Source organism: Ylistrum balloti, unplaced genomic scaffold (assembly GCF_031769215.1).
Source record: "Ylistrum balloti isolate Yb309-2 unplaced genomic scaffold, AGI_CSIRO_Ybal_v1 Utg370692, whole genome shotgun sequence".
In the NCBI taxonomy this organism is placed as follows: Eukaryota; Metazoa; Mollusca; class Bivalvia; order Pectinida; family Pectinidae; genus Ylistrum; species Ylistrum balloti.
Genome location: NW_026782416.1, coordinates 3,675 through 144,605, shown reverse-complemented (window position 1 = coordinate 144,605; position 140,931 = coordinate 3,675). Strand labels below are relative to the sequence as shown.

Here is a 140,931-nt window from a genome sequence, read left to right as displayed (position 1 = left end):
ACATTAAAATCAATAGCATTACACTTATGACGTGTAAAAGTACCCATTTGATAAGTATAAACAAAATACTGTAGGAAAACGGCAGTAAAAGATTTTCTTTACAGAAAGAATGTAAGAAAAACAAATTACTAGGATTTGTGTTATTCGACAAAACACTCAAATATCCCAAAGGGTTTTTTTCAAACTATCATCTATTTAAAATAGATAATATCTAAAGCATTTCCATTCGAGATATTTAAACGAAAATATTGCCATTTTGTATTTATCAAACATTCAATGTGATATTCTATGAGACCCGTCCTTTTTTCCTTTGATAATCTGCTTATTGTTTGATATCCGTAGTAAAACGCACGGTAATAGAACCGGGAATTGATAAAGACATGTAGAAATGACTGCATTTACATAATTACACGAAAAAGTACAAATACAATATGTATCAAAACAGAATTACAGTTAAACTTTAACAACTATGATTGAAAGGTAATGGTCCCATTGTTTCGTGGTAACCTTACAGTCAATGGTGTACCTGTCCCTACTATATAACTCCAGCTAGGTTAGTTCGGTCATGAGACCGTCACGTGATTTTAACATGGCGTTTTTTCAAGGCCAAGAAACCAATATACTTAAGTCATGACATAAAATCGTGACCACAAACCACCTTAACTCAGTGGTGGATGTTCGATTAGGATGTGACAGTGTGGTATACCCGAAGGACTATGTGCTAGATGATTCTGTGTCAGTTTTCTTAACATATCTGGAAACATATCGCTGGTGAATGTGTAAGTTTATTGTATAGTGGAAACATTTACTTAACGGATGTCTCGTTATCCTCCTTAATAAACAGTTATCTCGAACAAACAGATGAAATATCAAACAATGTAACTGATTTGTTCATTTGATTAAAGATAAGTGTTTTTTCTTGTTTTTTCTTTTTTGTTTCAAAAGTTTCTTTCGGCTTAAATCTTTATCGATTTTTTTGCAGAAATTATTAAAAAGGGGAAATATTTATTTTGTCGATTTTATATTTAACATTTTATTTTGTTATCATATCACTCCAAATCAAGGTCAATACATGTTAGAAGATAGAGCATTACAACGGTGTATTTAACCAGAAATAGTCTTCTCAAATTTGTAAAACTTATTAAAAAAAACAGGTATCATTGTAAAAAGATATAAAAAAAATCTTGTTTTTTAAGAAGTAAGCTGTACATTTTTTATTATTATTTCATAAACTACATAGACATTAACTAAATGACATTGGACTTTGAACGAATGTTCTCAAGGTCTATCATCTAATACTATTTTATAGGATGTTCTAGTACATATCATACTTGGCATATCCCTGTAAATGATCGATACAATTTAAATACAGAATCAGTTCTCTACAGGAAATATAACAAAACAGGTAATTTACTTATACGTACTTGAGTTTCCATCTTAACACAGCGGCACAATTGGTAGGCGTACCTGTACCTATTTTATGCCCAGATATACAAGAGTTGTCGCTCTTTTCTCTCTAGAGCTGTACTGAGTGACGGATTGCATCAGCATAGTTTTATGTTTCATCATCATGTACTGACGGACCTGAAACGTGTGTATCAACGTTAGTTACTTCTGGATATCATTCTGGATATGTATTTCCCGTTGGATTTATGTGATGTTTCCTGTGACATGGATGTCATTGTACGGATGAGAGGAAATATGTGTTATATCGAGTTCAAGGATGGTGGTACCGGATATACATGTGTTTAAAAACAAGTGTTTATCGCAGTGGTTTAGTACAGAGGTAAAACCTGAAGAGCCACGGCCAAGGGTTTTCGGACCATATGAAGAAAGTATGTGTTTCCCGACAGGTAGCATGATAAACGTCAGCGACGTTGTGTTTATAAACAAGTGAGGTTTCTAGTCTTTTGTTCCGTACGTATATGTTTATTTCAAATGTAAAGGAAAAAAAGTTCCCTCCTTCTTTTTCACGGTTGATTAAGCGTGCCTAAGAAATTTGTTTGTAATAGGGGAACATTTAATCAACCCTGGGCAGGCTTTTACAACAATAACATTCATTGAAATTGTTATTTACAAGCAACACAATGAAACAGAAATGTTTATGTTGATTCGACACAAAGCTATGTTCAGTTGTACGAGACAAATAAACAGCAGGCCCCAGCTGCTCAAAGTTTGGTTAGAGTTAACAGGGGTTTGTGATCAATTCTAATCGATGCTACTAATAAGACAGATACTTTCCTAACGAATGTGACAATACAAATATACATCCGATCTTTCTCAGTGAGTTCACAGTTTTGAAATTATGTTTCCAATTTAGTTTAATTGATATATGTTTTTTTCTATACCACCAGGTTTATTATAAGTCTAACAACACTTTGAGAAGTAACAGTGGATAAGACGCTATTGACAGAACAGACAGGTACTAAACAGTAATGTTTTCATACCTTTTCATAAAAAAACTAGATTTTTTTTATATATTAAGCGTTAAATTTCGTAAACATTTTTTTTTATCAAAAATATGACTATATTATTGAAAATCTTACATTCTAGAATATTGTGTAAAGTGCGAAGTAAGTTTTTTGTTAATATTGTAGGTATGATGAGTTACACAAACGGAGGAATCCAAATCTAGCAATTGTCGGTAATCTAAAAATAAGTTTACCGACCAGGTAATACTCTACAAGTCAGAATTACCTTGATTTGTTTACAGATCATTTAACAAACTTATTCATTTATATCCACCGAAACAGGAGAATAACTCCTGATAATACAAATTTAGAGTTAAATAAAGTAACGACAAAAATCAATTTAATTGCACAGTACAGTTGTTATGTCGTTCTAAGATTTATCAATAACACTAATGGCTTACATTTGAAAACTTAGGGGGCAATTGAGGAAACATCCAATGTGATCGATAGCAATGTTAAAATCTAGATGGGGAGTTGCATTAGATCAATAATTCAATACATTTCGAAATTTCCATATGTCTTACGTCTTATATATATTTATACGTGTATTCTGAACAATGATCACTAATCGAATGATCGCATGCAGGTTACGGCAAGCTTTTTTTGGATTACGAATCCTCCAGTAGAGTTTACTACCTGCTTTCTCAACGATTGTACACATGTTTTCTCGTCATAATGGATGGTTATGAGAAAAGAAGGACAACAGAGAGTCAGGGAAAGATAATTATTTCGTTTATTGATAATTTCGTCCGTAAATGTCCTTAAATCTACATGCAAATAATGTTGTCAATCCAGTATAGAATGCTTTTATAATATATGCTATGTGTAAATACAGCGATTGCTGGTAAATCATGTGTATGTATTAACGTATGATTCCGTGCCACCTATAACAAATTATGTCTGTTACTTTTGTTATACAATGTACTCACGTTTCCCGATGATTCAAATGTTCGTGGCTGGCTAAAATCAATTACAATTTCCTTGGTATTTATATTTTACAGCTTTTAATTCTGTTCGCAAAATACTCTAACGAAAGGCAGAATAGAAAAATCACCCAAAATATTTTGCTCGTTCGTTCCGTTGTTGTGTACCTCATTTGAGAACGTGGCATTACTTAACCTCGGATTCACTAGGATTTACAGTGTCGTCATTGAAGCAGAAGACTCGTAACCTTCCCGAACACATGGTCCTATTCTCCTTGTACGTATTCAGGATTCTCCATGTAAAGCCTTCTTTTTGCTCATACTTTGCCGTACTTTTATTGAATTTGGGTTTGCATTTTGACTGTGTTGACATTTTGGTATTTTCTTGTTTTTATGCAATGTAATACATGCGCATTATTTGAGTTCTACAAGAAGTTATATGTAAAGTAGAAATCAAGATATATTCTTTTAGGTGTGGGTATACTTATGTATACATAATACATGTACCTGGAAGTAAGAAATAGCTGTGTGATGTAGTGAAATTAATTTTGTTCTTGTTTCTCGTTCTTAAATTGTTTTGAGAGACGCTATTCACGTGCCATCTATACCTTTTGTTCAATATATTGGTAAAGAACATTTACATATTACCGGCATGTCATACCTGTTGTGATGTACGATGGGTTTTTAAATATGACACAGGATAGGATATATGCAACAAATTGATGCTGAAAAAAATATGACAATGTAGTTAAAAAATAACAAGAAAATACCAGCATATCAACATAGTTATAATCAAAATCAAATTTAATAAAACTGAAGCAAAATGTGAACAAAAGAAGGATTTACCCGAAAAAAATTACAGAGATAATGACAAGGTATTCCTGAAGAGTAAGCGTCTTCTGCTTCAAAGCCGACACCCGCCATGTAAATCTTGATCAATCTGAGTAGGTAATATCACGTTTTCAAAATAAGAACAAGGTTTGTAACAGCGCCACCAACAGGCCAACTAACGAGCATCAAACACGTCATATGACCGTCGCAATAATGTCGATATATGCATTGTAATAATTGATATCTACAAAATACTAATACAACCAATTATACATATTTTGTTCTTTGAAATAAATTGTTCACAGAACGAAATTGAAATACGTAAAGAATTTAATAATTTCAAAATAAATTTTGAAAAGAGAAAGAGAGAGAGAAAAAAAAACTGTTAATTGGTCTCTTCATATCGGGATTTGCTTTCACATTTCGGCTCAGACATTAATCTACTAAATTTAGTTATTTTGTAGATCCGTCATAGAAAATCATAAGCATTGTTTACATGTTAGGACATGATTTATCTGTTTTGAATAGCACCGTGAAGTTTGGACAGAGTCGTTAATTCTGATATCACTAACTGATATTGGTGAAACAGGCGTTGCTATGATAATTCCCATAATACTAAATTTGATACTTTTCGGATTCAGGAAGTTGTTAGCTTTTTTACAAATTAGTAAATGGTTGAATAATAAGATGAGAAAATTTCGTTAGGGGCGATTAAAAGTTGATCTAATGTAGAATCGGGGGTATTCGTCAGTATCGTCTACTAACTAGGTGTCGAAGAGCCTAAACACACCCATTGCAATACTTAGGATGTTACAATTTTCTTTCATGTCCTGCTCTTTCTTTCTGTGCTCTGTTTTCCACTCCTGGTATCCCTCTTGGCACTCATACTTAGATGACTCTGACCAATCCTCTCCGTATTTACGTATATTTGTGCTTTCATCTCTTTTATTTGTCAAAGCTAATAACTGGAAACTATTCATAAGGGCTTAGCCAGCTGTCTTATCCAATCCTACAAGATGTATGTTTTTTATGCAATAAAAGAAAAACAGCTAACTTTATACAAATATTACCTTGTCCCCGCCGCAAACTGTTATTAGTCACATATGGTGTTCCATACAACAATTTTGGATGTAGAACCGTGACTAAGTCCTGTCGACTATGGAGGTTTAATTTGATTATCGGTTGATTGATTGTGTCAGTGTTCGTTTGACTTCCTCGCCTCGTCAGGCACCGAGTAATAATTCACCTGTCTTTGTCAACCATTTAGTCATGTTCTGTATCATTTGGGCATCCATGTAGAAAACTGCTTCGATCGCGAAATAAACGTAGATCTAGTTAGGTCAGTTATACATGATACTGTCCTTGAAGTGTTTTGGAAGCAATTAAGATGCTTGAATCACACATGTATATATCAGTGCATATACTTTTGCAAGACACGTTTTTATTTCTGCATTGTAGAATCAGCAGCCTTATCACACAGTCGTATCAAAACCAATTAGTAGATGTTTAATGCGAAATTCTCCAAGAGGATAACATAATCCGAAAGCTCAATAGTACCCCTATCAGATTACATAAATAACTATACCTTCAAACTATAGATGTGTTAATAATTCCATTATTTCCTTTAGTTACTTAAGCTTGTTAAAGTAAATCGGACAACCTTGAAGTGACCTTTTAAACTTTACACCAATGATTTGTTCAAGATTGAATACCAGAACAGAAATCATTATTCGTAAAGAAGGATGTTTTGGATATTTACACATGAATGAGCAATATGTTTGTCCATGTTGGTGCTGTTGTCACCTCCATAATCGTTGGTAGAATCGCTGACAGGGGTCACAAAAGGTCAGGAACGAGGGCAGTGACGTTTCACGCTACGATGAACAATCAAGGGGCTGTTATCTACAAGTAAAATGGCTGACTGGATGTTATGTATTCCAAAGTCTTTTTATTCACAAACTGTTTATAAATCACAAAGATCTATAACGACACGAAGAAAAAGAAAAACATTTCAAAATGCTATGACCGATAAATGTTGTTCCCATACTCATTTCCTCAGCAAAAATGTTTGGGTGTATTTTTTCAAACGCAATAAGCAAACCTAAAGGATGCATGCATGATCATCTTCCTTTAATTAAACGTTATTTTCCTGACAAGGCTAACTTATTTGACAGATATACTGTATGTCTGTGGAGTTTCTTGATCTGCTGTTAAGTATAAAATCCCAGTTGAAGAAGTTTGACCCTAGTGAAATAATTAGGCATTATTGGTTATATCTACACTAATAAAATGTCTATCCTTCTGCTTCATTTTCACTTTCAGGTATGCTTATGTTTACTAATAATGTCTTAAAATAACAAGACATTTCCTGACTGTCCTTCCGATATACCTGTCATAATCGGAAATAAAAGATGTGACAGATTTTCTGCATAAGAGCTTACTTCGATCAATATTTGCAGTGAAAGCAGCAACTTATACATATCATTTCGTTTCCCAGTTGCTTCTGTATAATCACGGATGCTATAAAAAATTTATTTACAACAGTTTATTTGGTATTGTTGGTAATATATTTCATTGGGCGACAAGCATAACTAAATTGCGATTGTACAAATATCTGGCATAATTTTACATACATCAATTACCGAAGAGATTGGCAAGTTCTTTAATCTCACTTACAGGTTTGTTTTTGTCAAACTTTCTCTGAAACCAGTACAAGTTTCAATGCAGACGAATCCATATCACCATTTTTACGCCGAGATATTTCGTGTTATTATCTGATATAGGATTGTGAGTATAATGCATCTTACGTGAAATGAACGTTTTTTTTCAGAGCCAGGTAATTGCGCTATTGTAGAAAGGTAGTAATCTACTTTGTATTATCTTACAGTCTTTATTCTGATTGCCTCGATTCTGAGATTTATCGATTGAAGCGTCTCCAAAAACATTTTATTATTTCAATGTTCTATTCTACTCATCACCGTTTTCCACATACTTGCATGATTTCAGGGTCATGAGTTTAATTACATTGGCATGTAGTTGTAAAGAACATAGTTCTGCTGATAAGTTGTCTTCTGGTTGTGTATAATAGGTACATATTGTGCAAATTCTAAGCCCCTAGATAAAGTCTTCCGTGGTCTAAATCGTTGCCATTTAAATGTACTTTACCAAGCTGGTGAAATTACTAGTGCCAACATTATCGTACGAGCGATCGCGTGGGGTAGAAACACGCTCATGTGTTATGTCATCGATATAATCTAACGCTGCTCTCCACCAAGTCACTATGACTGTCAGAAATGCGTATATCAAACATGACCAGGTCTGCATGGCGCACATGCCTGTACTGAGGACAAAGGTGAATACACACGCATTTATGCCAGCACGTGGGAAACCTGTTTATGTGTGATGCACGCACTGCTGACAATTATTGTGCGACTGCATACTACAAGGTATATGCATGCACGTGACTTGGTGTAGCAATAAAAATCTTCAGTTATGACTTGGATATCGCAAAGCAGGGATGTGCGATATATGACAATTCATTAGACGAAGGTTTATAGATATTACAGTATGTCTTTACATTCACAATATTTTGGTTTTGTTGTAAATGGCTAAGATATCGACAGTCAGAATAAAGCAAAATAGTCAACTGGAGTCATTTCCAAAAGAGAACGCTTTAGCGCAACAAAAAAGAATGCTTAATATCGTGGCACCTTTTCTGAATAAAAGGTGACATAAAAAGTTATATGAAAGCTTCAAAGAATTAGGACATGTCATAACGCAAAATTTTTCATTTTGAACTAGAATACTCAATCGTACCAATTCGACGCTCGAGAAACGTGCAACGTTCGGAAACAATTTCTAAAAAATATGGTCGACAACAATGACATCAACAATATGTGCCGTTTCTCTAAACGTCCCGTTAATTGGTATGAAAAATGACACAAGATAAAGAGTACACAGACGTAATGTAATACCATTTGCTTTTTTATTCTAGTAAAGAATTATATTCAACTTTTTTTCCCTTGATTCGTTTGTAAAGGAAACCCTTGTCCAAATATTTTCTTCCATCTGCATTTTCGCGTTCACATCCTGTGCTGAAATATTAAAAAGAAATAATCAAATTTGTTTTGTTCTTCCATCGTTATAATGATTCTACATAACAGTATAATATCGTCTTTGATAACATATGTCTCGTGATTTCGCTCACGTTTTCTACCCTAACCAAAAACAACACAATTCATGAAAAATATATAAATTGGAGATTTATTTCTTAGGAGAAGGATCCGTGTTCAGCTGTAACATAAAAGCCATAATCAGTCCTGTATACTTAATCATAATCAAAGGTATATTGTACATGTAATTGGGAATAAATCGCTTTCATGTAATCGTTTATATCAGGGTTAATGCTTCCTTTCCAAACGTATATGTTATTTGTATCAGATAACGATCTATAGCAACAGAGAGCAGGTACCACAAACTCATATATATTTATCAGAGGGTTATCTAGGACATTGCAAGTTATTCTCTAACAGAAACGACATTTACGTCTGTTATAAGACACACAGAAATTATACGTATATATATATATATATATATATATATATATATAGCTTTGACGTACTGCACCAAACAAACAACTATTAAATGACCATTACAAAATAGAAAAATCTGTTCCTGCACGAACTATACGAGTTTGCACTCGAATACATAGTTGTTTTGTATAAGCTAATCAGATCTGTGAACATAATGCATGATATATATTATGGAAGTATGGTCTTGCATATGCTATTGGCTGTAGTATGTTACATAATCTGACTTAAGATGACCTATTGTTATCTTTTATATATGTTACAGGGAATGAAATATCACTTGTATTGTTATTTAGGTACTTTTTGAAGTTAATACATTATTATTTGTTTTCTTATCTTGAACGTATGTTACAGCAATAACCCGGTGACGAACATGTTGCATTTTGACATTGCATTTATATTATAGCAATTTTTTTGTCGGAGAACGACTTGTTGTATTTGATTCCTGCAATTATGACTCAGGGAATACATTATGTCAAGCATTGCTTATATTTTGTTCCTATATCTAATGTAAAAATTCTAACTTTCCATGAGGATAATATTTTAAATGATTTCGTCGTTATTGATAACCAATGAATTCAAATGTGCAGGAAATGATAATCAATTGAATAAAATTTCTCCACGAAGTCGTACCAAACAAGCAGTGTTTCAAAAGTAACCTCACAAAAGTAATGCTTATTTACATTTCATAACGACTTTTTCCGTCTTGAATTTTCTTCATCATATAACTCTTTGTTACAATCCCTTAGCATTTATCTGTGTTCAAAATAAATCATATTAATATTATGATCACGACTTTACGTGCGCAGCCTCGACCTATGTTGAATTATCATGTCATTGGTGAGATCCTTTTTAGATGATAAACATGTTTACCGTGGATAAATTATGCACAAATTATGTATGAATTATCGAGGTGAGATAGTTCCTGGCATGCGCCTAACAATGTTCTTAGATATCTCGGTTAACTTTGTAGGGGCCAGCCTTGACCTATTATCACCTTCATCAGTGGTTTACATAGAATTTGAATATTATAAACGTTAGCTTTATATCATGTTCAAGTGAGAATAGGTAATGATTAGCATTTTCTATTATAGGGTCATTTTATGTATATATTTACACACAAATATATAACAAAAAATATATGTGAAGAATTTTTAGTGTAGATTGGTATATATTATTTCTCATATAGGTAGTAAAAAACAACATTAAAAATAATTGAACGTGTTCTCGCACATCAAGTTGTACTGCGTTACAAAAATATGTACAGAGAGTACTTTTAAAAGATGTTAAGATTATTAATAGAAAGGAAAGATACATCCCTGGCCTCTATAAGCACGATTTCAAATCTAAATTTAGAATTTTTAAACAGTATTGCCGTATTCCAATATAAATGGTATGTGATGTAATGCTTCGTTTTATCATTAATGTTTTCTTTTACATAGAGATAACCTCAGGACAACTTAACACTTCGTCCGATATCATTAAAGGTGTGAACTGATTACTTACCTGTTGTTGAGAAGTCGATGGATGGTGCCATAATAAAACACTCGCATTGCACTTACGAAACGGAGTCCTTTAATAAGTATTTATAAATCAAACACAAAGGTATTTTATTTCATGGCCAACAGAAAGCAAATTAAACCGCATACATATAGCGTTTTAGACATTTATACATGTACATTGTGCATGCACAGTAGTCTTATAGCAGAAATTAACAATTTTTTGAAATGCTCTCCCACCCTTTGTGAGTATTTGTTAACTGGTATTTCACACTGTAAATAGGCGAAATCGATGAGCTAAAAGTAATAAATAGAACTGAAAATAGTAAAGGTCATCGCTCACCAGACCTATAACGAGGGCTGCTTCATTTCATCCATGTGAAGGAACATTAAATCTAAATAGTTTAGGTGTCTTCGAAATTTCAACAAAAATGTGAATTACAACGAATGCATTCTGGCTCAACACCTATGAACAGATAATGTTATCTGTTTTGTATTTGAATTTTAGATAAGACTCAGAAAATATGTATACATTGGTTATGTTATTAAATAGTATTGTGGGGCATGGATAACTGTAAACGTGAGGCGGATGTTAGAATGATCTGCATGGTATGAACACTTTCAAACATCATATCAGAAACGGTCTGGTGGGATCAATGTCAATAACATTACGAACCATTAGGTGTTTTTGTAAAGCGTAAACACTATTTTTGATGTTTCTTCCAGACAGACAGGATTAGAAAATCTTATTTCACATTCAGTCATGTATGATCATCGTATTTCTAAGGAATGTTTACGTTAAAGATTCAAAAACATTCATTCATGAATTCCTTTCCGCACCTTGGATAATGTGTCTTCGGATTTGCTAAGGTCACTCTGACATGACCTTGAGGACGAAGATTATAATAATCCGTTTCATAACATCACGTGTCGTGTTCATTGGCATGCAATAGACTGGTCAGGGTACATCTCCCACACTGAGATTCCGTATAGAATTTAAGTAAATAAATATCAACTTTTCAAAGCATTAACTATTTTCAGTCCGGTATTTAGAGAATGAATGACAAGTTACAAGATAGGGCTTTAAGGAAAATATAAAAATACATAATTCATTGATCACATGATATTTCCTCTGTGTAAACATTATGTGAATTGACAGAGAAAATTAACATTTTAACTTATTTCGAGTTGAATTGTTGGCTGTTGATAGTTTTGCTCAGAACCTTATCGTCCTTTAACAACTTGCAATCTAAAACGATGCTAATGTTATATCTCATAAATGTCAAGCATATTGTTTAAAAATTCTAAACAATTCTAGTTGAACATTTCGATATATTTACTACTCCCGATAAAAAAAAACTCCAAGAGATCCTATCGGGTGTTGTTTCAATTCTGGCCAACAAGAACAACAACAAACAATACCGGCATGTCAACAGAATCTTAAGTCATTCTCAAATTCAACGAAACTATTGAAAAATATGAACAATAGACATATTTACATAGCGACTTTTTAAAATAAGACCAGTTGTTTCGGAAGAGTAAGCGTCTCCTACTTCATCGACGACAGTCGCCCTTTAAAGTTTTGTCAATAACAGTAATATATATCATATATCTCGAACAAGGTTAACAATATCGGAACTACGAGAAAAGAAAAGAGTCATACACACACGACACCCCCACCCACACCCACCAACTCTCTCTCTCTCTCTCTCTCTCTCATCACACACGCTCGCGCGCGCATTTCTCTCTCTCTACACACATAACACACGGGACCGCGCGATATCGGAAACAAGCCTTGAATATAGAATACACTGCGACATGCAAACACCATAAATTCCGAATGCAGGATGTTTACTATCCACACCTGGAAAATTTCATAATGGGAAATTCGATTCATCACAGTTACTATATAGCTTTGTGGAAATCATGATGCATAATGCAAGAAACATTTTGATTCTCAATGTTTTGTTTATTTTAGATATTTAAACATTTGCCAACTATTGTACCTAAACAAAATGATTCCAATTAAATCCTCAAACCTTCTAGCTATCTTTTTTTATTGATACTAATTCACCAATTTGATATCTGATAGAACTGTTTACCACATTTACAGGAAATAACACTGCAGATGAATTAAATCTTAAATACATACCTGAATGTTTGACTAAGCTTTAAATCCGACTGCCTTAAAGAATTGTAACGGGTAAACATTTCATTGTGTTAAAGTTTGATTTATTGATAGATATTGTGTACTACTGTAAACAACATTATTTCTATAAAACTTTAGAGCTTCGTTGTATTTATAACTGCAGTTATTACGCATGGATAAACAATCACGGCAAGATAAGTTATTCTACGGTGGCCTATATCTGCCATTGACTTACCTCGTAGTGTCGCGAGATGTCGCCAGAATAATTGTCCCCGAGGTAGATCACGTTGTTTATGTTTATGAACGACACTGACTCATTAAATGTAAATGTTTCTGACGCACGGGATCCAAAGCGAATTATATTTGTTTGAACTGACTTGTTTTTTTCTGTATTACCGTTTTATAAATTTCCACTAAAGGTAGCCAATCAAAAAAATAAGTACACTGTAGGGTTCCACGTTTGTTCAGTTACGGCAATGTTACACCGAATTACATGGAGTCCCGACGTAGTGTTCGATACATATAATATTTCATTGTATAACGTTATATATAGATTCCCGCATCTGTTCTCTATATCATTACAATGTCTTACAACTGTACGAAGTTTTGTAATGCTATTTTGTAATTATACTATTACATTTTAGTGTCAAGAGGAACAATATATTGTTTTGTACCAATATTGTTTCATTGTATTTCATAGAGTCTCACTGTTCTTATGCATCTGTATTTCACACTGTATGACGTGGGATCTCACTGTTGTTACGTACCTTTATTTCACACTGTATGGCGTAGAGTCATATTGCCCTTTATCAATCTACGCTGTATAACTTGGTACTGTGAGTACCGTTGTTGCTCTGTGCCAACATTATTTCAGTGTATTACCAAGAGTTAATTTGTTCAATACACGCAATGCATATGTTATACACTATATTTTGTAGAATCCAGCTGTTCAATTTCACACTGATTTCGAATGACTCCACTTTGTTTCCGTACCTTCAATACTGCCCTGTAGATGGGATCCCGCTCTCGGTCTATACCTAGTCACTTAAACATGTGTTTTTCATACACGTTTTAGGATTATGATATTAGTTCAAGTGTTCATGGTTTTTTTTAATAAAGCCAAGGCTATTGAAATCGAATATAACTTAAGGTCAACAATACTCTGGTATATATGCTTTCTATTATACGTAACCGGCCATACATATTATATAAAAAATATTATAAAACCTATTTGGTTTTCTGTTCTTGACAAGTCTAGGTTTATATAACAGTATTGTTAATAAGATATAGAGTGTTTTGTGTTTGTTTTTGTGGCTGTAGTAATGTAGACAGGACATAAATCCTTTAACACAACACATCTCGTGCATTATGATGTGTTTTAACTAACATGGATTTGGGATCCTATTCTATGTTGAGGTACTATTTTTACAAGTGTTTTCCCAGTTCTTTGGTCGGAATTGTTTTTTTATTTTTCTGTTTCACCTGGAACTGATTTATTTGTGTCTTACATGGATATATCCTACTTAACTTAATGTTTTTCTATGTCAGGTTGGAGTATATAGGTTTACTGTGTAGGTGTATTCAGTATGTCCTTTGGTTCAAACTTTGACTTATTGTTTTCAATTATGCTGTTTTTGTCTGTATATTGCAATGTGCTCTCTGCCCCCCCCCCCCTCTCTCTCTCTCTCTCTCTCTCTCTCTCTCTCTCTCACTGTTTCTTGTGTCTTTGTCAGTCAGTCGGTCTGTTTCTCGATTCATACATTTCATACTTATTATTTCCATAAATCATAGCATAATCTGAAATTGTCATGTCGCCGATACAAACTCGATCAGTCTCTTGTGTACAAGCGCTTGTTTTAGTGCATTTTAAACTGAGCGTGATGATAAATGTGTGCATCCACAACAACTGATATATCAACGCAATTCATCGTTATAGATATACAGTAATTAAAACAATCGTAATAAATAACATAACCGCTAAAACTAGTAGAATTACAGTATGCCCTTTACCTCTAAACCCTGCAACACAAACACAAGCCTTTCTATTAATATAACGTGACATCATTTCTTCGAATTACTCATAATTTTTCGCCGGTTTGCTCTTTAAAAAGGGTATTTAAATGGTTGTGGTTAAAAAGTCAAGGTTCGACAAAACATGACTATGTATACTCAAATGAATCAAGGTATCCTCTGTAAATCGGCACGTACCATTAACGTAGCATAAATCATGTCTGTGAAGTACAATATGATGTGAAATAACCCTTGTGACGTCAGTGATGTTGACACTATTAATTCTTGGTCATGCTTATAAATCATTCGTCGCTGTTCGTAACGAAAATAGCTAAGGGTCTGAATGTGTTAAGTCTAGGAGACCGCCAGAGTTTAGTTTGCTGGATCCAGGATGAAGACCCGAAACATTTGCTTCGGCAATCCCTATTTAGGACAGTTTATCAAGCAACTGATAATAACCAGACTCTTGTAATATAGCGATTGTTTCCTTTGAGTATTACATGTTGCCCAAGGTCGACATTCGACAGGACTCCCTCATTATGTTCAGCGAAGCATTTACCAGCTTCTATATGGAGATCCCGTCGAAAAAAAACACTGGCTCTTCACTGGGCGTTAAACCTAACGTTTATAATTGTGTAACTTACAAATTTTGTCTCAGTTACCCAAGCCATAGACTTATCAACTTTTCAATATATGCACATATTAACCTATGTGTACCAAGTAATCTGTTTATAATGTCCTGTGATTCGATCAAACACTCTGCACTGGTGCGTATTTCAGCACTGCATGAGACGACCTCAAAAATAGGAAAAAGCTTCAAGCGTGTATAGCTGATTCAATTGATATTTCATCGGGTGCAACAAGTTTAATCCAGCAATACGCAACAGAAGGATTGCTTTTAATAGCTGAATGATGGGAAGACATAACGATGTTTTAATGGTGTGTTGTAGCCTGCTCTAAATTGTGACCAGTGCCACCTCGTGACAATGTTATCTGAGTAAAACATTATCCAGCATTTTTATGCCATCTAAATATTCTCTTTTATTTTTCAGCAAAATAATTCCGCTCACATGCCAATTTTAGCATTATCAGCAATGAAGGTGGATAACAGCCTTCACGTCTCTGCCTCAAATAAATTCCCAAATAGTGTATAGATAATCAAGATCAAACGAGATCAAAAATCGGAAATCACGCACATTTATTCAACAATAGACAATCTAGATCATTACAGTAAGATGACAAAAACATTGTAGTAATCAAATAAACAAAGACATTTGCTCCCTGATATACAGATACTCACCGATAAACACAAGTGATTATAATGTTAATCCAAATTCAATAAAACTAGGTTAAAATATGAATCAAAAAGGTATAAACAGTACAAAGAGAGCAAGACCATGTGTTCTGGAAGAGTGAACGTCTTCCACTTCATCGACTCATCACTTGATGAGCATGTTACCTTGCTAATATAACTACACGTTGGAAATAATGCATAAAAAAAATCCTGCAGAGTTGCTACTAGGAAACCATCTCATAACTGAGTCTTGTATTCAGACCGCAAAACTTATCCATATGTTAGAGACTGTTATCTCGTATAATGAGTGAGATAGTTACAAGGATGTGGTTAGAGAAGCTATAATCTAATATAATGAGTCGGATATATATATATTCCTGTGGAGTATATCTTTGCAACAATGTGTTGCCACCTGTTGTCTGTAGTAGACTTGGAATGCTGAAGGCAGCCAACCTGAACAATTTTCAGGATAACAAGTTTGGTAGGGAGTATACACAAGGTTTTCGTTTCCTGTCACGATCAGATTGGTTTTTTGTTCAGAGAGTGCGTTATGACATTGATTATATAATTGTTAGCAGTTTTTGTTTGTTTGTCTGTTTTTTTTTTTTTTTATTGTGTTTTGCTTGTTTTTATATTGTTTGTATTCTCATTTTAAAATCCCGCAATGGTTTTCTATTCATCAATAAATTCTAATAAGATAATTCTATAATAATAATAATCGATTAAGTAAACCTTTGAAGTATTCGATCTCAAGTCACTTTTCCATTAGTAAACTCAAGATTCTCATAGCAACACGCTCCCTTAACACTAGTGATCTACTGAGAAAAATAAATCAGGAGAGTTAAGAATTAGTACTAATGATATATATACTGTTTGTATCATAATCATTTTATGGCCACCGTGACAAGACATAGATGAATTGACCTATTTTCATGTTTGTTTATTGATCTGAATTGCGTAGATATTATTGTTTGATTCAATGTCCATTATCAGCCATTAAATTGTTTTGCTGTTTACTGCTTACAGAGGTAAGCTTCCGGATGTTTATAAATATACATTGCTATGTCATTAATGTTCATTTGTGGTCAGTGATCTCTTTGTTTACGTACGGCTTGCTACAGCATCCAAATTACATCTGATTGTCATTGATTTGTCACGTGACTCAATAGGTCTCTAGCGTGATCGTAATATCGTTATGTGATGGTACTTTAGATATCCATAGATAATCTTGTTTAGATTTCTCTCAGATTATGTATGTATCTGGTGTAATGTAATCTGTGTTAGACGTGTATGTGCTTCGTTTGGGGAATGACATTAGTTACAGTTATATCCTAATCATACCATAATGTAGTACACTATTGTAACAATTGTATATGTTACGAATGTGTGTCAGTAATATATTTTAGATATTTAAATCAATATATCATCAGACAGGTTCCATGATGAATATATTACTGAGCTGAATAAGTATTAAACAGCCCTATTCCAAACCACTTCATTATCACAGATAAGAAATGTGCAATTTTTTCCATGATGAAATAGACACAATAGAATAATAGGTTTTATAACAGTAACAGATTAAAGTGTGACTCTTTGTTGTCAGGACTGGCACCTTCATCAAACAAATGACCAGTGTGAAGCGTATTAATACTGACGTATGAAGTGCAAGAGATGGATGGAATAATTTCTGCTTTTTCGGATGTACTGTAATTCTATGAACTTTATGGTAGAAAAAGCCTTACAAGAAGACAGAAATATAATAGAAAAGTGTACACAAGATGATAAAAATGTACAACTACGATTTGTTTAACTCTTGGTCATAGATGTGTGAGCGTCTTTGAACTCCCTCGCCCCTGTTTATTAGTGTCCCGATGCGGGGTTTCAAGGTGACCCTCTTAGCCAGTCATTTGAAACGTACTCATTCTGTTATCGAAAGCAAGAAATTGATAGGCGATAAATACAGAGCGCCAGTAAAGAATTTAAAGTTTAGAGAAAGTAAAGGCGAAAACAATAGTTAGTAAGACAATAATTGCTGTCATCGGAGGGGCCGGGAGAGCTTAGTTGATAAGATGTTCGTAACTTCAGGTGTACATTCGAATGGCTCCGTAATCTTGGCGGGTTTTCTTACCCATTGACTTGGACTGCATGCGACGGGGCAGCCGTATGTTGTTCAGTAAGGTAGCTACCAGCTGCATCAGTACAAGGAGATCCGCATCTAACTGACTCCAATTAACGGAGCGAGAGAAAAAAAAATCAACAAACAAAGCTATCCTTAGATCGGGACACAACCGTGTCATTTTGGGAGATACATGTTGTTAATGTTGTTGTACTGTTCCTGTAGAGGTTGGTATTTTTAAGGGTACTATTTTAAGCTATTTGCGAGGATGAAATGAAAGCGCGAATCAGAGGTATATTTAAAATAATTTGAGCAGGGAAATACTGTTATATTTGGAAATAAGATTAAAAGATAAATCAATCAAAGAAGAAATATACTTTATTCAAACTCCTGATAAAACTGCTAATATTGAACTATAATTTCTCTTCTGCATCTTTTACTTACTCCCTCGTGTGGTCATCGGCCCATGACACTTCTTATTGGTCGCACCAATGATTCGTCCTTCTCATTGTTATTTTATCATCGTTAGACTACCGTCCGTTAAAAATTTTCGGTTGCCATTTCCACTGTGGCAATAAATAATACAAGGACGCGTTATAGTAACGTTAATGGTGTGGCGAGGTCGTTAGATTGCTGACCACAAACCCGTAAAGGTACGTTTATGATACCTTAACATAGTGTGTAGTCACCGTGAAGTCACTTTATGTCTGTCTGTTGGGGTGTACTGGCTACAGAGTTCACAGACAGGGTCAAAGGTGAACTGGTATGTGTAGACATACTACCAGCATTACCGAGCAGCATGGTAATCATTTATATTTTCTGTAATTTTGTTATTTTCGGGGAAAGTGTTTGTATTTGAGTTTCCGAGTTAAAATGATTATTGGTGATTTGATAAAGTCCCCAGTTAGAATTGTCGATAATGAAATTTCAAAAATGGCCTTTTATATGACAATTTTAATTAACTTTTTAACTGATATAATTTAAGACATGTATTTTGAAGAAGACGTTTGTCCTTCCGGGACACCTGGGTTATTCTCGTACTTTTTGATTGAGATGTCGCCGTGTAAACCTTTCTTTTGTTCACATTTTGCCCTAGGCTCATCGAAACAGTCTCAAGCAACACTAGGAATGGCTACAATTAAAGGAGAAATCAAGATACATGTTTCATCCAAGACAATGTTATGATTTTGTCATTGTCTGTAACTATCTGATTATATGTGTGACATACATATACATTTCCAGGCAGCCTGATTATCCAGAAGTCTAAGACCATAACGGTATACTCGCCGTGTTATGGACAATGGTTGGAATCACATCTCCAAGGTAACCCATTTTTTTAAACAAAGACTCATAAATTCACAAGTAATAGTATATTCTAGTTGGTTCTTTTGTTTTGATATGAACATACACTTACCTATTCCAATCTTTTCATTTCGGCAACATATATAACTGGTAGAAATGGACGTAAACTCACACAGTTAAAATACATATCTTTTTCTCCAATAAGTGATTTTCACATATTCCCTATAGACAACTGACAGCTGACAAATTAACGTTCAAAATTCGCTTTTTAGAAGTACAGTGTAATGACTATTGGAAAGTTTGATGTATGCATTATAATTTCATTTGGGTATATTCTTTTACCTTGTGGTTTATGAACTTGATAGCGATGTTTGTCAGTATGCTTGCTAGTTTAGTTGTTACGAACATGTAAGTACCTGTTGATTCTTATTTGAGAACCAACTTATTCTCGATAAAGAACAGTATATTTTTTATTACCGAATATGTGCTCTTATTATTCTTGCTCTTCAAGCATCTCCTTGTAAAAAATGTTCTTTTGTTCATATTTTGTCCTCTGATTTTGTTTTTGAGTTCTGAATTTGTTTCAAAATGTTGGTGATTACTGTCAAGGTAATATATAAAGTACGCAAGAAATAGATCTGGAATAACACAGACGACCTTGTTCTAATATGGATAGTTCACTCTGTTGAATTAAGAGATTTAGATTTAACAAAACTAATTAATACTTTTACTTCAATTTTGATTATTTGTCTATATGTCAACTAAAGGTATTAAAAGGACAGGCCGCCTCAATCTACCTTAACGCTACCCTAACAAGGTCAATTATAAAACTAGCGTTCGTAATCATATTACGCCCTTTTCAAATATTTAAGCTTCGTTACTATTTGGTGGATTAAGACTGAATGGTCTGATTGTTTGGCCACAATTTCGGTCAGGTTAAGTGTTATACTACAATACGAGCTTTTTGGAGAATTAGAGTTGAACTAACTAAGTGTAATCTAGTGATACTGTGCTATTATAAACCTTCCACTAGTCCATTGAGAGGTGTTGGCAGGAACCTGTCGACTACCAACCGACATTACAGACGACTACACAAACACCTTGTAGAGATTGTTTTTGTGATACAAGTTGCGTTCTTTGGTCCTAATTCATTTATCTCCTGTCAAACCTAGATATAATGCTACAAAAACACGGATAATAGTGTTCGTGTATAGCAATAAGCAAAACATGTGTTTATAAAATGTTAGCGCTTTTCATGTACAAAAATAAACACCATGTTAAAATTCGGTTATCGTGTTTATACTTTCAAACGGCGAAGATATGTCGCTGCATGTTTTTCACCCTTATCCCCTTTAAGAAATTGTTCATCTTCAATGCTCGTTCGATGCATTTCCCTAACGTCCTCCGCCTCCTTCCTTCACCTTCGCGTTGTACTCTTGCATTGTGTTGTTCATTTCTTGTGTTTTATCAATGCATTCTAACACACATGTTCGAAAAAAATACGATTTTCAAGATTATTCATTCAGTAGAGTAAACGTCTCTTCTGCTTCGTTGCAGACACCCGACATGTAAATCTAGGTCAATCCAAATTGTCACGCGTCAAATAAACAGGGTTACTAACAAGTATAAAGCACATTAACCTTCAAATTGTACAAGGAATTTACATGAATCGACGACCTAAACTACCAATTCATATTTCACTAACTTGTATTTGGTGCTAATCTTCGGTTTTCGCTATTACGTTTTTAACATCTATCAAGGAGAATTTTTATCTTAGAATAAAATCCCCATATGTTGGAGAAGCAGGAAAGTAATTGTTTAAAATGTAACATTCACAAAATAAATCATCACGTTTGTTGTTCCATGAAAGACAGAAGAACGTTTATGGCATATGAAACGATGTGGTCGATCAATAATATGAATTGGTCCATCACTCTACCCTATAATACGCCTATCTATCAATTCTGATTTGACAGCACTAATCTTACATATAAACACATCAAAAACAATACCAACATATTAACAGAATCATAATCCAAATTCAAATTCAATAAAATTAGAGCAAAACGTGAACACGAGAAGAGAGGTAAAAGGACGAAAAGATCAGCACGAAGCCGTTCTCATGCTCAAGCATGAATTTTGTGCTCAAGCCTTGTATCTTGTTTTAGTTAAAATGAATAAGAAATGCTAATTTTGTCACAGATTTGAAAATATTTTGAAAGGTCTTCAAACCAAATGCTATATTCAATGTTTATATTTGACATTTGTATTATTGGAAATGACTTAGGTGAATCATAAAAAAGTTATCTTGAGTACAAAATATATGCTTGAGCATGAGAACAGTTTCATGAATACGGGCCCAGGTGTTCCGAAGGAGAAAGTATGTTTATCTTTATCGGCGACACCAGCCAAGTTCATCTTGGAAAATCCAAGTAAGTAAAGTCACTTTTCAAGAAAAGAACACGATAAACAACAGCAAAGTCAACAGGTATACTAACAACATGAAACACGTCCATTTTCACACCGTGAAAGGAAGTATAACATATATATGTGTATATTCCTGATATTTCTACGAGATAATAATGCATGTTTCCATTCGGGACGAAAGTATATTATTTCTATATAAATATGATATGCAGTACAAAAATATAACAAAACAACTACAAAGTGTCCTGTACACTCATAATTTCCCCAGAGTGATATTATCCAGAGAACACAGCGTTAGTTGTAGAAAAGGGAATGGTGAGGCAGTGGCGAATCTCTGATGGGAACGCTAACATCGAGCATCATTAAGCGATTGATTATGCCTGCAGACATATGGTCTGGGGCTACTTTGTTGTACTGAAAATAACCCTATAATTCCAGTGTTAGAAGGTCACCAAGTTCACATTGTCTTAATGTGTCTGTATTGTCTGTTAGTAGAGAAGTAACACCTATCAACATAACATTAATGATAACTTCTGACATTATCACATTACGCTTGTTTTATCAAAAATGATAATTTACATAGCTTACCGTTTCATATAAAATGATGGGATGAATTTACATCTGTTTAATACGAACTTTAAATTTGCCATTTACCCACTCAAAATTACCAATCTGATACTTCAAAAATTAGACATCTGGTGTACGAGCGTTCGATCTCATAATGCAACTCACGAAATCTCTCAGAAAAAGTGTTATAATTTTGTTGGTATCATAATCTGATTTTCAGAATCGCAAAATTATGAAGCATGAGCTAGTACAATAACTATTTGATGACAGGAATCGGAAACCCGTAAAAATTGCAATGCAATATTAACAGTGCTCCTTATAATATCTCTTTCTTATTAAAGTCTATTATTATCTTTTACGAAATATGTTTGTTCAGCGGGGATAGGAAAATACTTTTGTGACCTAGTTAAAGTACGTCTCTATAACTGTGATGAGATACTCTGTACTTAACGTAGCCTGTTAATTTACCATAGATTACCTTTTGCCTTGTCCTGAATTAAAGGAATGAAAACTGTATAAAATAATTACCAGCTAACAATAACAGTGTTAAGTCATTCTTTTTTATGACAAAATCCTCGTTCCGTGAGTTAACAAGAAGATAGTGACATTTTTGTTCTTAGAATGTTTTATTTTAAATTTACCATTGCCCATATCAACGTCTCGATATCTTTCTCTGATTAATGAAAGAAATGGCAGTTATTGTTATCACTGATATTGGTGCGGCTTGACAAATCAGGCAGGTTTGATGTTCCGTTTGCACAACTGTATAAAACAGGCCATATTATTATTTTAAGATTTAATAACTTTATATCAACGATATGTCTAATTAAAACAAAATTCTGTAAGACGTCGTCATGGCGACCTGGTAATACAGACAATAGTATAGCATAACGTTACCATAATGAGACAGAAATAAAAACTGAAACATTTCTGCAACTCGATACAAAAAAAAAATTTCATGTAGAATTCGTTGACATAATACAATCATTCGTATATTGTAAGTCTTTGAAATTTGTTAAAACACAGTACGGTACTTTTATGCTATCCGAGTCTGGAATGTACACCACATCATGCCAGTTAAAACAGCACGGAAGGTGGTCATATAACTATAGCTATGTGAAGATATATTTACATTAAGATGTTGCAGGTTTTGATTTACACTGAAATCAAAACCACGCTGTGAAAGCCATGTGTTGACCTTCTCATGACGTTCAAGGCGACTTAAACATATGGAATTGTTTCTATCAAACTCCGCTGACGTCTGTTATATCAAAAACATGTTTGTGAAATATATATGATGAAGATGAAGTGGTTGTTAACTCGGGCAACTATAAAATACCTTTATAACTTTAATGTTTTTTTTCTTTCATTTTAAGCAACCATGCCATAGATTCCGCACGAGACAAGTTATATCGTGACGTCTCAAATAGATGACGTCACCGAAGTAACACGTTTGAATTAAACTCTTAAGTCAAATTAATTGCCTTTGTTTTTTTATTGTCAAAGAATAACAACGAGTTTGCACACAAGAAACCCTGGCGTTAAGGCGTTTGTGCCTTATAAAATGTCTCTACATTTCTCATGCTACAGATGTGGTCCTCTCTTAAACATCAATGCACAATCACACCTCTCTCCTCTTTATACAATAACATAGAGCCCTTACATTGAGTGAACATAAAAATAAATATATATAAACGAATTAATCATCATTTATTATAAACTATAAAGTTAACAAGAAAATTCAGAACCTTCCAAATTTAAGACAGAAATGATACTGGATTAAGTTAAGAATTTCGGAGGGCGTTTATCTTTACTGATATATGAAAGTGTAATATTGGGACTTCCGATTCCGTGTAAAAGATTGCGACCGCACCACTGTCATATGCACCAATCCTAGTTAATGCGTATGATAAAAATACTAATTGTAATTAGTGGGTGTGATAAAGTAATGTAAACTGATGCACCCAGGATAAAATGACGGAAAGAAGCAATGATTATATGTGTTTTGGATAATTAAGAGAAAGTGTTTATCGTGGTAACTCTGTATGTTGTATCAGTCTGTGCCCACACATACTGCTACACATCATCTTATCATATACGTAATTGAATGTTCCATGACCAGCATAAACATATAAACTGTAGCATGGAATAAAACATAAATAGATTTACGACGGACCTTGCGCTCACCACTGACACACAATTCCTAATTGTTACACGTTAGACATTTCTTACAAAAAAAAATCCTTATAAATAATGTAATGTAACAGTCTTATTCTGTCTCCAACTTGAATCACATTTATTTTTTATTTGTTAAAAGTCTGCTGGAATGAAAGAGATAGAGCAATGAATTATTTCTCATATTGACATAGACTACCGCACATGATATATTAAGAGTTTCTTCACGTCCTTATCCAGTTGAAGCAAAAGATGATTCAGAAACAGACTTTATATATATAGTTGTTGGATTTATAATGTCAATATTTTGAGGGTCTCGTGTCACACCGGTTGTTTCAAACGTCCCCTCTCACCCGATGGAATGTCTCAGGTAAGTACCATAGTAGCCGAAACGCTTAATTCAATTGTTCCATTCATACAAGCGTTTACCAGACTTCTGGTCTTGGACCGTTGGTAATTAACTGTCTGTTGTTGGTCTGAAACGTTTTCAATTTTCGTTACGCTTATTTGTTTGTCCTACCTAATCTTTGTTTATCTTACTTTTCGATAATGATTACCGTAGCATCTGACCCCCGACCTCTGGTTCGACTATATGGTCTGAGAATTCGTTCACATCTCGATGATATCTGGGTTGGGGGGTTACGCCGTCTTGCTCGTAAAAGTTGATTAAAGCAATGTCGAATAGCTATTACACTTTCATTCGGAAAACTGCGCCTGCGTCGGTTGAAGGTCCGATTCCGTTGCATTCGTGAATTGAAGGCATTTTCCGCGTCAAGGACTGAAAACGCTGTAAAAGGAGAACAAAATCGATTACTCATATGTTGAATGAACAGATAAATACCTTAACAACTGCAAATTCAATATCATGTTCAGATGTTAAATTTATTTTTGTTATTTTTTATGTAAATGGTATGTATTTCCTACAAGAACAGAACATTAGTCGCCTTTGCTGAATGTTTTCGTTTTTCTCCTGTCTCAAAAAACACAGCCAATAAAACCATTTCGATATAAGATAATGGTATTGGGTTTTGGATTTGAACAGTGATATTGCAAATATTCAACAACGATGCATTAAAATGATAACAGATGAAAATCACTCAGTGGCTCAAACAACTTACCTTCATCTAATTCTTGTTCTACTCTAAAGTGGTTCGATCGAAGGTTTTTGGAATGATGAGATCTGATTGGAGTGGCAGCGAACAGATCGGCCAACAGAACAATAGCTAGTACACACAGCAACACACTCTTGTATAGTTCCATATCTGTAAATACAAAACGATAATTAGACACCATCCTCGATGTGAAAATAAAATAAAGAAACATAAGCGATAGTGGGGGCTTTTATTACAAAAAAATAATAGTAACAAAATTCACTACTTGCATCAAACATTACCAAGTGTATAATTGGCGGGATTTGTGCGCAAGTTCGGATCAAGTAAAATGTGAGCGGAGTCGTTAGACACAGGAATATAGCGGGCTCACAGCTGGCTGCACAAATCACCACGTGGAGTGGATTTGTACCAGCGGTAAAGCCGGCAGGTAGATATGCTTGGCTGATTCCACCGGTACCAGCCGGCTGGAATCAGTTAATTTTAAACCGTTAAAACGCGTATTTTAACATACAGTTTAGAAATCTTTCATATTGAATTCGGATGTGTCAACTGTAATATATACAGATATTTATGAGTATTTTACAACACGTGTATCAACAGCATTCCGTGACATCCCAAAGCATCATCACGTTGCCATGCAGTAATAAAATGTTTCGAATAAACAACAGTGATTTGATGTCACTGACTTTAAATTCAATTTTTATATTGACCGACAAGAGACTGACGAAAGTAAAATGAAAAATAATTTATCAATGATTCCACGTGCATGACATCTACAAGTGCTTCAAACAGGGATAATGATTACTAATTGATTAAATATATACTTTATGTTGATTGATATCATTATGACAGTAAAAGTTACTTTACGGAAACAGCCATTTAGCTTGAATTACAACATGTTCAAAACATCGAGGGCATTCTACCGAATTATTACGTAGACAACATCACTACTGAATGTAGAAATTTCCCGCGAAAAGCTGCAATAAAACAATTAAAAAAAAATAAAAACAAAGATTTTAATACACGAAAGCAGTAAATCTATTTCAAATTATACAGGACCGATGAAAAAGTAAGTTTAAAGGAAATCAAAAGATCTCGAATGATTTAAGAAAAGAAAGAAGTGTACAACCACGTGCCTTTCAATAGCTGTAACTAAGTTTATCGCCTCACACAAAAACAGTTGTTCAAGTCAAGAAAAAACAAAACGTAGAAACAATACATCAAAATACTTACTCTTGTTTGAAGGTATTTTCTGCTTGAAAGTCAATGAAAAAGTTAGTTCCAATCGCACGTGGTAATGTTAAGTCCGTGTAGTGTGTCCTCGATCAGCCGGTGGAGTGCCGATCAGCTGATTCTGTGACGCAGGCCTTATATACCGGCTTCTCGCGAGCCGGGGGCCCACAGTCGGATAAATATTCAGTCACATTTAAATGAAACCGGCATATACGGCAGCTGTTAGAGGACATCTCTACAACTAGACGAGGATTTTTTTTTAGAGAGAAATTGATGAGAAATCAAGACAATTGTAGGAGACACATCACCAGCTGAACAAGACACATCAACGAATTGTACGAGACACGTCGACGTTAACAGGAAACATACGAGACACATCGATGATACAGGAGATACGTGTATAACTATCAGTGATTGTGAGACATCTAGATATTATACATCAACAACTGTACGAGACACACCAGTAACTGTGAGACACCAAGATGCTTCACCAACAACGGTACGAGACACGGAATCAACAAAAATGCATCTATAGGTTACAAAACCCACCTGGAATTATTCGTTCACGTCAGCGCTTAAACAGACATTTAGACACATCTAATGGTATACATTTAAGGATACTGCGACAACCTTGCAAACTACCTTAAAACCTTTACATGTCGCCAACAAAACCCTGCGTGCCTCCCATATAACATCACCTAATTTCCTATCAAAGTTCACGTTAATATCTGGGCAACAACATGATGACAGGACCGAACAAATATGGAAACACAACGACTAAATACGGCAACTGTACAGGTCACTTAGACAAATATTATAGGTCATCGTAACAACACTATCACTTAGATAAATATGGGGCACCGTAACATCTCTAAACACGGCACCTGTACAAGTCACTTCGACAAATATGGGCCACCGTAACATCTCTAAACACGACACCTGTACAAGTCACTTCGATAAATATGAGCCACCGTAACATCTCTAAACACGGCAACTGTACAAGTCACTTCGATAAATATGGGTCACCGTAACATCTCTAAACACGGCAACTGCACAAGTCACTTCGATAAATATGGGTCACCGTAACATCTCTAAACACGGCAACTGCACAAGTCATTTCGATAAATATGGGCCACCGTAACATCTCTAAACACGGCACCTGTACAAGTCACTTCGATAAATATGGGCCACCGTAACATCTCTAAACACGGCACCTGTACAAGTCACTTCGATAAATATGGGCCACCGTAACATCTCTAAACACGGCACCTGTACAAGTCACTTCGATAAATATGGGCCACCGTAACATCTCTAAACACGGCACCTGTACATGTCACTTCGATAAACATGGGTCACCGTAACAGCACTGAAACTCACCTTGCATGTCAAATTCTTTGACCGTCAAGACATGATGACTGGCTGCTAAAGTAATTGTGTGTGGTGCTAAGACCATTGTACGAATTATTAAGGCAACTTTGAGCCATTTTGATAGCTGTATATAAAGAAAGTAACATATCATAGTTGGTGTGTACTGAAAAATGTTCTCCATATATTAAACCAAACTCCCTGTCTCTCCTTTATCATTCTTCACCGTCAGACGTTATATTTTTGTAACATGTCATGTTCTGTATTGTTTCAAGCGGAGGTTGAAATTAAGTTACTGTAAATTATAAAATTGACCAATTGCAAATGGATCGTAATTGCGATAATCGGCAACGTTAGATATACGCCGTTTGTAAATGGACAGTTAAGTAGTCTCTGTGCGGACTGCGGTGAATTATAACAAGAAGCTAATGTGGATGGGTAGGGAAAAATACTGTACGACAAAACATGTTGTAGTCATACTTTTGCTATTAATAGGAATCAGTTTATAAAAACGAATGCGCATATAAATCATCATATCCAAATCATAATTTTATCGTTTGGGAACAAAATGTATTTTGGCAATAAAATACATGACATGTTTATTCATTGACGCCATTCAGTAGACGACCGTATAGAACAGGGGGATGACCGCATTTAACAGGGAGATGATCGTATTGAACAGGGAGATGACCGCATTTAACAGGGAGATGATCTTATTGGACAGGGAGACGACCGTATAGAACAGGGAGATGACCGTATTGAACAAGGAGATGACCGTGTTGAACAGGGAAATGATCTTATTGGACAGGGAGACGACCGTATAGAACAGGAAGATGACCTTATAGAACAGGGAGATGACCGCATTTAACAGGGAGATGATCGTACTGAACAGGGAGATGACCGTGTTGAACAGGGAGATGACCGTATTGGACAGGGAGACGATCGTATAGAACGGGGAGAAGAGAAAATCGTGATTAATATTTTTACATATATGTTTACAGGGAACACGACATGAAAACAAAAGATATACAAAATTGTTATACCTCCATGTTGACTGCTTACGTCACGGATCATTAAGCAATAGTGCACCCCCCTCCCCTCAAAACAAAAATAATAATGAATCCCCAAAGAATCATTGTTTCCAGCCCAATGTTTACATGCCGTCTTTCATCGTTTCCTAAGATATCAACGGTTGAAGGTATAACAAAATATTTGTACACGGGTGTTTCGGTAAACATGTGTTATGTTGAACCCAAGTCTAAACTGTTCCTCGGAATTTCTATTATATCATGTTTACCTCAAACCAAGTCAACAAATACATTATGTTGCCTTTTCTACCTCAAACAAAAGGTACTCTGAAATAAGAAATCTCGCCTGAGTGTTCCCGTAGGGCTGCCGTAGCACCGTGGCAACGATTAGCGGCATTGTATAGTGTTTTTGGACACGTTAAACATGGTTTAAGGCAAACATCAGCCCACATTATAATCGGAGTCTTCATCTGTCCAGTGGGGTGCTCTAAGGCTTGCAGTGATTGGTGGGTGTTCCTAGAGTGTCCCGGGGGTGAGGTAGTATAGATCTATCCCACATATTAATATATATTCCTTAAAATGGAATATATAAACCTATATTTCTATGAAGTTCTCTATCAGAAATATTGTTATAATTCTGTCTGATTTGAAATATATTATTTAGTGACAGAACTGTCGACTATAAGGATACGGCCCCATGATCGCCTCTTATATATCGCCGGTATGATCAGCTGATCGTCAACAGTCAAGTAGGACGGCTATTGTGTTCATACTTATTTCATATTACAGAATAGAAAACAGAAATATTTCCGCATGTATTTAAAGTTAATTTACTGAAAGTCAACCAGAGCGTGTTGACATTGTGTTTTGTTTGCAGTTTCGCGGTAGTCTATGAGTCACTGATGGTTCCTTGAGTGCGATAGACAGTTACAGTGTCATACTGATATTTCGTTTTCAAATTCCAAACACATTCAGCATGCAATATAAGTACAAGTAAACTAAATTCAGGATGAATTAAGTAGGAGATATTGAATTTTGTATGGACTCTATACTTAACTGTAGTGTATATTGAAGTTCTGTATGGAATCTATATCTAACTGTAGGGGATATTGGAGTTCTGTATGGAATCTATATCTAACTGTAGGGGATATTGAAGTTCTGTATGGAATCTATATCTAACTGTAGGGGATATTGAAGTTTTGTATGGAATCTATATCTAACTGTAGGGGATATTGAAGTTCTGTATGGAATCTATATCATCTAACTGTAGGGGATATTGAAGTTCTGTATGGAATCTATATCTAACTGTAGGGGATATTGGAGTTCTGTATGGAATCTATATCTAACTGTAGGGGATATTGGAGTTCTGTATGGAATCTATATCTAACTGTAGGGGATATTGAAGTTCTGTATGGAATCTATATCTAACTGTAGGGGATATTGAAGTTCTGTATGGAATCTATATCTAACTGTAGGGGATATTGAAGTTCTGTATGGAATCTATATCTAACTGTAGGGGATATTGAAGTTCTGTATGGAATCTATATCTAACTGTAGGGGATATTGAAGTTTTGTATGGAATCTATATCTAACTGTAGGGGATATTGGAGTTATGTATGGAATCTATATCATCTAACTGTAGGGGATATTGAAGTTCTGTATGGAATCTATATCTAACTGTAGGGGATATTGAAGTTTTGTATGGAATCTATATCTAACTGTAGGGGATATTGAAGTTCTGTATGGAATCTATATCTAACTGTAGGGGATATTGAAGTTCTGTATGAAATCTATATCTAACTGTAGGGGATATTGGAGTTCTGTATGAAATCTGTATCTAACTGTAGGGGATATTGGAGTTCTGTATGGAATCTATATCTAACTGTAGGGGATATTGGAGTTTTGTATGGAATTTATACCAAACTGTAGGGGATATTGATTTTTTTTATAAGTTACTTCATATGAATAATGAGAGAGATTTTACCACCAAGTTAATATAATGTACAGTAAAGTCATGTGTGGATGATGTGTTTACACAGACAGTTTTTTTCTTAGTTTATTACTAGTATATTTGTACGTGGTATATATCACATTAACATATACTCTGATTACTACATTATTTCTGTACACATTTATACTAATAGTCCATTGTTTAAGTATTCGGATATACTCCGATCTTTACGCGAGTTATACTATTAGTTTATCGATTATGTTTTCGGATACACTCCGATCTTTACGCGAGTTATACTAACAGTTTATCGTTTATGTTTTCGGATACACTCTGATCTTTACCCTGGTTATACTATAAGTTTATCGATTATGTTTTCGGATACACTCTAATCTTTACCCTGGTGATACTATTAGTTTATCGTTTATCTTTTCGGATGCACTCTGATTTTACTCTTTTATCGAATGTGAAATCCTTTTAAAGAAAAAAAATGTTGATTTAAATCTAGTGCAGAAATAAGTAGATAAATGAAATTGTTGATAACGGACGGAACGATGACCATTTTCTTGGACTTCCGACACTTTAGTTGCTACTAAACCAGCAACGTCCACAACACAGAAACATATTGAAGCCGTAAATAGTATTTCTCTTGGGGAATCAACTATCCATTCCTGGTAACCATCATTAATTATATCTATTGTTTCATCTATGTATATTGGTATGTACAATGCTAGTATGTTCCCTAGAGTCAGCACATACCTCCACTGCGTGTTCGATCATTTATACAACTCACAAGCAATTAATCATATTAGGGAGTCTACTTGGTTATCGCGACAGTGGTTTTCTCTTCATGAGGAAACTTGTGGCCCGATGATACATACCATCACATCAATAAATGACGTCAAATCTGAATTATATAATGTTAAAAATATTTGCAATTAGTGAGGAGCACGTGCTTGAGTAAAAGACGTGCACGTGTTTATTGAAAAAAAACTTCGACTAGAGACAACACTCCAAGTGTATGTTTTCGTTGCGGAAATTATTTTGTTATCGGAAATGGTTTTATGATAAAGATATTTACCATTGCCTGTCAACTCATTGCCAAAGAGTTCCAATGCTGACAAGCAATTCTAATTTAATGAATTCGAATATCAGCTGTTTGTATCATGCTAAATGGTGCACAAACAACTGGTACAGCTGATATAGTGGCACATAAGTATAGAAACATATAATATACGTGTGTTGTTGTGCACGCCAAACCGCGTATCAATGGATGAATATAATTGAACATCATTTCTGATTCACGGGGGGCCTCCACAACCATCACCACGAATGCTGATGTAAACAAACATGTTTATTGGGAATAGACAACCTCGTTACTAACCTGTGGCGTAACGGCTATCGGTATATCCTAGCATTATCTACTTCATGCTGATTATATGTACGTGACATTCTGCACGTGGTCTTCGGACAGAATGAGCTTTCTTATGAAATTACTTGTCATAACAGCAAAACCATGGGCAATGCACGTGAATGCGTGTCAAGGTCGTGTGGCATAACCTAATCGGTTGAATCTTGTCTGACGTATCATGGACCCTATAATCTTTTGTTCAACTTCTTAATGAACATGCCCGAGGTTTCACCCTTAATTGCTTACAGTGGAATCCCTAGTATATTTGTATGAACAGGTGTCCCTAAGGAGGTTGTCCTCGACATGAGGGCATATCCAGGGTTTGTGTCTATATAGATTATCCCCCTAATTACTTTTGAATGGCTGCAGTTGATGATCGACCTGATATTGGAGGTTCTATATACGTTATGTAATGGCGTCACGTGCGTTTATTTTCCGTCCAGAAATGCCTAGTAATCCTAGTATCGATTAAGTTTATAACAACTCAGTTTGCACTTTCAGTACCTCATATTGTAACTTATTGTTGATTTCTAAAACACAACAATAATTTTAAAAATTAAATAATTACGTGTCTATACGTTACATGTAAATTAAACCGGTGTTAGGCTATCATTACCATAACAATGCATTACCGATGTGTTCAAACAAACAACAATTCTAATGAAGCAATCGTATTTCTTAAACATTCTTATCCACTTGATTGGTAACTTTTGTGGAGGAAGTGATGACTGTGATTTCGACACCGTTATATGAACAAATACAATTTTGTCGGTGAATTTCAATCTAGTAAACTTTTCACCAAACTGATTGTTTATGCAAATGCACCATGAAACAGTGCGGCAGTACAGAGACGAAAGAAGAAAAGACCTAGAAGAGGAATAAAAAAAAAACAACTAAAATTGAATAATGCTATAATTGGAGATGACAATGGAATATTGGAATGAAGCTTTCCCACTTGACATAGAAAGAAACACCGACACACATACACGCATGATTTAACAGCAAATCCGTTAAATATTCATGCACATAAATCATTCCAGTGGAATTAAACGGATCGGGAATAACTCCTGTATCTCTGCATGTTAAGGTGAAGAAGGAACATTATCACCTTTCTGTTAACTGTATATCTCGGACAATCCCATGAAAGCATACCAGAATTAATGCGGTGGATGAACTTGTAAACCGCGTAAACAAATTGATGACACATATCTCTCAGAGCCCTGCCTTTATCGAGAAAATTCTACTAAAATAGCCTCAAAAGACTAGAGCAACCATGCGTACACATTACAACACGCGCCCACGTTGTACATCTGATAAATACAGTTGTAACTCTTACAATACACCTGTAACATTTTACCTATTGTACTTTTACGCTGTCGAAGAAATACTTCTGTATTTACATTTTATTATAGATTTTTTCTAATGGCGCTTATTTTGCTGATTGTACATAAAGCTTATCATTACTCGATAGTTTGGATGGTTGAGTGACACAGCGGTACAGTAACGCACCGAGACATCCGGGGCGCAATTCTTGGAAGTGACGTGATAAGATATGGAACAACTTCCCAAATTTCCTTCCTGAGTACTCAAATTTCCTTCTCGAGTACTCCCATTTCCTCCCAAATAAGCTCCGTCGCGCGCTTCCATCCGAGTCAACACGAGTGATTGATATAAAAAGTTTGAAAACTCATGCCGCATAGAAACAATAATGTGACGATATACAACAGGGATCCTGAGACAACAATATTTTGCTGCAATGTTACTATATATTGCCATACTGACGTGTAGCATTGCTGCGTTAGACAGCTTTATCAGCCACTGCATTGCGTAAATGTTGTTCTGAATGGCATGCACTGCCCCCTAACCCGCCCCTACTCCCGGATCCTGTCTGACGAAATCAGTATTAGCACGCAATATATCAAGTTCTCGGAAATGATTAGAAGTCTAATTATTTTGTTCCTTGTGGGAAACTACAAAATCGTCATATTCGAGGTATTTCTGCGAATGGGAAATGGAGGTAAACATAACAAGTACATTTCTTTGAATAAATGCACGGAATTGTTGTTATATAAGAACGGTCAAAATGTTGGAAGGTGTTTGTGACACACCACCATTTTACACAGGCTTGATTTCGCATTTTGACACTCCTTCAGCAACCCTCTGACATTGTGTGTGCTCTGTGTTTCGTGTTTAGTCCCAAATTGTAGCTGAACCATATAGTTCAAAAGTACTAGATATGATGTAGAGGTAGAGAATTTCGGCGTGACCTTTTTGATACGGTGTGTAGATGGTGTAAAATAGATTTTTATCGTTGTGGTTTTATTTGAAAGGCATAATGCTTTTTGGTATACAAGTCTGTCTTAGACTTGTTTAGTCGAGTTAATTGTTTTAAAGTTTAATTAGATAACAAATGTCATCCCCGATACATAGTTATTACAATAATTTACCAGAATTACTTCTCAATCTCTTTGTTAGTATACGGAGTCGAGCGAAGGCACGAAATATGTTCACAATAGGGAGACAGCAGAAACGCGAAGGCGTTGTGATTCAAGAAATATTTATTCTAGTTATGTTTTTCGTATGATATCATTTCAACGACTTGTGTTTTGTTTTGACCTTTTTTGTAAAAAAAAACAAAACAAAACAAAACATATTATTCACATGACGTCTGATTCATTAAGGAAAACCTTACACTCTCCCCATTTCTCCGAACCAGATGACCCAGAACACTACACGCAGCGTGACGTGTTAGACCTAAGCGCCCCTGTGTTACTGACGCTGTCATCTCCTCATTACCAAGTCATGATGCGGCCGTAAATGTCCACACGTGACGTATTCCCCCCATGAATAATGCGTGGGCGTCCAGTGTATGTAGAGTCAAGGTTATTGTGCCGAGAAGAAATACGTGCAAAACATTTCTTTATAAAAGCCAAATGAAGAGATATAATGTATATATATCATGACGTACGTGGAAACTAACTCCGAGAAAAATAAATCAAAGTTTTCAATTGATTATCAAATTGAAAAAAATGTCCTTTCTCAAAGCAATGCCGCTATATAAACTAACAAGAAAAATTAACACGCTTGACCATTGTGAAGTGATTATTATCGGCATGAGGGCGGCAAATGTACCCCGTGAAAATGGCTGTTCCATCTGACGGATTACACTGCCGGTAATTTATAAATCATTTAAATTGAGTTTTAATATACAAAATACAATAAAAAGTGTATGAAACGTACACGTAAGTATTAAATTGCTATCTATGACATTCATGGATTGAAAAACCTACCAATGTTGTCCGTTTATGCCAACATTTGACATGGTAAGCAGCTACAGCAGTAGTGTTGAACTGTAAACTGAATCTCTAACGGTTTAACAAGTTCCAATTCTATTATTGTTTCCATCATAGTATTGTTTTTCAGTTTGTGACTGATTTAACTTGTTAATGATCAGGTAAGGTACTTCCAGAATTATTTTGTACTGTTTACCAATATATCATTTAACTCAACTGTCGTTTGTACAAGTCTTTGATTCCTATTCACTAAAAAGTGTTCAGCTTGTTCCACGTCCTTTTTAGTTGACGGAATGATCAGTACGGCGACCTAACACTTGATTAAATCCTGACACTCCGACTACCCTCTCTCATTACGATACCCACCCTGAATGCTTCAACAGTTTGATTGTCCTCTTAAAACGTGTCGTTCAGGTTTTCGTAAAACTGATGTAGCGGTCATCACATATTTTAATCCCTTGTAATTAAGATGTTATATTTTTCTAAAAAATATGATAAAACGTACTCATGCAGATATTAGCAAATGCGGTATGTCTGTAATTGCATTGACAGCAGGAATGTTTTGAATATAAACTTGATCACAAAAGTAGTAAGCATAATTATACTTATTATATTATTGTTGTGGACGCTGAGATATATTCAAATGCAATGTTGTATTCATCAATACCATGACAGCATTGGATTGAACATCTCGTCGCTGAAATGATAAATATTTCCCTTCATCCACATAATAAAGTCTATGATGGTAAATAGGGAATCATTTAACTTCGTTTTAGTATAGACTGCAATTGGGATTCATATCATGTTTGAACGCAAATTAGAAAATGTTTCCTTATATATTCTTTTCACGTTCTCTCAACCATATCAGTGGGTTGATACTGTTGGCCTTGACATTATCTGGTATTTCCTGTCCCGCATGGTTCACGCCATAAAAGGGAACGCAAGGAAGTAAGCATAACGGGTCATGAGCAGATGTTATGAGCGTATGTGCCTTACATGTACAGTGAAATAACTCATACGGTGGTCCTGTGTAAGCGGGCACCACATGTAGGCGACCTTATTGTCAAACAAGTTTAATGCGACTTAACTTACATGGCTTTAAACCATTAATTAAACCCATACCAAATGATTATCCCATTAGACCATTTGCATTATCTTAATATTGAATTAGATCAAACCCATTAATTTACATGCTTGATAATAAAATTACACATCGAAATACAACACAAATTTTGCCACAGACGTTTTACTTCAAACCTGATACACAACGATGCCGATCAAAAACATTCTTTGTTTAACTTACACCTTGTAAAACCCAATTGTGTGAAATTATTAAACATAATAAGGCAGTTAAACATGATTTTGAGAACAAAACCCAAGTCATTTGAACATTATAATGTAATGCATTTTGTGAATCTATGGATGTACTTACAATATTCATCACGTAAAATGTACTTTTGTATAAGTATACTTATAATAGTATGAAAACACATCACAGTATTTGTCAATGTTAAGCCAGTTTTGTTTTAAATATTGCAGTATTAAATCTACACAGAATTGACAATTAAGTTACATCATAAAGGTTGTCTCACTGGTATTTTCAAAACGGTCTAATTTCTGTCACAGATGGCGATGCTAACACCGACATGTGTGTACTGGATAATACGGCAACTACTTACGTTTGTTTTCAGTTGACTTAATCTTACAGTAATTAATGCGTCTCTTTATTTGTCTTTTGGTGTGATATGGACAATAAAGTTTGTCGGCGTTTGCTTTCCCTTTTCTAACTTTTTAAACTGTAAACATTGTGATCTATGAAGGAGACGTATATCCTACAGTCACTACCACCTGTGATAAAAACTTAAACAGCTTCAGGCGTGAGAAGGGAGACAAACATTAGATTTTTGTGGCACAAGCAAACAAGAATACAGAAATAGATTATTTAACCAAACGAATGAACGATATTCTTAATCAGATACACGGCGTTCTTAACACAAAAATATCGGATAAATGAAAATAACGACGTTTATTGGGACTAGTGTACCTTCCTATCTACATTTTGACATTTCTTTATCAATTTTGAATGTCTTCAATAACTTTTTAGCTTCAAAACTTGTAATTTTAGTAATCTTGATGCAATTCCAAACTGTTTGATCTTTTATACATGACATATAAAACAAAACCTTTTTTTCTCATTTTACTCCACAGATATATCGTAGTCAATATTGCAAACCAAATAACCAATCAACGCCATTCAATAGAATATACGCTCACAAAATACAAAAGGAGTATTGAAAACTCAACTAGAAAGCTAGGAGAAATAAATGAAAAATTCGTATGTATTGTTTAAAATGACATTGATTGATTAAGATGACCGATGTAGTATTATTGAATAGTTATATGAAAGAAAAAGTGTTACACATTGAAGTAATTGAAATTCTGGATGATAAAATGATATTCTATAAAATAGAAAAAAAACGTATTTTTGATTGAAATGAAATTGACTGTATGACTCTGTATGTTATAGAACTGTATCAATCTACAAGAGTTATTAATGTCGGAAAACTTGTTTCGCAATTCTTTTGAAATACATTAAGTTTAAACACGTTTAAACTAATAAAGTGATAAATCGATAAGGAATAAAGTCACAATCACAATGAAGCAAATTATATATTTGAATTAATTACATTGCAATAAGCCACAGCAAAATCAGACAAGAAATGTAATTTGGAGAAAACCACCATTTCGATCAATAAAAGTAGATCATAACTATTTTTTATGAAGTTGTATGTTATCAGGATCGCAAATCTACATGCACTACAATATCACACCGTCGTTCTTAAAGATATGTAAATATGATCTTACTGTGATTCCTTGTAATCTATTTAAGAAGAGGGATTAACTATGATTTGAGGTGTTTCAATTTCAAGATGTTATTACCCTGAAATTTAGATGATCCCGAACAAATGTCGACTGTAACTTTATCACACAATATATTTCTTGTAAAAGACTGTGTTTTTCTAACTTTCAAATTATCAATTGGCAGCCAGTTTGCATGTTTAGAGCCAGTCTTTTATTTACACGTAAAAATGTACGATATGCCAATACATAAACACGCATGAATAACTCCACATCACATTAAGAGCTAGCCAACTTAACGACTATGTACTAAAGAGATATTTTTCATATGAGAAATTACAAATAACGCGGTATTGGTATTTAACATCTTAATCACAAGTTTGACATCTTTTGAAGCAAGCACAAGTGTTGTATTATATAGCAATGGAATTTCTTATCATCGAATTAAGATAAAAAGGATTCACTGTAAGTAAATTATAAGAGCAAAAAATATTTGTTTTCTGTTCATAGCTGTTTTTCATTACTACTCGCAATGTCCTGGACTACTGGAAAGTTTGAAGATCTGACCTTGCTCTGGACAGGAGTGGATAGCCGCAGTGACGTTATCACCTGTGCGGATGTCTGAAGTTACACCCAAACGTTTTGCCTTCAACGAATGCTCCTGCATTAAAATGAATAAATTGAATCATATGCTGTTTAGTAATCTGATTTGTTTGTTATATCGTACTTTCAAATACAAAAGAAAAAAAGACAAATTAAAAAAAGAAAAAAAATCCTATTTCAGAATTCATTAATGCATTTCAACAATATAACGAAACGAAATGAATGTTTAAAGAGGACAATTGCCAGCAGTATGTGTACTATGGTACTGCTGCTGTTTAACTAAAAACGAGAAGCTTTTTTCACTAAACGAAAATATGACATGCAATGATTGCTGTCAGTATTGGCGCTTTTTTCATTTGTTTTTCATTCATTTCTTTTTTTTATTTGTTATTATGCAACGTGGGAAACGTTACAAAACTTTGGTGTAATATTTTATATCGATAAGTTCAGCACATGTATAATAATCAGTGTCTGGATATTTGGCTTTCACTGTAAAATGGTTGTTTATTTCTTACCCCAAATATCCCGAACCTCACTGCCAAAGTGTTAGTAAACCGGAAATGTCTTACCTGGAATAACGAGCACTTTTAAATGCTACCTTTGCCAGCAGTTGCAAAGATAGCATTTGGTAATGGATTTACTTTTGGATCACCTTAAAATTGATTTCACCACCCTGTAAAAATTGTAACAAAGTATTCACAGACACAGTTTCACGTTTGTAAATACAATATCCAAATACAGTTTCAAAACAATGCAAAGCAAGTATAAAGAGATAACGAAATAAATGAATAACGAGAATAGATGTAAAATACCTTTAACTTGTGTATTTATTGCTAAAGAACCACTTCTTGTTTTGATAATGAATTAGCCTTTACCAAAGTAGCACATTACCTATAATTCCAAACTCCGCATTATCAGCATGTAACGTTATTCCTTTACCCGATGATTTTTTGGTTGATAACAAGAATCCACCACATCGCCTTCTGGATATTGCTGTAGCCAGGTACCCTCAGGTTGGTATGAATTATAACTGTGTCACATTGCTCTACCGTACTGCTGAGTAAAGTAAAGTTCTGTTCATCTGTAACGTTCGTGTATACCTTAACTGCAACATGAATCGGTATGCCGAACAGATTGCAATAGTACCATCTTTTAATTGCGATGCTATGTTACATTATAAATTAGTATTTAACCTCTTATAACTCAGTCAAAATATGTTTGTAATATACAATGCTCTTTTGTATAATCTGGTAAAACCTTCCAATGTCCCTATGAGGACATTTTTGCTGTGGATAAATAAGCATATCGGCATTTGATGTTTTGTACACAATGTAAACCCTGCAGTGTCATTAAGTATTCGGCGGCGAGTTATGCATGATTTTGCGTAAAATGTACTGAAGATATATGTGTGTGTTAAACTGAATAATTTGTACATACTACACAATCTCGTTATATCGTGCCTGATATGTATAAACAGTACTATCGGCAGAACAATGTGGTTTTCCATCATGTATCACATTTATGGGGGTAACTTCGAGATAAGATAGACAATAAAATTCAAAACACCTTTGTTTTTGAAGTTTGTTAACGGGTAATGGCTGTAAAATAATGTCACTGGTATTTCGCAAATACACTGGAAATGTTCCCCATCAGAGCACGTGCTTGCATTAGAATAAGAATAATGCAAATATAGATATTTCACGACGTTGGTCGTTGTGTTCAGTGCTATAGTTACTTCCCTGTCGCCTTCAGTGATGTGATAAAAAAATGCTCGCGTTCAGGATCATCACTTCTACATGTTCCTTTGATAATAGACATTTTATTTAACCCTCCAAAGTAAAAGTACATTCTGTAAGATTTAAGAGCTAATATCAGCATTTAAGCAGATTCCTCTACATCACGAAAATGTTTAGGGTATAAAATTAATGTTATATCACATATACCTACACGCATATGTGAAAAATACAACACTACAATGCACATCTTTAAATTTAATAATTTGTTAATTTAATAACATTGTCAAGTATACCAGCAGTGTCTATTACTTGCTATCATAAAGATCCATATTAAGCTACAAATATTGCCAAACTCAGACACCGCGTTATGGGTGTACACAATTGCACTTGGGTCTTTCATTTTGTTAGCCGATAGCAATAATCTAAACTGTTTGAAAAGATGCAATACCAATGTTACAGAACAATATATCTTAACGATTACTTTCTGATTTTTTAATAAACAATTTTTACTCATATTTTTTCGTTTATCTAAACTTTTGAAGAAGTAATAATCAATTAACCTATGGTATTAATATCTGTAGGAATACCAAAAACACAGTAGATATTCAGTCCTTGCGATTGAATAACTATTTTCTACAGTTATTATCTCCCCTTAAACGTGTTTGTAAGTGACACCATGCCATGTATTTATCAATGTTAACTTATGGAACTGGTTTTACGGATTAAGGATAACGTGAAGATATCACTTCCTGGCAATAGTGCTGTATAATCTTACCAGAAACCATTTAGAGATTCCTTTACAGTGCTGATTAATTTACAAATATAACAGTTAACGCATCAGGAGAAATATTCACACTACATCGTGTGTCGGTCGTTCTTTACAACATATATCGTTTAATTTCATAACATGACTGACGTCTCTGATATCAAGAGTTCTTCCGACGGTGGCAGTTTATTCCAACACTAGTTTAACGCACCAAGTTTACGTTTAAATATATGAAGTGTTGCACGTCAAAAAGCGACTGTTCAATACAAAAGCTTAATGAAAGTTTCCCTACTAATCCTCTTCTCTTATGTAATATGAAATAGACAAGTGCAGAGGTTAATGTTACAAGATTTCCTATTTAATATCTCTTATTGGCGGTATTTCAATTATTCTGATATACAACACTATAAGCACTTGCGTGTGTGTGTGTGCACTGTCGCTCTGTCTGATAGATCTATTTGAATGTTAAACCAAACAAAAGAAAAAAATCACTTGTTATTTTCTGGTAATTATAAAAGTATATGGTGCTCATAAATCATAGATAAGGCGAGATTTATTTTATATTTTCGTTATAATAAATTTCATATTGTGTTTGTTTGCGTGAATGATACACTAAAATACAATGTTATTTCATCTTCTATGAAGCAGCTGATTTAGACAGCGCCGAAGTCTTAAAGGTTGACACAAACGGTAAAAGTCAGGTAATCATGAAATAAAACGGCGTTTACACTCGAAAATGTTTTTAATAAGATCTTAAATTGATCGTCCAGATATCACACATTTTTGATATGATACGACAATTTGACAATTTATGTTAAAATAAATTCCTCTGACATATGAACAACTTGCAATGAATATTGATGATTTATGCAAATTAGCAAACAAAAGGTCTTAGCTTTCAAATGAAAAGTCATGTTCACGTATAGCATTTGTGATTTGTGGACTTATTGTAGTTAAAAGCTGTGTGTGTTCAACTTGTTCGTAACAGGTTTCCATTCGAGTGTTTGAATAAACAAATGTGCTCAAAATCGACAACACTGATTGTGGATCATTCCGAGCAAGTTTGAATTAAATCCAAACAAGTGGAAATAGAAATGACGTTTGAAATTATTTAGGTTATGAATAATCTTAAAGATAGTTTTAGCGACAATGAGCCTGGTATTTAGGAAATATCAGCCTATCTTTTACCATTGTCATAGTTTTAAATTTCATGTTAACTGGTAGTTAAAATTATCTTCTCGCTGTTTACACTACCATGGCTGTCCCCGTTTGATGGTAAATTGGACTTCAAATATGTTAAATTAACCGTGTTAAGCATGACGTAAACTAACGATTTTAACGGATTTGAATTAAAATGTTACAATTATGTGCTTTTATCGGTAGATGAATTTAACAATGAATACACGCATTGAAGATAAAGTTTCGCCAAGCCGGTGTGTCAGGTAAATCAAAATTGATCGAAAAATATTCCAAAACCAACGACAATATACCACCACTATCATAATCCAAAATCAAATTCACTGACACGAGGACAACATTTGAACAAGAAAATTATTTTCTCTGAGACTCCAGAAATAGTGAAGATAGAATAAGTGTTCCAGCAGACTAAGCGTTGTCTGCTTCATCTACAACTGCCATGTGGTCAATTAAAGTAGCAATCCACGTTCTCAGATGAGAACAAGGTACACAACATTGAAGCCAACACGCAATATAACGAGCATCAAACTCTTCAATCCTTATATCGTACAAAAATAAGACCATCGTAAAATTTCCCTCATAACTTTCATCAACTTGCATCTTTTCGAATCCTATGTTCTGAGTTTGTCAGTTTACGACATTTTGCATGTAACTCGTGATATTGGGAATAGCCTCTTGAATACCGGATCAATTGCAACAGGTAGACACTATTGGTTTGGGTTTCGGGTTGTTCATTTTCCTAATTCCTTTCATAATTCTGGCAGCTGATATAGTGTCATAAGCTTTTCCTTAACTAGGATATTGTTACGATACATAGACCACAACATCAGTGCACGTAGCAGTTTTCATGACGATGTATATATGGCCCTAATATCCGATATTATATAGGTAAAATTTGAATAAATTTACATTTTTTATTGATGGTTTAGTATATATTGTACTGACACTATTTAGAAAGAAGTGGATAAAGCCACTGATATGGTTTATATTTTAGTAGATTTTTGCTACGTTTATTCAACTACTTTGATAAAAATGAGATTAATGTGTCTGTTATGAAAACTTAGTAGGTTTCCCTCGGTGCCAAATATTGTAAAAGTCTTTTCAGTCTTTCCCTCAGGTGCTGATTATAAACTGAAAATATACATTTACGAGATAATTTACACAGGGTATGCATTTCATCAATAAACAATGCACTCTATAGTCCAGTGAAGACATGAAAATACACCAACATATTAGGTTTAGTGGCTGATTCACCTATGTAGAGTTCAAACAATTTTCTATTTAAACATTATACTTCATGTGTTCTTAAGTAAGTTATTAGACGGCAGAGGATACGGTTATGGATCATTGATAACTTTTGTTATACGGATTTTTTTATAATACAGGTATATAGATCCTTGATCATCAAAGCTAGTCATACACTAGTTTATAATACAGACGCATTTTGCTTTGATTAATAACACATCAAAGATTTAAGCTAGTTCGCGGCGGTCTCCTCATCTGAATTTAGACTATATCCGTAGTGTGCAGCCAGCTGCGATCTTATCCATCACTTCAATTAGTTGTCTCCATTATCACCTTATTAATTGTAAAATAAGATTATTTGATATAGTTTGTGTCAATCTGTTTACCTGCTATCTCGGCCGATTTTGTTTTATCATTGTCCATTTCATAAACGGCCGCACATACTCAATTTTGAAGCAGTTAAGCAAGCCAAAAGTAGCGTACTACTTTTAAACATGTTTCATATATATATATATATATATATATATATATATATGTGTGTGTGTGTGTGTGTGTGTGGGCGGGTGGGTGGGTGTGTGTGTGTGTAAACAAGTAAAAGGTTTTGTATTATTGCTGACATTATTGTATATTCAAGATCAAAGACAATATGAAATATGTAAATTTGTATTCTACTCTATAAGATGCTGTCAAACCTATCTCAAACCGGCAGCCATCCTGAAAATTAGCACGTTTGAGTACGAGAGTCAATGTTTAAGATGTTAAATATACCTTGTCAAAGTAGTCACAACGAGTTCAAGGTCAGACGTTTTATCTGATTTCCACAAACCATGTAATATATTCTGTTTACAGAAAAGGTAGAGCTCTCCGGGTATATTAATTTGTCCGGTACTCTCGACAGACAGGTACGTGTATATTTAGTCAAATGTAAGTTCGAGAAACGATAATTGTATATTTACTTTTAACGTTTTCATTTCATTAAATATATTCTGTTCGTGATGGAGCTTTACCCGTGGATGTGTATGCATTTATCCATGCCTAAATGACTAGGAACCGCTTTCAATATTTCTTTTGTACAGTTATACTTAATCTAAGATAAAACACTGTTATAGCTTGTGGTCAATTCCATTATGAATGTCTGCAATAGAACATCTGAATCTGGCGTAGTAATATACGAATTTATTTTAACAGTTAACTGAACGTGACTGAGTTACCTCCTTATGACGTATGCATATCATATCAACCTGTAGTCTATCGGTATACTTATATTGGACAGTGATACTAAGTTTAATTTGAAGTAACATTTTAACTGATTCCGGTTGAACTGATTTGGATATCGCATGGCATAGTCACAGAAGGAAGAAACTATTGTATGTTGCAACTTATTTCATTATTTGGCTGTACTGTATTTAGTTTCATTTTTCTGTTAAAAGCTGCTACAATATTGTCTTTTGTATAATCATTTGGATTAACACAACTAGGTGATAACTCTATAAGCAAGATAGACTGTCTTCTCCTGTTCATGTAAAATGTTTGATAACAGATTCAAGCATTAACCAATTGTAGGCCTTAACTATGATCATCTAATATAAACATCAATTATCTTATACATGGTCGTGTGTATGAATTTTAGAGGTCAGTGAAATTTACCAGTTAACGTCCACAGAACGTGACAAATCTTCTCTTATTTAGATGGGGTATAGTTGTCGCTGATCTTAATTAACATACTTTTGGAGCAAGCTATAAACATTCTCTTATGTTTTTGTTTTTTTTTTTTTTTAATTTTTTGAGAGTGACAATGTTTTATTTATTGATTGATAAAACATTAACAGCTTTCGACATTTTTGGCGATTTCTGAAAAATACATAATTATATATGATTTGTTAACAAAACTTAGGTATAACACCTTGGAGGTTCGGGAATGGTATATAATGTAATTGGGAGAAGTGCACCGAGTGTTTTCTTTCCATTACATGGTTTAATGCGCTGAAAATGCCAGGGCACATGGGGATAAGTGTCAGATAGGCAAATAGTAAGAAAAACAAGCACAGGATAGAAATGAAAGGAAAATGTAATTGACGAAAACCTCTGATTTTGCAGGGAACCTGCTCTAAGTCGCCTTATACAAATATGTTATAAAGGCAGCAGGCCCTGTTTCAGAACCTCCGAGGTCCAATAAAGAGAATATATTGAAGATACCTCTCCGATTTTGCAAGGGGTTCCCCACAATTATTCGCCTCTTATGACATCCAATTACATAAAGCATGCATATTAATTCCCTTCATCTGCACACGCCATCCAGGAGTTTAATCTTTCAGGAACATGTTACTATTAGTCAGCACCCTACGCGGAGTGATATTTTGAAGTGACCGTAAACAAACTACTGTTGCTTTAGGTACATTCTTCGTTGTATTCAATTTACATTGTACATAGCAATGTACAGATGTTCAGTTGCAACCATGAAATATTAGATTACTGCAATACCACGTCAACGTTAATTGTGATACCTATAAACAAAGCATATTTAGGTATATCAAAAGCAACAAACAAAATAGCAACATGTTAACAGAATAATGAACCAGTATTTAGTGCATCTATGACAAAATGTGAACAAAAGAAAAATATAAAGATCAATAAACGGAGGACGCCGGAAAAATGTGAGGAAAATAAGACCTGGTGTCCTTTTTTATTAACAGTTTGTGTGCTATCGACAGCACCCGTCATATAAGACTTGGTAAGTCCAAGTAAGTAATGCCACGTTCCAAAACACGGTAAACAGCAACAGACCAATAGATGTACTAAAGAACATCGAGCACACCTAACATCTCGTTGCATTGGGAAATATGATATTTCTCAATGAGATTATTATGACGACTGCTAAACTGTCATTTTCATTAACATTTATCTCTCGAAACCCTTTGTTTGTGGTGTGTGACTTCCCAACATTTTATCTTAACCAGGTGGAACAACAAATATATATATGTATATATACTTAAATTTACTTGGATCTGCTTATATATATATCAGAAATGATAATGGTAGTATAATTCGAATTGTGTACGGTCAGAGAGAAGCATTCCATGAAATATCTTACAACAGGTAGCGTTGCCCTGTAATTTTCATTTTCACTTTCTGCTTCCCTCCCCCAGAACCTTTCTTTGAAGCAGTAATTACTCAGCGTATGGGTCAGAGACTACCAATATATCATAATGGCTGCATCGCGGCTGTTTCGATAGGAAATACATGCCGGATAGGTATTGTTCTACCGTATAATATGAGGTCAAATCTTTTTCAAACTCACTACCATCCTCAAGATTAACATGCTCGGGTAAGAGTTTTACACTTGAGCTCAATTTTCATTAATATTCATTTCGGACGAAAATACACGACAGAGTCAATATTGAGATAAGATGGATACCTCGTCAATACAGTTTTTATAAGTTTAATGTCATGTGCTGATTTCCACAAACAGGTAAGATATTATGTTCACAGAAAAGGTAGAGCTCTCCGGGTGTGTGTTCATTTTGTCCGGTACACTCGACAGACAGGTACGTGTATATCAAGTGTAATGTATGTTCGAGAAACGATAATTGTATATTAACTTCTAGCGTTGTCATTTCACTTGATATATTCTGTTCTTAATGGAGTATCCTTTAAGTGTGGATTTGTGTGCCTTTATCCATGCCTTAACTGGTAGGTAAGTAAGTAATGCCACGTTCCAAATCACGGTAAACAACAACAGACCAATATATGTATTAAAGAACATCAAACACACCTAACATCTCATCGCATTGGGAAATATGATATTTTTCAATAAGGTTATTATGACGACTGTTGAACTGTCATTTTCATTAACCTTATCTCTCGAAACCCTGTGTTGGTGGTGTGTGAGTTCCCGACATTTTGTTTTAACCAGGTAGTACAACAAATATTTTGGTGTACAATTAGATATATATCTATACTAATATTTACTGGCATCTGCTCATATCGCAGATATGATAATAGTAGTATAATCCGAACGATATACGCTCAGAGTGAAACATTCCATAAATTGTACTACAACAAGTATAGTTACCCTGTCATTTTTCACTTTCTGCTTTCCTTCTCCAGAACCCTTTCTTGAAGCAGTAAACGCCCAGTGTAAGGGTTAGAGACTCTACATATTGATATTAATAGCTGCTTTTAGGCTGTTTTGATTTTCGGTCAACTAAGGTCACAGAACATCTGGTGGAACAGTAATAGATAAAAGGAAAGCATGAATATGACATATAGAAATATGTATAGATCTAAGAGTACAATCTTAAACAAGTTTAGTAAACTCATTATTTATTTTTCTTCAGAAAGAAATGATTTTCTATCATCAATTTTAACTCTTTAATGATAACGATGCTCCACAATGGAGCAAAACTGATATTGTTGACAAACATTTTTTATTTTTTTATTTTTTTTTTTGGAAATAAATGCGGGCGATTCTGTCTGGTTTGTAAGTATCTAATGTCAGGTTTATCGAGTATATAGGATACAAGGATCAGGGACGAGGTACGACACAAAATTAACTGGCAGATTTATTACTAGGCATCTTTATTGTTATTGGTATGTGGTATCATTTACAATTCTGAATGTTAGGGCATGATTAGCTGAAGGAACAAAAATTTGAGAGTAAGTAAAGACTGAGATTACTTTATACATATACCCGTGTTTGTGTATTAACAGGTAACAGGTTTCATCACTCCCTTACCAGCCGTACCAAAGCGTACCAAGGTAAGTAATTGGTTTTATCTAATAGGTTTTTCTCTAATTATTTATGCAATCACAAAAATATTGTAGTTTGATGCATTGGGTATCGACAACTGAAAAACAAATGTTGTGTGTTGTTGTGCTATAGAAATATAAAGATGGTTAAAACTCGACTCGCACGCATTGCATGAAACACTATATATTTGTCTTTTACATTGCTTTATAGGATCATTTCACATGTTTTACATGAAATTATTTTCTAGGTCTTATGTTTTACTGTAACATGTTTCCCATGTTTTTCTAAATATTGTTCCCCATGTTTTACTTAATATTGTTTCCCATGGTTTACTAGAAAGTGTTTCTCTTGTTGTACTAATATTGCTCCCCATGTTTTACTAAATATTGTTCCCAGTAATTTACCAGATATGTGTTCCCATGTATTACTAAATGTTATTTCCCATTTTTAACTAAATATTGCTTCCCATGTTTTACTAGATATTGTTTCCAATGTTTTACTGCTATTGTTCCCCATGTTTTAATAGTATTCTTCCCCATGTTTCACTAAATCTTGTTTCCATGTTATAATTAATATGGTTTCCAATGTTTTTAATAAATATTGCTTTCCATGTTTTACTAGATATTGTTTCCCATATTTTATTATATAGTTTTTCCCATGTTTTACTAGATAGTGTTTCCCATGTTTTACTAGATAGTGTTTCCCATGTTTTACAAGATATTGCTTTCCATGTTTTACTAGATATTGCTTCCCATATTTTATTATATAGTTTTCCCCATGTTTTACTAGATAGTGTTTCCCATGTTTTACTAGATATTGTTCCCCATGTTTTACTAGATAGTGTTTCCCATGTTTTACTAGATAGTGTTTCCCATGTTTTACTAGATAGTGTTTCCCATGTTTTACTAGATAGTGTTTCCCATGTTTTACTAGATAGTGTTTCCCATGTTTTACTAGATAGTGTTCCCCATGTTTTACTAGATAGTGTTTCCCATGTTTTACTAGATAGTGTTCCCCATGTTTTACTAGATAGTGTTTCCCATGTTTTACTAGATAGTGTTTCCCATGTTTTACTAGATAGTGTTTCCCATGTTTTACTAGATAGTGTTTCCCATGTTTTACTAGATAGTGTTTCCCATGTTTTACTAGATATTGTTCCCCATGTTTTACTAGATAGTGTTTCCCATGTTTTACTAGATAGTGTTTCCCATGTTTTACTAGATATTGTTCCCCATGTTTTACTAGATAGTGTTTCCCATGTTTTACTAGATAGTGTTTCCCATGTTTTACAAGATATTGCTTTCCATGTTTTACTAGATATTTTTTCCAGTGTTTTACTAGATATTGTTCCCCATGTTTTACTAGATAGTGTTTCCCATGTTTTACTAGATAGTGTTTCCCATGTTTTACAAGATACTGCTTTCCATGTTTTACTAGATATTTTTTCCAGTGTTTTACTAGATAGTGTTCCCCATGTTTTACTAGATAGTGTTTTACTAGATATTGTTCCCCATGTTTTACTAGATAGTGTTTCCCATGTTTTACTAGATATTGTTCCCCATGTTTTACTATATAGTGTTTCCCATGTTTTACAAGATATTGTTCCCCATGTTTTACTAGATAGTGTTTCCCATGTTTTACTAGATATTGTTTCCCATGTTTTATTAGATAGTGTTTCCCATGTTTTACAAGATATTGTTCCCCATGTTTTACTAAATAGTGTTTCCCATGTTTTACTAGATAGTGTTCCCCATGTTTTACTAGATAGTGTTTCCCATGTTTTACTAGATAGTGTTTCCCATGTTTTACTAGATAGTGTTTCCCATGTTTTACTAGATGGTGTTTCCCATGTTTTACTAGATAGTGTTTCCCATGTTTTATTAGATAGTGTTTCTCATGTTTTACTAGATAGTGTTTCCCATGTTTTACTAGATAGTGTTTCCCATGATTTATTAGATAGTGTTTCCCATGTTTTACTAGATAGTGTTTCCCATGTTTTACTAGATAGTGTTTCCCATGTTTTATTAGATAGTGTTTCCCATGTTTTACTAGATAGTGTTTCCCATGTTTTACTAGATAGTGTTTCACATGTTTTACTAGATAGTGTTTCCCATGTTTTACTAGATAGTGTTTCCCATGTTTTATTAGATAGTGTTTCCCATGTTTTACTAGATAGTGTTTCCCATGTTTTACTAGATAGTGTTTCCCATGTTTTACTAGATATTGCTTTCCATGTTTTATTAGATAGTGTTTCCCATGTTTTACTAGATATTGTTTCCCATGTTTTACTAGATAGTGTTTCACATGTTTTACTAGATATTGTTTCCCATGTTTTACTAGATAGTGTTTCCCATGTTTTACTAGATAGTGTTTCCCATGTTTTATTAGATAGTGTTTCCCATGATTTATTAGATAGTGTTTCCCATGTTTTACTAGATAGTGTTTCCCATGTTTTACTAGATAGTGTTTCCCATGTTTTACTAGATAGTGTTTCACATGTTTTATTAGATATTATTTCACATGTTTTATTACATATCACTTCCCATGTTTTACCAAATAATATTTCACACATTTTATTAGATAATATTTCACCGGTATTGAAGTCTTTTTTTCAAAAATAAGTTTTTTTCTAATAAAGGTATGATATTAAGATAAGACAAAGAAATTGTTTTAAGTAGCGATCACTTTTATATGATTTTAAAAAAATACCTTAAATATTGGCATGAAACATTAAAAATAGCAACGTTTTAAGTTTTTAGATGTCGCATTCATCTGGATAAGAAATGAAATCTTTCGACTATTAATTTCACTTTAATATACATGTATTTCAATAGTAAGTCGACATCTCTTTATTATCTCTGCCTTTTCGTATTTTACCATTTACCTTATTGTATAATTACGTCAAATCCAAGCGCTAATTTCACCTTATATTGACTACTTTGATTGAACGTTATAAAAGCTTTATTTGACAATACAGATGGTACAGTGGATTATGGACTACGCCAGTGCCTTTCACATAGTACTTTATATCAGAGACAATACTATTATCTAATTTCCGTTGATGACTTCCTGTGTTGTTCTCATTTTATTCGAATAATTCAAACGTTTTAATGTTGCTTCCTAAATGTATCGTACTTGTTGGTTACCTGTTCTTTCTGTCTCGCATACTGTTTATATGAATAAGTTATAATGTCGTAATTTTACCTACAGATGTACGGTTATACAGTGTGTCTGTGGAGTTTCATCACCTTGGCGACAACTGTGGCCGGTAAGGTTTAGAAACATCTCTAATATCTTCCTGGCTTGAACGAGAAATGTTCAGTCATTTCAATGTGTTGCTTTACTGTGTGTCCCAGTTTTCTGTGTTGCCTTATTTTGCTGTGTGTCCCAGTTTTCCGTGTTTTCTTATTTTACTGTGTGTCCCAGTTTTCTGTGTGTTCTTATTTTTGTCTGTGTATCCCAGTTTTCTGTGTTGCCTTATTTTTGTCTGTGTGTCCCAGTTTTCTGTGTTACCTTATTTTACTGTGTCCCAGTTTTCTGTGTTTCCTTATTTTTGTCTATGTGTCCCAGTTTTCTGTGTTACCTTATTTTTGTCTGTGTGTCCCAGTTTTCTGTGTTACCTTATTTTTGTCTGTGTATCCCAGTTTTCTGTGTTTCCTTATTTTTGTCTGTGTGTCCCAGTTTTCTGTGTTGCCTTATTTTACTGTGTGTCCCAGTTTTCTGTGTTGCCTTATTTTTGTCCCCAGTTTTCTGTGTTGCCTTATTTTTGTCTGTGTATCCCAGTTTTACGTGTTGCCTTATTTTTGTCTGTGTATCCCAGTTTTCTGTGTTGCCTTATTTTACTGTGTATCCCTGTTTTCTGTGTTACCTTATTTTGCTGTGTGTCCCAGTTTTCTGTGTTTCCTTATTTTACTGTGTATCCCAGTTTTCTGTGTTGCCTTATTTTTGTCTGTGTGTCCCAGTTTTCTGTGTTACCTTATTTTTGTCTGTGTGTCCCAGTTTTCTGTGTTACCTTATTTTTGTCTGTGTATCCCAGTTTTCTGTGTTCCCAGTTTTCTGTGTTTCTTATTTTACTGTGTGTCCCAGTTTTCTGTGTTTCTGTTTTACTGTGTGTCCCAGTTTTCTGTGTTACCTTATTTTACTGTGTGTCCCAGTTTTCTGTGTTACCTTATTTTACTGTGTGTCCCAGTTTTCTGTGTTTCCTTATTTTACTGTGTGTCCCAGTTTTCTGTGTTTCCTTATTTTACTGTGTCCCAGTTTTCTGTGTTTCCTTATTTTACTGTTTGCCCCAGTTTTCTGTGTTTTCTTATTTTACTGTGTGTCCCAGTTTTCTGTGTTTCCTTATTTTACTGTGTGTCCCAGTTTTTTGTGTTTCCTTATTTTACTGTGTCCCAGTTTTCTGTGTTTCCTTATTTTACTGTGTCCCAGTTTTCTGTGTTTCCTTATTTTGCTGTATGTCCCAGTTTTCTGTGTTTTCTTATTTTACTGTGTGTCCCAGTTTTTTGTGTTTCCTTATTTTACTGTGTTTCCTTATTTTACTGTGTCCCAGTTTTCCATGTTTCCTTATTTTACTGTGTGTCCCAGTTTTCTGCGTTTTCTTATTTTACTGTGTCCCAGTTTTCTGTGTTTCCTTATTTTACTGTGTGTCCCAGTTTTCTGTGTTTCCTTATTTTACTGTGTGTCCCAGTTTTCTGTGTGTTCTTATTTTACTGTGTGTCCCAGTTTTCTGTGTTACCTTATTTTACTGTGTCCCAGTTTTCTGTGTTGCCTTATTTTACTGTGTGTCCCAGTTTTCTGTGTTGCCTTATTTTACTGTGTATCCCAGTTTTCCGTGTTGTTTTTATTTTACTGTGTGTCCCAGTTTTCTGCGTTTTCTTATTTTACTGTGTCCCAGTTTTCTGTGTTTCCTTATTTTACTGTGTGTCCCAGTTTTCTGCGTTTTTTTTATATTTTACTGTGTCACAGTTTTCTGTGTTTCCTTATTTTACTGTGTCCCAGTTTTCTGTGTTTCCTTATTTTACTGTTTGCCCCAGTGTCTGTGTTTCCTTATTTTACTGTGTCCCAGTTTCTGTGTTTCCTTATTTTGCTGTATGTCCCAGTTTTCTGTGTTTTCTTATTTTACTGTGTGTCCCAGTTTTCTGTGTTACCTTATTTTACTGTGTGTCCCAGTTTTCTGTGTTACCTTATTTTACTGTTCCCCAGTTTTCTGTGTTTTCTTATTTTACTGTGTGTCCCAGTTTTCTGTGTTACCTTATTTTACTGTGTGTCCCAGTTTTCTGTGTTACCTTATTTTACTGTGTGTCCCAGTTTTCTGTGTTGCCTTATTTTACTGTGTGTCCCAGTTTTCTGTGTTACCTTATTTTACTGTGCCCCAGTTTTCTGTGTTTTCTTAATTTACTGTGTGTCCCAGTTTTCTGTGTTTCCTTATTTTACTGTTTGCCCCAGTGTCTGTGTTTCCTTATTTTACTGTGTCCCAGTTTCTGTGTTTCCTTATTTTGCTGTATGTCCCAGTTTTCTGTGTTTTCTTATTTTACTGTGTGTCCCAGTTTTCTGTGTTACCTTATTTTTGTCTGGGTTTCTGTGTTGCCTTATTTTTGTCTGGGTATCCCAGTTTTCTGTGTTGCCTTATTTTACTGTGTATCCCAGTTTTCTGTGTTTCCTTATTTTTGTCTGTGTATCCCAGTTTTCTGTGTTACCTTATTTTACTGTGTGTCCCAGTTTTCTGTGTTGCCTTATTTTTGTCTGTGTATCCCAGTTTTCTGTGTTGCCTTATTTTTGTCTGTGTGTCCCAGTTTTCTGTGTTACCTTATTTTTGTCTGTGTGTCCCAGTTTTCTGTGTTGCCTTATTTTACTGTGTGTCCCAGTTTTCTGTGTTACCTTATTTTTGTCTGTGTGTCCCAGTTTTCTGTGTTGCCTTATTTTACTGTGTATCCCAGTTTTCTGTGTTGCCTTATTTTTGTCTGTGTATCCCAGTTTTCTGTGTTACCTTATTTTTGTCTGTGTATCCCAGTTTTCTGTGTTTTCTTATTTTACTGTGTGTCCCAGTTTTCTGTGTTTCCTTATTTTACTGTGTGTCCCAGTTTTCTGTGTTGCCTTATTTTTGTCTGTGTGTCCCAGTTTTCTGTGTTACCTTATTTTTGTCTGTGTATCCCAGTTTTCTGTGTTACCTTATTTTTGTCTGTGTTGCCTTATTTTTGTCTGTGTGTCCCAGTTTTCTGTGTTTCCTTATTTTTGTCTGTGTATCCCAGTTTTCTGTGTTACCTTATTTTACTGTGTGTCCCAGTTTTCTGTGTTTCCTTATTTTACTGTGTGTCCCAGTTTTCTGTGTTGCCTTATTTTGCTGTGTGTCCCAGTTTTCCGTGTTTTCTTATTTTACTGTGTGTCCCAGTTTTCTGTGTTTCCTTATTTTTGTCTGTGTGTCCCAGTTTTCTGTGTTGCCTTATTTTTGTCTGTGTATCCCAGTTTTCCGTTTTCTGTGTTTCCTTATTTTACTGTGTGTCCCAGTTTTTTGTGTTTCCTTATTTTACTGTGTCCCAGTTTTCTGTGTTTCCTTATTTTACTGTGTCCCAGTTTTCTGTGTTTCCTTATTTTACTGTTTGCCCCAGTTTTCTGTGTTTTCTTATTTTACTGTGTGTCCCACTTTTCTGTGTTGCTGTGTGTCCCAGTTTTCTGTGTTTCCTTATTTTACTGTGTGTCCCAGTTTTCTGTGTTTCCTTATTTTACTGTGTGTCCCAGTTTTCTGTGTTTCCTTATTTTACTGTGTGTCCCAGTTTTCTGTGTGTTCTTATTTTACTGTGTGTCCCAGTTTTCTGTGTTTCCTTATTTTTGTCTGTGTATCCCAGTTTTCTGTGTTACCTTATTTTACTGTGTGTCCCAGTTTTCTGTGTTGCCTTATTTTACTGTGTGTCCCAGTTTTCTGTGTTGCCTTATTTTACTGTGTGTCCCAGTTTTCTGTGTTACCTTATTTTACTGTGTGTCCCAGTTTTCTGTGTTACCTTATTTTACTGTGTGTCCCAGTTTTCTCTGTGTTCTTATTTTATTGTGTGTCCCAGTTTTCTGTGTTGCCTTATTTTACTGTGTGTCCCAGTTTTCTGTGTTTCCTTATTTTTGTCTGTGTGTCCCAGTTTTCTGTGTTGCCTTATTTTACTGTGTGTCCCAGTTTTCTGTGTTGCCTTATTTTACTGTGTATCCCAGTTTTCCGTGTTGCCTTATTTTTGTCTGTGTATCCCAGTTTTCTGTGTTTCCTTATTTTACTGTGTATCCCAGTTTTCTGTGTTACCTTATTTTTGTCTGTGTGTCCCAGTTTTCTGTGTTACCTTATTTTACTGTGTGTCCCAGTTTTCTGTGTTACCTTATTTTACTGTGTGTCCCAGTTTTCTGTGTTGCCTTATTTTTGTCTGTGTATCCCAGTTTTCCGTGTTGCCTTATTTTTGTCTGTGTATCCCAGTTTTCTGTGTTGCCTTATTTTACTGTGTGTCCCAGTTTTCTGTGTTGCCTTATTTTTGTCTGTGTATCCCAGTTTTCCGTGTTGCCTTATTTTTGTCTGTGTATCCCAGTTTTCTGTGTTGCCTTATTTTTGTCTGGGTATCCCAGTTTTCCGTGTTGCCTTATTTTACTGTGTATCCCAGTTTTCTGTGTTGCCTTATTTTTGTCTGTGTGTCCCAGTTTTCTGTGTTGCCTTATTTTTGTCTGTGTGTCCCAGTTTTCTGTGTTTCCTTATTTTTGTCTGTGTATCCCAGTTTTCTGTGTTACCTTATTTTACTGTGTGTCCCAGTTTTCTGTGTTGCCTTATTTTTGTCTGTGTATCCCAGTTTTCCCAGTGTATCCCAGTTTTCTGTGTTGCCTTATTTTTGTGTGTCCCAGTTTTTGTGTGTCCCAGTTTTCTGTGTGTTCTTATTTTACTGTGTGTCCCAGTTTTCTGTGTTGCCTTATTTTTGTCTGGGTATCCCAGTTTTCCGTGTTGCCTTATTTTACTGTGTATCCTAGTTTTCTGTGTTGCCTTATTTTTGTCTGTGTATCCCAGTTTTCTGTGTTGCCTTATTTTTGTCTGTGTGTCCCAGTTTTCTGTGTTACCTTATTTTACTGTGTGTCCCAGTTTTCTGTGTGTCTTATTTTGTGTTTACTTTTTTCTGTGTGTCCAGTTTTCTGTGTTATCCTTATTATATATGTGTGTTGTTTGCCTTATTTTACTGTGTGTCCCAGTTTTTTGTGTTGCCTTATTTTTGTCTGTGTGTCCCAGTTTTCTGTGTTTCCTTATTTTTGCCTATGTATCCCAGTTTTCTGTGTTACCTTATTTTACTGTGTGTCCCAGTTTTCTGTGTTGCCTTATTTTACTGTGTGTCCCAGTTGGTTACGTATCTGTGTTGCCTTATTTTTTCTGTGTGTCCCAGTTTTCTGTGTTGCCTTATTTTTTCTGTGTGTCCCAGTTTTCTGTGTTGCCTTATTTTGGCCTGTGTAAAGAAATTGTGTTTCATTATTTTATGTGAAAAAAAAAAAAACGAAAATATCGTAGGTTTGAACTCAAAAGGTATTTATTCACATTCGTAAAGTCCCGAGTTTTGGCAAGAAAGAGAGCTACGTGATTCAATGCATATGCATACAGGTATACTGCTCATGAACCACGTCGCTATGCAATAAAATCATATGTGACATCCATTGAATTTAACAGGTCAACATTTACTACACATGAAACATTATGCTAATGTCATTTCACACGGTCAATCTAAGTAAATAAATATCATCTCAATAACATGTCATAAACATCTGGCATTTATTGTTTTATATACAGTAGCTATGGTCGGACCTCTGTCGTGGTACTCACGCCCCTCGTATAATACTTAACAATCAGTATTAATATCTATGCGTTTTGTTGACATTTTTTTAAAGGAATGTAATCACTGCGTTTATCACCAGCCAGTAAATCATCTAGATGTTCAGATTCTAACTAACGCTATAAGTTCCCCTGGACAACAACCGCAGTCTCTCTGTCCTATAATATTTTTGATCACCTACTCAAGTACATACAACTAATTTATCATCCCAAACCATCAATCCTGTATTCTTATTAAGAGAGTCTACTAGTAAAAGACAAAGACATAGCATAACTAAGGAAACTGACTTACGTATGATAAGATTAGAGGAATTTCCCCCAACTGCCTTCGGCTAAAGTGGTATTGACACTGTGTTAGATGGATCTCCTTTATCTTGAGATGATTCTCCTATCTATGGTATTTAAACAATATAATGTGTTCGATATCAACATTAAGTATCAGATTTAATTGATAAAGTGTTTGGTGGGAGGACACCTGCATTACACGGTGTTATGCTTACCCTGATATTAGGCATAACAAAAACACACAAGTATCATAACAGTGCCTTGCCTTCTCCCGATTACGAAACCAAAACATTAATAGAAATGTAATATAATAACTGCATTCGTTGTATGGACCAATGAGATACAAACAGGGTATATACAATGTACGTAGTGCTTACGTGCCGCGTGGTATGGACCAATAAGACACAAACAGGGTAGTGCTTACTTGCCGCGTGGTATGGACCATTGATGAGAAAAACAGGGTATATACATGTGCGTAGCACCTACGCGCCATATTGTATAGTCTGGTGGCGCACTGGTTACACACTATCTTCCACTTTGATTGTCTGAATGGATATCAAGTGTGAATAGTAATACTTTAATCGCTATTTAGACATGATCCCGCGCACTGTCCAAACCTCACTCTAATGGTGATAAGGTTCCTTGCCGATTGGAAGCGAGAATGTACCAATTTCGACAAGGTGCCACTTTGATGTAGGCAAAGTCCATTCTAAGCTAGGAAACGCCCACCATCCACCCTTTGGCGTATTACCTATATTTGCTTCTTGAAGTCGCGTGGCAGGGTGCAGACTCATTTGCATACAAGGTGCTTGTAGTGGAAACTGTGAGAGTTATCACCCTTGGTTTGAACTGACGTGACACGATAGCGCTCTCTTGACGCTTGACTCTTAAAGCAAACTGACTTGTCTCCAAAAGCGCTGTATCACTTATTAGTTAGGAGCTGGGAACAACCGTAGAGGGTCCAGTATGTAAACCGAACACCACCATTCTCTACGTTTGGTGTCAGAATTTGGCGAAACTTCGTTGTATTTTTATTTTTCCCTTATTTTTCCCCCTTTTTCCCCGTCACCGTGGTCGCCATTTGGCAGCTCTCGGGTTTTATTATTTATTAGATTATACATAGTTATACATGGCTGAATTAACCGAAAGTCTAGGTAGAGTGCTGGGATTAGTATTGATTTTTTGTTTTATCTTGGAGGAAGATTCGATAGTACTGAAATGGTATTTTGACAAAATGTTTAAGTTCATCTTACCAATGAATGAATAAAATTGATCCCGTCAAGTGTATGTCTCGTCGTTTCGACAAGTTTATTTTAAGATTTGTCGATCTGTTTACCATTTGAAGGTAGGTAACTCGTGTTTGTTACATTTACCCAAGTACGGTTTGTTAATCAAATAAATGGTGGGAGATAAATTCATCCCAAATATAAAGAATGACGGTAAGATGTAAAAGTACAAAATCATCATTAAATTTATTTCTTTATGATGTTGTTTTATCTGAATACACATTCCCCAAAAGGTATCTACATTTTTATCTGCCTTCTTTAGATCACATGTATTCGCCGATATTGTTTTATATAAAACGACTCGTAAGTGACCCCATATCATTGTTAATGTTTCACAATTTCATATGCTGATTCTATGTTGTCACGGTTTTGTTATTAATTGGCAGGTAATTAAAACTGTAATATAATATGAAAGGCAATAACATGTTATTGCGAGACATGCGTTCGGTCTACCTTTTCCAGTGATATTTTCTTCTATATTCCTATAATTTAATGTTCAGTATTCTGTGCTCCGTGTTTATTTTTTTTTTCATGGTCTGAAGAGATCAGGGTATCATAGTAGACATCTTCGCGTTTAAGAACAAAAGTATTTATCAAATCCAATCCAATTGGTACATTTAGTGTCCTCGGCGTGTGTTGATGTTAGGATAGTACTAAGAGCTTTCCTTGATATCTAGCTGTCTTATCAGCCTTTAGTTAAAACCCTGTATATTGATCACTACTCCGTTCGACATCAGTATCAGCTCTGTACACTGCAGATGTTTTTTTATAGACAATATCACATTTAGCAAACAAAACTTTTTTCTACTTTTACTACCCTTAGTGAATACAACAAACGTCATTCACCATACAAGAGCTGATACGTTACCATAATGTCGTCAGTGTATTAGTTGAATAGCAAGTATTAACTAAATCGTGACAAAACCATAGCAAAAATAACACGAAAAAATATCTAGTCGTCAAATAAGGATATTATTCACTGAGGTTAGCGATACAGTGAAAGTGTGCTAAAATGTGGGATCCGTGTGAATATAGAATACCAATCTGGTTCATAACTATTCTCTTAATTTACCATCACATTTATGGAAAAGAGGGGCATGATAATCAAATAAAATTGACAATTTATTGTTTTCTTTATAAAGATACAGTTCTATCAATCCAATGAATTTTCTTGGAGGAATACATCTGTATTATCCTGTATCCATGGCAACCACTAGTACAAGAGGAGACTTTGAGAATTACATTGCAAGGTTAAAGGGAATGCCTGGCCTGGTAAGTACCAGTTATTTATAATTAGTGAGTCAGAAGAGTCTTGTAGCAATAGAAACAGGATTTTAATTATATTTGTTAGTTTCAAGGCATAATTTATATTAAAAGACTTTAAGCATGACAGAAAGTAAGCTACACGAGTTTTTTATGGCCTCAACACACTTTTAAAACTTTGATTTAAAAAATCGTTAACCTGTCACTGCCTAGAAATACACTAAAATTCATATAATATATATTGTCAAAATCGTTTCTTCCACTAAATGAGTATTAAATTTCAGGACAGCAATCTTAAATAGCAATATAACGCATTGGGTTCCCCTTAAAATACAATATTATGCTATATACGGGCTATTTATATCACGGAATACAGTAAACAAGACACTTGGATTCCCGCAACGTGTGGATTTCGTTTCGACTTTCGTTTCACGCACAGGGCAAGTGGAAACACTTAAAATTTTTGGAAAGGCGAATAACTTAACAAACTAGCAGAAACAACACGAATACTGAGATAAAGCGGCATTCTAATTTTTGTATTGTGATATCATTGTGACAGGTGGAAATCGCGATTTAGCGGTATACCTGTTTATCGTGGCACCCCTGTATACGGCAATCACAAGGGGAGGGGGTTGGGGGAGGGGGTTGGGGGATGGAGGGGCAGTACTTACTAAAGACATGAACGGAGTAGAAACGACTTGAACTGGCATGCAAAAATAATGTTGCAACATATTCTGCTTTATCCACATCGGCGACCACCATAAGGGAGGTACTAAAGACAGGAACGAAGTTGACCTGAACTGGCAGGTTAAATAACGTTGTGTTATGTACTTCTAAGTTTAAGGTTAATGAATGGTTCACATGCTTATTACTAAAATAGTATAGTATAGAAAATGAAAATACTGTTTATATCTATTCAGAATTGAGTTCTGGTCGGAAATAGAATGCCTGAATGCAAGAATTTAAAGTTCATGTATGTTTCATCTCAACGTTTACATAGGTTTTTGCTAAAGTATCAACCAAGTATATGCTATACACTTACAGTGATAAAAATGTAAAATAAATCAGGCCCACCACTTGTAATTATTCCTTGTTATTTCGGAACATTTTCTTCGGATTGGTATTGTCTGTGGAATAGAAGTTCTTATAACGCAACCAGTAGAAGATTAGAATGTAATGTTTCGATGACTACACGGTAACCTTCATTAGATAAATGTATTTGTTTAATGAAAGTGACCGTGTTGCCATCGAATCGTCACACTAATCTTCTACTGATTGTAATATAAGAACTTCTAGTCTACATGTCACATAGGAAAGGGATTAATTAGTTTAAACGACTTCATGTTCACCCACGTATACTTTCATGTCATTAGCTCGTCTTGATTTCATGGCTTGTTTTTTGTGTATATTTTTGACGAGATCAATTGCAGGTACATCGGTATAAGGATAACGTACATATTACAGAACTGTATGTGTCCATGATATCATTTACATTTCTTTTTTAAAGTTTATTTCCGTCAATGAATGTTACGTAAATATAAAGTGTAACTTTAATCACTTGTTGGAAAAACTCGCTTAATTTCATGTCATTAGTAGTGTTTGAAAAATAACTAGTTCGAGTGAGAGAAATATCACATACACCAACCACTCGTTGTTTAATGTCTGTTGCATTATACCTTTGTTGTGTTACAGATCCAGGATGTTATGGAATCCTTTGATAAAGCGATTGAACTCAACAGAACTCTTCACCGATATTCTATAGTATGTTTTCGTCAGTGTTAAGTATTTAAACATAATCAATTCAATTGACTACTAACTTTTCTTGTAAATAGATCAATTACTTTTTCTCGATGTTTTCATGTCATACCCTTACAGATGTCTATCACTTTCTTATTTTTTGCAATTGAAATTAAAATAGGGATTGGCTGTTCGGCAGTAGATACACAAGGTTGGGTAATGCACTTGAAAGGAAGACATAATGTGATTCTATAGATATAGATGTACTTATATCGTGTTTTGTTTTGCATGTAATTGTATATATAAGTGTCACCGAGATCGGTTTAGACGTAGGTACCAGATTAGCAGAATTTCCATTTAAAAAATCTGAAAATAAATAGCATATATTGCAAAAAATTACTTTATGAGGAAAATTCAAAGGTAGGTTAAGATTTTTCATTTGTAAGTGCACAGTGTTTGTGTCAACTCGCACGTATACAGCAGTTTCGAGATCCCGAAAGTTAACATATGCACTACTGAAGAGACTCATTGCTGACGTAACCTAGATGTTTCTAGATTACCACTGTTACTAAAGGGGTACACCATAGCGTTAAGGACACCGAAACAATACATGTATATGCATATATTGCTTGGTCATCTTTGCTTTCCCCAACACCTATGATTTCTGAGTTTTCATTTTTTTATATATATATTTCTGGTAACTGGTACATTTAGAATGGATTTTGATATTCTGTTTACATTATATTTGCACTTTGAAAGCGTTTATTTTGTGTGTCATCGTTTGGTTATTTACAAAATATGTCAAAATGATCTGTTAAACCTTTAAGTCAATCTTAAGTAGTATTCGTCATTAAAAATGTCATTAATGTTATACATCGGTCTTAAGTTGTAACTAACCAAAACAAAGCCTTAAACCTGACAGGAGAAGATGTGTTAATAGCAAGCGGTAATGCATACAGAATACAAACATTGATGTGTTTCATTGAGTCATATCGATCACATAAATTCTGTTTATTGTCACAGGTGCCACTACAATGACCGTGTTAATCTGATTATTTGAATCAATCTATAAATAAATAACAAAATAAAATAAATAAATAAATAAAAACCTAAAAACTACAAGCACTGTTTACAATTTATTTCTGCATATATGAATATATTTAAACGTCTTAATATACTATGCAGATTGACCTGTAAATAGTCGACCTGTACACATGTATCCGTGCAATAAAAAGAAAGCGATTGCTTTATATAGAGCACAGCCCATTGTTAGATTGTTAGGGTACACGTTGTAATCACAGAATATTTGTTTGGTTGTAAACAAGTCTAGCAGTAGAGGAACTATTGACAATCCAGCTTAATATACTTGTAGTCAGGAAAAAATCAAATAAACATTGACACCTATATATAGCTACCTGCTTTCAATTGTAGGAGCAAGTTCCGGATCAAATCGCGCAGCTTCTGGTCAATGTCACAGAGGATTCATACTTCTATTGGCCTTTCAAAGAAAAACTCAATGCCACCGAGTACATTTCGGATGCAGATAAGTATGTTTTGCTAGGTATTCCTTACTTAATGAAATAAAAAACAAAACTGGCTGAAAATAATAATAAAATCAATTGATAACAAATTGGATATCTTTTGTGTAGTCTTTGGGATAACTATTGGTGGATGTAAGGGATGGTAAACAGTGCTGGTGGGTGTAAGGGATGGTAAACACTGTTGGTGGGTGTAACAGGTGGTAAACACTGCTGGTGGGTGTAAGGGATGGTAAACACTGCTGGTGGGTGTAACAGGTGGTAAACACTGCTGGTGGGTGTAACAGGTGGAAAACACTGCTGGTGGGTGTAAGGGATGGTAAACACTGCTGGTGGGTGTAACAGGTGGTAAACACTGCTGGTGGGTGTAAGGGATGGTAAACACTGCTGGTGGGTGTAAGGGATGGTAAACACTGCTGGTGGGTGTAACAGGTGGTAAACACTGCAGGTGGGTGTAACAAATGGTAAACACTGTTGGTGATTGTAAGGGATGGTAAACACTGCTGGTGGGTGTAAGGGATTGTTAACACTGTAGGTGGGTGTAACAGGTGGTAAACACTGCAGGTGGGTGTAAGGGATTGTTAACACTGTAGGTGGGTGTAACAGGTGGTAAACACTGCAGGTGGGTGTAACAGATGGTAAACACTGCTGGTGGTTGTAAGGGATGGTAAACACTGCTGGTGGGTGTAAGGGATGGTAAACACTGCAGGTGGGTGTAACAGGTGGTAAACACTGCTGGTGGGTGTAACAGGTGATAAACACTGCTGGTCGGTGTAATAGGTGGTAAACACTGCAGGTGGGGGTAATAGGTGGTAAACACTGCAGGTGGGTGTAACAAGTGGTAAGAAAAAAAACACTTCAACACATGTAATTGACTTCCTTCTGAAATTATCAGAGAATTAATTAAAACAGATTTATTGAAATAGGTGATTAGTTGCCCCTTCATCTAGATTTTTTACATTATTATTGATTTCTTGGATTTCCACAATCGTCTTTTAAGCTTCAAAATCAGTCTTTTAACATCACTGTCCAGTCAAAGAAGGAAGACACACCTGTATGTTACAATCTTATGCGTCTATTTGACCTATTTGTCTCAAATTATTGTGTAAAATGTGCTATTTACATGTGTGTCTTTTGTACAATATTATACAACAATCGACAGTATCAGTGTAATAATTGCTTATATTTCGTGGAACTTCGTCTACACACGATGCATTAAAACGTCAAGAAATCATCGATAAATCCTGGTGTATAGTCAAAACCGCTATTCTCATTTTAAAAAATCGAGGGATAAAGGAAAAGATACAATTTTGAAAAGAAAATAGAATAAGACAGACTTAAATGAAAAAAGAAATAAAATTAAAAAAAAAAAAGTTAATAACATCATACAGTAGTTTTGTCCTTATTGCGCTCAACAATCACCGCGGTCCAGAATTGGTAGAAAGAAACGTTAATATCTAGATAGGTAAATGTGTTAGTCAATGAATAAATATAATGATTTTCAATATGGGTTTATTTAAAAAAATCAAATACATGTGTTTATTTTGTACAAGCTTATAAAAAAGATAAACAACGCAGTCGATTCATTATGTTCTATTTGTATTCAAGGTTGGACTTACAAGCGAGAGCGGCTTCTGCTGTCCAGGCAGTTAATCAGTCATATGCAAACTTAAAGGATTATATACAAAATGTAGGTTGTCTACATTGTGTTGTGAGTTTTCAGTGAAATAAAGTTATTGAACGCTGGGTAGTTCGTTCCTGTAATCGTAACAAAATTGTTAAATTTAAACAATATGTTATTTTATTTCTGTAGTGAAATGTGCACTGCAATATTATACATGCAATTATCAAATTTATTTTATACGATATTAAAATATATAGTTGTCAGCAATTTTGTATCCTATATAGTATATCCTAAATGAAGTATTGAAACGTATTTATATTACGATAATTTCCCGAGTATGTTCAAACAATGTAGCTGTATGTTGTTTATGTAATATATACCCGTTATAATTATCTTTAAGATCATATTATCTGTGACTATAGCCTGTGATGAATATTTATGTAACGTTTGTTATAATGATTGTTCAATTTATGTTCTATTATGTAGTATATGTCTATGCATTAATTGGTAGGTCTACCTGTTACACACCAGACCTTATACTGGCGTTAACTCTCTGGAGAACGGTGAAGAATACTACAGGGCATGTCTTAAGTGGCATCTGTCGACAGACATGTCGCCGGATGAGGTCCACAATATAGGTTTGCAGGAGGTTGAAAGAATTTACCAAAACATGTTAAAAGTAAGCTCATATTTTATGTTATTTTCCTTAATTCAGCGTGCTCAGAATATCCTCTATCCAAATAAAAAACACAAACATAAAACAGGAAAATACCAACATGTCAACACAATTATAATCCAAACTCAAATTAAATAAAAAAAATACAAACAGGAAAATACCAACATGTCAACACAATTATAATTCAAACTCAAATTAAATAAAAAAATAAAAACAAGAAAATACCAATATGTCAACACAATTATAATCCAAACTCAAATTAGATAAAAAAAATAAAAACAGGAAAATACTAACATGTCAACACAATTATAATCTAAACTCAAATTAGATAAAAAAATAAAAACAGGAAAATACCAACATGTCAACACAATTATAATCCAAACTCAAATTAAATGAAAAAATAAAAACAGGAAAATACCAACATGTCAACACAATTATAATCCAAACTCAAATTAAATAAAAAAATAAAAACAGGAAAATACCAACATGTCAACACAATTATAATCCAAACTCAAATTAAATAAAAAAATAAAAACAGGAAAATACCAACATGTCAACACAATTATAATCCAAACTCAAATTAAATAAAAAAATAAAAACAGGAAAATACCAACATGTCAACACAATTATAATCCAAACTCAAATTAAATAAAAAAAAGTAAAAACAGGAAAATACCAACATGTCAACACAATTATAATCCAAACTCAAATTAAATAAAAAAATAAAAACAGGAAAATACCAACATGTCAACACAATTATAATCCAAACTCAAATTAAATAAAAAAATAAAAACAGGAAAATGCCAACATGTCAACACAATTATAATCCAAACTCAAATTAAATAAAAAAATAAAAACAGGAAAATACCAACATGTCAACACAATTATAATCCAAACTCAAATTAAATAAAAAAATAAAAACAGGAAAATACCAACATGTCAACACAATTATAATCCAAACTCAAATTAAATAAAAAAATACAAACAGGAAAATACCAACATGTCAACACAATTATAATCCAAACTCAAATTAATTAAAAAAATAAAAACAGGAAAATACCAACATGTCAACACAATTATAATCTAAACTCAAATTAGATAAAAAAATAAAAACAGGAAAATACCAACATGTCAACACAATTATAATCCAAACTCAAATTAAATAAAAAAATAAAAACAGGAAAATACCAACATGTCAACACAATTATAATCCAAACTCAAATTAAATAAAAAAAATAAAAACAGGAAAATACCAACATGTCAACACAATTATAATCCCCAACAAAGATTTTTAAAAAAGCCAAGTGCAAAACACGAACAAAAGATTTGCATAAGGACTACTAAAAAAGTGCAAGAATAAGACCAGGTGTTCCAGAAGAGTAAGCATTTTCTGCTATATGGACGATACTAGCTGTGTAAATATCTGTTAATACAAGTAGGTAATATCGCGTTCACAAATGAGAACAAGGCATATAGCAAAAGGAACAAAAACTAATGAGCAATAACCACATCAAGCTTTATATCGCACGAAGAAATAGAAAATGTCTCAATGAGGTCACCATGGCGACCGTAAAACTTCACCATAATCCTTTAATACGAGTTTGTCCGTCAGTTGACGACTTCTTGCACGCAAATAGTGAGAATGTGAAAATGTGTTTGCATATCGAACAAGTGAGAATGTAAACACCATAGATTGGTGATGCAGGAGTGTTGGTATCCAGAAAAGGAAACTTCACAATAGGGAAAGTGGAATCATCACACTTATCATACAACTTAGTAGAAAGCTGCCCATGCTTGGTTCGTTGTGGGAAAATATCGACATAAACAGCTAATCATGATGCAGCAATGTCTGGTGCGTTCTTGATTTCCACTCCTGGGGGTATTTGCGATGAACGTGGTCAATTAATTTCTTTTCACTTAAAGACAAGACGTAATAATCATGTCTGAAAGTGGAATAAAAAGACTTTGCAAGGTCTTTGTGACCTATTGTGAGAAGCTCGTACATAAATTCAGCAACGTATGACAACAAAAACAATTTGCCGAACAGAGGGACACAGTTAGTTCCCATAGGCATGCAAATAACCTATTGAAAGATCTTATCACCAAACATGACGAAGATGTTGAACATTTAATATCAAAACAGACACCTACCAAACAGATTTATAGCTGATTTATCATGGCGTTTGCTGATGATTACTTTACTTCTACAAACTAATCAGGATTAACTTTGATAAACTGTAGTTTAAAACTATTATATATAACGTATATTGTGGCCTCTCTATTGAAATATCTCCTTACTTGATCTGTTAGATACTACACGTATATGAACACAATCTGGAAACATTGTTGATCAATATGGATATATCACTGTGAATGCTGACGAACCATCCAATCTCATTCAATATTGGCGTATGTGAGATGAAGGGTTCTATTTCAAACTTACGCACAAAAGCAAACGGGATCAATTATCCGGCGATGTTATATTCCATACATAAATGGTTTTACGTCACTAATAGTAATAAAGTTCCATGTTACACAGTTGCCTTTGTCTATATCATTATGATTGCATCGTATTTACGATTTCTTTATGCTAACATGCGTATCAACTCTGTCTTTCAAATTATTTTTTTTTTATTTTATACTGTTTTGCTGCAGGTAATGAAGAAACAACAATTCGAAGGGACCGTTAAGGAGTACTTTGCATCTTTGAATAATGATTCCCGTTTTGTATATGATGACGCGGTAAATATTTTATACATGGTCAACAAAGTAAGCAATGGAACTTTTCATACATCAGGAATAGAATAATGATCGGATGTACTCTTTAAATGAAAATTTACACAAAAGTATAAATAGTTGACAAAAAGCTGGTACAGGTATATGTATACAATGTATACAGAGGTCCTGTTGAAAATTCATTGTTGACTTTTTGTGACCTTGTATAGCATGTAAGTGGTCAGAAAACACATCTACTGAAATAATTATTAATCACTGTTCCCATCATGTGGAGATATTCTAAAGGTCTAACTCATGTTGTTATCCGATTACTGTTGGGAAATCATATACATAAATTATAGATAAAAGAAAGTGATTGTTAACTATATACTGAAATATCAAATGAAAGAAAGTAAAACTGGTTCCAAATGTATCACAGTGCAAACATTTTCATTGTCTTACAAAACGTCTCCCATCTTACACCATCTTACACCATCTTACAGGATCAAATCATTAAGGAATATGAGAACATAATCCACGACAGAATTGATCCAGTACTTCCGCAATTTTTCAAGGATATTCCAGATATACCTATCGTGTAAGTACACTTTGTCCTTCTGTAACTTAATATCTTCTTGGAAATTCATTCAAGCTGATAGAACCAATAAAAAACATTGAGGGAAATCTACATTGATTATACATAATATTTCAGTTTACATTTTATCGTAACTATGAAGTTTTTAGTTTATGCCTTGTGGAAAAAGGGTATCGATATCATTGGGTATATATGGCGCATGCCTAGTAACTAGTCATCACAAACAGATACACTACATCAACCATTACCTTCTAGGTTATATAACAGTATCACCCACACTTGTTTCTAAGCAAAAAGTAACAAAAATGTCTGTAAATACTATGACATCTCCCAATGTTTTCGGACGGCATTATCACCAGAGTGTAGAGGCATTAGATGAAGTAGCATAACTTGTCACAATTTGTTTTATCAGTTTCGACATGTTCAAATAGTCATGTCTGATAGTGAGAGGTTTTCAGTTAAGTGTAACAGCTTTTTTTTAAGGAATCCAAACACATCTGTATTGCTCACACAGAAATATAACGTTTGAAAAGAATACAACACAGACAATAAAATGATGCAGAATCAGCTTTATCGTTTTGAAATACTTTTCGGAGCTTTGCATGTCCTGCGAAAAATAAAATAATAATAATAATAAAAAGAAGAAAAAAAAAAACAAAAACAAAAACAAAAAACGTGGCCAACCAGTATGGAATTCTTTAATTCCCTTATAGGGTTCGGAAAATGTCGTACGATGGTCCCGGAGGAGGATACGGCTCTGCGACGGAGGAATATCCCGGGGTCTTTTATGTCAACCTATTTCGACCAAGGGAAAAGTAAGACATGTTTTCAGTGCATACAATACATTATTGGTATATACATTATCACGATTAAGTAGAAAACTGTTTGATATTCCATAAAAAAAACTACTTCCATTAAACAATCTTCCTGGTATCTAATTTTTCAAAACATCTTTTCCCAATAATCATTTTTTAGTCCAGTGTACGAGTTCATGAGCCTGGCCTTACACGAGGCAAGCCCTGGGCACCATCTACAGGTAAGTCACTAATGATAGATAACTTTTAGCTTTGTTACTGTATCGTTACATAGAATAAAATGTTTTTACAATACGTGTATTTTTCGGAGTTGACAAAAACATCACAATGTTACAATTTTAATGAACATAAAAAATGTGTTTTAATTCGAGTTTTTATATTGTGGATTCTTGTGGTCGCGCGCGTTAGAGATTATACTGACTGTGGAAAGGGGCAGGAGAGAAGTGATTTGCTGAAATGTGATTACCTTTTTTTCTTTGGCGCCATGTAGACACTATATGCACAGAGAGGCGTTTTATATAACACTCCGTAATATTGAATTTCATGTATATGTATATAAGTAAAGAAATTTTCCTGTGATCAATTTGTTTCAACACTGCCAAGGATGATGTCTCTGTAATATTTTGTGCTGTCAAACTATCTAAATGAATTGAGATACATATTTTTCTTTCGACCAGTTTGTTGCCAAACGGTCTATAGGAGTTTAGAAAATTTACCTGTGATAAGTTTATTTTCACACTGCCTAGTATGCCTGGGAGGTTCTCCTGTGATCTTTGTTGTAGTCAAACTACAGAAAGTTAATTTCCTATGAGTTTAGAAAACATGTGATCAGTTTATTTTCATTTACAGCATATATATGGCTTACAAGCTAACTTGCCTGAATTCCGACGACAACCTGAACTTTCCTTTTATGAAGTTCCATTCTATTTTCCCTTCTATACTGCCTATGTTGAGGTAAGTACAGATGTAATGGTACGTGTTTATTTAATTACAACAGCTCAGGGACGTGATTTATTATTTCCTTATGATCAGATAAAGGAGTAAATGGAATATCAGGCACAATGAATGCTTTAGTTGTATCTTTATATTTATGGTTTTTACAAATGTTCATTGCACAATGTTAAGCGTATACAATTGTTCAGTGCACACAAATGTTCAGTGTACAATAATGCTCACAAATTGCCAGTGTACACAAATTTTCAGTGTCTACAAATGTTCAGTATCTACAAATGTTCAGTTTACACAGATGTTTAGTGTACACAATTGTTCAGTGTACACAAAAAATCTGCGTATACTACAGTTTAGTCAAAAGTTAAAAGTAAAATATTACAATTCATATTTGTTCATCGATGTGTATGTATGTCATGTATTGGCTGGATGTCTACGTACATTTACCTTTTAGATTAGATCACCTTGTTATGATAAAGATTAAACCTTGGATGTCAGATCCGGATTACCTGTCTAACAAATGGCAAAAATGTATTTGAAAAGTCTGTTATATGACGATGGTCCGTTCAAAGGATGATTCAAAAGACAATAATTCAAAATCATTTTTTATGTTTTACACTCAGTTTGAAGTAAATTAGAAATTAACTCCTCAATGATGACGATGTAAATGACTACTTCCTAAAATGAATGCTATTATTTCATAATATTTCGCCAAGAAAATAATGTTTCGTTAAAACAAAACAAAAAAGTGTGAAGCTAAAACTTTTTATAATTAATAATTTAATATTATTGCAATTATTAGAGGTGCCTCCCTTATAACATGTCATAAAGATAAGCCAACTGCCAATTCCTATTCTATATATCATTTATTTGTCGTTAAAATCAACCTTGCTGTAGATTTAAAGAGGTTAGTTTTGAATAAAATTCAACCAGCTTTACAACAGAATTAAAACATTTTCATTTGGCATCAATATGCACGCGTGCGCAGGTAATAAATTTCTGGCTGTAGACCTATATTGGGCTAAATGCGAACACTTACTTTGTTATCAAAAACAGGTACAAAATCATATTATCAACAAAATCTGATTATCGGTTTACAAGACTATTTTATCTTACAACTAACTCTGATAAACCGATAATCAGAAACAGGTTTGACTAATATCAAAAGCAGATATTTGAAGTAAGACAGTCAACATCCCCGTCTGATCCTAACGATTGTCATATGAATGAGAAAGGTCATTTATCTTTAAACTTAAATATGTCATTTTTGAAGTGTTACTTTTAAGGTGTCTTTGCAAGTGGGAATGAATCGATCTTATGTTTGTCTGGCTCTATTTTGCCTTTGAACTTCTGTCGTCTTGAAATTCCTATCTTTCCACACGTGCAGAAAAGATGTCTTATTCATTAATTGGTTTATCAAAATTATTTTTCGTCCTTTTTAAAGTATAATTTGGTAAATTTCGCCTCTGGTTTTGATAATCCTTATCCTTAATATCTTTTTTTCCTATGTAGTCATAGGTTTTTGTTAATTGGTTTGTTACCTTCACCTATATCTACCTTTGCTGATATAGGGATGGGCGTTGTATGCAGAGTACCTTGGAGAGGAGATGGGTCTCTATAAAGATGACTACGAGTTGTAAGTTACATATATCTATATAAAACTGTTAACGAAGCAGATTAACGCAGAGAAAATGACAAAAATAATGGTGATAAAATCAGGTGTTCAATGTTAAATTTCAATGTATGTGGAGTGGATTCACCGAGATCAGACATGATCGATATTTTATATGATCCTCGCTACGCTGGATGTGTACTTCCCGCTGTGTCGGATCCTATTTTGAGAATGATGTTTTACTTTTATTTGACTTACAAGTAGAAACTAAAAACGCCTATCATTCCGGAACACTTGGTATGACTATTCTATGAGGTATTTACATATCTTGATATTTTGTTCTCTTTGAAATATGTTTTTGTTTACGCGTTGGCAGGTTGTTGTTTTCAAATCTATTTTCAATCACATTAATCTCATGTTCAGTTGTAATATGAGTGTAAGAAAAGACATTTTCCTTGACAGAATGGGACGATACAGTGCTGAAATGCTGCGAGCCTGTCGTTTAGTGGTTGATACTGGTCTTCATTACTTTAAGTAAGTTCTAGTAACACGATTAGGCGATTGTCACTGCCCGTGTCCGAAGTGTATTGTCTAAACTAAGTTTAGATACATAAATCTATATGTTAATGTTCAGAGATGATTTGATATTGTACAAAAGACAAATAGGTAAATAACACATTTGATTCTACTTCAGAGTTATATATAGTAGAATCAAATGAAGAGTTAAACAGCGTTATATAGATTTTCCACCATTCGAGGACTCGAAAGTGATGCTAAGGACTTAACTTTGAAGCCTAGGAGATGAGGAAAATCCTTAGTAATGTTAAAATGTAGATGTGGAGGTCAGCAGAAACGATATATCGTAGAAGGAAGCAGCTGAAGTATTAAAGAAAATAAATTCAGCTGTATTACTACATGTATGAGTTTCCTTCAAATACACTAGACACTAGAATTCATTTTATAACTGAGGACTTATTAAGTTGTTTTTAAGTCACTACACAACGACATAACGAACTAAGGTTCAAAGTTAGACTTTCCTTAACAAAACATCTATATATTACCAGATTGGCTAACAAATATCCAAATGTTTAAGAATATACGCACTTTTTATTCTGTGTTTTTTAAGTCTTACACCTGAAGTTGCCTTTCAATTAAGCTGTATTTGTACAAAAGTTTGTTATTGGCGGGTTATTACCTGTATTATTATAAAGAGGACACAATTATTCCGATACCCACTTCATTGACTTTCAACAACGCTACAGGTAAACTGAGATTGAGACTGTAAACAGAACATTCCATCTGTTGAATAAAGCAATTATTTGTAAATGTACTCATATATTCTGTCGTCTCAAGTGAAACCATCTCGTCGGTATACTCCAAATTCCGAAATTAAAAAGAAAGGACAACAGTGACTGAAAACAACAAAGATTGCTACAACCCTAAAGCAAAATTTGCGTACGATTTAAGACTTTAGCCTCATAATACATGTCACTACACTGTGGACAATGAAGGAAGGGAGTTAACTCGTACATATAAAGCCTGATTGTTGGTTTTTTATAAAAAGCAATGTTGTAACTTCTGACGACATTACGATTTTATTATATGTGTTAACTGTTAACTGAAGTACGCTGAACAAAACGCCAGCATACTATATATTTAAATAATAACAAATGACAATAACATATCATGGATATCATTTTATTAATATTAATTGGTTCTCCTTGTAATACATAAAAAGTTTTCCATAGGATGAGTTAACCATTAAGCAAAACACTTAACTGCAGAGACAGATCACGTGGGATGTCACCTTCATTCTCGTTTCTTCATATGGCATATAAATACTTTCAAACGCCGCACACTTTTGATTCTCAACATGGAAAAAAGACCAAAGTCAATAAACAATGATTAGGTCAGAAGAAAGCGAAAGCGTAAGGAAATTTTAAGAAGTCTCATTAAGCCTCACGAGACAAAAACGGAATAGAGTTTTCCAACATGGCGGCAACTTTTTATGATTTACCGTCTCCACTAAAATCTGATAAATAAATGACACTTGAGGAAAAATATTGTTTAGATCACATAACCAAATCAAGAGACCCGGTTTATATTGCAAACCAATATCTAATTCACCTTTTAAGAGATTAATAACGAACTTGTTTACAGATTTGATACTCCACCGAGGTACGAGAAGGCCAGTTATATAAAACAGTACTAATAGTTGGTTGGTTAGAGGTATTCAGCCATGACTCTTCCAGCAGAAATACAAAATATAAATGGGGATACCATTTTGTGAGAGAACTGACTACGATGGAGGACACATTATTTCAAATTTACCACTTGTCTTATGCTGAGATTTGCAATAGAAAATTCACCACAGAATGTTAATATGCGAAATAATTGGATATCAGACACAGCTTGCTTTAGTCCTCCCCAGAGCATAATAATACAGTAGAATTGTCTAATAAACATATCAACATAAAAAGCAACTACTACTCAATTGTATTTACTACTTTAAACACATGCTGCATGCTGAAAATAAGTTTTATTTGATAAACATTTAACTGAGCAAATGGAACTATCTGGTGCTTTGTAACTTCACTTTCATCAACAGCTACATTCACTGTATGTATCAGGTATGTGCTTTCAATACGATAATCAAATCATATGAATAGTATCGATCAGTAAAATGCATGAAAAACAGAAAACATCAACTCTTTTGCAGTTGGGAGAAGCAAAGAGCAGTAGACTTTATGTTGAATTACACAGCCTACTCAGTTGAGGCAGTGAACATAGAGGTGAACCGGTATATCACGTGGCCGGGACAGGCCTGCGGTTACAAGATCGGAGAAATTCGCATGAGAGAACTTAGGTCAAAGGCAGAAGCTGAACTGGGTATGTATATTTCTTATCTTTAAAACAATTTATTTTCAAGTAACACAATTTCGTCTTTGCCCTGAAAATTTTACTGGACTTAAAGCATAATGTTTCCGAAAAATCATACATGTATAACTATTTGGTATACGTAGCACCTTGGTCAGTGCTTAGGTACTAATCAAATACAAAAGTCATAATAATGAATTAAAGTATTTTCGTCATCTATTCTGGACATATTTTATTGCAAAGCACTCGCATTACCTTATATGACACAATATTTTATATATCAAGGAATTGAAATTTTGATATCAAATCATTTCTTATTTCAATGTCTTCCCTCTTAACATTTGGTTTCTACTGCGTACTGCATATTTTTCTAAACGCCTTTTAATAATCAATCGTCATGAACTTTATCCTGTAGTACGCTGACTGGAGTATACTATCGCATATATCTGGTAATGATGACTTCACACTTGTGAAGACTTTTGATGTCACCTTCAGACATATAATGACGTCTTGTCTTTAAATAACAAGAAATGTATTGACTACTTCCATCGTATATATCCACTAGAACTGGAAATCAAAGATACCACAGACTCTTCTACATCGGCTACTTCTCGCAATCTTTTCCTACAACGAAACCAACATGGGCAGCTTTCCATCAAATTGTATGATAAACATGATGGTTTCAATTTCCCTATAGTGAATTTTCCATTTCTGGATAGCAATATCCCTGCATCTCCACCCTATGATGTTTACATGTCACAGTTGCTCAAATAGTCAAAGGCCTGTTCCCATTGTCACGATTTTCATGCAATAAGTCGTCAACTGACGGATTAACTCGTAGCGCAAGGGTTCAACAGATTCAGGTTGATAAAAATTATGAGGATATTTTATGGTCGCCATAGTGATCTATGATCATAGTGATAAGAAAAATTCAGAAAAAGTACTTAGACACGTGGGACTATATATCAATAGTACTGTATAACACCCTCCGCTTCCCTGTCATACAAAAAATTGTGTGGTAGCAGATAATTTCTTTCATCCAACATCACAATGCTATGTTCTAATCATTTCTCTATCTTTATTTGAAGAGATGAGCTATTTTGTTACCACTTGTATTTCTGGATTTATCTGATTGTAGGTTCTTTCTTTGACCTTCGTGACTTCCATTCTGTGATTCTCGTTAATGGTCCTATGCCGCTAAGCGTACTGGAAACAACAGTCAATGACTGGATTATGACGACGAAGAAAAATGTACCAACAACATCAGCTGCTACCGTTGTTCAACTCAGTGAAATCATCCATATTATTTGTTTACTGAGCTGTGTTGTATTACGATGTGCATTTGCTTAACATTAGAAATGCAATCAATCAGATTAACATCTAAAGAACCAATTTGTTGTTTTCCAATCTCCTATTTAAAACATTCGTATTTGAAATTTATACATTTATTAAGTAGACCATGAATTGTAAGTTGTTAAAATCCAAGCTGTTAACAAATTGTGGGGAAAAATGAGATATAATCTGAACAAGGTAAGTAAGGACTGACATTTCTTATACAAGAAATATTTGTAATATAGCACACGTAATGTACAAGTATCACGATAATCGTTTATGTTTTTAAAGACAACCATTATACCAGGGTGTATCAGGATAAGCAGGATTTAAATAATTGTAAAATGTTTCTACGTACTTATAAGCTAACCAGAACTTACACAATGGTCATCGTTCAGAACATACCTAGAATGAGGTAGTGGGTAGCAGTTTTCTCTGTATAGTGATGCAATGAATATCTTTACATTGATCTGTTAATCACAAACACTTTAAGTTCCTTCGGCTCCTCGAAATTAAATAGCTACCTTGTTTTAATGTTCTCCTTGTGATAGTTATTCCAACCAAATTAATGTGACTATAATTAAATTCTATTCAATGCTACTATTCCACAATGCATACCTTATAAGCGAAACTGATTTAGTTCAATACAATGCGTTGACATTTGGAAGTAACACTAAGTGGTCGAATTGATGTTACTTACTTGTCAGATACATATAGTTTGGTTGTTTGTAGTCAACCATTTTTTTCTGTAGCAGATTGAAAAGAACATAAAATAGATCATGCAAATGGCAAAAGAAGTCCTTTCTTTGGAATGCGATGGTATTTCAATTTTTTCTTGCTAAAATCTATACGAATGTTTTCTTAGGTGTAGTTATGTTAAACAAAAAAAATCTACGATGAATATTAGAATATCTGGTACGGATAAATATCTTTATTTGATAGGAAGCATTTTAGGTTGTCAGTAGAATTGTTTACCTTTTTTTGCATTTGTTTTTGAATTACTATAAATTCACTAATGGCGGCCTTACAACCGGAAGAAATCGCATTTTTTTAGACCTTGTTTCATCATTTTGTGATTGTCCGAAATGATTAAGACCACACTTTTCGTTAATTTGTCTTCTGGAAATATTCCTTACAGTTGTTCCAGATATGAAGTAGTTATGGCATCATTGCAAAATTTTGTTTAATTAGACGTGTGAGTAATAAATCATAATAAGACATTAGAAAGCAATTAAACTATGATTTCGTGTGATGTTCAAGACATGTGGTGGGTTTCTCTTTAAGAACGATGTTAGCAACGTTTGTGACCACAACTGGCTGGGACCTAAGCCGTTAAACGTTTACGCCGGCGAACAGAGGCTGGTTTTTGTCGAATGGTATTAGCCAAGATGGCGTTCTTCACATCGTTCATTGCCTGGAAAGCATCTCTGGAAGCTGGAAGGCGTATTTGGTTGACGCCGTACTGGCTGTGCTCTATTGGGTTCAGAAAGGAAAATTTTGCAGGCACATTCGAAACATGGACATTGTTCTTACTAGTTATCTAAATAGTATGGGATGTCACATCATCACGATGCAAAATTGACCTCCCTGAAGCCGTAATTTCGCCCAGAAACTGCATTGCATTTGAAGTACCGTTAACAATGACTTATCTGATTCGATTGTGACTAAAATGCGGGCAACCAATGCAGAGATGTCTTCAAAAGACATTAATTAGTAACTGAAAAATATCTCTATAACAAACCAAAATTAGACATGTAACTTGATATCCTTTCGTTTATTGGTATGTCATTATCGCACTGGTTGGTTTAGCTTATTGATTACTTATTTAATTCGATATTTTAATTGAGAGACAAGATGAATACTTCTTCTCCTTGAATTCCTTTCCTTGGCTCATATTTTGACCTAGTTTTATGGCATTCGACTTTGAATTATGATTATGTTATCATGTTGGTGTTTTCTTTTTTTTGAATACCTGGTCTTATTCTCCTTGAACTTTGTCTCTATACAACTCTTCCTTTTGTTCATATCTGGATAAAAAATTATGTTGTAATTTCACTGAAGATAATATAATTACGCCTCAACCAATTACGTAAACAAAACACAATTGAGTTCAGAACAGGTCAATTTAATTTCGAAATCGTCTTTTTTTATTGTGGTAGAAACCATTTGTTATATGTTATATATAGTTGGTGTATGTGGTTTTTCGTTCAATGGCTTTTGTTACAAAAATAATCGCTTGATGTAAATTTTTTTGTAACTTACGAAAAACAATTACCGAGAGTGAAAGAAATATTGTATAACACCACTAGGTGTATAACCTTTATATATCGATTGAACTTCTAAAGAAATATATTATCTATAGCCTAACGGAACTCCTGAGTTTGGAGTCAATACTAGGTTATTTCATACAGCTATGTGATATTGTCGCCAAGGAATTGCAGCCATTGACATTATATGTTTTAACTCTCAAAACATGACAGTTGAGAATTCGTCGTGTACTGTTATGCATGATATGGCGACATGAGAGAGTTACAAAAGATGGTTCAATACATGGCGTAGTATTGATTGGTGGATGTGGTTTTTATTCCATGTGTCGTGTACATATTGATAATATATTACTTCCTTCATACACACAAAAAAAAAATATATGTTTTGTTTTTTTTCAATTTATTAAAGTAATATTAGATATATTTTTGTACGTTTGTAAAAGTGCTTATGATACATAAAGCAAACTTTCATTTAGTGTTGAGATCTTGTTATTTTAATGGATATTTAAAATAAATTCTATCCAGCAACGACGTCAAATCAAATGAATGTGGAAAAAGGCATTAAGGAATAGCATTTTCGTACTCGTTTACGGTTAGAAACATTACAGATAATATATTTTACTTTTATCATTAATATGTAATTGGGTCAATTTCATGATATTCCATTTTGAATTATTAAAAGCAAACGTCAAGTACATGTGTATATTATTTAGATGAATACAGTTATGGTATGCGGGTAAAGACAAACTTCGAGAGATGAAAATATACTAACAAAGGCTACCAGTTACAGAAAATTTACAGGTGAATAGTACATTTAAATACAAATGTAGAATAAAACAGGTCTAGTAAAAAAATAGTTAAACGATATTCACATTACATGTACTAGACGTTTCCTTGTTTTTAACGTATAACTAACCAGATGTCTTAATTACTACATTTTAAACTTCGTCCTGAGAAGTCTGAGATAACAGGGGCTTTAAATGAGGATTTTGACGAACTTTCCAATTAAATTTGTTATTTTTTAGTTAGACTGATTAAGCCACAAACACATCACACAAATGGTTTAATTTGGTTTCCCTAGCTCCTTCTATATATTTTCGCATTGTTGAACCTTATCTAGTCCACAGGGTCCAGTTAAGGAAAATATTCATATTATAAATTATCATTCATTCAACGGAACATACAGTATTTTAGATGTATATTTGAAGATTAAGTTCAATGCAGTTTGTCGACGGTAGCATTACAAAAAACGGTATAAGTTGGAAATAAAACAAAATAGAAAGATAATAAAATCAATGCTGAAGCTAAGATATGTCCTATATTTGCTGAAGGTGAATTTAAGACGGTGCAAAACGAGAAAATTATTAGAAAAAGAATTGGCAAATATTTCCTCGTGTACAGTATAACATTGAGTGGTTCCTTGCATCAGTTACGAAAAGGGTATGTACGTGTGAACGTATTAAGATATCGACCACGGTAATTGATAGTATCCAGGGGTTTTACTCAAAAAGCTTATCACGTTTAAATGTTTTTATTAATGCGAAAATTAAAGTACACCATATCATCACATGACTGGCTAGACTTTCAGAGATGAAGGCATTTCTTGTAGAATTTCTCTTGCTGATGATTTTACATATACGGTGATGAAATTATCAATGAAAACATTAGAGTTAAACGCGCGTGCTTGTTTTCATGATGTCCATGAATCATGTAATATGAAAGATAAGTTCTGAAAAAAATAGGCAAACTAAATGTTTATGTGCGGAGAAAGTTGTTCGACATCAGCTTTATCATATCTTGTTAATGGATTCAAATGTATTTATCATCAATATCATTAAGATAATGTGTCATAAATCTTTTAACCCATATTACCAAAATTACTAAAATAATCGACAATAGGATTGGACAGCAAAACCTTTAAACTATGAATTTCGTCATTCGCCTCCTAGGTATTAACAGTAAGGACCTTATCATCACTGCCGAGTAGGACGAAACATATGTATATGCAGTTTAATTCATGAGTTGGAGCAGATGTATCTAATTATTCACTTTTATGCCTTTTGTAAATATATGACATAATTATATTGTCCCTTTGTACAGTCAGTCTATCGATTTATAATCATACATAATTATAGACCAGTAGTCCATATGTCATACTTCACTACAATAATTATAACTATATGCCTATATCGTTTATTTGTAATAAGCACAAAAGAAGTTGAAAATTATTGCAATTTTAGCAATTTAAATATAGGTCACTAGCGTTATCGCCAGTTATTAGAATATCTTGTTTCCTTGATGTAACACCATTGCAAATAAATTGATGCCATAACGAAATTTATGAGTTATATTCCCAGCTTCAAGATTCAAATAAAATGGCTGAAACAGCGTAAAACATCGCATGCTATTATGGCAGGGATACTAACTCAACTACGTAACAACAACCTAAACCCAGCGAAGAATGGTTTTAGTATCATTGTCCATCGATCACAGCGCGTACTAGAACAGTGATAGTGATAAAGTTATTTATTGACTGCCTACAGCGGTATGTGTGGTATAAATATATATTAGTGTGTGTGTGAGTGCACAATAACATTCAAGTCTCAATCCTAGAAAACGTCACCGATACTACTTACGTGTAAATAACATTTCTAAGTCATTACACAAGACAATTGGAAATGCGAAGCTAAGAAAATGGAATAGGGTTTTCATTTTGATTTAACTTTAAAAGATCGTGAACTTATTTGAAACAATTTATTGCTGTTTGATGAGGATGTAAGAAATCCATGAACGCAAAGCTATACTACATAGATAACGAATTACACTATCTGGATGAAACATTGGTTCTGGTCCACAACCCAGCCTTAACCTTGGTAAGTCAGGTTTTACGAATGCTCTCAATCGACGGGTTATCTTACGTGTTGGTGGATCGAGGCAGGGAATTTTAGTCTGGTAGAGCGTACTCTATGCACCACAACAATCCCGTGAGAAAGCTTTCGTCGTCTCTCAGCTAGGAACAGTATCGACATCTACAACCAGCTTCATCAAACGATGTTTGCTTCATCCTGGCATGTTGTGATACACACAAATACTGAACAAGAATGAAGTACAATGTGTTCCGGTGTGTAATTTGCAATTACTTTTATGTATAGAGCCAAAACTCAAGGTAAGTAAACTAATGCAATATACATATATATAAATATGCAGGATTGGTATACAAGTCTATATGTACACTGTGCACCTACAATGCCCTTAACATAGGATATATATTACTTTAACCTGGTATAAGTTTTATTGTAAGAGAGAAGAATCGTGATAACGAATTGTTACTGGATATGATGTACTGTATGTAAACGTCGGGACAATGATTTGTTCCATCCATCAATGTATTCCCGGGCTTATGTTTTACAGATGTGGACTTGTGTGTGTGCTCTGTATGCAATGTTTATCTCAACTGGAGGTACGTGCAGCCGTATATCTTTATACTATATATCATTGTTGTACATAAAAATGTAATATCAACTTAAAACTGCACTTAACACTTGTAAGTGTGAATTAAAAATCCTTCTTATTTCACAGCCTTACTTCATTTCATCCTGTAATCAAACTTGATCAGACAGTCAGAGTCTTAAGTCATAATAACATTGATTTGACGAAAAGGAACACTAGTGACAACACGTATGTGCTATTGACAACTGGTGGCAACACGTCTATACTAGTGACAACATTATGTACTAGTGACACCTAGTGACAACATATATGTACTAGTGACAACACGTATGTACTAGTGATAACACGTTTTTACTAGTGAAAACACGTATGTACTAGTGACAACACATATGTACTAGTGAAAACATGTATGTACTATTGACAACTAGTGATAACACGTTTGTTCTAGTGACAACATGTATTTACTAGTGACAACATGTATGTACTAGTGACAACTAGTGACAACACGTTTGTAATAGTGACAACACGTATGTACTAGTAACAACACGCCTGTACTAGTGACAACACGTATATACATGTGACAACACGAATGTACTAGTAACAACACGTATGTACTAGTGACAACTAGTGACAACACGTATGTGCTATTGACAACCGGTGACAACACGTCTATACTAGTGACATGTATATACTAGTGACACCTAGTGACAACACATATGTACTAGTGACAACACGTTTATACTTGTCACAACTCGTATGTACTATTGACAACTAGTGACATCACGCATGTACTAGTGACAACACGTTTGCAGCAGTGACAACACATATGTACAAATGACAACACTTTTGTTCTAGTGACAACACGTATGTTCTAGTGACAACACGTTTGTCCCAGTGACAACACATATGTACAAATGACAACATGTTTGTTCTAGTGACAACATGTATGTACTAGTGATGACACGTTTGTAATAGTGACAACACATCTGTATTAGTGACAGCGCGTATGTACTAGTGACAACACTTATGTACTAGTGACAACACGTCTGTACTAGTGACAACACGCCTGTACTAGTGACAACACGTATATACTTGTGACAACACGCCTGTACTAGTGATAACTAGTGACAACACTCCTGTACTTGTGATAACATGTATATACTATTGACAACATATATGTGCTAGTGATACCTAGTGACAATACATATGTACTAGTGACAACACGTTTGTACTAGTGAAAACACGTATGTACTAGTGACAACTAATGACAACACGTTTGTTCTAGTGACAACATGTATGTACAACATGTATGTGACAACACGTATGTTCTAGTGACAACACGTATGTACTAGTGACAGCAAGTACGTGCTAGTGACAAAAGGCATGTACTAGTGACAACACGTTTGTAATAGTAATAACACGTATGTACTAGTGACAACACGTATGTACCTGTGACAACTAGTATAACACGTCTGTACTAGTGACAACATGTATGCACTAGTGACAACATTAATGTACTAGTGACAACACTTTTGTAATAGTGGCAACACGTCTGTATTAGTGAAAACGCGTTTGTACTAGTGATAACACGTATAAACTAGTGACAACACTTATGTACTAGTGACAACGGGTGTGTATTAGTGACAACACGCCTGTACTAGTGACAACGCGTATATACTTGTGACAACACGCCTGTACTAGTGATAACTAGTGACAACACTCCTGTTCTTGTGATAACATGTATATACTTGTGACAACACGCCTGTACTAGTGATACCTAGTGAAAACACATATGTACTAGTGACAACACGTTTGTACTAATGACAACTAGTGACAACACGTTTGTTCTAGTGACAACATGTATGTACTAGTGACAACATGTATGTACTAGTGACAACACGTTTGTAATAGTGGCAACACGTCTGTATTAGTGACAACGCGTATGTACTAGTGACAACACGTATAAACTTGTGACAACACGTATGTACCAGTGACAACACGTTTGTACTAGCGACAACACGTATGTTCTAGTGACAACATGTATGTACTAGTGACAACTAGTTACAAGATGTATGTACTAGGGACAAGACGTATGTACTAGTGACAACAGGTATGTACTAATGGCAACACGTATGTACTGGTGAAAACACGCATGTACTCGTGACAACTTTTGGCAACAGGTATGTACGCGTGACAAGTAGTGACAACACGTATGTAGTAGTGACAACAAGTATGTACTGTGACAACGTGTTTTTACTAGTGAAAACACGTATGTACGAGTGACAACACATATGTACTAGTGAAAACATGTATGTACTATTGACAACTAGTGATAACACGTTTGTTCTAGTGACAACATGTATTTACTAGTGACAACATGTGTGTACTAGTGACAACTAGTGACAACACGTTTGTAATAGTGACAACACGTATGTACTAGTGACAACACGTATGTACTAGTAACAACACGCCTGTACTAGTGACAACACGTATATACATGTGACAACACGAATGTACTAGTAACAACACGTATGTACTAGTGACAACTAGTGACAACACGTATGTGTTATTGACAACCGGTGACAACACGTCTATACTAGTGACAACATGTATATACTAGTGACACCTAGTGACAACACATATGTACTAGTGACAACACGTTTATACTTGTCACAACTCGTATGTACTATTGACAACTAGTGACATCACGCATGTACTAGTGACAACACGTTTGCAGCAGTGACAACACATATGTACAAATGACAACACTTTTGTTCTAGTGACAACACGTATGTTCTAGTGACAACACGTTTGTCCCAGTGACAACACATATGTACAAATGACAACATGTTTGTTCTAGTGACAACATGTATGTACTAGTGATAACACGTTTGTAATAGTGACAACACATCTGTATTAGTGACAGCGCGTATGTACTAGTGACAACACTTATGTACTAGTGACAACACGTCTGTACTAGTGACAACACGCCTGTACTAGTGAAAACACGTATATACTTGTGACAACACGCCTGTACTAGTGATAACTAGTGACAACACTCCTGTACTTGTGATAACATGTATATACTATTGACAACATATATGTGCTAGTGATACCTAGTGACAACACATATGTACTAGTGACAACACGTTTGTACTAGTGAAAACACGTATGTACTAGTGACAACTAATGACAACACGTTTGTTCTAGTGACAACATGTATGTACTAGTGTCAACATGTATGTACTAGTGACAACACGTATGTTCTAGTGACAACACGTATGTACTAGTGACAGCAAGTACGTGCTAGTGACAAAAGGTATGTACTAGTGACAACACGTTTGTAATAGTAATAACACGTATGTACTAGTGACAACACGTATGTACCTGTGACAACTAGTATAACACGTCTGTACTAGTGGCAACATGTATGCACTAGTGACAACATTTATGTACTAGTGACAACACGTTTGTAATAGTGGCAACACGTCTGTATTAGTGAAAACGCGTTTGTACTAGTGACAACACTTATAAACTAGTGACAACACTTATGTACTAGTGACAACAGGTGTGTATTAGTGACAACACGCCTGTACTAGTGACAACGCGTATATACTTGTGACAACACGCCTGTACTAGTGATAACTAGTGACAACACTCCTGTACTTGTGATAACATGTATATACTTGTGACAACATATATGTACTAGTGATACCTAGTGAAAACACATATGTACTAGTGACAACACGTTTGTACTAATGACAACTAGTGACAACACGTTTGTTCTAGTGACAACATGTATGTACTAGTGACAACATGTATGAACTAGTGACAACACGTTTGTAATAGTGACAACACGTCTGTATTAGTGACAACACTTATAAACTAGTGACAACACTTATGTACTAGTGACAACAGGTGTGTATTAGTGACAACACGCCTGTACTAGTGACAACGCGTATATACTTGTGACAACACGCCTGTACTAGTGATAACTAGTGACAACACTCCTGTACTTGTGATAACATGTATATACTTGTGACAACATATATGTACTAGTGATACCTAGTGAAAACACATATGTACTAGTGACAACACGTTTGTACTAATGACAACTAGTGACAACACGTTTGTTCTAGTGACAACATGTATGTACTAGTGACAACATGTATGAACTAGTGACAACACGTTTGTAATAGTGGCAACACGTCTGTATTAGTGACAACGCGTATGTACTAGTGACAACACGTATAAACTTGTGACAACACGTATGTACCAGTGACAACACGTTTGTACTAGTGACAACACGTATGTTCTAGTGACAATATGTATGTACTAGTGACAACTAGTGACAAGATGTATGTACTAGGGACAAGACGTATGTACTAGTGACAACAGGTATGTACTAATGACAACACGTATGTACTGGTGAAAACACGCATGTACTCGTGACAACTTTTGACAACAGGTATGTACGCGTGACAAGTAGTGACAACACGTATGTAGTAGTGACAACAAGTATGTACTGTGACAACGTGTTTGTACTAGTGACAACACGAATGAACTAATGACAACACGTATGTAATAGATCGAATGCGTATTGATGAATTAGGAATAATCGCTAACTTTATCTTTATGTTTAAAAAGAACAAATAAAAAAAGTAAAACAAATATTGTAAACATCACGCATAGGTCCCTCGCTATTGGGAGTAATGAAGGATAACTTCAACAATTGCAACAATATTGGAAAAAGCTCTTATATATACTAAAGTATTTTATATTTTGTCACGGACTTAACCTTTTGTAATTTCGTTTATTGCCTTTACAATTTTAAAAATCAACAATAATTGATCAAGCATTAATTTGAAGATTAACTTTTCGTATTTATACCAGCTAGTAGCGGCTTTGTTCTTTTTTTCAGGCGTGAAAGTAATAATATATATCTCATATGAATAATCGCTTTGTTGATTCTTTTATCGCAGCTGATAGCATCACATTCGATCTCATTCTAAATAGCTTCTGGGACACGAAGATGAAATTTTCTCCTGAATTTTCGACGTATCAGGGCGAATATAAATACAACGATTGGACACAATCACTGAATTTATCCGTCATGGACGAGAAATGGGTTTGTATAGACTACTAGATACCATAACATGTCATGGCTTTTTAAGTTTATATAATTTCAACGTGTACATTTAATATCGTGAATTAAACGGATTTTTATTGTTTAATTTTTTTTATCCAAAAGTGCAAAATAGCTATCACCACATGGCTATGCTTGAGTGACATTTTATGTGAAACGATTTACTTCACAGGAAGAAGCTGACCGGTTTCTATCAATGTTACCGTTAGTGGACGTTGATACACTCAGCAAAGAAAAGCAACTGGAATATGTGATTTTTAAAGACATGCTTACTAACTACCAAATAAATAGTCAATGGGGCTGGTAAGTAATATATGAAATGAACGACAATATTCAATATAGTCTGTTTTCACGCATTTTGTGTACGAAATCATCAACTGACTGACAAACTCGTAATACAAGGGTTGAAAGGATGCTATGTGTAAGTTATACTGTCGAAATAGTATTCATTTGATGCTTGTTAATTTTCCTGTTATTTCCATTGTTTTATACCTTGTTCGTAACATAACTAGCATACTATTGGAATACATATGGGAACCAATTGCGCCCCTCTGTTGGCTGACTTGTTTTTGTTTTCATTCGAGGCTATTGAAGAGCTTATCAAAACAGGTCACAAAGACCTTGCAAAGTCGTGTAATTTCATCTTCACATATATTGGTGACGTCTTGTCTTTAGACTCGTTTACATCAGATGCTCATCTCAATCTTTTTCTACAACGAAACAAACATGGGCTGCTGATTAACATGAGGATTTTAACTCCCTTATTGTGAATTTTCCATTTCTAGATAACAATATCCTTGCATCTGCAACCTATTACATGAGGTTATTCGATATTCAGGGGAATATTCCCATTATATTGATTTTCGTGTAAGAAGTCGTCAACTTACTGACAAACTCGTAACACAAGGGTTCAAAAGATGCTGATGAAAATTATGGGGAATGTTTATAGTCGCCGTAGTGATCTCATTGAGAAATATTCTATTCGACATGAAGCTGGGCATATTTGATGCTGGTTAGTTTGCTTGTTGTTTCTGTTGTTGTATACCTTGTTGTCATTTGAGGGCGTGGCATTACTGACTTGGATTAACCAAAGTTTACTTGGCGAGTGTCGTCAATGAAGCAGAAGACACTAACTCTTCCATAACACTTGGTCTTATTCGCCATGTACTTTTTTCATGAATTTCTGAGTAAATCTTTCTTTTGTTCATATTCTTCCCGAATTTCATTGAAACTGAGTTCGGATTATGCTGACATTTTGTTGATTGCATTCTTTATTGATGTGCATATCATTGCATGCATGTATACGTGTATATTTATACAAAGAACTCAAAATTACCAGAAACAAAATCACTCGCAGTTGACAGGTCTTCAGGAAAATATTTTAATGTTCGACATGCAAATTGATGACTTTCTCAAGATTGTTAGCAAGATTAACAATAACGTGTTAGATAAGGGACACCTCAAGGTGTCTATTTTATTGGGCAGGTACTGGGGTCTTGCAAGCGATTTTTGTGTTTGTATCCATAACTAATTATTTATTCAATCACGTAAATGACCTGATATCAAGTGAATTCGTTCATATATGAGTGCCTCCTTTTAATTTCATCCTCTATATTTTTAATTTAAAATATGTCAAAATGAAACTTTCTTATATATATATATATGATATATGCTCTTAATTTTCTCATGAGATTTCATGAAACTCGTTTCGCAATTTCAATTTTACTTACCAAGGCTCGTTAAAAAATGAAGTGAAAGCCTATTTACCATCCCGTATATAATAAAGTTTCTCCAACATGATAATGTGTCCGTTATATATTTTCACGTCGATGTATTTAAGAAAATCTCCTGAAGAGGTCTCTACTAATGTAAAAGACTGAGGAAATCTAATCTTCAAGAGGATGTTTCTTATGATCACTATTTCTGTTGTAATAACACTAATTTGGTGGAAAACATTTAGAAAATGCATTTATTCTCCTTTTACTTTTTTCCGTGTAAATCATAATTCGCTTTATATTTTGCCATAGTTTCAGTTTTGAGTTTGAATTAAGTTTATTTTTATTTGAACAGTTACGTATTACCTTTGACATCCCTATACCACAAATTGAGCATCTTTGGTGAACGTATTTGTTGTCTGTAGGTGCGCATGCCCAGTTCGTTTTGTATCGCAACTAGCAAGACAGACTATGCAATGCATGTAGCTGTTGCTTTGTAGTTTTACAGTTTGCGTGGTAGTTTGGTGTAATCATGATTTACTTTCTTTCACATTAACTGTAGCTAGTTTTATCAATTTACAGGTTCACGCTGAGTCCTATCAATTTTCTAGAGGGTATACATTTGTACAGCCCGGTAGAGAAGGCAAAAAGCAACACACGAGGCGATTTTGAAAATTACATTGTCAGAATGTTCAACATACCAAAGTTGGTAAGACAAGAAATTAAATACTTGACTGTAATTTATGTGATAAGTAAACTCGAGTTAGCAAGTTATGGATAATTACATAAGTATTAAGTAATTCGGGTATTATAATTACAGCGGGAATTGGAAAACCTCTATACTCATGAATAATAATGAGCCGGTTATTCATCTTATTCTACATTAGTACATTAATCTGAAGCCTGCTTAAAATATAATCGCTCATCATGATATCACAAAACTAAAATTTTACCTATTTTCGTTCGTTTCAGTCTCAACAATGTGAACGTGTTTGATATATTCATTATTCAGAAACAATAACTGAATCAGTCTGCAGACAGCACATATCAGTAGCTTACATCGATATTTACCCTACAACGAAACCAACATGGACAGCTTTCTACCAAACTGTACAAAAAGCTTGCTGATTTCAATTTCCCTCCTGGGAATGGCGTTATCAGGTCGCAGTGTATTTGATATTTAAGGATTTGTTTCAAATATCACGATTTCTGTGCAAGATGTAGAGAAATGACAAAATCATAACACGGGATTTCGAGATATCAGGTTGATGAGAATTGTGAAGAACGCACAACACGAGAATTCGAGATGAAAATTATGAGGAAGCTTTACGGTGGCCATAATGATACATCCTTTGTGCGATGAAGCTGGGTGTATTTGGTGTTCGTTAGCTTGCCTGTTAGTTCCGAGGTTGTATACATTGCTCTCATTTTGGGAACGCCACATTAATGACTTGACTTGAACACGATTTAATTGCAATGGTCACCATGTAAATCTTACTTAGCTCATATTTTGCTATTGTTTTATTGAATTTGAATTACTTAGCTTATATATTGGTATTGTCTTTTGTTTTTTTGCTTCAGGTTGATGAAGTAATTGCCAGAATGGATAAAGCAATTAATATAAATAGGCCATACCACAAAGTTTCTGTTGTAAGTATCTGATTATAACCTAGTAAAAAACAAGAATTCTCTCAAAATACATGTGCCGCCATATAATGTCCTCAAAAAGAGTCATGTCATAAAAAAATTCTTGTATCGCCGTAATAAAGATAGCTTTCCGCAATTTAGTATTCTGTTATTGTAAAAGTAAACGTTGTTTACATTTCTGTATGATAATGTTTCCTTTCTGTATATAGGGTGCACTAAAACATTACAAGACTGTAGTTGACGATAAAATATCAAGTGCATAAAAGAAACTTGAACCATGGACTTCTATGCAGGGCGTAATTACCCATAACTGGTGAACCATTTAGTTTCACTTTCAGTGTTCAGAAGAAATCAAGTGTCGAGGTTAACGGCTGATCAGATCAAACATCCTAAAGTAATAAAAAATCTTAAATTACTGAAAGGCTAAACATGTTGATAATACATTATGTTTGTATATTTGTAATTTTATACGCAATATTAATTAAATGCAAAACAATCAAACACTTTTATAGGAAATGACTATCAAGAGCCATTTGAAATGTTGCATTCATTTTCAATCAAAGGGGCCAACTTTCTGTGAGCCGCTGGAATATGAATATGTCATTTGCATATATGAAGGATGGGATATTTCATCCGAGGATCACATGGTATGGTGAAATCCGAGGATTTTACCATATTTTGTAATCTAAGGATGAAATATCCCGATCCTACATACGCTCATAATAAGAAGGTTTTTTTCTCATATCAATAACTCACGTTTGCGAAAACAATGCCTGTCGGCCTTAATTTCCTTCATGTTTTAATCCCCAGGAATTTATAAAAATAACCTTGATATCCCTAATGATCATACACATATTTTGCAAAATGACAATTAGCCACAACATTCTCATCCTCTCCTCGATTATTTGATTTATTCCCCATTAAATCAACATATAGGAATAATCGTGAACTTATGTACAATTAGAATTCGGCCACACCTCCATAATACTGTACTTTCCGCCATATTGTCCATCTCGGAGAGTAAACTTCAAACCAAAGCAATGCTATTTCGTAATTATGCAAATCTTCATCTGAATAGTGTCAGGAACACCTAGCCGGCCAGTGTTTATACGTTTCAGTATAAGGCTAGCTTGCATGCATGCAATAACACTGTTTTGTAAATATGGCGGTTTTAGCAAACGACAATCACTAGGTAGCGTTGTAAACTCCTTGGAATGTTTTCGACACATCCGAATGCTGTTTTGCCTCAAGCAGTTCGAGGTACTTCTAATACCGAACAACCAGGCTTTAGATTATCGACCCAGCGTTTCAATGATGATATATTCATCATCATTTCCAAGCTAAATTTTATTGCAACTGCTTATAGATGCCTAGTATCTATGGTACATATTGTGGCTTATCCACAGGATGCAGTACCAGCTCAAATCGAGGAAATGCTCGTAGATGTTACCGACAGTAATTTCTATATCCCATTCAACAAATCACTAGACAACTCCGTCATCCCTGAGAAAGACAGGTAAATACTTTAGTTTAAAGAAACAATATACAGCAGACAGCAAAATTTTGTCAGTAACAATTTGTCAGTCGTTTATGTTATAAAGTAAATTTGACAATAACACAATGAGTCAGTTTTGGGAAATATGCTTATCAACAACACTTATGTACATATGCATTTTTTCGTTTGTTTGTTTGGTTTTTTTTGGTTTTTTTTTTTGTTTTTTTTTTGTTTTTGTTTTTTTTAATTTTTATTTTGTTTATTTATTCTTTTTGTGGATAGGAAGGAGGGTTATGTTTAAGAATGTGAATTCCATATACTGATGCCTACCTTTTAGATAGTATTATGTGATATGTAGTTGCGGTATGAAAAAGCATGGCTATAAAGGTTGGAAAGTACTTATAAATATTTATGCTAAGATAATTCAATAATACCAATGATAGTGACCAACACCTTTTTACATTACCAAGGCAGTCACTAAGGAAACGTGGGAAAGAGGGCATTGCTGTGGTACTTGATTCTTTTAGACGTCTAAAGCAATATCTGGAAAATGTGAGTGTTTTCGCAAAATTCTATTTATTCACACTTTCTAACCACACTATTTCAATATTTCACTGGGGTAGCAAAGATAAGATAAAATTTTCATCAAATGTGTTAAAATTATCAAATAAATGAAAAAGGTCGAAAACGTAAATTATCACAAAATGACAAAAGCTCTGAAAACTGGGGATATTTCAGGAAAAACAAAAATAGGAAAAGGAAGCACTGGTTTTATGCAAATGCCATTAAATGTGCATAGTGCCAATTGTTAATAGGGTGTTGTTTAAAAGGCTTGTATTACAATGCGTGATATATGTATATTGAATTTGTACATTCACAAGACCTACCTCCAAAATACCCGGCCAGAACCATCTATACGGTCCCTATGGAATGGTGTCCGTTTTTATCAAGCGTGTCTGAAGTGGCATACATCCCAAAACGTGTCCGCAACGTACGTCCACAGACTCGGATTACAGGAGGTCGATCGTATATACAGCAATATGCAACAGGTGTTCAGTAGTAATAATCTGTCTCTTTTATCATTGTTCCCGTAATACGGCATGATCAATTTGCAATGTTTTGTACAATATATATGTATATTTGTTTTCGAATGTAAAGCTTACTCAGAGCCACTAACTATTCTAGAAAAATCGCTATAATTAATTGGTATGTCACACGTAAATGCATGTACTTGCTTCTCTTCTGTTAATCATCTATGAAATAAGACTTCGAAGTAATTGTAATCAAAACATCTGACATACCTTTAAGACTTTTTACATTGAAAAAAACACTCTTCCTGCAGCAACCTGTCAGTAGAAAGTATGTGCTGGAAATGGACGTCCACGTTTTGCATTGAAAGTTTTTGTCAGAGAACTACAATGGTAATTGGTGTTTCAGATATTGAATCGGCTATCTTTTAATGGTACAGTTCGAGACTTTTTAGGAAGTATTGGAAAGGACCCGAGATTCATCATAGATGACGCTGTAAGTGAAACAATTTCCAAAACCATTGTAAAATATGTATTCCGATCTTAATGTAAATAGACACAGTTAAGATGTCTCCTCGAAAAAAAAGCCTGATGCGTGGTATGGCACACGAATTAGGTAAATAACTGTATATTCAAGAGTCTTCACACGGAAGTCAAATATTTTATTCATATTTGACGTATATGCAGTCATACTTAGATGTATAAAGCTATGTTGTTTTTAATCAGGATGAAATCATAGACATTTACAAGGATCTTGTAGACAACAGAATCAAACCAGAGCTACATAGATATTTTACCAACATACCTAACGTGGAGATGATGTGAGTAACTATTTGAAGATAGCCTATGTATATAGTAGGTTCATAATTGATATAATTTCATATGACTATACATTATTACAAATATATTTCTAAAATAGTATCTTATGGATACTACATCTTGAATTAGATTTTAATTCATTTAGTACTTTCTTTTCTTCAATCCTGATTTTTTTTTTTCGGTTGAGCAAAATATCCGGTTTTTTTCCTATTTTAAATGATAGCGACCTTATGCCAAAGTGTATGTTAATCTTTATTGTAATGTAATAGGAAATTACACTGAAAATATTAGAACTAATTTTGTTTTGTTAGGTTGTATCACTATGGCGATCCCATATTGCTGTCTTTACCCTGACTCGGATATTGTTTTCTTTCAGAGTAGAAAAATCCATATATGACGGTACAGGTGGTGCTTATGCCTTAGCGACTGATGTTAATCCAGGGAAATTTATAATTAACCTGTTTAGACCAAGGGAAAAGTAAGTTGGCTTCAAGAATAATCGCGTTGCATCGTCCGTTTTAGAGGACTAAAGGACAAAGGAAAAACAGAGAATACAAACTCCTTTGTTTCACTGCAATTGACAAAACGATTGAGTTTGCTATAGGATTTCGAACAAGCCAAATTACTTCTAATGCTAGATCGTTTTCAATAGCCTGATACAATGTATAATAGGCGTAGAATTATAGGTTTAATAGTAGATATTCTACGTAGAATAGGATTGATCCTCCTTGGTGATAACACATAGTAATGATAACATTAATACGTTCTCTAATATGTTATTATATAGTTCAAGAATCACACTTATTAAATGCTGATGTGCGTCTGTGCGATTTTACGTATTTACTACAGAGAAAAAAAAACGGAAAAAATATAATTTAGAATGTTCTGATGTATTTTTACAGTCCTACATTTGACTACATGGCATTGAGTCTGCACGAAGCCTACCCAGGTCATCATATGCAGGTATCATAGCACTGACAAAACAAGTATTATATTATTGAATAATCACTATACATATATAGTAAATTTACATTAATTTTATTTATTTATAAGCGTTGTGCTGAATGTATTCAAACATTTTCTAGAAAATATTTTTCTTTCTGCCTAGACAATCATTATGTCACTGGCACCGTTTATATTCAAACATGGCATTTATTGTGTCTTTGTATTTCTCAATTATCCACTTTGAAGCACAGCTTCTCAATGAAAGCAGATATTCCTAAGTACAGAAGATTCCCAGAATACAGCTTCTATGAGGTTCCATATTTCATGCCATTTCATTCAGCCTATGTTGAGGTTAGTTAACCATGCATTTAAATATATGTAACATTCTGTACCAAATATAAGTTTACGAAATTTCACTGTCTGTGATTATGTAATATTCTTTCACAAATTGAAATCGGTAATAATACATTACAATATTGTGGAATGGTTACCATAACGGTAGACGAACACGTTCCATGTGGTTATCGAAGTATGGTAAAACTATTTTATAATACCATCCGAACAATTTCTTCACAGCTACATATACTACTATCGGTCTGTACCCTGTGTTAGCGTTTACCATGTGTTCGTTCTTTATATCATCAACACATGTGCCATATTTCAAGTCATGCAGTACCTTACCGTGTAATATAGAATTTTACTTATAAGCGAAGAAAGAAACGCAAACCCTAGAAAAAAACCGCCAGGATTTGATAAAAACATTGATATTTGCAACTATACATTACAGGGCTGGGGACTGTATTCAGAATATCTTGGAGAGGAGATGGGGCTGTATGCTGATGATTATGAATTGTAAGTTATCAGGTTCGATTAATAATACATATTGTTTTATTGATATTACGCAATGATGCGGATTATGTCCTTTGTCCATCTTGTCGTCTGTCAGTCAACAAATATTTTTTCTTAAGTATCTTTTTAGCAACATAAAATAAGAAATATTTCTACTTATACTATAGCTCGTTCAGGTGGAATAAATCTATGTCCAAAATAACAGGTTCTTTTGATCTCATTGAGAAATATTCTATTTCTCTGTGTGATGTAAAGCTGGACGTGTTTGATGCTCTTAACTTTGCCTGTTTGTTCCGTTGTTGTATACATGTACATTGTTCTCATTTAAGAGCGTTATATTATTTACTTGGATTGATTAAGGTTTACATTGCCAGTGTCGTCGATGAAGCAGAAACGCTTTCTCTTCCGGAACAACTGGTCTTATCCTCCACAGGAGTATCCGTGTAAATCTTTCTTTTGTTCTTACTTTGCACTATGTTTATGGAGTTTGACTTTGGAGTATAATTATATTGCCATGCTGGTATTTGCTCGATGTATTTCGTAAAACTCGCTCATTTTTATCGAGTGGCATGGCGAATGCAAAATGCAATTTAGAAGACAAAATAGTAAATACTGATACGTACAGATATACCATAAGCTGTTTACATAATCATAATCCAAACTCAAATACAATAAAAACAGATGAAAACATGAACAAAAGACACACGGAGACTCTTGAAGAAGTACAAGGAGAATAGGACATAGAACGAGCGTCCTCTGCTTCATCAACGACACCCACGATGGAAACCATGATCAATCTACGCTAGAAATGTCATGTTCTCAAATGAAAAACAGAAAAAAATGTTTTCCTGTAATTATAGATTGAGTTTGTACATATATGATTCTATTGAATTCTACGAAAAGGATATGTATGCTTGTTTTCAGAATGGGACGGTATAGTGCTGAGATGTTGCGAGCATGTCGACTGGTCGTAGACACTGGGATACATTACTATAAGTAAGATCTCCATTAATCATGAGAATATTTGGTGGGTAAATATCGTAGATTTATAACAATGTTACAAATAAAACTCAGTAAGTTAAACCCCTACACGTTTACAATGTCTTAAGAATGGTAAACCTTTACCTACTATCTTGTATATCAGACTATTAATAATATGCAGCACATAAAGCACATGGATATTTGTATATTACACAATATTGTACCACTTTACAATAGATCTTTATAAGTCACGTCAGAATTGGAACAGGAATTTCTATATCGAACAGTGGCTGCAATTGCTTCCGGTCTTTGACTCGTTTATTTCGCGCCGGTGTCTCTTGTCACAATCATGGCATCAGTGTTTTGTGTCTTTAGTCTACATTTTTATTCTTAATCAGAAGATTGCTATTCATTATAGCAGTTCGACCCCTTCATTCAATTTGTCACGCATCCATCTATTGAAGAAATTTTCGAGGATTTGAAAAAAAAAAGTTACCATTTTATGATTATTTGCCAGAAGATATACAATTTTAATAAATAAACCAGTACGAGAACAAAGATTATGTCTTGATAATCTCATCTGGGACATTAGATCAACACCAGAATCTTACTGTTTCAGTTGGAAGTTGGAGAAGGCTAAGGAATACATGCATAACTACACGGCCTTCGGACCAGGATTTATTGAAAACGAAATCAAACGCTATGTCACGTGGCCTGGACAGGCATGTTCATATAAGATGGGAGAACTCAAAATACTTGAATTGCGAAAGAAATCAGAAGAGGAGTTAGGTAACTATTGCTTGCAAATATGGTAGCGATATCAAACATCAACTGAACGTAAAGAAATGTACTTGAATAAACATGGCGTGACGCCAGTTAGTGATATTGTTTCACAATTATAAAATTCCGTTGTCTTGATAGATACTTGATGGTCGCTAACATAATCTCATTGAGCCAATATTCTGTTTTCATTCATAAGCAAATGTCAACATTTTCATAAATATCATAACCCTTTTTATGAGTCTATATTCTGACCCTGGTTTCAAGTTAGAATTACTGAACAATAGACAGCTTTTGTTAAGTCGTCAATATTTTCTCGTTATTTCTTTTGCCTTCAATAACGAATTCATGCTATTAGCAGAACAGACAGCTAGTAACAAATCGTTGAAATATATGGATATTCTGTAATAAGACAAAACCCATATTTGTTGCAGGAGCATTATTCGATATTAGGAAGTTCCATTCCGTGATTCTGGAAAATGGACCCATGCCATTATACATTCTTGAAACAGTGGTGAATGACTGGATTGCGGAGACACAAAAAGCTCGTAACGGTGCTACAACAGTAAACACTGAGCCATACCTATCAACGCTGCTTGTTTTCCTTGGAGTATTAGCATGCTGTCTTTAGCATCTCACTTAAAATAGAATTTTGTAAAAACGCAAGGTTTCTATTATGACACGTTTTGCTTTTGTTTTATGATGAACAAGTTAAAAATGAATTGTGATGGCTTCATGACTACACAGTGTCATCATCATTAGCCACGTGACTAGCAAATCTTGCATTAGGGAGCAACGTGTATGCCTTGGCAACACCCTCATGTTGAGTGAGGGTCAAAGTGTAAATCCAATTTATTTATGTTTGATGTTGGCTTCATGCAGATTTCTCGTGTTTGTGGATCTTTGTGAACGTAAGGGTTTCAGCATATAATTCTTTAACATCTATTCGCTGATTTTTTTTATTTTAAATAGGAATCAAGATAATAGATAACCATTGAATATAAATGATGATAATGTGAATGTATTGCTTTTTCGTACGATTTTTACCAACCATACAAACACTTATAGAGCACCACTTACCTTAATTGGTATTGTCTGTGTTACTTAAATTTTATACGCTATAGATCACGTGTGACGTGTTATGTAAATACATGAAACATATTCGTTGTAGCCTGAATATATATATATATATTCATATTGTGTCATTATCTGAATTACGATGATTAAATTCCATGACAAGACACATTTTTGAATATTTTTTGCAAACTGAAATGTTTTGTGTTTATCCACTGGGAGTGAGTGGTGTTGAGGATGGACTGATAGACCTGGTGTTTTATGTAAGATTTTCCAGAAAATACCTATCTATCAATTCACAAACTAACAAGGATATAACGATCTTTTCAAATTCCTATTTTAGCACTCTACGAATGGCCACGATAATTAAATATAGATACGATTCTATACGAGTGACTTGTCCATAAATGTAATGTCCAAGTTATAGTCGCCACAGGTGTTCCAATGGTCTAGTACTGATATGACCATGGGTCATATAGGTGTCAACTATCCATTAATCAATTATCGTAAACATCAAGATGTGTTAAGGAAAGCGTCAATCATCCGGCCACTTATAGGCAGGGGTGAACGTATTCTCTGAAGTGTTTGTTTTTTGCTATTTGTAATCACCAGATGATAATATATATATGATGAGTCTCCCCCAGTAATATACGTATCGTCTCTGGAATAGGGGAAAAAATATGCAAATAGCGAACAACATATATGTAACACGACTGACTGTAGTGCTCAGAGTCCATTATGTGATGGTATCGCCCATGTGACTCTTTGTTATAGGTAGATCACAACACTCTTCTATCTTAAGTAATGTGGAGTGTCAAAACTAACGCCACTTTGGCTCTTATTTCTATCAATAGTAAAATAAATAAATAAGAGTTGATCATTCTTGTGGCAAAAACGTAAACATGCACCTACACATTGCATAAATATCTTTCGAATAATCGTGTTATATTTTGTTTTTGTAATTATCAAGCATTTTGTGATGTGTGCATGCTCTTGATAAATTTGTATAGAGTAATTTCGTAGCTTTTTCTGTGGTCAAATTGTGGTTTTCGTTGCTTGAAACAATTAAATAACCCCGTCCTAGCCCCACACAACTTACAAATAAATAAATAAATAAAACAAATAAATAAATAAGTGTAACAAAAAGAGTAAAAAAAATGGGTTTAATGGTAACTTTGGAATGGGGTGTATCGTAGAGAGCAGCATCTTAGTTTAAAGTACATCAGGTCAAAAGTCAGTCAATGCTGGACCGAGGAAAAGATCCAGTGAGTGATAGGTAGTGATGCACGCCTGATAACGGGCGGGGTGTGTACCCAAGTGGTGAAGCACCGTGGCAGAATATCGCCAGTATGATTGATGCTCCGGGGGCTGGGTTATTGTTGTCCAACTGGGACTAGGCTTAAATTAAGTATTTGGGTATTGTTTATACAAAGACAATAGCCGGCGGAAGTCTAGTCGAATCTGGGATTGAGTAGCTAGAGAGAGTTGGGAGTCGGACGTGGAGACGGGCAGAGTCCCGTATGGGACCTGCTCCGCGATGGAGCGGGCCGTGGCCAAGTTGACCCATGGACATTTGTAGGGAACTCTTTGATATGGACGGGCAGGTGTTTATTTTTGTCTGCCTTACACAGGTGGTTATTTTTGGTGCCACGACATGATGCTGTATGTTGATTAGGAACTATCTTTTGTAATGGATATTAACGCGAAGTACTAACTATGGAAAACCACTAAACGATGAAATAAACGTTTCGGTCAACCCAAGTAAACACTGTGTTTCGTCATTGTGTAACAAAAGGAAAACTATAACGACGGAATCTGCCTATAGATTTTCCAATCTTTCCAAACTATCGCGATACTGTCAAAAATAATGTGGTCGTCAATCATTGAACAATTATTAGTGATATGGAAACGTATGCTTACGACCTTTACAGCTGGATATTTACAGATACCAAATTATTTCTGTTTGGAAATATTTCTAAAATCCGTAGGTCTAGTGTTACGATAGACAGACTAATTTAGACCACTATTTTTTCCGTTTAAGTTTCTGATATTCATGACAACTGCTTTTTCTTAATACAGAGATACACATTGAAATATAATGCCATTGTGGCTTTCTTAAAACTTCTAGATATATAAAGTGTGCAGTCATATATTCCGAAAAAGACATACAAGTAGCTGCATTCTGAATGTTAACGCCAGTAAATCGGGAACTATCGACAGTTATTCCATGAATGTTACATTTACACTAATTAAGATTAGTGAAAACTCGAGGACAGGCTTTACAACACTTGAATATGTGGTACAGATAAATGTATAACAAAGGGTGAATTATGCTCTCTTACGGAATGTTAAGATAGACATAAAATGTTGACCTAAACTTTAACATGTTTGGTGTTCCTAACACGATATCTTTTAAGTTCTGGTACATTATATTGTTAACATTGTTACGTAGTTTGGTCATTTTCAGTATTGAAGACACGTTTAGGAAGCCCTGGATGAACACTGGTTGTGTTTATCGTCGATCGTTTAAAACACGTAGACTCGATGTAAAATTATTCTAATTTCAGTTATATAAGTCACTAGGTCATAGGTCTAACAAGTCCTCGAAATCAACGTACATATCTTGTCAATGTATGTCAAATGACGATATATCGTTGTCATCAATACTCAGAAATCAAATCAATTTAAAGAAATAATTGATATTGTCTATTCTGACGGATAAAGTGGGGTTTTTTTTTTGTTTTTTGTTTTGTTTTTGTTTTTGTTTTTGTTTTTTTTTTTTGTTTTTTTTTTGTTTTTTTTTGCGAGAATAATACACTGAAATTTCATCATCACGCATCCTTGTAGCTCTACGACACTTAGTCACATACGAACTAGGGACATTATGTTAGTATTCAAAATTAACAAACAAAAAAACCAGGGCTATGTCTTAGACAAGTTGTCCTACAGGTGTCCTTGAGGAGGGATATAGGACAATATCATTCAGGACGACCTCCGTCTCCCTTTTTCGTTGAGAACAACCGCACGTTACCTTATTTTCCAATTAGTTACAAAACTAAACATGGATTCTTTTGTCGACATTGTTTATCTATCTTAACGCAAATATGCTGCTGTATATACTTTTCAAGAAAATAAATCATTCTTGCAACACAACCCTGGTGTATTTCCAATTTCGCCCTGGACCCTGCACCTCATACTATTGGCTATGTGCCTGGCCTCAGACGAAGGTCTAATGTCTGATATTCTTCACTTTTTTTGCATAAAGAAATGCAAAAGGAACAAAAACTGGGAAAAGAAATAAAATCGGAGTCGTAAGCTATACAAGAAAGGGTGGGGTAGGGAAGGGTGGGGTGGGATATTTTTCAGTTGAAAAAGGTTGCGCCCCCTTTAACACGAAATCCTGTCTCTGCGCCCTCGATCGACAAAACACTCAAACGAGTTTTATCAACATCATTCAAAGAATTTGGTTAATTAGTTCATAAAAGTGCAGATGTCAGAGAGATGGTTGTTATTGCTGCTATCTTGAATTTCAATTTATGCAGGTTCTGATTGTTAATTCAGGTAGAAAATTGCATTTAAGAACAGTTTACACGGCGGATGATGGATGACATATTGGAGTGGAGGCCATCTGAGCACAGAAGTTCGGCGTAATGCGGTACAAAGGAAAGAAAGACTTCACTTCGTACTGCATTTTTCATGAGGCATATCTTGAACAAATCAAGAACAAACGAGCCGTCTTGTGGTATGCGACATTCGCATACTATACATAGACAATACGTACTGGACAAACAGGTTTACTACATATTACATCACATCCGCTCGGTATCTCACTCGCATTCCCGCGTGCGTTCTAAAAGTTTTGCCGAATTGCGCCACGTACAATATTCTCGGTAGGCTGATTTCCGTTACATACGAACGTCTACAGCTAATATACTACGAATAAGTTAAATGCAAAATTGCCACTAATGACACTTTTACAACTTCAAAGGGAAAAACTGTACTCCACTCTTTTCACTTCGTGAGATTAGAGAAAGAAAACATGATCACATAAAGTTTTCAACAGACATCAACCTTAATCAAATAATTTCTTTCTTTCACCATTGGCTCACAGATATATATGTATACAAGCCCGTGATTTGACTTCTTTTTTCCATTTTCGGTCCAGCTGGCTGTCATTACCACTAGACAGAGCGAAACGAAGGGCAGTAACTCTTAGAGATCATTAAAACAGTTAGCCTCCATTTCATCAAGAGTTACCTCCCCTCTAATCCAGTTTGATGTTTGGCGGGAATACAAACAGACGTTGCTGTCTCAAGAAAAATAAATAAATGCAGAAATGTTGCGACAAGGTCTAAATGAAGTACAACAAGGTAACAATTACTCTTGAATATAATTTAAATGTACAACTGGCTTCAGTGTCATTATCTTTGACTTTCAGATTTTATTTACTAGAACTTTGATGTGTCAGTGGGTTCTTGCCAATCTTGGGGAACCAGTTTTGACGTATCTGATGCTGGTGTGAAGATGCCTCTGCCATCCTCGATACGCCAGGGGTTACGATCACTTTCACTCTCTGTACCCCTGGAACATATCATAGCAAAATTGAAGGCTCCATATCTGACACCTTGTGGACAAGACGAAAAGATTAGTTTGATGTATATTGTAATGGCTTTGAAGTTGAGTGTCGGTCTCATTTGTAACCTCGTAACCCCATGAGTATCGAGAATGAGTCTTTGCTTTTATCCATTTTAATTGGCTCTTACTTCATTATAACCTCCAAATTGATAAAGAAAGAAACACCAACAGTAGCCATTGGACCTACTATTTTAAAAGTCAAGAGTACAGTTCGCCTTGTTAGCTTACTACCTTCAGCGAGTGGAAATTTCTCTTTCGTCAAGCTGTAGACTGTCCGGCTAGAGACAGAATGGTGATGGTTCGAACTCAAGCAGTGGTAGGGTGTTTTTCATTACTCCTTCCTATAACACAATAATGCACTGCAGCCTAGTTTCCTTCGAGCTGGAATGTTGTCGTTATAAAGATTTCCTGCAGGTCATATATATATATGTGTGACATCCAAATAGCATTTGTGTGATAATGCAACACAGTAGTCTATATATTTTCAATGATAAAAGGAGGGAACTTTGAAATATGAAACTGGAATTCCTGAATTGATTTTAAACCATTTGTTTTTAAATCAATTTTTTTGGGGTGTTATTTTCTCTTAAAGGGACTAAATAGTTTATTTTGTTATTTTTTCCACATGTTTGATTTCAGGGAAAATTATAATACTTAAAATTAGACGCTTCACAAAATGATAACATTCTGACAGAACACGCAGAGGGTATTAGAGCCACGAAGGAGGCATTAGACAATGGAACTGAAACACAACAACCATGTACTTGGATTATACTGAGAATGGTAGCAATGATTCTCGCCAATAACTGTTTTAGATTTGATAAGGAATATTATCTACAAATACAAGGTACAGCCATGGGCACGAAAATGGCATGTAATTATGCTATAATCTTTATGGATTTTATAGAACGGAGATTCTTTTCTACACAAGGCTATCGACCATTAGTATGGTGGAGATATATTGATGATATATTTTTTATCCGGCCGCACTCTTGAGAGGCACTATCCTCATTTCTTGAGGCTATGAACTCATTTCATACGACAGTCAAATTCACCTATGAAATTAGCGAGGCCGAAGTAAAACTTTTGGGACACTACTATTTATAAACTCCCCGACGGGAGGTTGGGGAGCAAATTGTTTAACAAACCAACGAGTTATCTTTATTCTGACAGAAAATGATAAAGATTATCAGCTTCAAACTAGCAAGTCAACAGTTGCTGTTGTGTCTACCACCTATCGCTGTTTTGATGGGAGATAGACAAGGTCATCATGTGACCTTTGAAGCCTCGTTTTAACCTGCTGTTTTGATATGTTTTCTTTCTATGTATAATGATGTAATTAGCTAATACTTAATTTGTCAGCTATCTTTCAATTCTTACTTTGTGAAATGACCTCTTGTTTTACACTATATACATGACAGAGCGAAATAAATGAACTTGAATGAATCTAAATCTAAAGTTGCATGCTCAAAGACATTGTTTACCACTCTCTGAACGATAATAATGTGAATTAGTGTTGGGTTGTTCCTATTTTATCTGAATTTTTTGACGTTGTTAATAAAATGGTTATGCAAACTTTAAAATATTATAATTAACAGAAAGTGTACAACTTATAACAGATATTTCAATATTATAATGTTTTTTATCAGTTATGAAATGAATTTCTAACCATTTAGTCCCTTTAAGAGATCTATCAATGTTATGTTTTTGTATATAAATTGACATTTTTCAGAGAGAACTTGCCTTGAGAATAAGCTTCATGAGCAAAGAGCAAAGAGAAGAGGACTAGAGCAGGAATTGGAAAAAAGTGAAGAAAATTGTCATCAAGAATTTTTAATACAGTTGTGGTGATGCACATCATCCACACAAACACACTAAACAGTATCTAGGATCGCAGATTTTGTGCGGTTTGGTAAAAGTGGTTGGCTAATATTACGGATTTAAGATTATATGCAAACTCAAACTTATGGAATTATGACTAAATAGCGATCACAGGCATATTGAAATTGATCAGTGATTATGAAAGTCAATTTTGATTAGACAGTTTTTCGAAATAACACTGAACCCTGCATTAATAAGTCTTGCTATCGTATAGTTTCACTCCTCAAAGAGTGGTGAGAGGTGTGCCTTGGGCAGCAAAAATTACTTCTATATGGGTATAATTTTATCCAGATCATAATTGTTAATATGTTAAGAGTTCAGTATTAGAAGCTGTTTCCTGGGGGTATTGGTTAGAATTGATTGGATATGTCGACATTGAAGGCCAACGATGTACAGGTTAATTTATTTGTGATAAACATTAATTATATTTAGATGAACATTGAATACTGTATGAGCAATGCAGGCACATAGGGCCTGTTGTTCCTTTTCATAGGATTTTTTTTTTTTTAATTTTGTAACATGTGTCAAAACTTGTTACTAAAAGCCCCTCAGCACCACTTATTTTGATGAAATTTCATCACATTTATCTTAAAGCATTTTCTCTCTTATTTTTTCTACATATGAAAAAGATTTTAGCGATGTGATTAGGTTGGAATACAATAAAATATTAAAAATTGTTTAAAAAAACCTTATCATGTATTGCCTATCTTGTCATAGATACATATTTTTATAGCACAATAATCAAAATGCTAGGAAAATGCTAGGAAGACTGTACCTAAATAGAGCTGTTTTCATTTTATTTTGTCATGTAATATGGGATGATATATGTGGATCCATTTGGAAGTTGAGTTTTCTTAGAGCATTCCCAAAAAAACAAAAATAATGTGACCGAGGTATAAACAATTATTGGTCCAAATATCAAAAAATATATTAGATGAAAAAGAAATTATTCATTTCACTGATAAACATATATATCAGATAATTACACAAGATTTCAATTTTTTATGATGAATTGATTTGATGTTACTTCAATTCATTTATTTTCTTTTATTTTCAGTCAAGAACAAATTATCACAGGTGAAGGATGTTCATACCAAAAAAGCAGGTATTATTAAGTCTTAACCTTTTTACATTTTTCTTGTTTTTTGGTTTGCTTGTTTGTTTCATTTTTGTGTGTGTGTGTGGGTGGGGGAGGGGGGGTTGTGTTGATGAAGCCATCAAATTAGTGATATTATGATAGTTTTTGCCATGATTTAAACAAACTTTCCCGCAATGAACAAAGTTTTTTTTCTTCTAATTTTCAAATCATAAAAAGCAAACAAAAAACACACACATACAAAAAGGAAATTTTTCAAATTTATGCAGTCACTGAATCTACTGTAAAAATGAAATGAAAAGACTGATATCATATAAGAAATGAATATGTATTTTTATTTTAGATAGCGTATGAAATATATACCTGTATAAACACAACAACGAAAATACAAATGTTGACAGAACCTTGATCCAAACTCAAAATCACTGACACTAGGTCAAAATATTAACAGAAGTAAGATTTATAAAGATTCCCCTGAAAAAAGTACAAGGCAATATGTTCCAGAAAGTAATTCTTTTCTGCTTCATAGGTGACACCTAACTCCTATATAAATTTTAGTCATTCCAAATATGTCACATTCCTTGTAAATAACAACGAATCTTTCAGGCCAATTCACATCCTACTTTTTACATACACAGTGAGAATCTGTAAACTGTATGTGATCATTTGGTTTTTTTTCAACCTGCTGAGAATTAATATCCATAGTCATTGTACATCTTTTTCTCTGTGCTGCTTCCAAATATAGATGCACCGTAAACCTTTTACCAGACACTTGACCTATTTTGTGACCTCTGGCTTAATTCTACATTGTAATAAGATGTACAATATTGATTTATATTGATGAATTATTTGACCTGTGACCTTTGGTGATGAATCCTTATTTTTATTGTAGAAATTTCAAAGGTTCTGCATCATAAAGTTGGTCAGATTCAAGCATTAGCTAACAGGTAAGTGTAGGAACAAGCATAATGTTGAATTCAGTTAAAAATGGGACTTCTTTTTCACACATCAATTATGTCATTTAGGACAAAGTAATTCCTAAGTGTATTATATATATGTTAACGTCAGTAAGTTGAAATCAAAATCAAAATTAAAATAAAAGTTGTAGTTTATATTTTTAATGCTATGGTTATCATTTACTTAATGAATCTTTTAATTTTTGATTAATTTGTATAGCGTGTATTTCTGGGTAAGGCTAAATGTATAATCACATGTTTATTTGGTTCATTATTGAAAATCGAAAAAGTCGGGGAAAAAAAGGAAGGGGAGTGGAAAATGCTATAGTAACAGTTACAGTCGTGAAAAATTTCCCGAATTCTTATCTCTAATTGAGTTCTTCTCTTGCAGTATTGAAGAAGACAATCAAAGTAGACGAAAGACAATTAATGAGAAAAACAACAAAATTGAATCTTTAAAGGAAATTCAATTGGAGGAAATGTAAGTATGCGAACATGATATTTATTACTACCATAATCGATCCAATAAGCGCCCAGGGTGCTTAAAAAATTGCAATTAAGGGGAAGGGGGGGGGGGGGCACTTATTAGAGACCATCTTAGATGTAAAAGAAACACATTTAGTGCTAAAAAATCTGCCTCCACCAGGAACTTTATGTCTCCTTTTTGAGGTGTTTTGTAAAGATGTTTTCAATTCACTCTCTTTTTGTCTCCAATTGCGAATTCGCTTCCTATCTATACTGTACTGCTTTGACTCTTTGCTGTTTCCCCATTCCTTGGCAAACTCCACAGCTTTTAACTTGAAAGAAATTTCATACGACTTGATTCGGCCCCCTTTGTGAGATTGTGATGTGTCTGTGGTTGCCATAATTTTAGTGTCAACCTTTATGTAACAAGGTGCACTCTGTCATTATGTGCTCGTCGATAAATTTGTATCAGATCATCTTCACATGATGACACGAAAGGGAATTTGTTTATGATAAAGATATAAAATTCCATTCATGCTGTTTTAGCGCAACTATTTCATTTGTCATTTGATATCTTAACTGCTTCATTTGTTTCTGTCAGATAATCTATCACACATGAAAATATCATTTCTTAATCTGCTGTATCAATGGCTGTCTTACCTGTTAAGTAATGGACTATGCCAATTCAGTCGTCATTACTGTGGCTGAGTGCGCGACACCAAGGTACACAAGGTAAAGGTCATCTACTATGTGGTTTAGGAATGTGTGAAAAAAAACAAACAATTCATGGGGCAGTGCCTTGATACAGTTATAAGACCTTTCACTGTGACGTCATGAAGTCACGTGTGTGAATATTCTAATTGAGGATAATAATTTGTTTGCAATCGGAGTTGTGAAAGAAGGGAAAACAGTGGGTCACATTCCAAGTGAACTGTCAAAAACAGCTATTTTTTTATCAGGCATGGTCGGAAATTTGTGTCAGTAGTTACAGAGGACACTTATCGACATTCCTGTGTTGCTGGTGGACTGGAGATTAACTGTTTTTTTTATGTTTTTCTGGAGTACATCTCCTTATAAACCGACTTAAAACACTTCTTGATCGTGACTAAAACGTAAGTAAATCAAGACTTTTAGGTATCTGAAGGGGGGAGGGGGTGCTTATAGGGACATGGGCTCTTATTGGGTTGAATACGGTATGCAACCAAATCTCTGTGTACAGCAAACTACCAGATTTTTTTGACAGATTGCAAAAGCTTGTATGGGAGATTTTGTGATTTCAATTAGTACTAAAAATGATGTTGTAAAAACAGACCAATTGATTGCCTACATAAAAAAGGCTACATATATCTAGTGTACTTTTATCCTATATAGCTAATGTACCTTTATCCTATGTAGCTAATGTACCTTTATCCTATGTAGCTAATGTACCTGTATCCTATGTAGATAATGTACCTTTATCCTATGTAGATAATGTACCTTTATCCTATGTAGCTAATGTACCTTTATCCTATGTAGCTAATGTAGCTAATGTACCTTTATCCTATATAGCTAATGTACTTTTATCCTATGTAGGTAATGTACCTTTATCCTATGTAGGTAATGTACCTTTATCCTATGTAGCTAATGTACCTTTACGCTATGTAGGTAATGTACCTTTATCCTATGTAGCTAATGTACCTTTACCCTAGGTAGGTAATGTACCTTTATCCTAGGTAGGTAATGTACCTTTATCTTAGGTAGGTAATGTATCTTTATCCTATGTAGGTAATATACCTTTATCCTATGTAGGTAATGTACCTTTATTCCTCTGTAGGTAATGTACCTTTACCCTATGTAGGTAATGTTCCTTTATCCTATGTAGCTAATGTACCTTTATCCTCTGTAGGTAATGTACCTTTATCCTATGTAGCTAATGTACTTTTATCCTATGTAGCTAATGTACCTTTATCCTCTGTAGGTAATGTACCTTTACCCTATGTAGCTAATGTACCTTTATCCTATGTAGGTAATGTACCTTTATCCTATGTAGCTAATGTACCTTTATCCTATGTAGGTAATGTACCTTTATCCTATGTAGGTAATGTACCTTTATCCTATGTAGGTAATGTACCTTTATCCTATGTAGGTAATGTACCTTTATCCTATGTAGGTAATGTACTTTTATCCTATGTAGATAATGTACCTTTATCCTATGTAGGTAATGTACCTTTATCCTATGTAGGTAATGTACCTTTATCCTATGTAGGTAATGTACCTTTATCCTATGTAGGTAATGTACCTTTATCCTATGTAGCTAATGTACCTTTATCTTAGGTAGGTAATGTATCTTTACCCTATGTAGGTAATGTACCTTTATCCTATGTAGCTAATGTACCTTTATCCTATGTAGGTAATGTACCTTTATCCTATGTAGCTAATGTACTTTTATGCTATGTAGGTAATGTACCTTTACCCTATGTAGGTAATGTACCTTTATCCTATGTAGGTAATGTACCTTTATCCTATGTAGGTAATGTTCCTTTATCCTATTGTAGGTAATGTTCCTTTATCCTATGTAGGTAATGTTCCTTTATCCTATGTAGCTAATGTACCTTTATCCTATGTAGGTAATGTACCTTTATCCTATGTAGGTAATGTACCTTTATCCTATGTAGGTAATGTACCTTTATCCTATGTAGCTAATGTACCTTTACCCTATGTAGGTAATGTTCCTTTATCCTACGTAGGAAATGTACCTTTATCCTATGTAGGTAATGTACCTTTATCCTACGTAGGTAATGTACTTTTATCCTATGTAGGTAATGTACCTTTATCCTACGGAGGTAATGTACCTATATCCTAGGTAGGTAATGTACCTTTATCCTATGTAGCTATCCTATGTAGCTAATGTACCTTTATCCTATGTAGGTAATGTTCCTTTATCCTATGTAGGTAATGTTCCTTTATCCTATGTAGCTAATGTACCTTTATCCTACGTAGGTAATGTACCTTTATCCTAGGTAGGTAATGTACCTTTATCCTATGTAGCTAATGTACCTTTATCCTATATAGCTAATGTACTTTTATCCTATGTAGATAATGTTCCTTTATCCTATGTAGGTAATGTACCTTTATCCTATGTAGGTAATGTACCTTTACCCTATGTAGGTAATGTACCTTTATCCTACGTAGCTAATGTACCTTTATCCTATGTAGGTAATGTACCTTTACCCTATGTAGCTAATGTACCTTTATCCTATGTAGATAATGTTCCTTTATCCTATGTAGCTAATGTACCTTTATCCTATGTAGCTAATGTACCTTTATCCTATCTACCTGATGGATCTTTTCTCAATGTAGCTAATGTTCCATTATCATATGTACCTACTGTTCCATTATTCTATGTACCTAGTGTTCCTTTGCCTTATGAACATAATATACCATTACCCTATGTACCTAGTGTTCCATTATCATATGTACCAGCTGTTCCATAATCCTATGATTTACTTTCAAACATTCTTGTCAATCATATTAATGATTTTTTTATATAGCAAAAGCTTTGAAGAAACTTTGGCAGCCCTTGCAGACAAACTTGTTGCTGCTCGAAAATTCTATGTGAGCATACACTATACGTGGAAAAGACTTAAATAAGCTCAGCTTGATATCTTATCTGTTGACATAAGAAAAATTAATAGAATGTGTTGAAAGGACCATTTCATGTGTAATAGAATACTTAAGTTGTACATGTGAACAAAGCATAACCATTTGTTCAAATTGTTATAGTGTTTTAAGTTGATGTGAACATTTCAGTTTCTCACTTTTCATTTATAAATAGTCATGATTATTTGGTACATTTTTAATATATTCTAGAATGATATTATTATTATTTCTTCTTTCCTTTTAATTGAAGGTGAACTTGAGAGACTTTAAGTTTCAAAATTATATTAGCAGAAACATACCCAGCTTTTAACAAGCTGGAATATATGTATATATGTACATCAAGCACTTACAGAATGTTCATTTGTATTAATGCCTCTTTGTTTTGACATTCATTTAGGATGATAATAACCTAATTAAGGAGATCTCGGTAATTGAGGAAAGAAAACAACAGATGGAAAGCCAAGGTAAATTCACTGTGATATGGAGATGTAGAGCAAAACAAAAAAATATACTTTGTTTATATAATGTCAGTGTTGAGAATGTGTGTACATATACTTCAGTGAGTTTGTATGGCAATAGAAGACTGCTCTGCTGTGATGTCTTGCTACAAGTGCAACAGGAAGTTGGGTTGAAGTAAAATGAAATACTGTACATCAATGAAATTCTTGGCTAATAAGCTGCACGTTATACATATTTTCTACAGCTGGAAATTTTTATCAGGAAATGATGGCATTGCAGTCAAGTTTTGAAGAATTAAGCCTTGAATCACAAAACAAAGACAATTTCAATGACAGTGGAATAGACCTGGATACTAGGAAAACTATTAAGTAAGTGCATAATTCAATTTGCGTTACTTATAAGTTCTGTCAACATTCACTTGTCATGAAGTGTCTTTTTTGTCATGGTTCATGTTTGAAATACTAGGAAGTGGGAGCATTTGCTATTGCAATGATAATAAATTTGTAACTTTAACCTGAAATACTTCAATTACCTTACATAGGATGAAATGTATTTGCATCATTATTATACACTGCATAATGACATTTGTTTTACTGGTAGTTAAATCACAAGAAAATATTGAGGTACTGTAGATTGATTATGAAAACTTACAATGGATCATTGCATCACTTGAGGTTTACCTGCTAAATGATAATTGGCAATGATCTATATCCCTTCATTGTCCTAGCATTATCAAAGGACTAGAAATGATAGACATGTCTCATTTTTAAGTAGACTTATAAACCATCCAATATGTAAATATTTTAGGGTGAAGTTTGTCCAACAGTTGTCCAAAAACTTGAGTTTGTTGAAATTCTCATAAAAGATCATGATTTTTTTCCCAGTTGAACTTCTATAACTTTTTATATTTGTAATATTTAGCTTTATATTTGAGATTGAAACATGCAGCATACTTTACATACTTAATGAAAAGATTTGACCCAACTTAATGATTTATTATAGGTCTTTGAACAAGTTTTGGGGTAAGATGTGCACCCTGGCTCACACCCATGACAAGGATCATAAAATAGGTCATAGTACAGGTCATTTATGACTGATTTTTCAACATACATTCTTTGGAGTTTATTAGGGAATAACAAACAACACACAGGAAAGATTAAATTGGGATGTGGGCACAATTACATGTACCATGAATAAGGTTCTTTATAGCTGAATTATGAAATATATTTGGTTGTACTCCTATATATTCAGAAAATAAATAAACCCTATTCCACACTTATCTATAAGTCATTTTTAGATATAAACCAACCAGGATAGAACTGCACAACAAAAGCTGATTTCGTCCCATCATGCGCAAATCGTGCAGACATCATGTGCACATCATGCAATGAATCATTATCCCACAACTATATATAGGTCTGTATTTCCCCAATATTTGTTACAGGAAGTTAGATAAGACAGGTTGATTTGACTGTTCTCTATACATGTACAATATGTCCTGTAGGATGTAAGATTCTATACATGTACAGTATGTCCTGCGTAAGATTCCACACATTAGTTGAGTGGAGTACATATTCCACAGGAAGTCAGATATGAGACAGGTTGATCTGAATGATATTTATGTCTTTGTACTGGTCAGATTAGAAAAGTAGATTGAATTGACCTGTAAATATATATATGTCCCATATAAATTTGGATTAGAAATGTTCACTGAGTTATAATTAGGCTGTCTACATTTACAGATAAATTAGATTGAACATTATGAAACAGCAGGTACATTGTTGTTAATGGTGTTGAATTATGGAAAGAGAAGCCATGTATGTCTTATAATTCCTCACCCCAACCCCTTCTTATCATCTTATTGTCTTATTATCACAAGAATTAAAAACTGTATTTTTTTCATTTATATTTCACGTGCAGTATGATACTGATATTATCCATTTTATATTAACACAGGTCACTATTTCGAGATGAACAAGACAGAGCCTCCTGCGTACTGCAGAGGGTAAAAACAGACTTACAGGGAGATGAGGAAATCCTTGACAAACTCTGAATTAGACGCACAATAACACCTGAAACACAAAATCAATCCAATTTAGAGTTGGTGTCATGATTACTTGTTTTATTTGAAAGCCAAGTTTTGGAATACAGAAAACAACAAATTACAATGGACTTGGAGTGAAGGATTCTAGAAGTGAACGGCAAATGATAACATACAAATAAACATGCATCATATTTTCTGACTTTAAGCTGTGTAAGTAATTAATATAGTAACTATTAAGCAATTTATGTGATATTTTCTAATTCTTATTTTGAGTGGCTCAGATGTTGTTTAATTGCCAAGTTTTGTTTGTTACTGTTATGTGAAATAAGTTTTCATTTCACTATAGTTTTGAATAAAGTGTCAATTTAGATAAATGACTTTTAGAAACTTATTCAGCCTGAAGTTGTACGCCCACAATTGAAATGCACCAAAGTACCAATGATTTATCTTCAAAATCGACAGGTTGTACACTGCTACATTTATTCTCAACCCTCTCGGAATATAACATGAAAATATATTTAATTGACAGCTACAAAGTATATCTGCACCATTCTCATTGGATTTTTTTTATAAAAAGAAGAAGATAAGAACGAGTGAGTAGGGATTCACATGGATATACTTCATATGCCCAATTTTGTACACATCTGTGACTGATGACTGCCAAAATCTACATAGATGTTGGCCTTGACATTGTGATCATATGGTGCAAATTTGAAGTATATTTGTTCAGGGGCTCATGAGATAACTTATACACAGCCTTATTATTTCTAAAGTGGTCAAGGGTGACCTCTGACTTTAAACCTTGACCAGTGACCTCCAAATTTGTTCAGGGACTCCTGATATAGCTCAAACCAGTAGTATATATCCACCGCCAGACCTAAGTAAGGGGTATAATATTCTTTATGATATGTGTTGATTAACATCCTGACAAATAAAAGCATATAAATCTGATTTTTTCATAGAATATTTATTACCATTGTATTATTTCACAATAATTTTCATACTGTACAGATTTTTAAAACAAATTAAATAGTGAAATGTGCCAATGTAGATATAAAAGTTTGTAAATCCGTAGAAAATAATATATCATTGTCTTCAGATAAAGGATTTAAGCACTGTGACAAAAAAAAACCCCAATACTGCATCTTCACTGGCAGTATATCACAAGTTTGCTTTTATAATAATAACAGTTTTGTACTATAATAAATACCATGTAGGTAGTTATACAACTACTTTTACTTGTTGAACAATCATTGTTCACAATAATGACACTGCATCTTTACATGAAAAATTACTTCGTCAGTGAACTTTTGAAATTCACTATTAAAGAAAATGTACTTTGAATAACTTAAAGGATTCATCTGAAAAAAAACATCTTTTCTTCCCTATCTGATTGCATAATGTGATATTGTTGGTTTTGAAAAATATTCATTTCTTATATTTGAACTTGACGAGTTTCTTCAAATCCATGTTTTTGTCTCTTCACAATCAGAACAAACACTTTTATGTGTTGTCTGCTGGCACAATCTTTAAAAACAATAACAGATATCACAGCTTCTGTAACATTTCATTTCAATGTGAAAAGGTAGTTCTTTGAAGTCTTTTTAAGATCCTAAATGTCACATATCCATTTAACTGCTTGGCCTTTTCCCAAAGATATCATCTAACAATCGCAGGTAGTTGATGTTAGACACTGCATTTTTGTCCTGTTTGGTGCCACTCCAGTTTGAATCATCAGGTACTGGTTTGTGCTGCATGGGAGGAACTGGAGCATCCCTCCAGTTCATACTGTTTACTAGCTCTGTGTACTGTACTTCTCCCTTCTCATTCACTGGGGCACTACAACATAAATATTTCTACATTGAAGAAACATACCTTAACCTCCAGCAATGATAATTTTTGATCAGTTATATTTCAAAATATGATTACTCTGATCAAAATAATTATATTTCATCAGTCATCAGTAATGATGCAAACTGTGAGCACTACCTCCCCTGATCTCAAAACTGATTTTAATTACATTTAGATCATAAAGTAGGGAACATATTGCTTAACTTCTAACAAAGGGAACAGAATTAATTTATTCTAGCAGAAGGTAACGTCCTTGTGTTTGAAAATAACAGAAAAGGAAAAAAAAATCCAGAGCAATTTCCTCATACTTCTATCAGTCTTTAGCGATTAGCCCAAAAAAAGTGAAATGTTGTACAGCTTCTCAGATGTCTTTGCATGTCACTTCAGTTTTTATTCCTCATACATTGAAAACACCCGATCAAATTTAAGATTGCCATTTACATAGCCATAGCCTTTTTCCCCAACTGTTTCCTAATTATCATATTCTAGATATTTTCAAATGACTTTTTTTTTTTAATTTTCAGAATTCCTAATACCACCAAAATTTTGTGCATGCAAACATACATTCCATCTCTGTTCATTATCATAACCATGAATCTAACATTTTTGACTTGTTAACTTACATGGCGAGTGCGGCACGAATGATATCATCTGGCAGTGGTACATGGTGTGCATGGAATACTGTCCGTACTGTGTCCACATCTAGGAACCCAGTCCTGTTAGAAGGCAATCATAATATTGATATGTAAAATAATTTACAACAGACCGCCACTAGAAATCATCTTAAATTATTTTAGTTTATTTGAATGTAGAATCAACACTAGCTGTCTTGCACAAGTTAGATGCACATACAGTGCCATGCTACGAATGATTTTACAGAATTGAGTGAAACACATACTTGTCCTTGTCATTTTGCATGCAGTCCTCCACAAGTTTGGCAAATCCCTCATAGTTTCTCTTCCTCAACTGTTCTTGTGTTATAGCCACCAGGTTGCGTGCATCAACTGTGTCTTCAGCTGTTTTTTCTGCATAGAACCGGGCCAAGGTCATGACCTCTTGGTCAGTCATTTGTGGATCAACTTGGCGTAACAATGCCACCAGCTGGTCATAGGAAATGATTCCGCCGCCACTGGGGTCATTCTTGGCAAAGAATGACCTAACCTCGTCAGGGGTCTTCCCTAAAATATTGCCCAGTCTGGTGACAATGTTTTCAATGCTTGATTTGCTGAACTGAAAGATAAAAGAAGATAATCAAATTAATTGCAAGTATTGCAAGAAAGCAGTTTGAAGTTAACTGTAGGACCAAAAATCGAAAAAATTACTGTTTTCCAGTCAAATACAAAATGTAACTTATTTGTGTTTTTATCCAACGAATGACAATTGCTAGTTTTGTTTTTATTTTATCACTAATAATATAAAAAAAGGACTATACCAGTACATGTAGCTAACATCTAAAAAATCAACTTTATAAATCAACTTCAACCTGTTCCTAGTTCAGGACATAGTAATCACTGTATATTTAAAAGACACCTTGTTTACTGGGACTATTACCTCTGCGGAATGGGCCTCCATGTAGTGGAATGCATACTCATCTGCGTCAATGAGTACAAACTTGTGACTGTTGAAGGTGACACAGGCACCGACAAACAGATCCTGAGATAGATAGTATTCAGACATCTTGGTGCTGTACAGTGGCTGATTTGGTTTCTTTACGCGGGATCTTTCAAGGAATTTCCCTCCAATGATACCTGTCAAAACATCAAACATTTTATTTTGAAATAGAATCCCTTTTGTCATACTTTACAACCTGTGTTTTTGATGGATACAAAACTTTTTTGTTTCTTTACCAAATCCAAATTTATCGATTTCCATTTAATTTCATCATAAAATAATAAATGTCTAGGTTATGTATGCCCATCTCCTATATGGAGAACCAAATATAACATTGACTTAGAATAGAATAAGATTTTCTGAAAAAATAAATGGACAATTAACCTGAATTCCTAACAGGGGGTTCAAAGACAAGAATGGTGTCATCGGACAGGAAATAGGAGATGATAAAGCGACGGTCCATGTCAATTGGCTTGGTGGTGTTCATCCTGGCCAGGAAACGTAGCACATTGCTATCCAGACCACGACGGTCTTTCTCCATGAATTTGATGAAGTCACGCTTCGGTGGTTTTGGAAGCAGACCCATACATGAGCAGAGAGAGTCCTCTTCACTGCCCCAGCCATTGTAGGGTGGAAACTCCTTCTCAAACCTCATGTAGTTGTCCTTCTTGTATGGCACATTTGTGAAATCCTCTGTTAACAATAAAATATCAACAGTAAGGAGGAGACGTGAAAACAGAATGTGCATTCCATATTGAATTTTGAAATGAGAATAGAGTACTTTAAGTAACATCTTCCTGCATTTAAAAGAAAATCTTTAATCATTAGTTTGAAATATGAATTATATTGTAATGTGTATAACCCAAATGTTTCCACGACGACAAGTGTAACTAAAACACAAAATTATTGTAATTATGTGACTTCAAACAATATAAGTAATGAAATTCTAAACATATTTGAAACAGTCTATCCTGAGTAATAACATGTCCGTGATAGTTTGATTTCGCAACAAAATATGATGCAGCTATTGGAATTTAAAATGATTTTCTAAAACCCATGAGAAAACATCAAAACACAGTAAAACTTTAAAGAGTTGAAAAACAAGTCTCATTAATATGAAGTAGTGTTTTCCCTACATATACAAAGCAGACTAAATTCTTGCTGGAGACCATGTGTATGTATAGATATAAGTCATGTCCACATTATAGTACTACAAGAGAAGTTACATAGCGTTTTTGGTACAATTAAAGTCGCAATATGAAATCCTTGAAATATTTTGAAATGTTGCACAAAAACTAGTTCTCTCACTACTTTTTATGTCTTACAATAGAGTTCAAACTTACCGATGCCATACTTGGTTTTGTAATACTCTTTAGTAAAATCATCACAATCACATAACATGATCTTCCTGCCCCAGACGTTCAGCACTGACCCAACTGTCAGATCCTTATCATTGTAGAAGTGGGTGTGTACAGCACCCGTCTGCAAAGCAAGAAAACAATATACATGTATAGCTAATTCTGAATAATACAGTATTATTGAATAAGTTTTCATATCTTATTCTATCTAAAGTCACAATGGCATACTATACAACATAAACGGTGATGATTAATTAATTTCTTGCAGTATAAAATGAGATTGACTGAATGAATTACCTTCAAACTGTCTAAGATATATCTGCCGCCATGACCAGTAGGTCCAAACACATTAAGAACAGTGCGATCAGTGATTTCACCAGGCTGTCTCAGAGATTCAATGTTCTTTGGAAGCTTGCCCCTACGAAGGAACATGGGAACAGCATCCCGTCCAGAGTTTGGAGGAATGACCTCACGGATCTCAATTGTGTCATCAGCGAGGAAGTAGTGGAGGACCAGCTCCCTTGGGTCACCGAACATGTTGTCAGTGTCATCCCAGTAGCAGAAGAAACGCAGAACATGACGATCATGATCAAGGAACTGTTTGAGTGTGTCATGCTTCTCGTATGGTCTCAGAGGCTGCATACTTTCATCCATCTAAAGTGAAACAGCATTTCAAGTAAATATAGCTATACACTGTACTGAGCTTGTTCTGTCATTTTGAATTAAATTCACACAATAATCACTAATTAGTATTATCTTCATATCAGGAAGTTGTTCTCAATGTACACTTCAGAGCAACATAGTTAAATCAAAATATTTCATTTTGACTAAAAAACATGATGTACTGAAATTCAAACTTACAGCTTTTCTGTATTTGGTGTACGGATCATTGGGAGAAGAATCTGGTCGCTGTACTCTAACACCAAGTTTTCTCAGGAAATTTTGTGTAAAATCGTCACAGTTTGTTAGTTTGAAAACTTTAGAGTATAGACTGATTTCCTTTCCAAGGTTGAAATCTTCTACTGTGTAGCATTCATCATCATTTGGTGCTGGTTTTGGAATTCTGTGTCGTCTGATCAAAGTCCCTATAAATATAAGATATTAAGTGTTATGCAAGAAACTCAAAATGTTTATAACACATATATAGCACATTACAACCTGCAACATTCAATTTGATATGCAAACCAATGTGTACAAATTTTCTAAAAAAAAAATAATTCTAGATAAAGAAATCAGTTGATCCTATGTTGATTTCCTGATACTGTAATGAATCAACTACACATATATATATAAATATCTTACCTTGTGGAACACCACTGTTCTTTGCTCTTGGTTCAATCACTTGGATGGAATCATCTTCAAGATAGAAATAAACTTTGCAATTCCTTACTCTATACTGTTCTTCTCTCTTCTCATGTACAGCTTCCTGGAAGTAAGCATCAAAGCATAGGACCTGCCTGTCGAAGGCAACCCATGCTGGTACATTGCTACCTTCACCACCAGGGTACACTGTGTTCTTTGGCTTCAGTTTCTGCCCCCTCAGTGGCTCTCCTCCAATACCTGGTTTATCTTCTCCAACCAGCATAGACACTTCATTTTTGTATCCAAAGTGGTGGGATTTATGATATTTTGTTTTTCCAAGCTGCAACAATCAAAATATTGCCTTTATTATGAGGTTGAATGGTCACAGGTTTAAGTTCATGCATGTACCCCTTTTACATCCACCATTGCACCCAAGGTTATGATTTTCAAATGGAAATTATACGTATTACTGGAGTCGAGGAAAACATCAGTGAGGGAAAACATTCCATGTCACTATGCTATAATTTTAATTATTGCTAGGATGAAGACAAAAATGAAGCTGCAGATAGCTAAGCTGAACTCTTTGGCCTACTGTTTACATTAACATGTTTTGCATGAACAAATCTTTCATTTGGGCAGGTAGCATTTTAACTCTTTTATATATTGCAACAAACATTGATAAGGAGAGATCTTCTTAAGATAGTCTAGTAAACAGAGGTCTTTATAAACACGAAGGTAGCAGTGACATTGAAAAATAAATACCCTTGGTTACATCTATTTAAAATGTAACATTGGTGTAGGAGAGGATGATATGCCTCATTATCTATCTAGAATAAGTTTGATGAAGCACGGTGTTTTGTTACCAGTTGAATATATCTATTTCTAGCACCATAATTTTTGGGAAAATATACACATACTAGATGAATGTATAATATAACAGTGCAGTGCATATACATGTTCATGGAAACCCATTTAACCAATTATACCATTTATACGTGATAATTATTCACTTACAATTATTGATAATAGCAGGGACATATATTCATTTGTTTATTATATCAAGATTTATGCTGAATGTATCATAACGATTTACCATGAACAAAATGTTGTGATCTGTCATTCAGCTATTCACGATATAATCCGTGCCTACATTATTATTTTCTAAAGTAAAATTATTAAGAACATAATTTACAGACAAATACTTACATTACCACTAAACGAATTCCCGGGTAGGAATGGTAACGACATCCTGTTGTAATTCTCCGTAGATCTTCACAATTAAACACTACAACAGACTACCCAAGAACCATAACAGATGCACAGCTTGTTAGTTTATCCCGTTACCAAGGTGTCGTCCCGGTATGAATGTGCCTCCGCGATCATAGTTACCTGAGCACTTCGTTAATATTGAATTGATTTCCACTAGAATTCAAAAGAATACAGTTTTATATGTTTTACAAATATAATATTGGTAAAATAATTGTATCTAGGCTATCTATCTCAAAAACATTACAAAAACGGTTATGGACTATATCATATAAAATATTACATATTCTTACACTACCGGAAATAAGGGGCGATAATGCTGTTTTGAATTTACTATTTTAAAGTTTTAAATAATACAGGTGAGCGAGGTTAAGTACTTTGAGCTATGAGTCTTGGGCATACATTTTGTGGGAAAATATCGATGCTACATTGAACAGTCTAATGGGTAAATATTTTAGTAAGAACGCGTTTCAATACATTTATGGTTTGTTTGGCTTCCAGTTAAGCTCAGTACGATCTAGGTCGATTGTCACGGTTAGTGATGGACACGATTCTAGTTCAAACCCCGACGAGGACAGGTATTTTTCTTTACCTATTTTGTGACAGGTTTACTACTTTTCGCAATACATGTATGTTTCAGCACATTTCACCATGAAAATGAACGATTTCCTTTTATTATATAAACACTCCCTCTCCCCGCCGTGTGAGGACAGTATTATATAAGTTAGATTCGAAATTTTAATTTCACTCAATTTCTGCTCGAAATGTAACCAGTTAGAATTAACACATTAATTATTCTAAATACATTACTTATAAAACATATACAACATGAGTCTTATCCCTGTAGTGATTCTCACGACACTCTTTCAAAAATTTCATAACATCTTCTACTTCAACATAGCATGCCGCACCCTCTCACAACCCTTCTAAATCAACACCATCACATAGACCACATGTATAATTATAAGAAGTCGGAATAGTGAGTAGACGTATGCAGCCGGAATGGCGTAGGTTATCAAAAAGCAATAGACATTTGTAAAGTGATCTTAGTAAATTAGTCGGTGTGGTTATGAAGGTTTCAAGATTGAACAACCCCCTCCCCAAAAAAAAGTGAGGACTGTCCACTCTCTCACACACTAAAGATCTCTGGCTTTTCAATAAAAAGAGTAGATGCGCTAACGCCGGTACAGGAGTTAAGGGATAGTGATAGGCAAAACAATTATTTTTATGGCATTTGGCGGAATCAAAATTACCCTAACCTAACCAAATCTATGCAGGCTCCCAGTTCTTCGTTTCAGCTTCTGGACATGTTTCAAACTGCAAGAGTTATGATAAGGCATAACTGATGTTCCCTAGGCCATCTTCTAAAATTCAAAAGTTCACCGCTTCAGACGGTTTCATCCCTGTGAGGGGGATGCAGGACGCCTCATCACGTCGCTGGTTAACAATGAGGTTCGTCGGTGAGACGTTACCTGGACACAGTAGGAGTTGAGAAGACAGAAAACCTGACTACTAAACAACCAACCAACCAACGTCACAAGTTCAACCACTATAGCAGCCAGCATAGCGTGTAGGCAGATGACATTGAAAACAGTCATGGTATGCAGCATCAGATTGCAAAATGGATATCTTTCAAATAGTTTTCAGAAATTACACAATACTGAGGATAACATATACACAAGATGATATTCAGTCATATGGGATTTTCAAACAGAGATTTTCAAAACTAGTGGGCCATCATTTTTTTTTGTACAGAATATAAAAGTGATTAATCTAGATATTGATGCTAACTTAGCATAAATACATGATATTATAATACATGTATGTGTCTTTCAGTTTCCTCAATGAAAGATTTTGTATAATTCATACACTTGGACCCTCAAAGTTGGATTGTAAATAAAATGAAATATCTCACTTGGTGCAACATATAATTTTTATCTGAAAAAAACCCTCACCTCATGCACTTTTGACTGGACAGGTAAAACTGGCAATCAATCTTGCCACAATTCATATTCTGTTCGCCTTTCAATTCAGTCCAATTTCTTTATTCTGGAGGCCTTTCGTCTTCAACAATGTACATGGAATATTATAATGTTCGAGTGATATTTATTTGTTCTTTCATGCATCCATTCATACACCCTAGCCTATGCACACTCTTACACTCAGAGACACACACACCAATACCTTAGCACACTTCACCAACCACACACGTTCACTCATTCGTATTCGTTGCAAATACTGTAGAAATCGCTCGCACTTAGAATCCACTTAACCATGTACTACATCCATAAATCACATATGTATTGTACAGGCAAGTGAGAGAACAACAATATTGTTAACATTAACTAATAATATTAAGAGAGATATTTTCACAGTGCTTCTGAACGTCGTTTAAATGTAACATGTAAGAATTCCCCAAAATTACCTAATAATGTGACATTATTGACACTAAGTAACCAGAAAAATACACTAGGTTTACGCAAATAGTACAATTTCAAATATATCAAACACAAATCTGAATGAAATGGACACTTCAAAATAAAATGAAATTCATCTTCAATGTCATGATTATCAAATAAGTTACAATTTCTATTCTGGCAATATTGATATATCTTCCACTTTCTGTATTAAGTTTACATAACGACAATGTTATTCATGTGAAGTTTTTCTTATACTGATGGTCTATAGATTTTCATAAGTAATAAATATGAACCCAGAATTATTTATCAGATGTTGATAAATAAAACCATAAGTAGAGTTTTGAATATAGTCTAATAGTTGCTGAATGTGGATTTCATGAAATTTCTTCTCAATCACCTTGAACATTATTTTGTTCATCATAGTTACTATTTCATAGGTACCCTTACCCTAATTTGTCTAATTCTAATTTCATATTTACTATCCAATCATCATTATCTAACAATCTTTGTTGGTAATAGTCATACAAGGAAGTAGGTAATAGTTATACAAGGAAGTAGGTAATAGTCAAACAAGAAAGTAGAATTTCCTTAAAGTTTAGGACATGTTCATTAAAATTAAAACCATAGCTTTCAAGTTTTATCTGGTTTTATTTTATGGATAGCAATTTGTACTTCATCATCTGTAAAAGGTTAATCTAATTCTTCGAACACAATGGATTACACTTTCAGTTTCCATACCTGAACTCCCTCCCAAGTTCTTGAAATGTTGTGCAAAATCCTCCATATCTATATTTGATTGTGGTAAGTTACATCGCCCATTTGAAAAATATCTATAAAACACTTTTGGATAAGACTCTCTTAAGGATTCATATCACCTTCCTGATGCTTGTATTGTCTTTTTAATCTAGATTCTAGCTTTTTGTACGAAGATATTTTGCTTATTAGAATAATGTGATTTTCAACAGACACATTTTTATTATATTCATACAAAGCTGTTTTGAAATTAATGTATTTCCATTTACACTGTTCTGAAAAGCACGGTTTATCACCAGTATTATTATTGCTTTTGAATTTGCTGTACTGTATACTGTACTATACTATACTATACTTCCGCCTCTCTGCATCCATTTGTCTCTCCAGCCTTGCGTTCGTCCTTCCGGTATCTTGCAATGACCTTATCTCCTACACTACTTGTCGATGGAACTTCATAATTGGGGTATAAGTTCACCTTGTTCTGGTGAGGTCTCATACATCAAAGGTCAGTTTGACCAACATCTTGACCTTAGACTTGCATCAATGAAACAGTTTGCTCGAGATCCTATACTAATTGTCGCTGAAACTTAACAGTTGGGGTATGGGTTCACCTTTGATAAGATGGTAGGACATGGATCAAAAGTAGGTCGCTCAAACATATCAGATGTTTGACCTATATCAAAGGAAAAGTTTGACCCGGATCTCTTTCCTTTACTACTTGTCTACCTATGCTTTCAGTTTGTTTTGATTTGTCATGTATTAAAAAAGAGGTCACTCATTTAGTTTTTGATTTTTGACTTTAATGTGTACGTGTAAGCGAAAAGATTTGTTAACAATTTCTCACACTACTGTTTACTACTTGAACTTCAAATTTGGACATAAGTTTACATGCAGTGTATTGTAGCATATAATTTAACATTTGATTGGTGTGTGTTGGAGAGTGGGTGGTAACTATTATCTCGACAAGATGTAGAAATAGCTAAAGATTTAATCATAAATCATCGTATTAAAAGTGTAAGGTCCTGTCAAACTAGAGGAATATTCATCATCGTATTAAAGGTGTATGGTCATGTCAAACTAGAGGAATATAAATCGTCGTATTAAAGATGTATGGTCCTGTCAGTCTAGAGGAATATAATTATTGTATTAAAGGTGTATGGTCCTGTCAGACCAGATGGATATAAATCATCGTATTAAAGGTGTATGATCCTGTCAAACTAAAGGAATATCAATCATCGTATTAAAGATGTATTGTCCTGTCAGTCTAGAGGAATATAAATTATTGTATTAAAGATGTATGGTCATTTCAAACAAGAGAAATATTAATCATTGTATTAAAGGTGTATGATCCTGTCAAACTAGAGGATTATGAATCATTGTATTAAAGATGTATGGTCCTGTCAGTCTAGAGGAATATAAATTATTGTATTAAAGGTGTATGGTCATATCAAACTAGAGGAATATTGATAATTGTATTTAAGGTGTATGATCCTGTCAAACTAGAGAATTATAAATCATTGTATTAAAGATGTATGGTCCTGTCAGTCTAGAGGAATATAAATCATTGTATTAAAGGTGTATAGTCCTGTCAAATTAGAGGTATGTAAATCATCGTATTAAAGGTGTATGGTCCTGTCAAAACAAAGGAATATAAATCAACACGCGTATCACTCATCTTAGTCGAATACTGTTTGTGCTTCTTGCGTTGTAGGTAAATGTTTAGGTAACGGCTGATGTAGAAGATATTGCTGTGTCATTGTTCTTCACTTTTGGTGTATATATACGATATATATTGATGTATGTGTATATATTTATATATTTTATGAAAGACTGGAGAACTTGGCAAGATATGTATCTGTACTGATGAGCTCGTCAGTAAATTTAGCTTTGGCTGTACAAGTGTCAGTCAGAAAAGTAGTGGCGTTTCATTGAATATATACGTGAGATACGCTTAGATGTATTTTATAACCATATATATTTTTGCCGCCTTTCATGTTTCTTTATGGTCTTCGTAGTTTGGAACAGAAGAAATGTTTTCATAACCTAGCTAGTACTGAGCAGGTTGACAAAGATAAATATTTTAAAAAAATAAACTGTAGTGTCTTTAAAAGAAACTTGATATTCATATAAAGAAAAAAAAAATTCTTTATAGTAATTTTGATACAGTCTCTTTTGTTTAGCGTTCAACAGGTTCCATTTTCTAATATGATTGTACACATGACACACACTGACCTTGTCTAGTACTTAAGATTAGATACAGTTGAGTCCAACAACATGACGCAACAGATTGCAGAAAGAATCGCTATCTCATAGGTGATATTGAGATACTTTATTACAATACAACTACGGTTTGGATTGGGAAGGTGGAAACAAGAAAATGTCTTGATGAGAAATTGAACGATTGTCCAACTTTTTAATCATAAACGACACTACTGTTCTCGGTGAGGCGTGGGCGGCAGTCTGCAAAATGCCATCTACATAGTCTGTTCCTTTGGCCGATATAACATATGCACACGATGATGACAGCCTTGCGTGTGTCGCCATCACATTTTCACCACGTCTTATAGAAGTCAGTACTAAGCCACACGAGTAGCAGGTAAAGGCATCTCCACAGCCTGTATAATTGAATCCAGCTCCAGCTATATCTACTATCAGTTTTTCCCTACTGAATAAATTTGCATTGTCCTGTGGCATTTTGTCAAGGGAAAACGATTCAAAAGATTTCACTCTAGCTTCAAGAGACCTGTACGTTTCATTAACCCGATTGTTATTTGCACGAAATGATTCTTTTGCATTCTTAATGAAATCATATGTTTGATTTTGCCGGACAAATGGACATGCTTGATTGAGTGCAGAATGCGTTACCCATGGATTGTCATCCTCTCGCCAGCTGATCACAAATCGTCCGCACGCGAAACAAGTGGTAAAAAGTGGTGGACCACTGAAAAAGTATCCAGCTTTCGCGAGTAACTCAGTCTTCGGAACCCGATCGTTCGGACTAAACACTGGGAATGAATCGAATCGTGCTTTTTCGTCAGCATACTTGGGGAATTTTATTTCATGGCTTGGTGATTTTTCAGTTGTTATCTGGTATCTAGTTTTAACCCACAGTTGTCTGATATAATCCTCCCCAACTAGACGCCCGTTTAATGTACATCCAAGTATGAACACAACTCCCGCCTTCCGAAGGGTAGAAACATCCATAATATTACCACAAAGAGAAGCAAAGGCACTATCAAATTTGGAAAAGTCCTTGTTCGTTTTTATCGTGTCTTTGTCGTATACAAGACTGACCTTCGTATCAGGTGTACACAACATAGAGCATTCACCGCAGACTTCAGTTATACCTAACTCACTGTGTTTCTGGCTGTGTTCTAGGAATTCGTCCATGTCAATCCGGAGAATTTCGTTACTGATCTCCACGGTAACTCCGTACACACTGAATAGCATTAACGGAAGATCAAGGCCATGCTGATGCAGACTTTGTGTCACCTCTCTAGCCCCAATGAAATGGCTGAAGTGTGGTCTTTGATAACGTATATGTCTAATCAACTGTGCTCGCCATCCTGTAGATTCGGATTCCACTATCTTTGTGCCAATAAGACATGCTAGATCATCTTCTAGGAAAACAGTTCTATCTAAACGCAAACAAATAACATTGCGTTTCCGTGCTATTGATATTGATGGCAAGTACGAAAGAATAGGATCTTTTTTTAATTGAAGTGACAGAACGAATAATGTTTTATCTGTACTGTCTGAAAGATATCCAAACTTTCGAAAAATATTCTGTTCTTCAATATTATCCTCGAGCGTGTAGCAGTCTATCCCGTCTTCTGTTAACGTTGGCATCAACTGCTTTCTGATAAAATCCAAATCTTTGTCATGATAGATAATAAGTGTCTTTGGTTTGCGAATTCCAACTGTGGGCATCAACACCGGGCGATCTAAGGAACAGGGACTGTCTCTGTTTGTATGGAAAGACATATATGATCCCATAATAGCTCTCTTAAGGATGCAACCATTTCCTCCAGATTTCTGTAAAACATGTAACATTGCTTTTATGTCAGTGTAATATATGGGAATTCGTGTATTAAGGTTTTGTTGATAAACTGATAAATAACATGTATCAGTGTGTGGTAAATGTATCATATAGAAAACATGAAAAGAAAAACAAAGAAATTTCATGTCAACAGAATTCTAATTCAAACTCAAATTCAATGAAACAAGGCCATGCTATGAACAAATGACAGAGAGTTACACGGAAACTCGTGCAAAGATACCAGGACAGTAATACCAGATGTTCCGGGGAAAATAAGCTGCTATTGCATTGACGACACACGACATGTACAATATAAATCTTGGTCAATCCAAGTAAGTATTATCATACCAATGAGAAAAGGGTAAACAAGAACAACGTCACAAACAGGCAAACGTCCGAGTATGTTCATCTTTTCTCAAGGTTCTGCTAATATTGACAATGGAAAAATAATTGGAGATGGAGCAAATCATTGAATGATCGCAGTGTTGATATAACTTCATCTGTTTACCAATAATTGATTGAATTTCCATTTCTGAACATCAGTACGTTTTTTTATAATCAATCGACCAATTGGGGCAAAAGAGCTAAGTTGTACAAATAACATTACTAAAGAACATACACTACACTTGGACATGATATTTGCTTACATACAAGTAACATATATTAAGTACAAAATACACATGTACAAATGCAGACACGATACTTGATGGTACTGCTACCTACCACCTAACCTGTATTATAGTAATGTTCCCTTTGTTACAAACACTTTCGTAATTACATCATTACACATTTAAATTTACGGATGCTATCCAATATTGTACAAAAGGGGTATAGTGCAGTAAAATATATCTTATTTACTATAAATGCTATCTTAATTGCTATCAATTTTTCTTTCCTAATGGTTAAAGGATTTTTCTGAGAATGAAATGTGAAAGATTGTAAGTACTTTAATGTGAAATCAAAAACATAAGTCACAAATGAACATATATGTTTAACACCTTGTATATTCATCTGTAAAAATTATATCGGTTGGTGTCTGAATTATAATAATGTTTAGTTCATTAAACAGTCGAAACATTGATAATTATATTGACTAGACTTTGAAATATTTACCTGTATTGATTTGGGTCGGTCTCGTCACGAGCTGTACAACCATATGAATGAGGTGGTTTTACTTATACTGTACGATATTCTTAAGCCTCAATTGTTCCGCCGCGTATTAACTTAACTGACCAGTATTGTAGTAATGTATTTGTCATGTGTACCAATACAGCACAAAGAACCACTTCCATAAGCGTGTTGATATAACCACTAAACAGTCTAGTACACCCTTGGCTACCGCTTAAAATATCACTCTAAAACACAAGTTTTCGATAAATATTAAACCTTATTATTAACCGAGAGATCCCTGACTGTTCCTTACTATACCCCGACGGATCATTGAATTACATTTGTATCTCGTTGTGTTACACTGTATAGTCACACCACTATAAACGGCTGTGTTAATCGATACGTACATATAGTCTGGTATCTGTTCATGTACATTCAATGATACAGTCGTCAGCATTACACCAAATCAATTATCGGACATGCAACCATCGAACAACGGTTTATTTGTTTTCTAAGATAAACAAAAATAATTGTCGTTTTTCAAAATATCATTATCACAGATAAGAGCGGTAAAATTTCAATGATACTTACATCTGTAATGGCCTTGCATGTGTAGATATTGCATAGCACAGCATACATGTACCTAGACTGCTGCTGTCATGATCAGCGCTGGCTGGTTATGAATACATTTGTTTCAGTGTCACTGCATTCGTCGCGCGGGCTCTGTTGTATACAACTGCATGAGTAAGGGTAGGCAATCATTTAGCTGCCTCGGTGATAATGTTTAACGCCTACACTTTGTGTCAAGTCATGCATAGCTCGAGCCGTATTATTATCTAACAAACAGATTACAATCTACTGTAAAGAATATTTCAGGAAATTCTTTGCTTTTGAGGAAACAATCCATGCGTTAGGATTGCGTATAAATAAATCTTATGAGTAATAGTGTGAATGTTATTAATGTTAATATTCTTTATGAAAACACAGTCACACCAAGAGAGAGAATATCTAGTTTCTTAAAATATCCCGAGCCAAAATACAGCTTATATCTAAAGACCCTGGTCACGTGTTCTATATGCATGTCCCATGCTACATTTGTTTAAACTTCTGATCATTAAAACTCCAACAGTTTTTGTTCAATCTTCGTTAATTTGACGCTGACGTTTCGCTGATGTTTGCCTGTTGATTGGCGTCAAAGTAATTCGCGGAAACTTCCAAACTTATCGGATATTTAACCACAACATTTGTCTGAATTTTCAAAAACATCTGTTTATACAGTTATTTATATTGTAAATGTAATACTTGACGTTCTTTTAAAATCACCAGATAAACCTTTATGGAAATTACTAGATTTACAAAATGATTGGGCAGGGGTACCTTCCCATGTAAAGATTTTAACTTTTCTATCGACCGTTATGGGTTTCCTAAATCGCCTTCTCGGTTTATCATCAAGGCTTTTGGCATCACTGACGAGTCCAGAAAGAAGACACAGCTGTATGATGCAGTTTAATTGTTTGTCTCTACCGTGTCTTATCCAAATTTGCATTAAAGTTGCTTTTCACTTATAGATCTTTTGTACAATCTTTAAGTAAAATAGAAAGTGATTCTTACAAAATAATGCATGTCCTGAAATATATACAGCTGTTTTGATTTCCGTCTTTTGTACAAGCTTTAAGTAAATTAGAAAATGATTCTTACAAGATTATGCATGTCCTGAAATATATACAGCTGTTTTGATTTCCGTCTTTTGTACAAGCTTTAAGTAAATTAGAAAGTGATTCTTACAAAATAATGTATGTATTGAAATATATACAGCTGTTTTGATTTCCGTCATTGTCAAATACATTAAAAACACATATGTGGCGGGTATATAACAATGGGAAGTGCTATGTACAGGATCCAATGGCTTACACTATATGTTTTCCTGATTGTTCGTATCGGGCACAATTCGTTTTGTTTCCCTGTAGATCTTTGTTATTGCACGAAATGTCATGTTCCCAACTGAGAATAAGGTTACATATCCATGAGAGAACTACCAGGCTCACCATTAAACTTCTTCATAATCTTCATCAAAGCGTATTTCTCTAATCTTTTTGTCGTGCGTTTACATGTTACATGCATTTTTGACATAAATATAAACATGTTTCTAGAAATATAGAATTCAGCACTGGAAAATGGTTCGTTTAGCGTTTATTATACACATGTAGCTAACCCCAAGACAAAGAATGAAAATCGCCTTTTATTTCCTTTTTAAATAGACGTATTTTTGATATAGTATTAAATATTTAAACCATAGGCTATCTGTTGAAACTACAGTTAAAATCATATACATTAAAAAATCTTTTTGTATGCCATTTGTGTCGGATACAGATAAAGAATTACAGGTTTATTTGTCGTCTTTTGACCTTTTTTTTCAATTTATAAAATTATGGTATGTAACGTCCAATGTAGATGTTGATATTTGTTTCGATGAAGTTTCCTCAGTCGCCTCCTAGGTTTCAATATTTAGAAGGATGGAAGTTATACGGTGCAGTTCAATTTCATCATTTGTTGCAACTTTTTCTAATTCTAAATTCGTTTTAAAGGTGCTGTTTACTTGTGTGTATTTCGTACAACCTATACATCACCTTTTGCAAGAGTCACATGTAGTACTTAAATGGGATATATGGAAATAGTAGGCCTAAATTGTCTGATATTCAGGATTGGATCAATAGAAAACAATTGTTAATGAGGAAGTGCTATGTGTTTAACTGTGTTTCCAGCACAATTCAAAGTTATGTGGTTTAATACTTATTTTATCCGCGTAAGAAAATTTACATTGGTTATCAAATGTGTGCAAATTATGTCCAAAATATTACTGTAGATATATTAGATGTGTTTAACTTACATGCATATCTATATCATAGCTGTAACTGTAGTTATATTAGATGTGTGTAACTTACATGTATATCTATATCATAGCTGTGACTAGTTATATCAGATGTGTGTAACTTACATGTATATCTATATCATAGCTGTAACTGTAGTTATATTAGATGTGTGTAACTTACATGTATATCTATATCATAGCTGTAACTGTAGTTATATCAGATGTGTGTAACTTACATGTATATCTATATCATAGCTGTGACTGTAGTTATATCAGATGTGTGTAATTTATATGTATATCAATATGATAGCTGTGACTGTAGTTATATTAGATGTGTGTAACTTACATGTATATCTATATCATAGCTGTAACTGTAGTTATATCAGATGTGTGTAACTTACATGTATATCTATATCATAGCTGTGACTGTAGTTATATCAGATGAGTGTGTAACTTACATGTATATCTATATCATAGCTGTGACTAGTTATATCAGATGTGTGTAACTTACATGTATATCTATATCATAGCTGTGACTGTAGTTATATCAGATGTGTGTAACTTACATGTATATCTATATCATAGTTGTAACTGTAGTTATATCAGATGTGTGTAACTCATATCTATATCTATATCATAGCTGTGACTGTAGTTATATCAGATGTGTGTAACTTACAATTATATCTATATCATAGCTGTAACTGTAGTTATATCAGATGTGTGTGTAACTTACATGTATATCTATATCATAGCTGTAACTGTAGTTATATCAGATGTGTGTAACTTACATGTATATCTATATCATAGCTGTAACTGTACTGTGTGTAACTTACATGTTATATCTATATCATAGCTGTAATGTGTGTGTGTGTAACTTACATGTATATCTATATCATAGCTGTAACTGTAGTTATATCAGATGTGTGTAACTTACATGTATATCTATATCATAGCTGTGACTGTAGTTATATCAGATGTGTGTAACTTACATGTATATCTATATCATAGCTGTGACTGTAGTTATATCAGATGTGTGTAACTTACATGTATATCTATATCATAGCTGTAACTGTAGTTATATCAGATGTGTGTAACTTACATTCATATCCATATCATAGCTGTAACTGTAGTTATATCAGATGTGTGTAACTTACAGGTATATCTATATCATAGCTGTGACTGTAGTTATATCAGATATGTGTAACTTACATGTATATCTATATCATAGCTGTGACTGTAGTTATATCAGATGTGTGTAACTTACATGTATATATCAGATGTGTGTAACTTACATGTATATCTATATCAAAGCTGTGACTGTAGTTATATCAGATGTGTGTAACTTACATGTATATCTATATCATAGTTGTGACTAGTTATATCAGATGTGTGTATATCAGATATCAGATGTGTGTAACTTACATGTATATCTATATCATAGCTGTAACTGTAGTTATATGAGATGTGTGTAACTTACATGTATATCCATATCATAACTGTGACTAGTTATATCAGATGTGTGTAACTTACATGTATATCTATATCATAGATGTGACTAGTTATATCAGATGTGTGTAACTTACATGTATATCTATATCATAGCTGTGACTGTAGTTATATCAGATGTGTGTAACTTACATGTATATCCATATAATAGCTGTAACTGTAGTTATATCATATGTGTGTAACTTACATGTATATCTATATCATAGCTGTGATTGTAGTTATATCAGATGTGTGTAACTTACATGTATATCTATATCATAGCTGTAACTGTGTGTGTGTGTAACTTACATGTATATCTATATCATAGCTGTGACTGTAGTTATATCAGATATGTGTAACGTACATGTATATCTATATCATAGCTGTGACTGTAGTTATATCAGATGTGTGTAACTTACATGCATCTCCATATCATAGTTGTAACTGTAGTTATATCAGATGTGTGTAACTTACATGTATATCTATATCATAGCTGTAACTGTAGTTATATCAGATGTGTGTAACTTACATGTATATCTATATCATAGCTGTGACTGTAGTTATATCAGATGTGTGTAACTTACATGTATATCTATATCATAGCTGTGACTAGTTATATCAGATGTGTGTAACTTATATGTATATCAATATGATAGCTGTAACTGTAGTTATATCAGATGTGTGTAACTTACAATTATATCTATATCATAGCTTTAACTGTAGTTATATCAGATGTGTGTAACTTACATGTATATCTTTTATCATAGCTGTGACTAGTTATATCAGATGTGTGTAACTTACATGTATATCTATATCATAGCTGTAACTGTAGTTATATCAGATGTGTGTAACTTACATGTATATCTATATCATAGCTGTGACTAGTTATATCAGATGTGTGTAACTTACATGTATATCTATATCATAGCTGTGACTAGTTATATCAGATGTGTGTAACTTACATGTATATCTATATCATAGCTGTGATTGTAGTTATATCAGATGTGTGTAACTTACATGTATATCTATATCATAGCTGTGACTGTAGTTATATCAGATGTGTGTAACTTACATGTATATCTATATCATAGCTGTGAGTGTAGTTATATCAGATGTGTGTAACTTACATGTATATCTATATCATAGCTGTAACTGAGTTATATCAGATAGTTATCTATATCAGATGTGTGTGTAACTTACATGTATATCTATATCATAGCTGTGACCGTAGTTATATCAGATGTGTGTAACTTACATGTATATCTATATCATAGCTGTAACTGTAGTTATATCAGATGTGTGTAACTTACATGTATATCTATATCATAGCTGTAACTGTAGTTATATCAGATGTGTGTAACTTACATGTATATCTATATCATAGCTGTAACTGTAGTTATATCAGATGTGTGTAACTTACATGTATATCTATATCATAGCTGTGACTAGTTATATCAGATGTGTGTAACTTACATGTATATCTATATCATAGCTGTGACTAGTTATATCAGATGTGTGTAACTTACATGTATATCTATATCATAGCTGTAACTGTAGTTATATCAGATGTGTGTAACTTACATGTATATCTATATCATAGCTGTGTGTACTGTAGTTATATCAGATGTGTGTAACTTACATGTATATCTATATCATAGCTGTAACTGTAGTTATATCAGATGTGTGTAACTTACATGTATATCTATATCATAGCTGTGACTGTAGTTATATCAGATGTGTGTAACTTACATGTATATCTATATCATAGCTGTGACTAGTTATATCAGATGTGTGTAACTTACATGTATATCTATATCATAGCTGTGACTAGTTATATCAGATGTGTGTAACTTACAGGTATATCTATATCACAGCTGTAACTGTAGTTATATCAGATGTGTGTAACTTACATGCATATCTATATCATAGCTGTGACTGTAGTTATATCAGATGTGTGTAACTTACATGTATATCTGTATCATTGCTGTGACTGTAGTTATATCAGATGAGTGTGAATCTTACATGTATATCTATATCATAGCTGTGACTAGTTATATCAGATGTGTGTAACTTACATGTATATCTATATCATAGTTGTGACTAGTTATATCAGATGTGTGTAACTTACATGTATATCTATATCATAGCTGTGATTGTAGTTATATCAGATGTGTGTAACTTACATGTATATCTATATCATAGCTGTGACTGTAGTTATATCAGATGTGTGTAACTTACATGTATATCTATATCATAGCTGTGACTGTAGTTATATCAGATGTGTGTAACTTACATGTATATCTATATCATAGCTGTAACTGTACTGTGTGTAACTTACATGTATATCTATATCATAGTGTAGTAACTTACATGTATATCTATATCATAGCTGTAACTGTAGTTATGTGTGTGTGTAACTTACATGTATATCTATATCATAGTTGTAACTGTAGTTATATCAGATGTGTGTAACTCATATCTATATCTATATCATAGCTGTGACTGTAGTTATATCAGATGTGTGTAACTTACATGTATATCTATATCATAGCTGTGACTGTAGTTATATCAGATGTGTGTAACTTACATGTATATCTATATCATAGCTGTAACTGTAGTTATATCAGATGTGTGTAACTTACATGTATATCTATATCATAGCTGTGACTGTAGTTATATCAGATATGTGTAACTTACATGTATATCTATATCATAGCTGTGACTGTAGTTATATCAGATGTGTGTAACTTACATGTATATCTATATCATAGCTGTGACTGTAGTTATATCAGTTACATGTATATCTATATCATAGCTGTATAGTTATATGTGTGTGTAACTTACATGTATATCTATATCATAGCTGTAACTGTAGTTATATCAGATGTGTGTAACTTACATGTATATCTATATGATAGCTGTGACTGTATGTGTGTAACTTACATGTATATCTGTGTAACTGTAGCTATATCAGATGTGTGTAACTTACATGTATATCTATATCATAGCTGTAACTGTAGTTATATCAGATGTGTGTAACTTACATGTATATCTATATCATAGCTGTGACTGTAGTTATATCAGATGTGTGTAACTTACATGCATATCTATATCATAGCTGTGACTGTAGTTTTATCAGATGAGTGTGTAACTTACATGTATATCTATATCATAGTTGTGACTAGCTATATCAGATGTGTGTAACTTACATGTATATCTATATCATAGCTGTGATTGTAGTTATATCAGATGTGTGTAACTTACATGTATATCTATATCATAGCTGTGACTGTAGTTATATCAGATGTGTGTAACTTACATGTATATCTATATCATAGCTGTAACTGTAGTTATATCAGATGTGTGTAACTTACATGTATATCTATATTATAGCTGTAACTGTAGTTATATCAGATGAGTGTGTAACTTACATGCATATCCATATCATAGCTGTGACTGTAGTTATATCAGATGTGTGTAACTTACATGTATATCTATATCATAGCTGTAACTGTGTGTAGTTATATCAGATGTGTGTGTAACTTACATGTATATCTATATCATAGCTGTATAGTTATATCAGATGTGTGTAACTTACATGTATATCTATATCATAGCTGTAACTGTAGTTATATCAGATGTGTGTAACTTACATGTATATCTATATCATAGCTGCGATTATAGTTATATCAGATGTGTGTAACTTACATGTATATCTATATCATAGTGTAACTGTAGTTATATCAGATGTGTGTAACTTACATGTATATCTATATCATAGCTGTAACTGTATATCAGTATATCAGATGTGTGTAACTTACATGTATATCTATATCATAGCTGTGACTGTAGTTATATCAGATGTGTGTAACATACATGCATATCTATATCATAGCTGTGACTGTAGTTATATCAGATGTGTGTAACTTACATGTATATCTATATCATAGCTGTGAGTAACTTACATGTTATATCAGATGTGTGTAACTTACATGTTATATCAGATGTGTGTGTGTGTAACTTACATGTATATCTATATCATAGCTGTAACTGTAGTTATATCAGATGTGTGTAACTTACATGTATATCTATATCATAGCTGTAACTGTAGTTATATCAGATGTGTGTAACTTACATGTATATCTATATCATAGCTGTAACTGTAGTTATATCAGATGTGTGTAACTTACATGTATATCTATATCATAGCTGTGACTGTAGTTATATCAGATGTGTGTAACTTACATGTATATCTATATCATAGCTGTAACTGTAGTTATATCAGATGTGTGTAACTTACATGTATATCTATATCATAGCTGTGACTAGTTATATCAGATGTGTGTAACTTACATGTATATCTATATCATAGCTGTAACTGTAGTTATATCAGATGTGTGTAACTTACATGTATATCTATATCATAGCTGTAACTGTAGTTATATCAGATGTGTGTAACTTACATGTGTGTATATCTATATCATAGCTGTAACTGTAGTTATATCAGATGTGTGTAACTTACATGTATATCTATATCACAGCTGTAACTGTAGTTATATCAGATGTGTGTAACTTACATGTATATCTATATCATAGCTGTAACTAGTTATATCAGATGTGTGTAACTTACAATTATATCTATATCATAGCTGTAACTGTAGTTATATCAGATGTGTGTAACTTACATGTATATCTATATCATAGATGTGACTAGTTATGTCAGATGTAACTTACATGTATATCTATATCATAGCTGTGACTGTAGTTATATCAGATGTTATATCATAGCTGTGACTGTGTGTGTGTAACTTACATGTATATCTATATCATAGCTGTAACTGTAGTTATATCAGATGTGTGTGTAATATCTATATCATAGCTACAGTTATATCAGATGTATATCTATATCATAGCTGTAACTGTAGTTATATCAGATGTGTGTAACTGTAATCATAGCTGTAACTGTAGTTATATCAGATGTGTGTAACTTACATGTATATCTATATCATAGTTGTGACTAGTTATATCAGATGTGTGTAACTTACAGGTATATCTATATCACAGCTGTAACTGTAGTTATATCAGATGTGTGTAACTTACATGTATATCTATATCATAGTTGTGACTAGTTATATCAGATGTGTGTAACTTACATGTATATCTATATCATAGCTGTAACTGTAGTTATATCAGATGTGTGTAACTTACATGTATATCTATATCATAGCTGTAACTGTAGTTATATCAGATGTGTGTATCTTACATGTATATCTATATCATAGCTGTAAGTGTAGATATATGAGATGTGTGTAACTTACTTGTATATCTATATCATAGCTGTAACTGTAGTTATATCAGATGTGTGTAACTTACATGTATATCTATATCATAGTTGTAACTGTAGTTATATCAGATGTGTGTAACTTACATGTATATCTATATCATAGCTGTGACTGTAGTTATATCAGATGTGTGTAACTTACATGTATATCTATATCATAGCTGTGACTGTAGTTATATCAGATGTGTGTAACTTACATGTATATCTATATCATAGCTGTAACTGTAGTTATATCAGATGTGTGTAACTTACATGTATATCTATATCATAGCTGTGACTGTAGTTATATCAGATGTGTGTAGATGTGTGTAACTTACATGTATATCTATATCATAGCTGTGACTGTAGTTATATCAGATGAGTGTGTAACTTACAGGTATATCTATATCATAGCTGTAACTGTAGTTATATCAGATGTGTGTGTAACTTACATGTATATCTATATCATAGCTGTAACTGTAGTTATATCAGATGTGTGTAACTTACATGTATATCTATATCATAGCTGTGACTGTAGTTATATCAGATATGTGTAACGTACATGTATATCTATATCATAGCTGTGACTGTAGTTATATCAGATGTGTGTAACTACATGTATATCTATATCATAGCTGTAACTGTAGTTATATCAGATGTGTGTAACTTACATGTATATCCATATAATAGCTGTAACTGTAGTTATATCAGATGTGTGTAACTTACATGTATATCTATATCATAGCTGTGACTAGTTATATCAGATGTGTGTACATGTATATCTATATCATAGCTGTGACTGTAGTTATATCAGATGTGTGTAACTTACATGTATATCAATATGATAGCAGTGACTGTAGTTATATCAGATGTGTGTGTAACTTACATGTATATCTATATCATAGCTGTGACTAGTTATATCAGATGTGTATAACTTACATGTATATCTATATCATAGCTGTAACTGTAGTTATATCATATGTGTGTAACTTACATGTATATCTATATCATAGCTGTAACTGTAGTTATATCAGATGTGTGTAACTTACATGTATATCTATATCATAGATGTGACTAGTTATATCAGATGTGTGTAACTTATATGTGTATCAATATGATAGCTGTGACTGTAGTTATATCAGAT

At 34.1% G+C, this 140,931-nt stretch overlaps 6 protein-coding genes across 6 annotated transcripts; 3 read left to right on the top strand and 3 right to left on the bottom strand.

Moving 5' to 3' along the window:
* Window positions 1-23,654: 23,654 nt before the first annotated feature.
* Window positions 23,655-26,809, bottom strand: LOC132557545 (uncharacterized). Its single transcript, XM_060222040.1, has 3 exons — window positions 26,699-26,809; window positions 25,472-25,615; window positions 23,655-25,140 (listed from the first exon to the last, which is right to left on the bottom strand). Exons 2-3 carry the CDS (start codon window positions 25,611-25,613, stop codon window positions 24,890-24,892), a joined length of 393 nt encoding a protein of 130 aa, XP_060078023.1. The 5' UTR covers window positions 25,614-25,615; window positions 26,699-26,809; the 3' UTR covers window positions 23,655-24,889.
* Window positions 26,810-60,172: 33,363 nt separating this feature from the next.
* Window positions 60,173-77,050, top strand: LOC132557546 (uncharacterized). The gene is made up of 15 exons (XM_060222041.1): window positions 60,173-60,177; window positions 60,443-60,572; window positions 62,256-62,324; window positions 63,732-63,847; window positions 65,447-65,528; window positions 65,974-66,141; window positions 68,794-68,880; window positions 69,357-69,451; window positions 70,162-70,263; window positions 70,424-70,484; window positions 71,113-71,217; window positions 72,783-72,847; window positions 73,286-73,357; window positions 75,543-75,712; window positions 76,839-77,050. Exons 1-15 carry the CDS (start codon window positions 60,173-60,175, stop codon window positions 77,048-77,050), a joined length of 1,539 nt encoding a protein of 512 aa, XP_060078024.1.
* Window positions 77,051-81,935: 4,885 nt separating this feature from the next.
* On the top strand, window positions 81,936-99,395 carry LOC132557551 (uncharacterized). The gene is made up of 18 exons (XM_060222048.1): window positions 81,936-82,465; window positions 82,711-82,759; window positions 87,732-87,877; window positions 88,068-88,198; window positions 90,193-90,319; window positions 91,192-91,260; window positions 92,664-92,773; window positions 93,223-93,304; window positions 93,634-93,801; window positions 94,190-94,276; window positions 94,507-94,601; window positions 94,976-95,077; window positions 95,502-95,562; window positions 95,791-95,895; window positions 96,332-96,396; window positions 97,318-97,389; window positions 97,994-98,163; window positions 98,589-99,395. The coding sequence occupies exons 2-18, from the start codon at window positions 82,711-82,713 to the stop codon at window positions 98,783-98,785; spliced, it is 1,836 nt and encodes a 611-aa protein (XP_060078031.1). The 5' UTR covers window positions 81,936-82,465; the 3' UTR covers window positions 98,786-99,395.
* Window positions 99,396-103,564: 4,169 nt separating this feature from the next.
* Window positions 103,565-114,694, top strand: LOC132557552 (CAP-Gly domain-containing linker protein 1-like). The gene is made up of 9 exons (XM_060222049.1): window positions 103,565-103,598; window positions 105,596-105,670; window positions 106,802-106,849; window positions 107,733-107,787; window positions 108,188-108,277; window positions 111,792-111,855; window positions 112,298-112,364; window positions 112,604-112,727; window positions 114,316-114,694. The coding sequence occupies exons 1-9, from the start codon at window positions 103,565-103,567 to the stop codon at window positions 114,410-114,412; spliced, it is 654 nt and encodes a 217-aa protein (XP_060078032.1). The 3' UTR covers window positions 114,413-114,694.
* Window positions 114,695-115,414: 720 nt separating this feature from the next.
* LOC132557550 (EF-hand domain-containing family member C2-like) lies at window positions 115,415-121,785 on the bottom strand. The gene is made up of 10 exons (XM_060222047.1): window positions 121,732-121,785; window positions 120,526-120,865; window positions 120,085-120,308; window positions 119,521-119,877; window positions 119,209-119,347; window positions 118,250-118,558; window positions 117,806-118,002; window positions 117,153-117,484; window positions 116,878-116,970; window positions 115,415-116,242 (listed from the first exon to the last, which is right to left on the bottom strand). Exons 1-10 carry the CDS (start codon window positions 121,771-121,773, stop codon window positions 116,035-116,037), a joined length of 2,241 nt encoding a protein of 746 aa, XP_060078030.1. The 5' UTR covers window positions 121,774-121,785; the 3' UTR covers window positions 115,415-116,034.
* A 5,522-nt stretch (window positions 121,786-127,307) lies between these two features.
* LOC132557544 (uncharacterized) lies at window positions 127,308-129,017 on the bottom strand. The gene has a single exon (XM_060222039.1). The coding sequence runs from the start codon at window positions 129,015-129,017 to the stop codon at window positions 127,308-127,310; it is 1,710 nt and encodes a 569-aa protein (XP_060078022.1).
* Between the last annotated feature and the right edge of the window lie 11,914 nt (window positions 129,018-140,931).

Bases quoted from the DNA above. Each gene is read 5' to 3' on its own strand.
- LOC132557545 (XM_060222040.1), bottom strand. From the start codon at position 25,613: ATGGAACTATACAAGAGTGTGTTGCTGTGTGTACTAGCTATTGTTCTG. The intron at 25,141-25,471 runs GTAAGTTGTTTG...CTCCTTTTACAG, and splicing joins AGAACAAGAATTAGATGAAG to CGTTTTCAGTCCTTGACGCG.
- LOC132557546 (XM_060222041.1), top strand. The intron at 60,573-62,255 runs GTAAGTACCAGT...GTTGTGTTACAG, and splicing joins TAAAGGGAATGCCTGGCCTG to ATCCAGGATGTTATGGAATC. The intron at 72,848-73,285 runs GTAAGTTACATA...TTTCCTTGACAG, and splicing joins TATAAAGATGACTACGAGTT to AATGGGACGATACAGTGCTG.
- LOC132557551 (XM_060222048.1), top strand. From the start codon at position 82,711: ATGTGGACTTGTGTGTGTGCTCTGTATGCAATGTTTATCTCAACTGGA. The intron at 94,602-94,975 runs GTGAGTAACTAT...GTTTTCTTTCAG, and splicing joins ATACCTAACGTGGAGATGAT to AGTAGAAAAATCCATATATG. The intron at 95,563-95,790 runs GTATCATAGCAC...TCCACTTTGAAG, and splicing joins ACCCAGGTCATCATATGCAG to CACAGCTTCTCAATGAAAGC.
- LOC132557544 (XM_060222039.1), bottom strand. From the start codon at position 129,017: ATGTTACATGTTTTACAGAAATCTGGAGGAAATGGTTGCATCCTTAAG.
- LOC132557550 (XM_060222047.1), bottom strand. From the start codon at position 121,773: ATGTCGTTACCATTCCTACCCGGGAATTCGTTTAGTGGTAAT. The intron at 119,348-119,520 runs GTAATTCATTCA...CTTGCTTTGCAG, and splicing joins ATATCTTAGACAGTTTGAAG to ACGGGTGCTGTACACACCCA. The intron at 116,971-117,152 runs GTATGTGTTTCA...GCCTTCTAACAG, and splicing joins ATGCAAAATGACAAGGACAA to GACTGGGTTCCTAGATGTGG.
- LOC132557552 (XM_060222049.1), top strand. From the start codon at position 103,565: ATGTTGCGACAAGGTCTAAATGAAGTACAACAAG. The intron at 108,278-111,791 runs GTAAGTATGCGA...TTTTTTATATAG, and splicing joins GAAATTCAATTGGAGGAAAT to CAAAAGCTTTGAAGAAACTT. The intron at 112,365-112,603 runs GTAAATTCACTG...TATTTTCTACAG, and splicing joins ACAACAGATGGAAAGCCAAG to CTGGAAATTTTTATCAGGAA.